The sequence below is a fragment of the Haemaphysalis longicornis genome, unplaced genomic scaffold (genome assembly GCF_048455015.1).
Source record: "Haemaphysalis longicornis isolate Haplotype H1 unplaced genomic scaffold, Haemaphysalis longicornis Haplotype H1 scaffold_1, whole genome shotgun sequence".
Classification (NCBI taxonomy): Eukaryota; Metazoa; Arthropoda; class Arachnida; order Ixodida; family Ixodidae; genus Haemaphysalis; species Haemaphysalis longicornis.
Window position 1 is genome coordinate 257,621,101 of NW_027526203.1, and position 130,244 is coordinate 257,751,344.

Here is a 130,244-nt window from a genome sequence, read left to right on the forward strand (position 1 = left end):
GACGTCACACTCCCACGTGACCGCGCGCTGGCGCCTTTACGTCTGCTCCCCCTCTCCTCGCGCCGTGACGTCACATGCTCTGCAGCTGGCGCGCCTCTCCCCCCGTTAGGTTTGCACTCACCCTCGGCGCGAGCCTCTCCCCTCGCCTGACAGCTCCCCCTCGCCGGTACTGCGCCTCTCAAGGCGATGACAGAATTACTACGCCGTGTACTCTCGGCGCAAGAAATGCATTCGCACTTCCTCACGATTCCATTCGGGGAGGTGGGGGCAATTTTTTTGTCTATCCCTCTAGTTACGTTGGCAGCATGATTTTATCTGCGCTTCAGTTCTTTCTTGCCTTTAGTCATGGCTTTAAAGAAATTCTTACGCGAAATAATTATGGGCTCTGCTTAGAAAATTGGTTCTTCAAACTCTGCACACACTGCGAAATCCAGGCCACGTTTGTTCTGTTTGTTTTCGCAAAGGAGAGAGCAAATACAATCATGTTGTAGTCGGTGGCTGGAGTGTCCTCGTTTCCTGGCCCGCTCTCTCCCACTAAGCTGATGGTTTGATTGATTGTAGGGTTTAACGCGCCGACGCAACGCAGGCGATGAGGCGCGCCGTAGTGGAGGACTCCGGATTAATTTTGACCACCTGGGGATCTAACGCGCGCCGAAATCTCGTACACACGGGCGTTTCTGCTTTTCGCTTCTATCAGAAAAGCGGCCGCCGCGGCCGGGAATCGAACCCGCGACCTCGTGCTCAGCAGCACGAACTAAGCTGGTGGGACCAAGACGTTTCTTTTATTGATGTGAAGGCTTTCTAAGTGCAATCGTTTTTTTATCATGTCTTTTAACGGCGTGGTAGTGAATCAGCACTTCCTTTTTTTTGTTGTTTTCACGTTACCTGAAATATCAACGAAAAAACTTTCTCTTGCCAACAATTTAGAATTTGCTGCACAGGATAGCCGTGCCTCAGGAACTGCCCGGGCCGGATCGGACCGGCCCGGCCCGACAAAATTTTCGGTTCAAGCCCGAGCCCGGCCCGCGGGTCGGGCCGAGCTCGGGCTTTCGGGCCGGCCCGGGCCCGTGCACAGCTCTAGTGGACCTACCTCCAAAAATGGAGGAGGGGAACTTGTAAGAAAACTATCAGAAAAAAGAAAAATCGATTCACAATCGATTAATAATTAAAAGTAAAAGAATTGGGGATCCATTGGTAAAAAGTTCAAAACAAACAAACACAACCAAACAAAGCGAGAAGTCATGAAAGGGGAACTGATTACAACAGCAAGTCTCCCAGTTTGCTACACACAGCCACATCTCGTTATAATACTCAAAATGATGCAATGAAATCCCAAAAGTACGTGTCTGGTTCAGCACCTTCACTTGATCAATTAAAAATATTGCACAAGATACCACCACAGAAACATTCGCCAACCATTCCTGCAGTGGTTTGTGCACAGAGGCACGCAGCAACCAGGCATTTTGAGCCGCTAATCGCGTAATGGCGGTCGGTGGCTCCGAAAACCGGTCGAGGCGGCGAGGGACCCTGCAAAGAATGTCTCCACCCTTCACGGAGGGGCGGGCGAGGAGGAACATCCAGGCACCCTACACAAAGCGCGCATTTCGGCGCTACTGGTTTATCCACGCACCAACTTCTGCGTGCGGTCACTAAAACTGGTTCTTCGCGAGAACTTCGCTGCGCGCGCTGAGCTGCCCCTACGTGTGCGCGCAACTCTGTGCGTACGCTCAACTAAAACTGTCTACTATCTAAGCGTACGACCTTGTCAGCTCCACCGTCTTCCTGGGATGCTCTTCCTTTCGGCCCTGACTTAATTGTCATGCCTCTGCCTGAACTCTGTTTGGTCGTCTTCCGGCTCCTGCGCACCTCGACGTGCGACGAACTCGTCCGCGAGCTGAGCTGCACGATCCATGGACAGTATTTACCCCAGGCCGGTCCTGCACCCAGTGTTTCACGTTTTCCAGTAGTCGGCGGTAAAACTGTTCTAGGGCGAAGCACTCATCCACCTTGTGGTGCTCTCCGAAAGCCTTTTCCTCTTTGAGCCGCTCTTCCATGTTACCCTTCAGCTTATAGGCGAACTCCTAGTATGACTCGCACTTAGCTCTCTCGACCTCACGTGCTATGCAGACAGCCTTCACTTACGTAGGAGGCTCGACTTGACTTTATGGTAGTCCTCTGCCTCCTCTTTTGGCAAGCGGGCCATCCTGTCGGATGCCTCACCTGCAAAAGCGTCAGTTAGCTTTCGCGGCCATGTGTCTCGGATAAACTGGGCTTTCTGGCACGTACGTTCGAAATTGGCTAAAGAAAGACCGATGTCCTCTCCTACCGTCACACCTCCTGGGGTCGTAGAGGTGACTCATTCGCAACGTACGTCCTTCAGTCGCCGCATACTGCACGCTGCTGTCACTCTCACGCCTCGATCTCTGGACGTTTCACCTCGAGCTCATGTTGTCGCTTATCTCACTCGAGTTGGAGCTGGTGGTCTCATCTCCTTTCCTCCTGTTGGAGTTTTTCTCGCTCGAGCTCCCGAGATGTCCCATTCGGTACTGCTCACATACCGGGACATCACCCAACATTACCGCCTCCTTCGCAGACAACTTCCCCCTCCCCACCCCTCCGTCAACACCGAGGCTGCCCACATGTGGCGCCTTCTTCCGACGCACTCGTTTCCTCACCGCACTCTATTAGTGCATACGCACCCTCACCTCTTTTCCTCTACCAACTGTCCCTTGTGTGACGCGCCGGACACGCTCTATCACTCACTCTGCGAATTTCCGCGCGACCTTTCCCCCCTCTACCCTCCCCCACTCTCTGGGAACAGGCTCTGGGGTGCTCGGACCGCGACCGCCAAGAACTGGTCACAGGTCGGACCCTCGACGTCGCGGCGGCCCTTTGGGCCACCGCCACTCCCCCACCCTAAAACCATGCAGAGTTCCAATAAAGTGGATTCTCTCTCTCTCTCTCTCTCTCTCTCTCTCTCTCTCTCTCTCTCTCTCTCTCTCTCTCTCTCTCTCTCTCTCTGGATTCGCTCCTGCAATACGAACGAGACACAGATTGTAGACGGGACAGTTGGTACATAACTGAGTTACAAACAGCGCAGGAAGAGGATGATAGGAAGATCACACAAACACGGCGCTGACTAGCAACTGAAGTTTATTGTCGTGAACAGGCAATAAATATGAAAAGACAGAAGACGTGTGACACGCTAATCTAGGAATGACAAATACAAAAAATTCGCGCCACTCTACCCCGTGAATGTGGTTGGAAAGCAAAGCTGTAAACGGCGCCCACAACGATTACCCATGCGACTTCACTTAAATTCACTCACGTCGCTTTACACATTGTAAAACCAGAGAGAAGTGAAATGCACTTAACCACACCATTTATTACTTCAAAGAGATATTCTTGGTAAGGTTACATCATGAACGATGATTGGTTGAGTTGCATTGGTGTAGCACATGAGTGGAGACTCTTTTTTATATAAAATTAAAGGAAGCTGAATCCCGGTGTTAGACGATCTCACTTCTCCTTCTCTGCCGCCGCGGACGGAGGCGACAACAATTGCCGCAGAGACGGGGGAGGAGAAGGAGGAAGAGGAAATACTTTTACTCCGATTTCTGAACTGCCCAGAGTGCGGCCCAGGAGAGTACTTCCTTCATCGGACCCCATGTACAGTCCGCAACGCCTATGCTCTGCGCACCAGTTGAACCTAGGTAGGCAGAGAGGGGCTAGACAGCAGCATCCCCCATTGCTCTTGTTGGGTAGCTGAAGGAAAGAAAGTAAGGTGTACAGGGCTAAAGTCGCACACCCCGATTATGTGGCGGAGTGAATTCGTACTTCTGAGCAAAATTTACATTCAGCGTCGTAGGGATTCGGGTGCATTAAGAGAAGACGTGTCGGGTGTGGGAAGGAGCCGGATTGTATTAGCCGTAGGGTAGTTTGTTGTTCTCTGAAAAGGTCAGGGTAAGGTGAAGGTAGGGTCGGTCTTTGAAGGCGATAATGCTGGGTTATGTCCCCGAACGAGACATGCGGGTGACTGTCCTCGTGCAGCTCCATAGCACGGGGGGTAAAAGCGCAGGCTTGTTGATGGGCGTATTCGATGCCCTCCATGGAAGCGTGCGCGGGTGTCCAGATGAGCCGAATGGAACCGTTTGGGGAGTGGTTTTTTAGCACACGCAGTGCAGGTCGGGTCACCCAACTCGACTGTTAATTCCGGTAGGCTTGTTGGGAATCGTTGACTACCTTCCGACCCCCTGGTTGAGTAAGAGCCAAGGCGATGGCTGCCTCTTCTGCTGCCGTTATGTCTTGGGTATTTAGTGAGACACACGAAAGGAGGTTGGTTCTGGGGGTAGCCACGATGATGGCGTACTGCTGCCCTCGATGTTGGGATGCGTCTGTGTAGATAACTGCATGATCCCCACCGTGTGCGACCATTGCCGTGTGAGGGGTTCATATTTCTGAGCAAAGGGAGCATCCTTAGTTCTTGTCGCCAAGAGTCCGGGAGTACATCAAGCGGGGGACATTCTGTGCTGCCCAGTGACCCGCCGCAGTTCTGCTCATCCGGAGCTTCTGGTTAGAAAGATGGCCCTCTATCAGCTCTTCCACCGTGTTGTGAAGCCCCGTGCTAAGCAGTCTCTGTGTAGATGCACTCATAGGAAGACCAATGGCCTGCTCAATCGCCTTTCTAATCATTATATAAAGCATCGTTATGTCCTCCTTGCACAGAAGACAAGGGGTTGACGTAAGTGATTCTCGAGAGGACAAAAGTTTGAATTAATCGAAAGGTATCGGATTCCTTGAGGCCTCGCTTCTTGGTGGCAACTCGCCTAATCATGTGTATGATTTGCGTGATGCTGTGTTTGAGGCGCTGCAAGGATACGTCACTCCTGGTGTTGGCCTAGAGATGTAAGCCCAGGATCTTGACGCTGTGGCTTGGAGTGATGACCTGGCCATCAAGGAGTATTTGAATGTGTTCCTTGATGTGTCGTTTGGCGTGAGGGCGGACAAGGAGCTGTGATTTTTTACGTGAACACTGGAGGCCACAGGCTTTAGCACATTGGCGTACTAGAAGTTAGATGTCATGCGTTGGTGTGAGCTTCCTTTAATTTTTGTAACTCCTATCACACGCGCAAGGCGCGCGTGTGAGCCACAAACAACGCTCAGCGGAGCGAGAGGTCGTGGGACGCTATCACGTGGCATTCAGCGAGAATGCAAGGGGTAAACCCGTAGATGGGCTTGGTTAGTCCACCCCCTGTCTTCCCCGTTTCCGCGTGGGCTCGTAGCTAAATCCGTAAGACAACGGACTCTCGCTTTGTTACTCTATTAGTTCTAGGTTCGATTCCTGTCGGCCAGTAAATTCTTTATTTGTTCGCGGGAGTTTTCTGTTGACACCAACGGTCGCGAAAGAACCTTTGGGGGGTAGAGGTAAAAAGCTTTGTTTTAAAACTTCTATGTCGCCATAACCTGGACTGCTGTTAAATCTGCAGCAGCTAGCACAGTTTATATCAGAGCGCCCACACAATCTCTCCTAGCTACCAAAATAGTCAATTTCTTTTTCAGTGAGGGCGATGGAGGGTGTGCTGATGCAAATCTGTTTCTGGGTGCGAAATTCCCAGACCTCTATGATCTCTCGCCGCAGCCTGTCCTGATACCTGGCCACAACGTGGCACTGCTCAAACGAAGGCGAACAACTTGGGCATTTCAGCGCCGTGTTTGTGTGATCTTCCTATGGTCCTGTTCCTGCGCTATTTGTAACTCAGCTATCCACCGGGATGGTCGGTTTTTATACACAGAATCCGTAACGGCTCCGGGGCTTTCCCAATGATTCTGTGCACACTGCCCGAAAATAGTATGGACACAAACAACGCTCTTTTCCGAGTTCGTGAGAGCAGGCAATAGTGGCACTTCGTTGAGTCTGAGAGGGGGGGAGAGGAGATCTCGGCTGCGGCATCCGCTTCCCCGGTGCACGCCTCAACATCGTGTTTTAAAACGACCACGGCTCGAGTCATCGCTTTTTCGAGGAAGGCGGGCTTTCCGCAAGGCCAAGGTGGACTACACAACGTGGGTAGCGGTGTGTTGAATCGTAGCAGCGGTCGCTTGTCATCGCCGTTCCACGTTATGGCCGGACCTACGCACCAGCAATAAAAGTTGGAAGCCAAACCCGCCTCACTGTGTCCACGGCTCCTTCCAACGAAGTAAATGTCTTCAATCTCACAGAACAGCTTCTTTAGGGCCTCGTATCTTTCGATGAGGCTTTTGTTAAGGCAAATCAGCCTTAATCAGCAAATCACCAAATCAGCCATTGGTGGGTACTCGGCATCCATCTGTGACTTAATGGTGGGAATCAGTGCGGTGACGTCGTTTCGGATTAGGCTCTGTCTCTGGCAAAGGGCACCTAAGCCACTGTTCTTAATGTCTGTGGTTCGTCGAGAAGGGTCATGATCGGCGAAAAATTGAAGATATTTTTGTTGGTCCCCTCAAGGAGTCTCCTGAGAATCGATATAGCTGTTGATGGATTCCGATCAGGCGGTCACTTTGTCAAGCCCTCAATTTGTCCTTCGGTTTTATTCACGTCCGCCCCCGTTCAGGTGTCAGTGGCAGCAGTCCAGTCCCATCGCAGCCGTGTCATTCACGCCATTATTGTATGGCGGTCCGCACTCAGTTTTTCAACCGTTGAAGACCATCATCCTGGTCACGGCACCTTTTAGATGCGAAGCATCTCATGCTCGGGGCTGTGTCCCTCCCTCCCTCGTTGTCGTTGTCCGCCGTCCGCACTCTACTGCGCATGCGCGTCTCTTCAGCCCCGCCAGCGTTTGGGCTGACGTCAGCGCAGTCCACTATAAAAAGAAATAGTTAGGCGGCGCCGGGTTTCGATCCCACGAATCTCTGGCCGCAACGGGAGGTACGTGGCGCTCTTCCCACTGCGCTACAAACCGAGACGGCTGTAGTAGTAGTAGTACAGTCGAATCCACTTATAACGATACCGCTTATAACAATATATCGGATATAACGATGGACAACGATTGCACCGTCCAATTTTGTATGCTTTCTATGGTAAAATAACCCGCTTATTACGATGCTCCCGAGCCGCGATATCGGATATAGCGATTGAATCCGTTTACCGCCCGCGCCAAAAATGCGAAAATGCGTCACGAGGAGGGAGCAGGCGAGTAGGAAGCGATCCCAGGGGAGGCCACGGAAGCACCCAACGATGAAGGGGTGCCACAGTTATGGTCGGCGCTTCACGAAGACGCGTCGGGTCTCGACGATTTTCTCCATGCCGACGATGGTGTGGAAACATCCGAGTGCCTCAGTGACGAGGCGATCGTTGCGAGTGTGCGTGGTGCAGCGGGCAGCGGTGAGAGCGACGACGACGACGACGCGGCTGAGCAACCTACCCACGTACCGTCATCGCACGAGGCCCAACGAATAATACAGTCCCTACGGGACTTCATTTTTGCGAAGGACCTCCCGCTCAGCTATGTGAAGCAATTAGATGCTCTCGAAAAAGATGTGCGTCAGCTTCGCGTGAAGCAGTCAAAGCTGACTGACTATGGCTTTTCTGCAAACGAGTAGTTGCACTACCTCACTTCCATGCTAATAAAATGTTTTGATCTCTCTTGTGGCTTTTTTTTTCTCGACCCGCTTATAACGATTATCGGTTATAACGATGGGATTTTCTTGGCACTTGGATATTGTTATAAGTGGACTAGACTGTAGTATGAAACTTTAATGAGCCTTATAAAGTAGGAGTGGTTCCCTAGTCCGGGAACATGTGCTACGAACGCGCCTTATGTCCTTCACTCATTCAAGTATACGTCAAGAAGCTACCGATACAACGAAGGCACGCGAAGCTGAACGTCAACGGAAACGACGAACTGAAAACTAATGGGAACTTCAGTCGACCCCATGGCTGCTTCGCATACTACTCAGGGTTCCCCTGCGGGAAGATGGGGTAATTTTTGTTGAAGACAACGAGGCGCAGGCCACGGGACATGAGCGGTTCTTTAATGGTGGGATGAAATTGCTAAACAATTATATAAAGCTGCTGCCAATAGACACATTTTCTTCCTCTGTAATATTTTCAACAGTTACAAAAGGTCCCAACAGATGGCGCAGGAGCAGTGATTGAATTCAATCTATCAGACATGTAAAACACATTGTTTGGCAAGTTCATGCATACTTATTCTAAAATCAAGAGCGTAGTAAACACAACGACACGGAAGAACTACAGGGCAAACAATATAGCAAACTCCACGCGTTTATCATTGGAGGAGAGAGGTATGGGGGAAGAATTTGAGGAGTGGGAGGGAGCACGAGGCGAAGGTGCATGTGGCATGGGCGACAGAGTCGCCTTTCAACGACATTTAAGCAAAGCAAGCAGATACGAGGCTATTTTAAAGCAAAGCTTTTTACCTCTACCCTCAAGAGTTCTTTCGCGACCGTTGGTGTCAACAGAAAACTCCAGCGAACAAATAAAAGAATTTACCGCCGGGAATCGAACCTGGAACTAATCGACTAACAAAGGAAGAGCCCGTTATCTTACCACCTTAGCTACGAGTGCACGCGTAGTCGGGGAAGACAGGTGGTGTACTCACCAAGCACATCTACTGATTTACCGCCTGCATTCTCGCTGAATGCCACGTGAAAGCGCCATGCTACCTCTCGCGCCGCTGTGCGGTCCGCCCACGGCCCGTCTATCGGCCCTGTGCGCGCCTTGCACATGTGCTTAAGTGTTGCAAAAATTAAAGGAAGCTTAGTCACACCAATGCATGGCATCTCATTTCTAGTACGTCAGTGTACTAAACCCTGTGGCCTCAAGTGTTCACGTAAAAAATCACAGCTTCTTGTCGTCCGCCGTCAAGCGAAATCAAGGAACACATTCAAATACTCCTTGATGGCCAGGCCATTACTCGAAGCCCCAGAATAAAGATCCTGGGCCTACATCTCCAGGCCAAAACCAAGAGTAACGTATCCTTGCAGCGCCTCAAACACAGCATTAATCAAATCATGCCCATGATCAGGGGAGTTGCCACCAAGAAGCGAGGCCTCAAGGAATCCGATACCTTTCGATTAGTTCAAGCTTTGGTCCTCTTGAGAATCACTTACGTCCACCCCCTGTCTTCTTCTCGGCGATGAGGACATAAAGATGCTTTATATAATAATTGGAAAGGCGGTTGAGCAGGCCTCTGGTCTTCCCATCAGTGCGTCTAGAGAGAGGTTGCTTAGCACGGGGCTTCACAACACGGTAAAAGAGTTGATAGAAGGCTATCTTTTTGACCAGAAGCTCCTACTGAGAACTGCGGCGGGTCGCCGCATGCTTCACCAGATTGTCTGGGCAGCACAGGATGTCACTCCGCTTGATGTACTCCCGGACTCTTGGCAACTAAAACTAAAGATGCTCTCTTTGCTTAGAAATATGAACCGCTCACACGAGGAAGGTCGCCGACAAGCAGGGGCTCAAGCGATGAACCCCACCCTCGGTGAGGATCATGCAGTTATCTACACAGCCGCCTCCCAACATCGAGGGCAGCAATACGCCATCATCATGGCTACCTCCAGAACCAACCTCCTTGCTTGTACCTCACTCAAGACCCAAGAAATGACGGCAGCAGTAGAGGCAGCCATCACCTTGGCTCTCACTCAACCAGGCGTTCGGAAGGTAGGATCCGATTCCCAGCAAGCGTACCGGAATTACCAGTTGAGTTGGGTGTCCCGACCAGCCAAGCGTGTGCTAAAAAACCACTCCCAAACGGTTCCATTCCGCTAATCCGGAAACCCGCTCACCCTTCCTTGGAGGGCAACGAATAGGCCAACCTACAAGCCTGCGCTTGTACCTCCCGTGCTATGGAGCTTCACGAGGACAGTCACCGGCTTGTCTCGTTCAGGGACATAACCCAGCATTATCGCCTTCAGAGACAGACCCTACCTTCGCCTTACCTTGACCTTTCCAGAGAACAACAAACTACCCTATGGCTCATACAATCCGGCTCCTTCCCACACCCAACGCGTCTTCACTTAATGCACCCGAATCGCTACGACGCTCAATGTAAATTTTGCTCAGAAGTAGAACACTTCGCCGCATAATCGGGGTGTCCGACTTTAGCCCTGAGCACCCTACTCTTTTTCCGTCAACTACCCAACAACAGCAATGGGAGATGCTGCTGCCCCGCTCTGCCTACCCAGCTTCAGCTGGTGGACAGAGCACAGGCGGCGCGGACTGCATATGGGCTCCAGTGAAGAAGGAACCACTCCCCTGGGCCGCACTCTGGGCCGTCCAGAAATCTGAATAGAAGTATTTCCTCCTCCTTTTCCTTCTCCGTCTCTGCCGCAAATCTCGTCGCCTCCGTCCGCGGCTCAGAGGCGGAGAAGTAAGATCCTCCAACACCGGGTTTGAGCTTCCTTAATTTTATAAAAAAAAACAGTTTCCACTCATGTGCTACACCAATACAACTCAACCAACCACCGTTAATGCACAATGCATTGATTTAATCGTACCAAGAATATCTCTTTGAAGTAATAAATGGGGTGGTTTGGTGCATTTCACTTCCCTCTGGCTTCACTATTTGTAGAGCGACGTGAGTGAATTTAAGTGCCCTTGCATGGGTAATCGTTGTGGGTACCGTGTACAGCTTTGCTTTTCAACCACATTCACAGGGTGGATTGGCGCGAATTTGTTTGTAAATTTCTTTCTCCGTACATCTGACACACCCCCTCTCTTCAGGTCCCAGTGTCATGCCACCAAGACCACCATTTTGTTTATAACATCGATGATTGCTCTGCTCTTTTAAGTAAATGGACTCGCCTCAAGCATCCTAGTATTAATTTACAAGGAACCGAGCCAATAACAAACGTTTGTTTTGTTTTTATGCTTGTTTGGGCATATCTCCAGCTAAGGGACGAGCGAAATTGTAGTGGACATGGTAGACGTGCGGGCGGACAGTGTTGGAACTGTGCATCTCCGGCCAACCGTGACAACTGTAAACTCAGTCCATCGCCCACTTTCCTTATTAAAATAAATGCTGTCGTTTGAGCAGTCCAAAGTCCCGCCATTTTTTTTTCGGGTAGTTACGTCAAATCACGAGTTCCCGCCTTGTAAACATACTCTATACTTTGTGCGGTGACTCAGTCACTAAGGCTCGTGCTGTTAATTGCGCCCAAAGCCGCAGTTTCAATCACGGCCGTGGTGCCCGTGGTAGTGACAAAAAACGAAAGATCCTTTTCGTCCAGATTTGAGCAAGCCTGAAAGGTCCCCAGGTTTCCTAAATACATCCGAAGCCCTCTACTACGGCGCGCCTCATAAACTAGGTGTATGCAAAACCCGCAGCCCATAATCATCTTGAAACCATGACTCCTCCTGTAGAAGCCACTTCAAGGGCAGTAGACAGGAATTCCTATTTGCTTACAGCTTTACGTGGAACTAATTATGACCAGTAAATGAAACTACCCGTAGGGTCGTACAGCGCCCAGTTTTCATATAATTTGCTTCGCGATTGTTGCGATAAAACACGTGATACAGCCGTTTTCTGTAACCACACTCCCCCACTCACGGTGTACCACAACTGGACCCGATTCCCTTCTCTACGGTTCTGAGATTGGCGCTATGCATTTTATGTCTAATATATATTACAATTACCCCTAGATCATTCGCTGCAGATTGTTGATCAGTACCGAGTGCATGAATGTTTTGAAAAAAGGTGGAGTCAATAAAATACCAGGAGTACTTCGATATCCTTCGAGAGTGTTTTATAGCCGGTAATAATAAAAAGCCGTCCATTTCACAGTTCGTATGCTACAAAGTTGTCGACGTGACAGCAACTAAAGATTATTTAGAGAATACGTTTATTAAAATAATTTGATTTATTGGTATTGTTGCGACAAGAAAGAAATTTTACCAGGGGAATATCCCTTCGAGTTCATCATGCGTTATCTCGACGGAGAAAAACTAATTGCCGGGTCATTCGGAATAGAGAAGATGCAGAATTAGTTCTACATCTTCGACCGCGGATCCTCGCGGTGGGATGCACAGCCTGGTGGCCCGGTCGAGAATGTTGAGCTTCCGCCGGATGCCTCCACTCCCGGAATCTATGTATGTACACGCCACGGTGAACAAAGACGGCTCCAAGGCCAGGTTCTTCCTCCGCTGCGAGGCCCGGCCGGTTCCTGCAGGAGAGTGCAGTAGCAACGATGAAAATATCTTGAGAACAAGCTCCGGTGGCAGGTCGTTGACCTGAATTTACATCGGTTAACCGAACCCCACATCAACAGATCGTGCGCAATGACCAAGCAACCTTTTGCGCCTAGCCCCTGGATTGGACTTCTCGTGCCAGTTATTGTAACACAACCTTTGTTGTCGTCATAATAAAAATCATCGTCATATTGAAGTTCGGTTTTTCCATCCGAGTTCGTTCTCTAATATGACATGCTCCTTTCATACAGTCAAACCCGACTACAACGAACCCGGATAGAGCGAATTATGCTATATGTCGAACAAAAAGAAATCAGTTACGCAAATACACGCGAAACATATTCCTTATAACGAACTTCACATCTGATATATCGAACTCGGCATGCCTAGAATGGCCGCCAAAATGCATGGTCACAGAGAGGCGATTGAGATGTTGATTGGCCGCGACCACTGAGAAAAGGCCGCGACTGAGACATTGCGCCTCGTATGGAGTGACATGACGCCCGAAACTTTCATTAACTGTTTCCGACGCGCGGAACTCACGACGGAACCCACCCAGTCAGTGAGTCCAGACCAAGACGGCAGCTCGCCAACCTTTCCGATGCTGTGCCGAAAAGAGTGCCCTTCGAAGATTTCCTGAGTGTCGACGACGACGTTGCCGTCACTGTAAGCCCCTCGGACGCGGGCACCGTCAGCAGCACCATCGTAATGCTGATAAAAAGCATCGAGGAGGCAGAGGATGTCGCGAGTGAAAGCCGTCCGACGCTTAATGAAGTGCTTTCGGCAGTCGATGTCCTCCGCCAATATTTCTTCGATATTTGAAGGACACGGACTCGAACTGGTGCAAACAATGTCTCGTGATGCTAGTTGACGCTGCCAAAACGTAAGGGAAAACAAAAAGCGCCGTTTTTTTTTTAAGTAGGCACTTCAAGCGTTAAGGCGGAAATTAGCTTTATTATTATCAATAAATCGATTGTTTTGTGTATGGTAATGACATACTTTATTTTGTTCGTTTCTGCATGCGGGGATGGCAATGGGATTCCCGCGTATTGCGAACTCGTAACAATAACCTCGTTATAGGCGGGTTCGGCTATATCAAACTATTGGATATATCGAACTAATCGTGGCTCATATTGCGGTTCGCTATAACCGGGTTTGACTAATCCAAAGCGTTAATCCTCTCTCCCTTCTCTGCATTGCTCGTTCGGCTGCCCTAAGCCTTCCTTTGAAGTGCTTAGTAAGACGCAAAGTTACTGCCCCATTAATTGTTAAACCTTCTCGGGTAAGCGCAGGAAACAAAATGCCTTAACATAAATACCCGAGAAGGTGGAGGGGAAACAACCCCGCCGGTAGCGTAGTGGTCATTCCACCAAGCGCGTATTCCATATATATATTGTAAAGGAGATACTCGACGTTCCTGTAGAAGGATGGGCTCGTTTATTCGTGAACGAGGCGTCAACGCAGGAGGGGCGAACCGAAACGACCAGCTTTTCGCGAGGCTGAGCTTGAACGAGAGCGTCGTTTTCCTCGTCGGCATCCGCCACATACCCACATATGGGGATTTGCCCGTTATGGCTGATGCTCTTCACAATTACTCTTCCATGTGCGCTACATGCACACTTTGTACAATGCCCCCGGCGAAAAGGGGGAGCCATCCTGGCGACTTAAGGGGTACACGAGATGAGCTGGTCATAGTAGGGCTTGAGCCGCGCGACATGAACTGCATGTGTCACGCCCCCGACGGCGGCGGTCTGAAGTGGGCGTTACAGGCTCTACAACATAATTCACCGGCGATGTTCGCTCCACAACCCGGTAGGGGCCGTGGTATTGCGACACAAATTTCGGCGACAGTCCGGGAGTCGGGCACGGTACGTAGAGCAAGACGAGTGATCCGTTCAGGAAAGTTGGAGCTGAGACCGAAACATCGTGACGTGCCTACTGGCGCTGCTGGTCTTCCGATGTAAATCGACGAGCAAGCTGGCGACATTCCTCGGCGTGTCCAGCGACGTCTAAAACTGGCATAAATTCGGAGGCGTCGACCAGGTCGGTACGGAAGTATAGTGTCCAGCATGCATGAAAGCTCACGACCGTAGAGCAAAAAGAACGGCGAAAATCCTGTGGTTGTCTGCTTAGCGGTGTTAAGCTTACGTCACAAAAGGAAGAACGAGGTCCCAATTAGAATGGTCCGAGGAAATGTACACCCTTTGTCAAAATTTTGTGGGCCAATTTTAAGCCTTCTTGACCACAAAGAATTGAAAGAATCGGCTTTGCCTTTAAATATACCAAAAATTTTTTTATGACAGTAAGAAAGAGAAGTGTTTTCTCTAGCTTTCCTGCATAAAAAGTTTCAGCCTCGCTCGGGACGTAAGCTTGTACATTGAATTTTTTGCAGCCTGCACGTTCCCGGCTTGGTCCACAAAATTTTGACAAAGACTGTACATTGCGATCATATCCCCCAGTGTGCGGTTAAACTGCTCCGTCAGACCATTGGTCTGTGGGTGGTATGATGTGGTTTTGCGGTGGACAACGTTGCATTCAGCTAGAAGGGTCTCCACGACGTCGGTTAAAAAAACGCGACCTCGATCACTGAGTAGCTCGCGAGGAGCACCGTGACGAAGAACGAGCCGCTGAAGGAGGAATGACGCTACTTCTCGAGCCGTGGCCGCCGGTAGCGCAGCTGTTCGGCGTAACGCGTTATTAGATGATCAACGGCGACGATGATCCAGCGGTTACCGGAAGCTGTGCTGGGAAGTGGGCCGTAGAGATCAATGCCACTCGGTTGAAGGGAACCGCTGGACAGGGCAACGGCTGAAGTGGAGCGCCAGTGTACTACGGAGGAGTCTTGCGCCGTTGGCAGTCTGGGCAGGATTTAACGAACTTTTTCACAAAGGTATACACCCCGCGCCAGTAGTAGCGAAGTCTAAGGCGCTCGTGCGTTTTCATGACTCCAGCGTGAGCACATGCGCGTCATCGTGAAAGGAAGAGCAAATTCCTTCTCTGTTACAGAGTAGTTCGCTTCCGCCTTCGTCAATGTACGACTCGCATAACTGACTACGTATTCCTCATAGCCGTCCTGTCGTTGGGCGAGGACTGCACCCAATCCCACACCGCTGGCATCGGTGTGGAGTTCGGTTGGTGCGCGCGGATCGAAATGTCTGGGTATGGGTGGCGACGTAAGGACACGGCGTAGCCTCAGAAAAGCGTTTTCGCAGTCAGGGGACCAGTCAGAAATTTCCCCACTTCCACCGAGAAGTTGCGTGAGGGGAGCAATGATGGAGGCAAAGTTATGTACAAAGCGCCGGAAATAGGAGCAGAGGCCGATAAAGCTTGGCAGGTCCTTCACCGTAGTCGGCTTTGGGAACTCCGTCACGGCACGGAGTTTCGCTGGATCCGGGAGGACGCCGTCTTTCGAAACAACATGGCCCAAAATGGTGAGTTTCTGAGAAGCGAAGCGGCACTTTTTAAGGTTCAGCTGCAAACCGGCGGAAGTAAGGCATTTCAGTACTTGTTCCAGGCGTGTTAGGTGGGTCGTAAAATCTGGTGAAAAAACGACGATGTCATCTAAGTAGCAAAGGCATGTTTTCCATTTCAGACCGCGCAATACGTTGTCCATCATTCGTTCGAATGTCGCGGGCGTATTACAGAGTCCGAATGGCATGACATTGAACTCGTAGAGGCCATCTGGTGTTACAAATGACGTTTTACAGCGATCGGCGTCGGCCATGGGCACTTGCCAGTAGCCGGACCTCAAATCCAATGATGAGAAGTACTCGGCCCCTTGCAAGCTGTCAAGAGCGTCATCAATTCGAGGCAGCGGGTAAACGTTCTTGCGAGTTATTTTGTTGAGACGTCTATAATCCACACAGAACCGAGTGGATCCATCTTTATTCTTGACAAGTACCACAGGAGAAGCCCAAGATCGATGGTCGAATGACGTCGCGTTTTAGCATATCCTCCACGTGTTCCTCAATAACACGACGCTCGGTGGAGGACACACGATGCGGTCGCTGTCGCAATATGGTGCGTGGGTACCAGTGTCGATCTGATGCGAAACAGTTGACGTGCGGCTCAAAGGAGTATCATGACAGTCGAATGACGCGTAGTTGGTCACGTTGGGTCGAAGTAAGGGCGTCGTCAATGGCGTTGAGCAACATAGTCGCATCAGGCTAGATATCACGTAAGCAACCGGAGCTAAGCGCGGGGATATGAACGGGAGAAACGTCTTCAGCTACGTCGATTAACAGAAGGGTCAACTTCTTCTATAAGGCCAAGGCATTTACTGCGAAAGATTTTGATGGGGCACGGATTGAGGCAGGCACAGAACAGGAACCGGATTTGATGTCGAGGACAGCGAACGGCAGTGGAAAGGATTTGCGAAGCTAAGAGACCAGAAGGAGCGAATATGACTGTGGCGTCCGAAACACTGCTGCACGACAATGGCACAAGCACAGATGAGTCCGGTGGGATGTCCGTGTTATGGTGGCACCATATCCGTGTCGTCAGCATCAAGCAACTTTGCGACGGATTTCTCACAATCGTTTTCAAGTAACGGAAACAGCTCTACTTCAGCGCGCGCGCAGTCAATGATGGCGTGATGGCGTGACAAGAAGTCCCATCCGATAATGAGATTGTGAGAGCACGACGGCAGGACGATGAGCTCGATGATGTAGACGACCCCTTGAATTGTAACCCGAGCAGTGCATGCGGCCTGTGGTTCCACAGGTTGCGCATTAGCGGCTTAGCGGTGCGCAGAGTAACACCATGTATAGGTGTCGTCACCTTTCGTAACGATCGGCAAAATTTATCGTCAATAACAGAAAACGCTGCTCCAGTATCAATGAGCGCCAGCTAGAGTAGGTACACCATCAACATACAATTTGATTAAATTAGGCGGCGAAGAAGGAGGACTGTGGCATTTCGACGGTGACGCAGTTTTTGCCTCGGGAACTGCGGCGTCTAGTTTTCCGTCTGACTAGTCGTAGCCTAGGGCGACGGCGCATCGGAGAGAGTGAGCGGCGTCGTGTAGATATGCCACGTGCATTTCATACTTTTTAATGCCTGTTTGAGGGATTCAGATTAAGAAAGCTTTTAATGGACCAGGTATACGTGCGGTTATTTTTTTGCCGGGAAAGGTGGCAACCCTAGCGGTATGCTGAGGCCACTGAGGCCGCGCGAGGCAACGTGTGACGTGTATCTATAAACGTTGGCGCGAGACGTGCTCGGCGGCGGCGGCGGAAGCGAAGCGCTGCGAGATTTCGCGAGTAGTGCGCGCCTTCGTGTCTTCGTTCGTTCGCTTATGACGTCACCGAGAAGAGTACGTTCGCGCTGCGCTCAAATTTCGCATTAGGTAGTATCGTAACCGTCACTCAATTTCTTTTATTTTATGCTCAGCTGCACAATCCAGGGCTAAGTCGAATCTGCACGCTACCTTGTGAAGCATATGCATGGTGGCGTCTTTGGGTTTATCACACCCACAAAAAAGTTAACAACTCCATGGTTAACAAGCACCACGGCTAGAGTGTACTAAACTTCTAGTACACTCTACCACGGCCGCTGGATGAGAGTCCAGCGGCCGTGCAAGCACCCCGTTAAATCGACCGCTGCTTGTACTTGTAGGAGCCTCGGCAGAAATTATTATCTTCACATCGTTACTCCGGAACTTAAACTGAATTTTTAAGCTTCGAAGATTTATTTTTCCCTTTGAGATTTGCTTTACTGATCCGCGGTACCTTTCTAAAGCCCGCTTTGCCGTTGTCAGCTAGGTAACTCTATGCGACCAACGTTGGGTACGACCATGTGTGTGACCACTATAATTTGCTTCGAAAGTTAAGGACGCCCTGGGTGACACTATGACTTTTCGATGTCGGTGAGGACACCGAAGATACAGTTATTTTACGGCAAGAGCTTAGGGTTCTCGAATACATATAATTTAGTTACCCTAGCAAGACCTTGGATACGCAACGACCCGAACATCTGGCAACAAATATATTTGAATAAAAAACATGGCCAAGATTTCAAAGTAACAAAAGAAAAAACATGTATTTAGTGTTATTACAAAAATTGCAGAAAGATTCATAAGAATTACGTAAAAGTGAAGCAGTTTGTATAGTAACAAAAGTTTGGCCACATTGACTTACGTGTTAAAACACTGGCAACATTGTAATTAAAAACAGACATAAAGACGTTACAGCTTTATTATGTAAAAAAAACTTACTTTAAAAAATTTATAATGTTGTATAAACTAGCATTATATCATTGCAAGAGAAATTATTTTGTAAATTTGGTACCAAAAGTTCGGCCACAATGGTGCATCTGAAATAGTGGCAACCCTTCTTGCAAACAAACGAAGCTTTATTGTTTTTTTTTATTGAGCAATATATTGGGCGCGGATGAAGTAGAACTTAAAAGGGAGGCTGGGGAGGCCTCATGAGAGGTTGTTAAGACCACGGCGCCCAGCGCAGTGGATTCTTCACAGCTACCAACAAATCGCCCTACAGGCGAGTGAAATTAACCGTGACGTTCTATGGAGCGCGGCTAACGATAAGGTAAAAAGGCTGGGGCAGAGTCGGTGCCGGTCTCTCCTTCCTTCTGTTCTCGTCATTAGCGTTGCACAATAATGTTGTAATTGTTTAGCATACCATGCGAATGGTCGTTCAAACGACCACTTTTTTACAATCTTTTCAGAGCCCTCTGTAACAAGGCTTGGAGAGAGCGCCACGTGAAACTTCGCAAAGTGCGCGCCACCAGATCGTCGCAGCCGTGGTTGCTGGGGCAGGGAAACGCGAAGTGGTACGCAGTCCCTGGAACCGTACGTCCGTACTGGGGATCTTCGCTGACCCGTCCTTGTTCTACGCGATCGCCGGATAGACTGGATAGCGTCCGGATATTCCCTAGACCGATCCGAACAGAGCTCCCTCGGGAACACGGCATCGAAATGAGTGCCGGAGTGCATCGATGATACGCGGCGGATACAGTACCACCAGTGAGTGTTGATCTTTTCTCACTGAAGTCGGGAACGTGTCGCCCCAGCCCAATTTCTCTGCAATAGAACAGTCTTGTGTTCAGTCGGAGAAAAAATCCATCCAATTGCAAGAAAAGGGATACAAACGACCACTGTTTCTTTGCGACACTGCAATGTTTTCCCTGCGATTCTTTTTTTTTTTTTAACGAGATATACAACTTCATCTCTCAAGCAATCGCAATGCTTCACGACCTTGCTTGTGAAGGAAGGGGGAAGAGTGAGCATTCATTGCATAAGTTGAAACAAATTAAGCCCTCGGAAATAACTGTGTCGCCAGTTTTTAAGGCGCACAGGATCGTTTCATGCTGGGAATGAATGCATGCCTGCAAGTATGCTATCCGAAATTATGATACACTGATGTCGTGCCAAAGCATCGAACCTCGCAAATATGCTGTTATGAGATCCAGAACACCTAACTTAAAAAAAAAAAATGAAACAGCTATGTACGTCCCTATGTTAGCAAAAAATTCAGTTGTGAATACAAAAACCGAAAGTAATTCTAAACTACTAGCTAAAGAGGCTAAGGTTATAGCTGCGTAATTGAAGCAGTTCTAGTGTTAATCTGCGGGTAGGTATATACAGACAGCTCTTATGCTTGTTACAAGTGTTCACATTCTGCTAAAATGTCAGTAGTGTGATAATGCATTTAGCAAGATATTGAATGGGACAACAGCTAAACAGTGCATGAAGGGCAAACACGTTCATAGGGGGACAAATATTTCAAAATACTGGTTCCGGGATCACCTTCTAAAGCATTAAATGTGATAAAAGTATGCATAGATGGCGACCATGAAAAGGGGATACAGGCCAATTAAAAACAACGGTGAGAAGAAGGATCAAGCTGAGCAATATTTTATTTTGATGTGCAATAATATGCCCAATGGCATAAAAATAGCGTATTTTACGGGTACAGGTTGGCACCTGTCTCGCGGAGGAAGGCAACAGGGAAGCGTTGGTGGAATCTGCAGGGTCACTCCTGGAGGTCGGGGATCTCCCAGGATGGGGGCGTGTGCCTAAAGGTGTTGACTTCTTGCTGATTCTAGTGAAGGGCATGACCATAACAGATCATTCGCATCAGCTTGTTCAGTAGGAACTGTGCAAAAGGGCTAGGTCTAAGCTAACGGCATGGTAGCCATGCCCAGGTCACAGCAGGGGAAAGAGCCACTCAAACACGAAGTCTGTGCAGCAAAACCTCCTCCCAGCGAGCAAGTCTACTGGGGTGGTCAGTTCCTGCCGTGGAATGAAGGCCCGTGTGGGGCGACCCAGATCTTCCTTCCGTTGGAGAAAGTTTATTTCTGGAGCTGTTTTCAACAATGGCAGCAACAAAGAATGAATGTAGGGTGGTAAACTCTATCTGCCTCAGTGTAAGTGGGGGAGCAAACCATCAACAGCCGGAGAGGTTGGGCATGCACCAAGCAGTAAATGTGTGCAGCAGAAAATCGCTCAACACACGATTGCACAACACAAAGGGGTGGGTTATGTGATGCTTGCATTATGTTAAGTATAGGACATTTGAGCATTCCCATGAAACCGCCACATGAAAGTTGCAATTTTCTGCTGGCCGAGAGGTTGAACCAGCTGCTAGCCACAGGATGAAAAAGAGGTGGTATGCCCGTCGTAAATGTACCTTGTGCCAAATTAATTTTGCCCTAAATGTGCAAGAGATAACCTGCCATTGTCAGTTCAGAACTATGCTGTGCCAGCAGTTTTTCTGATGGAGGCCTCTAGCGATGCCCCTTGTATAACTTTGGTGCATAAACGTCTGAATATGTATTGAAGTTTAAAGCCCCTTGCACAGAGCTAGGAGTCATACTCTGGGCCACAGCCTCACAAGTGCTTCTCATTCTGCCTGCAGGATGCACGAGCTGGAATTGAGGAATGCCACCTGCAGACAGAGCACCACTTGTGGATCTGGCCTTGCCAGCCTTGTTTGGGTAATACAGGAGTGGCTGATGGCCAGTGCCCTCCACAAGTTTACCATATTGAAGGGCAAGTAGATATCGGTGTCCTTCCCTGTACTGGTGGCATGCACTAATGTTTATTTTTTTTTAATGGTGTTAAATATTTCTGCAATTGGTCCCTGATGCATATATGCAAAACTGTACGAAGCGGTAGTCTGAAATTCAGCATCCATAGCCGAAAAGTCCACCATGCTGACTAGTGAGCTTTCAGAACTTTAGACAGGCTGCTTTGTGACTAAAGGAATAGTATAGGAGCCTTGAGGGCTCTGCATGACTACATCCTTACTGCGAGCAATTCTAAATATACTAAGCTGCTTTATGAACTGTTACAGCTCAACAGTGTTAATGCGGGTACAATGCATGCTACCAACTTATCCAAACCACAGGAAGATCATCAGGCATAGAAGTTGTGTGAAATGGTGGGCATTTGGTAGCAAATCTCAAGGAATGTACAGCGTGCTGCCTCTGCAACTGAAAAGAACGGTGCACAACCAGTGCATAGATCTGGGGCTGACGTATGGGGCAGAAACTCTCGCTGTCTTACTAAAAAGTCTGAAAGAAAACCTAGGTTAGCTCAAAGGGCGATGCATATGATGTTAAGGGTGGACTATGAGAGGAAAACTTCATAATGAGATGACATATGTACCTGATTTAGTTACCCGTCGCAAAATAAAACGACTTTGCTTATTCCACAAAATATTTTATAATCCTGCATTAAGCAACAACCTAATTTCTTCACCGAACTATGTATCATCACGTTGTGAACATGTCCACAAAGTTGCCATCCCTATGGGTCACACGCATTCGTACGCATGTTCATTCATTTCACGAACAATAAATGACTGGAACGGCCTTCTGGCAGCAACTGCGACTATCGTAAAGAATGATGCTTTCCGATCAGTTATTAGTAATCAAAACCACTCCAATAACTATGAATGATTACTAATTTCCTCTTGTGTTGGCTTGATCTTTTGTGTAAAAGCAATGTTGGCTTCTCCTTGTAGGGTTTGACCCTTTGTGCACAGAACTTGTGAACCTTTTTGTGATGTGTTCTCGCGCAATTCCTCCTATTTGTATGTTTGCTTGACATGCACTGTAAGCTGTACTTGTTCATGACTCTTAAAACCCATTCCCCTTTATAATGCTTCGGCCCTGAGGGTACCTGTAAATAAATAAATAAATAAATAAATATGAAAATTAGGGTGATGGGGCGGATCCTTGTGATGGAATATAAAAGTGCTAGTTAGAAGTGCATGTATTATATATACATACACGTACACATGCGCATGCACATACACATGTTTGTGCTGCAATAGTGGGGATTATTAATAGTCTCAATAGTGGGGATTATTATTGAGGTATGCCAAAAGCTATAAATAAGGACTAAAGCAATGTGTTACTACCACAGAGTCAATAGTAATCAGTTATTTTGCAAGCAGACACCGTTAAACAAACTTCCAGAACACCTAAGCAATTCTTATCAGTTCTGAGCGCAAAAGCATTGAGGCCCGACTGAACACCTCTGAGTGTCATATTTAATGCTGCAGGGCACCCTTTTCTGTGCTAACTCAGCAATCTTCCTGCTGAAATCAAACTGGTTTAAAGGGGCCATAAAGACAAAATACGAGTTTTTTTTTTTTTCAAAAGATTTCATGTTCTATTATAGTGCCCCCAGCGCTTGTCCAGAAGCAAATGATGCTTTATTCATTAAGACATTAATCAATTTATGTTAAAATTTTGATTCTCCCACCAAATCGTGTGTCTTTAAGTGTCTGCAATGAAATCACAAGAACAGGTCGCCAAGCTGCTGCAGAGCCTTGTTTACCATTAGTCAACCTAGATGGCGCCACCATACTATGGTGGGCCGTTTCCTGCCTTTACTTTGTTTTTGAATGTATTTGTACTTGGCTTGTTTTTGTTCAGGTAGAAAATAATTGTTTCGTGAAACATGGTGTTCGCTCGACAAATATGGTCATGTAAGACACCGACGCTTATGCCAATCGGCCAGTGTCGTTCAAAACTACCCCAAAGCCCTGCAGTGCTGTGCATCTAAACCAGGCATAGTGTGCGCAGTACCAACAGCAGTACGCATCGGTACTTCTATGTTTACGTGCGCTTTCGTAACTTCAGCTGTTTGTCCCACCATTCTTACTGATATTAAAGAATGTGCCCTAAATTTAAGCGCAAATAGCTTGTTCAGCAAGTTCTGCCTAATTTGCATTTGCTTTTTCCGGCCTCCGCCAATCATAGAGCTGGCTGGTATGACATCATAGGTTCTGTTGCGGGAAATGAGCTAGTGGATCGCATGGCCATTCCCTTTTTTCCTAATTATACAGCTTATTTGAGCGAAGTTTATGTTAAAAGTGGTGTCAGCATGATTCTAACGAGGCAATCTTTTGAATGAACCAATATTGCATTTTGTCTTCATGGCCCCTTTAACCAGAGCCACTCTACACTTTCTTGTGGGGCTCTTGGCATGCCCGTAGGGTGCTTTTCGTTGTATTTTACTGCATCAGTTGTATACACTGTGGAATACGTTGCAAAGTGCTTTTGTTTGTGACGCACATTTTATGCAACACGTTGCAGTCAGGTAGCTTTTAATGCCCCCGAAATCAATAACGACAAAGTGCGTATGAAAATTAGTCTTAGAGCGATTGACATTGTCATGCATTTGTGTCATTATCCTAAGATAGAAAGAACAGTTATCAAAAAGGAAAAAAAATGCCTTGGCGACGCAGGTGACATTTAAAGGTACGCTGAACAAACACTACCTTTTTGGTGTTAGTCACTGTTTAGTAAAGCAGTGAAGCTAAAGCAAAACAAAGGAAGTTTGTGTGACCGAAGAGTGTGTTATCGAAGCGAGAAAACAGCTACGAGCTATGTCTACCAGATCACAGTACGTGATGACTCGTGTTACCTACTATTGCAAGAATTAGTGCCCCACATTATCAGGGGCTTGGATATGTGCCCTTTTCTAGTTACTATCTCCAGATGTTGGGCCTGGTCGGATGCCATTCTATGGAGTAGTCGAGCGAAAAAGTTAAAAAAGAAACTAAGCAAAAAATTCAGAAACACTTAAAGGGGCCACGAAGACAAAATGCAAGTTTGGTTAATTTGAAAGATTGCCTTGTTAGAATAACAATGACACCACCTTTAACACAATTTTTTATGCAACCTAAATAATTAAGAAAAAGAGAATGACCATGCAACCCACTAGCTCATTTCCCACACTAAAACCTGTGACATATTATGGGCAGCTGTACAATTGGCTGAGGCCAGCGAAAGCAAACGCAAGGCAGGGTTTATAAGCTCTTGCAGAACGAGCTATTTGCACTTGAATTTAGTCCATATTCTTTTTATAGCAGTAAGAATAGTGGGGTAAACAATGGCAGTTACGAATGCACACGTAAACATAGAAGCACCAGTGTGTACTGTGTGCACTGTGCTTGTTATAGCTGCACAACAGTCTGGCGCTTTGTTGTTGTCTCACACAACACTGGCCAATTGGCATAAGCGACATTGTTTTACATGACCCTGTTTGTCAAGCATACCCAATGCTTCATGAAACGATTCCGTAAGAAAAATAAGCAAGGTGCAAATCTGGTCAAAAACAAAGCGAGTGCGGACAGTGGGCCTGAGCGATATTGTGGAGCCATCTACAGGGCGGATAGTGAACAAAGCAGCGAAAGATGTCTTTTCGCCCGCTGCAGCCCTAGTCAACATACTATGGTCACAGCATTAACCTAAAATACCTGCCCTGGATCCATAATCGCTGACGTCACGAAACACACGGTTGAAGTACTTGAGAATTGAAGTACTGGCTTAAAAATGTGTAGTTTCTCGGTGAATACAGCATTGTTTGCTGCCAGATGAGCGCTTGGGGCACTATAAAACACATAATCTTTCAAATAATACAAACTTGCATTTTGTCATTGTAGCCCCTTTGAAGGGAAAATAGAAGCTTGACAAATTCACTTCAGTGTTCCTTTAAGACTGCTTACGTGAGGGAATGTGAAAACATTACATTTCATATCAAACTGTGCGATTCTTTATGTCTAATCATAGGTCTGTCATTGTTATGTCATCTGTTGTGACAATGCCTTTGCCTTTAGAGGGATATATGTCTGGCATGTAATCTTCACATGGCAAGGCTTGTGGAAGGCTTGGTTGTTTGTTGTGTTAGCTGCAGCTAGTGCCTGCATCTTTGCTTGCCATATGGCACTTTTGTCTTTCCTTGCATCTTCTTGTGAGATGTCCTTTTGTGGGCAACCACATTTTAGAGCTGCCACTGAGGTCCATTGTTGTGGACTCAGTGTGCAGTGATGTGACTGTGTCCTGTCATTACCATTCTTATGTTCTTTTTCCCATTGTGTCGTTTTCTTCTCTCTGTTACTATTCCCGAGAGGCTCAGCCAGTCACTCTCGTTAGCACTACATGCACGCTATTAGTGTAGATGTGCTTTCATACTACTGTAATTAGCATGCTCGAAATGCTCCGCAGGCCACCAGTGGTACAATTGTTTCCTCTTACTACCATCCTCATAATGCTTTTCTCTTTGCATCATTTTCTTCTGAGTCTTCATTAGCCGTACATATATGCTATTTCCTTGAAGTTGCTTTGCTACGTCTGTAATTAGCATGCTCAGATTACTCTGTAGGCGTCAGTATTTATCTCTATTACACCTTTGTAAGCTGATGGCTGTAACACATTCACTAAATCGACATTGGCCGTGCCGCAGTGATACGTGATGGACTTGCATTCTGTAGACCCCGGGTTCGAAACACATACGGAAATTGACCCAATTTTGTTTGTTTTTTTTTCAGTTATATCCTGTTGGCCCTATTGGCAGTTCTTAGGACCAGTTGTCGGTCACGCTGATGCTGGATGCCGTATGTTTGTGTTATGGGGAATTTAATGCTTTAGCACTAAAAGAACTAACTGTGCAGCAGAAGCAGGAACACCTAGTAAGGCACTTCTGTCATGCCTGTTCATTTTCCCTTCTTGTAATCAGCCAAACAGCCTGCTGGGTGCTGCCCAGGTTGGAAGATGTTCGGAGTACAATCTCATAATTGAGATGTGGAGTCCAGAAGTTTTCAAGAATGCTGGGGGCCTTTTGAATGTATTTTCACTGTCTGTGCTTAGCATGTCCCAGGTTTTTCCAGTGGTCCAGTGGCAGTGCCAAAATGGCTACACTGCTGGAAACAGCTCACTTCCTTACATCCCCCCCCCCCCCCCCCCTTTGAGTTGTGGAATGCTCAATTCACTGCAGTTTTCACTTATCAGCTTTAACAAAACTTGCTCTGTGATCCTTTTGGTGACTTGCACGAAAAACTAAATCATGCTTATCATGTTTTAAGACGTCCATCCAATCAAACCAACCTGTTAAGACTCAATTCATTGAGTGAGAAGTTGTATGAATCTTGTGTGCAGGTATGCCTATTTGCAACGTCAAAAACTTCGGTGATAGCAGACAAGTTACTCACATGTCACACTTTATTTGTCAGTATCATATATATATACAATACAAAATCTGGAGTTGGGTGCACTGAGCAGATTCAGCAGACATTGAATCGTTTTTTTGCATTTTCTTTCTGCTGTCACATGAAGGTCAGCTGAACTGCCAAGCATTAAGAATCCAAATTGAAACAAAATTTCCTCTTATAGCTGTGCTCGTAAGTTCAATGCATAAAAAAAATGACATGCACAAGCAATTTCGATGAAACCTGTACGTGTGCTGCTTCATATAAACCATTCACAAGTAATATAAAAAGGTGACTAACCAACTCATGATTTGTAAGTTATTTAACCTTCTAACATGGTGCCCCTCCTTTCCAAACCTGCCAGTGTCAACTTTCCTTGATGAAATTATGAATGAATGCTTGAGGAATAAGATTCATCAATGAAATAAAGATAGCTGTGCAACCTAGAAAGTAATTGATTCTACTGTAGGAATTGAGCATCTCGACTACTACACTGCCTGTTGCCACTTTCCCACAGTGCATACGGGAAGACAAATGCATAGTTGATAGGCGCTCATGCGCTGTCATCAGTAAGCAAATAAAACTGAAGCACATTCATTAATTCGAAAATGAAAAGAAAAAGTCGGTCGAAAATGAAAACTCCCATGTGACAACAAGTCATCAAGCTCCTTCTGGGACTTTTCATTTGTCATCCAAAAGCTGATGGCTGCCGTATGCACATATGAGGCTCCAGAGCCAGTTGGAGGCCAAAAACACACTGTGATACAAGGCCTTAGTGCAGGCACCTTGAGTCAAATATAGTGCACCAAATGCTTTCCTTTGGTAAGGGAAGATGGAATTTGGCTGCCTTACTAAATGAATGGTGGGAACACCATTTCCTCCCCTACGAGTTAACAGCAAATTACCCTTACAAGTTACCTTAGCGAGCTGTTTTAAACAGTTACGTATTAATAAAAGACATATACTTTCTTGAACACAACAGTATCCTGGACACTGGACACTTTCAGTCAGGTGCATGCACGACTCTGAACTGGCAGCCTTTCAATCGTGTGTGAAAGGCACCTGCACTTATGATAAGCTACACTGTCTGTACTTTTTTAATTCATCATTTGGTGGTATGGTGCCCTGTGCAACCTCAAATCTTTCAGTGCATGTGGAATTATGCTAAATACACCTGAAAACTACCTGTCAGAATGGTTCATATAGAAATTTAGGCAGCAGTTTCTCGGTAGTGTATGCAAGAAAACAGTCTGCCCTAGAGTGGTGTACTGAGCTGCATGCTCTTTATAGCTGAGGTGAATACACTGAAACAGGCATTGCAGCCATGATTTTTTACTCTTGCTCTGTATCTTAATATGAGTTTGGACCTGTTGAAAACACAATTGGGTCAAATGGAACCATTTGCATTTTCAAATGGTTCCATTTGAACCATTTGTGTTTTCGGCAGGTCCAAATGGTCCCCTAATTGTTTTTTTCGCCTGGGAGGACTGTGGCCTTTGCTTATGAATGGCAGATGAAACTAAGCATTGATGATTGAACCTAGGTCTTGTTAGAGACTAGAGTGGTTTCAAGGTCAATCCTGAAAACAGTGCATAGACAAACCAGAACCTAGTGACCTACTATATAATGTAAAAGCCATCTTCCTAAACAAAGCACACAAGTATGGTGTTCTAGCTGGCCAAAATGGTGACATTCATTTCACGCTTAAAGCAACCTGAAATAATTACAGAAAGGTAATGAAAATTCTAAAAGCCAGGTCCCATCAGACTTGTGTGGTGGAGACAAAGAATGCCTGTTCATATCTCACATATTTTTATGTGGAGACCTCGGTGGCTAATTTGAGTTTAAATCCTGGGGAAAAGCCGTTCTTTTCGAACTTCCGAAGTAATTTTCTTGAAAAGTACTTTTTAAAATAATTTCAACCCATTTTGAGCAGAAAACCATAGTAACAAGTAAAAGCTGGAAAAAGTTACAGTGGCTGAAGCAAACGTCCATCATTTTTTTACATTTTTCCAAAGGCATTTATTAAATGCGGAAAGTTCTTGCACGAGTTCTTATACATGTGAAAGAACATGTGACATGACATAACAATGCAAGTTGATTATCCTGGAATAACATTTGCCATATTAGCTAGTTTCACGCTTGGTTTCCAAGAACTTGCCTCCAACCTGCTTTTGCTTCTCCTCAGAAACTTCAATGAACACTTATGTGAGCAAAAACTTTTTTGTGAAACAATACTTTGGTGAAGCCTCGTTCACACAATCGCCAACTAGCCTAATTTCTTTAAGAGGCATGGCGGGGAGCTTTTATGGTGTAGGATACTCGCGTAAAATAACCGATTCGTAATACTGTTTGCCCTGGGGGTGTATATGTTGCTTAATAATGTTGTGGGATGGCCCTTTTTGTATATACCTTGTATGCACGGCAGCTGGAAGGTGCTGTTCCATGGGAAAGCAAATGGTCCTGCTTTAATTTATGGTTCCTCTTGGGTTCTTGCTTCTGTGTAGCAGCCTCCCCACAAGATGGGGGCCATCAAGCTCTGCAGTGTTCCATGGTGTCCTGGTGGAGGATGGCGCACGGAGCATATCGGGCATCTACGAGGCTGTCCCATCGGAGGGAGGTTCTGCAAAAGGCTGAATACATCTGCCTCCAGTCCTGGTGACACACCGTGAGGTCTTGCTGCAAGAACTTGGTCTCCAAAAGGAATGGGAGTGGCTACGAGGGGGGCTGTCAAGGCAGGTATTGATGGACCTCCTTGATCATCTACTTCTGCACTTGCCACACACATTGCCCAGTTGTAGATCTGGCATGCTTGTATCACTCTGTTGCAAGCCCTCATACTGCTTGTGGGGCATAGTCTTACGTTGGAAAATTGGCATGCGGGGCCAGTGCACAGCCAAGCAAATGCTTCATTGGAAACATTGATATCCCCATGGTTTATGCCAGACCAGTCTTCAGGAAGGTCCAAAGCCAGTATGTAGTTCAGTCCAGCAGATGCTGGGCAGACATATTCCGAAATACAAATACGAGCCTCAAGTGCAGGTGCTGAGAACACTGATCTTTCGCAGTGTGCGCCCTTTTAGGAGCCATTTCACTGCTATGCAGTCATCGATGCTTTATGGTGGATTTCTGCCCAGTAGGCCATTTAATGCTTTCGCATTAAAAATTCTTGCGGGAAGAATAACCTGCTTCCAAAGACAGAATAAGAGAAAAAAAAAGCAACCACTGGTCTATGACGTCATGCCGCTTGCGAATTATCAGTTTTCCTCCTTAGACTTTTATCGTGTATTCCTTTCCTCATACGAATTGAGTTTTTTATGAGAGACCAGTTGATAGTTGAGTTCATGGTGTTCTTTTATTTTCGCGTGTCCTTCATGACTTTGTGTACCCTAGTAAATTTTTGCAAATGTGACAACCAGAATTAAATGTCTCTACAGTAGTGTGAAAACCTGCGTATCGAGTGTAACCACAAATAATAAGAGGTGAAGTTTGTAACAGCAAAAGTGCGGCCGCTTTTCTGATGGAGGTGAAAAGCGAAACGCCCGTGTGGTCGATATTTCGGTGCACTTTAAAGATTCCCAGTTGGTCAAAATTTATCCGGAGCCTTCCACTGCAATGCACCTCATCGCCTGTGTAGTGCCGGCGTGTAAAACCTCCTGATCAATGAATCAACAGCAAAAGCGGAAAAAAAAATTCATCTACTAAAAATGCAAGTCGGGCAAACTCATTTGCATCGCACTACACAGTTCAGTCATCATTGTTCTTATTTGCACTGTCATTCGACAGTTTTCTGTCTCCTCAGATTCCTTCAAGATACCACGTTTCATAAATGCAATGCACACAAGGCCTCTGAGATGCCCATCGCTCATCCATATCTGCAGTCGACTTGGACTGTGTGGCTGGTAGTGCTAGCTCCAGCTGCCCAGGCTCACCTGACTGCACCCATTCTGTGTAGCATCACTTGACCCGAGATCCTTGAAGGGCTTCGTTATGCAAACACCTAGATGCTGCAGCTGAGGTGGGATCCGTCTGGGCATTATGGCAAGTTTAGTGCTGGGTTCACGTAGCAGTCTCATCACAAATTCAGGCAGATGGCGCCGAAGCACATGCAGGACAAGCGTGGACGGGAATGACCGCAGTGTCCAAGCCACCAACACCACACGGACTCAGCTTAGTGTGCGGCTCACTGTAATCTCGTAAACTTTGTCCGGCATAATTTTATTTTCAGGAGTGTCCCATCCTTTAGCCGTTGAAAAACTTCTTTGCATGCCATTGTGCATGAGGGAGGGCCACCTTTTGTTGTCAGCAACTGCAAATTCTCTCCTCCATCCTGCTGAACTGCCTCCCTGCGGCACAGTTGCCAATGTTCTCTGCAGCTAAAACCACCTTCCTCCTGAAGGTGGTCGCTGCTTTCTTGGTTGCAGAATTCTGCCGCTTCATTGCTGCTTCACTGTGAATGAGACGGAAAAAAAAGTGATTTCCCGAAAACAAGCATTTTGTGTGAGATGTGGGCTGCCATGGAACGCACTCCTCTAAGTCGGCATGTAATGGCGGCCAAGCCCACACTGGCGCTAGATGGTCCCTCCTGTGAGCTAGAAAATGATGGGGATGATGCAGCGTAGACAAAAGCAAAAGAATTCTTCTTCTTTGTATCCGAATATAGCATGGGGGAGGAATTTGGGATGCTAATAGTAATTGGGAAAAGTCTTTGTATACAGGTTTTTACCTTTCTTCATATTTGAAATATTCCGACTGCACTGGTGGTGGCTCCCAAATATTTGAGAGTGATTCCCAAATATTTTTATTCATTTACTCGCAGTTGGTCGAAAATCATTAACCCTGATTTTCCTTTCTGAACAATTAAACCGTGGTCTGGGACTTCCTGGTCAGAAATATTTCCGAATAGTTGCATATCTGTGTCAATGACCAAAAGAACCACACAGTCTGCGTGTCGCATTCCCCAACTACGCTGGTCTACCAATTTTTCTTTCCTGCTATGCTTTAGATTGAACCTAACTGACTTTGTTTCTTATCTAGGCATGCCATGTAAAGCATGCAGAGTAGGGGGCTCAAAGGGCATTCCTGTTTCGACCCTTAATGGGTGTTAACCTGATGTGTGCATTTTGTCTTTCCCATTGCACTTGCACCCTATTACCGGGACATATTACTTGAGGCAGCTACTATTAGCTCACCACCTAAACGCTCCCTTTTCAAAATACTACACAGCAACTCTCGTTGATGCTGTCTTCACTATCCACGTATTAACCTTCTGTGGTGGCTCAGTGGTTACGGCGTTGTACTGCTGAGCCCAGGATGCAGATTGGCCCTGGGCGGCAGAAGCCATTTTTCTGGTTTTTCTGATGAAGGCAGAAAACTACAATACCCGTGTGTGTGGAGATTTGGCACACATTAAAGATCCTTAGGCGGTAAAAATTTATCTGTAGGCCTCCACTGCAAAGTGCCTCAGCTCAGCTATAACTTTGTGTGTAATATAACCTGCAAAATTTCCTCTTTCATCATTGGCCTATGATTGTTCACTGCAGGACAAAGGCCTATCCTACAGACCTCTATATGCTCCTGCCCTGTGCTGTAAGAGACCATTTTCTTCCATCAAATTTCGTGATTTCATCCCTCCATATCTCTCTTCTCCTACTCAGTTTCGTCACTCGGTAGCAGTTCCACTGTACTGACTGGTCTACTATTTGTCAGTTCACCACATTACATGTCCGGCCCAACTACACTTCTTTCTCTTCACTTGAGCGAGGATGTCTAGTTATAGTACCTCAGTTTGCTCCCGAATCCAAAATGCTCGCTTCATACCTAAGTGTTACTCCTACCATCATTATTTCCGTATTGCTCGTTGGACTTACCTAGGTTTGCTTTTGAAGCATTTCGAAGTCCCCAAGTTTCAGCTGTGTGAACTGTCACCGGCAGTGCACATTGGTTATTTACTGTCCCTTCGTTGACCAGGGTTGCTTAGTGTTCATTAATCCAGAGTGCTTGCCAAGTTAACCCCAGCCCAAACAAACCCCACGTCTGATCTTCTGGTGATTTGGATCGGCCCCACAACATGTCCAACATAGTTAGTCTAATGCACTTTTACTAATATCATTTTTACAACAATATATAATGGATCAAACTGTTTTGTTGTGGGTTGTGATATAGAACAATGGACTTCGGTTATATAGTGGGTTAACTGGGTTTATTATAACTTAGGAAGAGATAGCAAATACAAGCAACTACATGGCTGCAGCACAGAAGAGAAGTGAAGTGGCCGACAGGGCGCGGATGTAACTCGATGCCGTCGTCTGCTCAAGGTTCACCGTGCTCAGCCGCAGAGTGGTAGAGAAAACTTGTGTTGGGGGCTGTTCCCGCCAGCGGCTCTCATACACCGTGGGTTGGGTCCCGCTGTCTACGCACTTGGCTTGACTGCGTGGCACCATCTGTTAGTTCCACACATAACATCTTTCCTTCTTTGAAAGAGCTGTCTACTTTGACGACAAAGTCTTGCAAGCTCGTTGGGAGCATCATGGTTCTTCTTGGTCAAACCGGAGTGCTGCCCTGGTCAGATGGTCATCCGTTTGAGCTGTTGGATCGGCTGAGTTGTGTAGGCAAAGAGTTGGGTGATGCCTGGCTTGTCGAAGTTTCATTGTTCGATGTACTCACAGGCAGGTCAGGTGTGGTGTATCCCGGCTGGTTCTCATCAGAACGCTCGGGTGTACTTCTAATGAAGACGCGATTTCTCTGCAGGATGCTGTCACCAACTTTAGACTTGTACAATTTGTTGTCCATCCGTTCAGTCACAGTTGCTTTCTCACACGTTTTGCCTTTCTGTGGTCGAACTGTCACGCTTTCTCCTTCCTTCAGGATTGGCAGATCCTTAACTTGTTTGTCATGATGAGAAATTATCTTTCTTCTTCTCTCTTTCATCTTTTCGTTTACATCCACTGTCAATTGCAGCAGTTGTGCTTTTGTTGGTAGGGTTGTTCTTGTATAATAAGTTAATAACCCATCAGCAGTTGCGCTGGACTCGCGTTCAGGCCTTCGTGTTCGCATTCAGGCGTGGGGCATAGACACCTGTTTTTGTGCTTTTGGCATTTCCTGTGTTAATAAGCAACTGCTGCCACTGCAAGTGGTATATTCGAATTCACGACACTCGAATCTACCACTACAAGCAAACATGCTGTTACACTTTAGTGTTTTTTTAAACTGTTGTGTTCCGATTCAAACTTTTTTCTTCGCCTTTGTTCGTTCAGGTTTATACAGGCTTCCAGTTTGGGCTAAAACCTGGCCTCATTTTCAAGAGCAACAAAAGGACCCACCCTTCTGCTGTCAAGAGCTTGCTTACGGCGACCTTGGGTGCGCCAGGCTAAGATGCAAGTCTCTTGAAGGTAATTTCGTGTTTACTTACCATGACCGGTCTATCCATGTGGGCAAATTCCTGTTTCATGGGCATGTGCAAATATTTGAAACTCTCGTGTGCCAAAGCGGTTAATGTAATATTCATTTTGGCTTTGATTTGGCCTTCTAAACTGAGTATTTTTGGAGTATTTGGAAGCTTAAAAATTCAAAAAACAGTGGTTTCAGTGAACTCAGATGCATAAAATTATACCTTGTTGAAAACCAGAATTGTCTCACCAAAAATGCATTGAAATGTATTCTCTACAACAAGTTGCACACTGGATGTATCGCATTTCAAGCACCTGCCATCAACTGTTACAGATGTGCACTGGCTTCCTCCGCTAGCAGTGATAGGCTTTCCCGCATTCCTGCAACCCAGATAACGCAAAACAAACCTGGGTAAATCCTCAGGATGTCCGGCTCTGGACATTTCAGCATCCTCAGGTTGTCCATATCTTATCCTCAGCCGGTCCAATCGGGGTCCGTTTGTCCGTCCAGCGTACATTCTCAGAACGTCGTCAAAATGATGCCGCTGGACAATTTTCGTACACTTCCAGGATACAAACTAATGTTCTTTTTTCTCGGTCTCTTTTTCACAAGCTAACGCAACAGGCCTCACTACAGAAATCAGGCACATCTTAAATGATTACAGTAGAACCTGGGGAAGCCGTGCCTGGCAGGGAGGCAAAAACACTGCATCCGAAAAGACTGCACGGGTAACCCAAGAAAACTAAAGCGGAGTATATGGGCTAGCTGAACCCCAACAGAGAAAGCCTGGAAGTTCGAGCAGAACCACATTACCAGTTCTCGGTGTCAAATTTTGTTTCAGTTTCAGGCAAAGGGAAGAATCTTTCAGGTGCCCCAGAGAGGCGTGGCTTGTACGAGCACAATGTAAGCCCCCTGAAGGTGACAGGCTTCACGGGACTTCTCTAGCTTTGGAGAATCATGGCAGCTGCATGAAGAGTTGAAGTACTTTTCCGACTTTTTGAGGATATTCCAAGATAAAGAAAAAGCAGCTGTTGAACAGGAAGAGTGCGGATGTTGCCAAGAAGACACTTCTGTCCGCATCAATCGTGCTCTCGACACCCAGTGACCTCAGTTCCAGAGCAGCAAGGCAACTGAAAAATGAGTCATATTACTACTTTTGTGCAGGTTACTTTAATAATCCCTTAAGCGATATGTTTCCAGCCGTTATTCACTCACAAAGACCTGTGCAATTAACAACTTTTCATTCAAAATGGGTCAAATCCTGCATGTCACATCACTGTGTGCCAGATCCGAACTTTACAAGTACTTACCATTGAGGGACGTAATGCAGCCACATTTCTATTTCAGTGCTCAAATAAGATCCTTTCCTTTAGGAGGGTTTGTAACTGGGCTAGTTGGTTCATTGCATGAAGTTGAACTGCGCAGGGACGGGACTAAGAGCAGAGGTGCCCGTGTTTGTCGCCTCTGCCCTTAGTCCCGTCCCTGCGCTGTTCAACTTCATCCTTTCCTTGCTTCTACACCATAGCAAAAAATTATTTCAGCAGTTGCCACCATTATTTTGGGAGCAAAAAACGACGTTTTCCTCGATTCCACCCAAAGTGGACTTGGCTAATTTTGAAAAAAAAAACTTCTGATAAACTTTTTAACTGTTTTTCTTTTATTGGCGAAATTCTGCTACGAATTCTAATACACGTACCGACTTATTGCCGCTAATAGACCTATCAGTGTGTATTAGTCTGGTAGGTCTACCAGAGTGTACTAGTTGTATCAGAACCAGTGGCAAGTTCAAACAAAGCAATGAAACATGGCAACACATTTTGTTATCAGGGTACAGGGGGGATTAAAAGAAATGCGAACAGCAGAGCACACAGCTTCCGACGCAAGCTACACCGTCTTGCTGCAAAGTCAGTAAACTGCGCGCACGCGCATTTCTGCGAGAGCGTTTGAGAGTGTGGCCTATATTTATTGGAAATGCTTGATCAAGACGCGACCCTGATCGTTTATTGAGAGGCGTCTTTTCACGCTGCGTCGCCCCTGAGTAGGGTGATCGTTCTAGGGCATCATGCTAGCTGCAATCAGCCTGCTGCGAGCTTGGCTCCCGAATGTAGTAGATAACAATATGCTCAGTGGCGACAGAGCAAAAGACACCCCAAAATAAATGGCCGGCGTCCCTTCTTTATCAAGCATTTCCACTAACAGTAGGCCACACTCTCAAACACTCTGAAAGAATTACGCATGCGCGCCGTTTACTGACAGCGCAGCCAGATGGTGTGGCATGCGTCGGAGGCTGTGTGCTCCGTTCGTGTTGCTCTTCTTTTAATCCCCCCTCTACACAGGCAAATTTTTCTGGCTGAATAATTTAACGATGCATACTTTCGTAACCTGATTAAGAACGAACGAATAAATTGCAATGCGAATCCACAAAATAACTGCAGCATGCAATCAAAAAAAGCTCAAGTAAAATCTGCACGGTCCAGTCACAGGCACACATCGAGCGCATTAATGGCCGATTGAACACCATTCCCATTGTGATGCAACTTCAAAACGGCATTCACCCTTCCGCAACACGCGATTAGAATGGAATCTCTTGTCCGCAGCGGTGAGGTGATGGGTGAAAGATGGGTCGGGTGGTGGCCCGGATTGTATTTGTAAATGTTAGGCGGGCGCTACACATCTCCAACACTTCTCGATGACGTGATGCGCACGCTTTCTTCCATGTCAGGCGTTCGTTACACAGCATAGCAGAAGGAGCAAAGATGTTAGACGCGGCGAGGTGACGGGTCCAAGATGGGTTGCGCGGCGGCCTGGTTCATACTTGCCAAAGTTATGCGAGCGTTAGACACATCTCCAACACTTCTCGATGACGCGATGCACACGCGTCTCATGTGAAATAACGCTACAAGCTGTTTGCTTCTAGCCGTCTTCTTCCTGAACGTTCACACATGCCAACCGCACTTTGATGTTTGTCGCCATATTGGCTACCCAACGAAGACCATGACATGGCTTGGCTTGACTTCGTTGCAGTCTTTCCGGGTTAGATTTCTTGCTTCCCATCAGCTCTCTTCATGTCTGATAGCAGCGCATTTTTTAGGAGCGAAAGTGAAAAAAAAAATGTTGACCTATTTCGCATAACAATTTGGTTAAAGATTTGCGGAGATTTAAAACTGAACAATACGCTTCATAATGTCATACCAAATAAATTTTATTGCTTAAGGGCCTTCATTTCAACCTTCTGTCGCGTGATTTTCGGGAAAAAATAAAATTCAGGAAGTCGCACTTTGTGGGTCCATTTGTATTAGTTTTTATTTAAACCAATACGTCTCTACGTATTAGACTCATACAAACTAATAGCTATTATGTCTATTAGCGGTCTTCAGATCTATTTGTACTAATACATCTTATACGCGAAACTTATAGAACTGATACAAGTTTGTATAAGACTAATACACACGTCTTATACACCCAATACAAAAATGTATAAGACTAATACAAGTTTCTATCAGAATTTTTGCTAGGGATACGATAACGGCAGCGTCAGACGTCCATTCGGATTGTGATCCAAAAGAAGTAATACAACGGATCATTTAGGGATTATTCGCAATTCATTGTGGTCCAAAATAAGCTCTAGGATGGACCATTGAGGGATCATTTACAATATCTAACCCTGTGGATGTCCCCTGGACGCCCAGTAAATGATCCAGGACGTTTAGACCATTTGAGGACGTCCTCAGGACGTTTTGCGTTTACTGGGTTGCAATGAGATCATGTTTCGGTCTATTGGAGAGGCAACGGTGCGCTGGGCTAACCTGGCGTGCTGTAGCAGACGCAGTAACAGAATAAAATAAAATACAAAAGACCTAGCAACCCGTTGCGAATGGCACAACAACCCTTGCACCCATAATCACACACGTGCCGCATGGTCACTCATTCCGACAGTACAGCGTGCGGAGTGACCATGCCCCCCAGCAACGAAGGGTCGGCGCGGTTGCTCCGTACTCTTCAATATATCGTCATAAGAGAATGCGAGTGGAAATACGAGCTACTAGAAAGATTCGAAAGATGGCGTGAACAGTCCAAGCACGCCAGCTTTGCATTATGGCACGGATTTTTGAACGCACAATGGAGAACGTACCAGTACGTCAGTGACACTGCAGAGGGGAAATGCGAAAACGTATCGGTACGTCAGTTACAGTGAAAGGGTTAACTATTGTTGTGTCTGAATTTGAAATTCACAAGCTGCGCGTTTCCTTTCCTTTTGCTTTTCGAGTTCATTGAACAGCTGATCACTTGGCAGACGCATTTTTTAAAGGAGCCATGAAGAGAAAACACAAGTTTGGTTCATTCAAAAGCTTGCCTCGTTAGAATCATACTGACACCACTTTTAACGTAAACTTCGCTCAAATAAGCTACATAATTAGGAAAAAAGGGAATGGCCATGCGACCCACTAGCTCATTTCCCGCAACAGAACCTATGATGTCATTCGAGCCAGTTCTGTGATTGGCGGAGGCCGGCGAAAGTAAACGCAAATTAGGCAGAGCTTACAAGCTTGCCGAACGAGCTATTTGCGCTTAAATTTAGGGCACATTCTCTTTAAAGCCGTAAGAATGTTGGTAAGTGTAAGTTACGAAAGCACATGTAAACATAGAAGTACCGCTTCGTACTGCTGTTGTTGGTACTGCGCGCACTATGCTTGTTTAGCTGCACAGAACTGCGGGGCCTTGGGGTTGTCTCAGACGACACTGGCCGATTGATTGACGCGACGGTGTCTTACGTGAACATATTTGTCGAGCGAGCACTATGTTTCACGAAACCATTTTCTCCCAAAACGAAAAAAAGGCAGAAAACGACACGCCACGGTATGGTGGCGCCATCTAGGTTCAATAACGTAAACAAACGCGCAAGTACCTCAGTGCCAGCGCCAACGTACAGGCTGGAGACACCCTTTGAACGGTCCCGTGCCGCTGCAGTTGGGTCAACGTGCACAAAGCGTTGTTCTCGTTTCCCACGAGACCCAGCAACGCGAAACAGATAAGATGGCTCAAACTTCGCCAGTTAACCCCGTTGCGGCGATAATTTTAGCGCGGTTTTGATACGATGACTTGTTTCGGCAGCGAGCGAGTGGACCAAAATGGCGGCGCCAGCGCATACGTGTCTCCACCCTGTACGGCGGATGCATGAATCAAGGGACCCTAGGCTGCAGAGCGGTCGGTTCCTGCGATGTCATTTGGGACCATGAAAATGCACGATTGAGCGGGAAAATCAAAATTTTTACCTAAATTGATTAATTTCTCAGTGAATAAAGCATCGTTTGCATTCGGACAAGCGTTGGGGGCACTATAAAACACGAAATCTTTCGAATAAGACAAACTTGCATTTTGTCTTCATGGCTCCTTTAAGTACAGGGTAGGCAGTTCATAAGCAATAAAAGTCCTTGCACAGGGCACCTTGAGTATTCATGGTGACTGTGTTGGCGACACTGTGGACTCCAAGCCCCAAAACATAAGCTCCAACCAACTGTGGCAAGGTGTTAAAAGGTGGGGGGTGAGAAACCAAACGGTGGCCATCGGAGACTTGGTCAAGCTCCGGTGGATGGGCTCTCTGTCCGTTTACCAGGCAGGCAGCTCGGGGACCGCTCTCAGCATTAGGGTAAACCGAGCGAAGAAAGTACTCCCGTCTCCTGCTTTCTTTCTATGCCATATGGTATTGTATAAAACCCCCTCCAAACATGATCGGTCCCTCCAAAGGGGCTGCACCAAAGTTTCATTTCCATCCCTTCCACCTATCAACATTCCAAAATCTGACAACTGCAGTACACCCTTATTACGAGAGATACTCAAGGGAGCCAAAAAACGTGTCTCTTGTAACCAGGGCCTCTTGTATGCAATGTTGCTAACATGGCAAACATAGGAAAGCCAACTAAACCGTCTTCATCCAAATGTCTCTTATAACTAGGGATGGGCGAATATAGATTTTGAGGTTCGAAGCGAATAGTGATTTGGTCGAATAATTTCGAATCGAATAGTTCGAATAGTACACATTGCAAATCACAAAGACAAATGAGCGACTTGTGACCTGACTAATGTACACCTTTTTTTCTAATAATTAGAACTCACGTAGGCACAGCATTGTGTAAAACTATTACCAGTTGAACATTTATTGCAAAATCTTACACACAGCTTTCCTTTGCTGTATTCACAAGTTTTCATGAAGAAATGCCTGTTGCGCCACATGCTCTAGGTGCAGCAGTTTCCGCCGGCTGCTCATTCACAAGTTTAAGCGCCGCCTAGAAACTCGCAGAGTTAAGCGCCGCCTAGAAGCTCCGCTAAAAAAAGAAGTATTGTAGCCACTAGTATCCTCGGCCGTAGCCAAGCAAAGCGCAAGTGGCTGGCCCCCATTTTGAATAGGCTCGCTTAGTGCGGCGTACTGCCGCACTGTGCGAGCCTATTCAAAATGGCGGCATGCCTATTCAAAATGGCGTCCTGTACAAGTCTGCTGGCTTGGTGCCGCTATGTTCGGAGCGGTGTCGTTTCAGTGCCGCCTTTTTTTTTTAACTTAAGTGTGCTGGCGGCCGAGAGCTTCGTCGAACCTCTAGGCAAGGTAGCAACTTGGCAGTGCCGGCACTGATAATAGAAATGTCCGCGTCGGTGGGTCTTGAGCCAAGCCTGGGGTAACTCTCGGAAAGCTTGACCGAAAAAGCTTGGCTTTTAGCTGCCTATTCGGGAGCATCGAATAATTCGAAAATATCGAATACCTGCATTCGGATCGAAGCGAATAACGAATAGAGAGCTATTCGATCGAATATTCGACAATACCGAATATTCGCCCATCCCTACTTATAACCAAGTGTCTCTTGTAGAGGTTTTACTGCATCCCCATTTCTTAGTTATTGAGGCAGCTGACAAAACAAACCTTGTTTCTTCCCAGTCCATATTCCTGATCACTAAATCCCTGGAAGGCATCCTCGGAAAGTCGTTCGATGCTAAAAAAAACCCAAACCGGTGAAGTACTAGTCAATGTCAACACTCAGCAACAAGCCAAGCTTCCTAACCCAAACCTGCGTGTCAGATCTGGACATCAGAGCCACACCCCACCGTAGCCTCAACAGCTCTCAGGGTGTGATTTCTGAGAAAGATTTAATGAATGAGACAGAAGCCGATCTGCTGGAAGGCCTGAAAGATCATGGCGTAACGGCAGTGAGGCGGTATCACTTTCAGGCGAGGTGTCAGGAAATCCCCACAAAGCATATAATCTTGACCTTCAACCGCCCCACACTTCCAGAATCCATTAAAGCGGGCTTCATTCGGTGCTCCGTCTGAGCATACATCCCGAATCCACGGCGGTGTTTAAAGTGCCAGCGGTTCGGCCATGGTACCAGTGAGAACCAGTTGGGCTTGTTGGTGCATAGTTAAAATGGTTGCAGCGCAAAAAACGACGACGGACGAGTAAGGAACAAACGGGACGAGCGCTAACTTTCAACTACTTTATCTGAGAAAACACACATGAAATATACACCGGTCAGGAATGAAAAAACCCATAGGCAAGTAATCGCTAAAAGTGCACACACGCAAGCACACAAAACACACGTGGCACTAGGTAATCATCGCCACATGAAAAGTCACGCAGGAAGGCCAATTCTTTATGCGTCAGAGCCACTGAAGGCGCACTTACACAGTGTTCCCTCAGCCTGGCTATCTCGGCAGCTTCGATAATCTCCCGAACCGTCTTGTCTTTATGCCTGGCCAAAATGCGGGTGCGTGTAAAATCGGGAAGGCAGCCACAATCACGGCAGTGGATACCGAGGTGGCCACTCACAGCACGAGTCACATTGTAATCATGCTCGCGGAGCCTGTCGTTAGTGCAGCGGCCCGTCTGGCCCACATACTCCTTATCGCAGACCACAGACCCCTTATCGCGGACCAAGGGTATCGAGTAGACGACGCCCTGGTTGCACTCGACAAACCTATTCTTGTGATTAACAGAGCATGATTGGGGTTCCCTCGTGCCTCCATTGACGCGTTTGCATAGCGCCCCCAATTTGTTAGGCGCGGAGAACACTACGTTGACGTTCCCACGTCTTCCTACCTTTTTGAGGCGGTGGGACACGTCATGAATGTATGGGATGACCACTACCTTTTTCCTATCTTTTTCGGTTAGGTCCCCTTGACTCGGCACTTTGCTCAACTGCTTCTTCAAGCGCTCGGCAACAGACACGACCAGATTTGTAGGATACCCCGCTGACGACAAGCGGTCCACTTGCTGATACAGGCTGGAACGCATAGCATGGTGGCAGGATTTCTTCAAAGCATTACCTAAACACAAGTTAGCAATACCCTTCTTAACAAGTTTGGAGTGCGCAGACTTGTAAGGCAGTAACGGTTTGTTTGCCCTAGGCTCGTACTTCCAGCAGACGTGGCCTCTGCAAAACGTGAGCGTCAGATCCAGGAACCTGATCGAGCCATTCTCAGGCACCTCGTGGGTAACCTCCGAAGGCTCAAGGCACTGCCGAAAGCTCCTGAGCACATCAAGTACGATGTCATGTGGAGGGTGTAGCCCGGTGTCACACAGAATAAGATAGTCATCCACGTAGCGAAACACTTTCCGAACAAAAGTGCCCTCCAAAGTGCGCGCGAGAACTCTGCGAGAACCATACATCCTTATAGGCGACCTGAATGCGCACAATTCTCTTTGGGGCTCCCGCACGGATGCCCGAGTTCGCCTAATAGAAAAGTTTCTGACATCCTTGGAAGCATGCCTTTTCAACAAAATACAGCTCACATACCATAATTTAGGAATCTTGACTTGGGTATTGGTTCTGCAGTTCTCTTTCCGTTTATTCAGTGGGGTGTGGGCACGGACCCATATATGGTAGTGACCACTTCCCTACCTCACTAACATATATAGGTAAAGGCCCAAGCAGTTCATTTTTCCATAAGAGGTTCAGTGAAGCAAAAGCAAACTGGAATACATATACAGAGACATCTAAACTACCACTACACATCCATGACCTACACGTTGAGGAAGCAGCCCAGCTCGTCCCAGCACACATCCTCACTGCCACCGAAAAGTCCATTCCCCAGGCCTCTGGTGCCCCACGCAACCCAAGGAGGCCATGGTGGAATGAGGACTGCAGGCGAGTGCAAAAGGCCCAGAACAAGGCATGGGGTGTCCTTCGCAGGTACCCCACGTCGGATAACGTGATTTTTTTCAAAAGGGCAAAGGCTTTGGGAAAGCGCTTGTGCCGTGAGGCAAAACAAGATAGTTGGCACTCCTTCATAACATCCTTAAATTCATACACAGACACACACAAGGTATGGACAAGAATATGTAAACTTAATGGCCTGTCCCTGGTCAGCACAACAGGGGACACACTCGAAGATCAGGCCAACACACACAACACATCCAGCACGTGTCCAGCTCTGCGCACTACACAAACACTCATGAAACAAACTGTTGGCCGAAAAGAAGCCATTACGGGATAACAACAGGTCAGCCACTTATAACTGAGAATTCTCGCTTCATGAGGTGAGGGCTGCTCTGAGCAAATGTAAACCCTCAACTCCAGGCCCAGACAACATCACATGTACAATGATACAACGCCTACACACAGACACTCTTTTAAACTCTTCCACCTACTACGTCAAGATATGGCTTTCGGGGCACATTCCAAGGTCTTGGAGGAAGGCCCTCCAGGACCTTGAATAAATGTGGGTTTGACAACAAACTCATATTTATTCATCACATCATGCAACTTAAGCATAAATGTCTGAAAACAATGAATATCCTTAAGGTTCTCCCACACCAATTATATGGTGCTGCCAAAGAACTCCTGCTGCACCTGTATACTGCCTTGGCTGGGTCTCGGCTGGACTATGGCAGTGTCGTGTATGGGTCAGCGACAAAGACAGCACTGAGAATGCTTGACCCAGTTCGGCACTTAGCTGTTAACCTTTCGTCAGGTGCTTTCTGCACTAGTCCGGTCCAAAGCCTGTATGTTGAATGTAATAAGTGGTGCCTAGAGTATCAACGAATGTATATGAACTTGCTTGATGCATTTAAAATTTCATCGTTAAAGAACCATCCTTTGAAACCTGTCTTTATTGATACATCCACATCCCAGCTGTTAAAATTCATCGTTAAAGAACCATCCTTTGAAACCTGTCTTTATTGATACATCCACATCCCAGCTGTTTGTAAATTGCCCATTTGCTTCTCTACCCTTCTCACATAGGGTGAGACAAGAAGCTTTGAGTCTTACCGTCTCCTTTTTAGACGTATACACATCATATTTTACTGGCTTTTTACCACCCAGGCAAACTCAACCTGTATCTTATGACTTATCTTTTACGAAAATAGATAAAACCAGGGTACAAAGAACCACAATTTTGCAGCACTTCTTGTTCCTGCCGGATAAATATAAATGTGCAGAGTTTTACAGCGATGCATAGAAAACTTCCACCATAGTGACTTGCGCTGCTCATCGGTCAAACTTTGATGCATGCAGAACCATGAGCATGCATACCGCAATTTACTTGGCAGAAGCATATGACATTTTCCTCATTGCGAAACACATTCTTGAACACAAAATTCTGAAGTCCATCATATATACAGATTCTTTGAGCGTTGTGCGCGCATTGGCATCACACAAGTCGTGTAGAAACAGAATTGGTAAATGGTTTTTAACAATACCATGTTTATATATGCCCAAAAGCTCTATCTGGTCTTGTGTTGGGTTCCAGCTAGCCACGCTGGGATCACTGGCTATGAGATTGCTGATAAGATGGCTGCTACTGCTGCACTCAGGAACACAGTAGACATAATAACACTACCACACACTGACGTCAAGACGCACATCAGACAGCACCTTCGTAACGAATGGCAAGCCCAGTGGAGTGAACAGACAGATAGCAAACTACACGTAATAAAACCACACTTGGGATGATACACTACTGACTTGCACAACAGATTCACTGAGGTTGCCTTATGCAGGTTGCTGATAGGACATAAACATGCAACACACTTGCACCTGCTCAGTGGATCTCCGAGACCCCTGTGCAGCAGGTGTGGGGAACACTTGTCCGTAATGCACATACTAATACAGTTGAATGTCATTATAAGAGGCATGGATGTACGAGACAATCGGGTTTAAAAGACACTATTTACCCAGATGGATTGCTACCCTATCTTTCTTTTATAATAGACATCGGATGTAGGAGATAGTTGGTTATAAAGGACAAGTTATCCTTGAATTTCGGTCCCCAATCTCGTTTGTAGCAGACATTTTAGCTTTAGATTGGGTGCCACCAGTGACTACCTAACTGCAGTTGCGTCCATTGTGGAATCAAAGGTGATGACAGACGCCCGCAGTTGCTTGTTATAACTTCAGCAAACACACAGTGGTTCAGTCAGCTATGAAACGATGACGAGAAGCCCTGCAATTGGAAATGCAACGTACACAAGGAGTTAAAGCTTACCGCCATGCAAACAAGCGCAACCGCGCATGCGGGCTTTTATGCAAGCCTAGAACACCATGAGTGCGCAGTGGGCTCTCCCGATCGCAATAGCTCCCGGTCAAGAAGTATAGCGGATGTTGAGTCCTGCAAGCCTCATGAATAGCCAGAGCACACAGTGGAAGAAGCTGTGTGCTCTGGCTATTCATTAGGCTTGTGAACTTGACATCTACGATTCTTTATCTTCCGCAGAAAGCTTGTGGAAGCTGTTGTAAAAAAACAGGGTAAATACAGCCATGAAGCAAACAAAGATTCAGAAACATTTCATGAATTATGGGGGCAAAATATAAATTATAATAAGCCTTTTGCAGCATGCTGTCTAATAAATACTAATTACTAAAATGCTAAAACAACACTAAAATAAATAAAATACTAATTTCTTTCTCTTTTTCTTTTTTCTGCGTCCAACCTATAGTTCATACCACAAGCTAACGTGCAGCACTGTGGAGGCTACATTGTTGTCAACAGTACGCCCACTGAGGTTGCCTAACGCACCACGAAGGGGGCCCTGAAAGGACATTTCCCTCTCCCCTCTCGGTAGGGGGAACCGCAAGGCCCCGGCACCTCTTGTCGCTTCCTTCACGGTGAGTTAGGCGCCGTGAGAGGGTGGACTGTTGACAACAATGTAGCCTCCACAGTGCTGCACGTTAGCTTGTGGTATGAACTATAGCTTCACCGGTGTTGCAATTTTAATGCCCTCATTATTAAAGCTTTACCTCAACCCGCCGCGGTGGCTCAGTGGCTAAGGCGTTGCGCTGCTGAGCACGAGGTCGCGGGTTCGATTCCCGGCCGCGGCGGCCGCTTTTTTCATAGAGGCGAAAAGCAAAAACGCCCGTGTGTTCGAGATTTCGGCACACGTTAAAGATCCCCAGGTGGTCAAAATTAATCCGGAGCCCTCCACTACGGCGCGCCTCATCGCCTGCGTTGCGTTAAACCCTACAATCAATCAATCAATCAATCAATCAAAGCTTTACCTCAGTGTCTGTCATTCTTCTGTATGTCCTATATGGAAAAAACAATGAACACAGAATTAAAAGAGGGTCACTCTTCCACATCAGAAAAGTGGGAGGTATGGCAACACACAGCTATACGCTTTCTTATCTAGAGCGTGATGATGGGCAGCTTGAGTGTGACTATGTTATCAGCTGATGAAAAAGAAGGGAAGCACAAGGGCAGAGTTGGCCCAATTTCAAGGATACTAGGGACACACAACTGACGAAATGCAAGCGAGTCGGTTGCTGCTACTTGAGGAAGCGCTACATTTTTGTGGCACTTTACCGATTGTAAGAGCTCAAGTTGATGTGGTGGCTAACTGATTGCGCAGGACGTGTTTTGCATGTGTTTTTATCGAAGCATTTCTCGTTTCCAGCAAAGCCTACTTTTGTGCATCTGAGTTCACGCATACAAGTCTATTTGCATTTCTAAACTTTGTAGCACTTCAGAAATATCCTAAGCTTGTGCTATTCATCTCGAAGTCAAATCAGATGTTCAGCTAGTTTATCATTTCAATATTCAGAAGTTTCAAATACTACCATGTCACCAATCATTATTACTACTCTTAACCACTAACAACATGGAGCGTTGGTGCAAGTAAAAAGGGGAGCGATGCAATGAGCAACTAACTACTTTTCGGCGCGGAGGAAATCACTCATTGCTTCACTCGTTTCTGGCTCACCAGAAAACATCGCTCGTCATCAAGAAGTGGCCTGAGCTACTAGCCAATAAGAGCCACAAGGGGCGCAATTTCCAGATTAAGGAGAGAACGAGAGGAAAGGGCAAGCGGCGGCACAGTGCATCCTAAAAAAGTATGATTCTTTGCTTACTGAAATACGTTTATTTTCTGTTTCTGTGATAAATGCACATATAAAAAACCCTGCGGCCGTGTGTACTTTGATAATCCTATTGGGCGAAGTGCAGCCAATATGGGAATCACATTTCTCTGTCGCTTTCATGTGGCTGCCTCAGTGAGCGATTGCAAATCCCCGTTGTGCTCCATGGGGTACTGCTTTTCAAGCTAATTACCTCACTACCCTTGAGCAACAGCAAAATATTTGTGGTTGTTGCTCAAGGGTAGTGAGGTAACTACAGAGTACAATTGTCATTACCATCAACTTCTAAATTTTGAACAAGAGTAAGCGTGCATGAAATGCATGCAAGGCACATTAGATTAGGCCAGGTTTAAAAGTGCTCCTTCAAATTCACAACCCTGTAGCGCACAGCTTCCCCTTGCAGCTCTTTTTAATGTGGGCTCCTTCCTGTCTTAGCATGAGCAATGCACTAATTTGATATTGTGGACATCTGCGCCACTGATTATCGCACACACATGCAGCACACTGAGAAATTTGGAGATTGGATCCATTAAGGGTGCAAATTCTTATGTCTTATCACTTCAGTACGGATTCCATCAAGAGCATTATGGCTAAATTTCATGGCAGGTTCCGCTAAGGATATGTAATGCCTAAGGGTGTAAGCAGCAGCCTAAATTAAGTGTTAAGCCCACTGCGTAATAAATGTCTGCAGCTTTTGTTGTGCCATCAGCAACCCTGTGTCAAAAAGAAAGCTCATGACATTACAGAAGTACCACTCAGTAGAGTTCGTTGTTCTTCTAAATGTTCTAAAAAGAAGAGATAATTGTAGTTGGCACAAACGATATCAAGCTGTTCAAAGGCCCCTCCCTTTCATCCACCAGCCGCATAAAAAGCAGAGGAAGCTGTCAATTATTCTCCCCTGTCATTACAAGTGCATTGAGGTGGAGCTTGTCGCTCCTACTGAGGGTAGCCGGCACATTTTGCTAGGGTCATAATTGCTTAAAGTGCAATGCAGCTGGTGGTTCATTGGAAAGGATGGATTGTATGTACGTTTTAGCAGAACATTTGCATAGAATGTGGTTATTCTCTGTATCTGAAACCGGGGTATCCTCGGGTGTGGTTTTTTTTTTTTTTTTTTTTTTTGTATTTTCAAACCTTATAACACTTCAAAATTTTTAAAGTTTAAATTGAATATCGTGCTACGCACTCAGATATTCCAAATTTCAGATATTCGCACACAGTATTATGCACTTTCAACATCAGCAGTGATGTAACAGATAAAATATTAAAACAGAGTTATCATTGTGTTAGCTTTTTGTTATCATTCAACTTGTGTAGTCAGGCAGAGCAAGGGGCGATACTAAATCGTAGTCATGTTTCTTCGTGCAAGCATAAACTAGTCCTTGCGACAATATATCAGCTGGGCAAGAAAGTGGCTGGTGAATGGTTGCAAATTCATCTGTTTCTCCTTTATAGTCAAATAATTTGAAAAGTACATTAATCTTTCATCACTTTCATTGGGACAAATGAGCTTTTTTTTTAATAAATTGAACTTGTGTTTTGTCTTTATGGGCACCTTCTTTAAACTACATTTTTTTCCTGCAGTACAAAATAATTTAACTCACCAAATTAGTTCGTAAAAGGGTTTAAAGCTCACAAGCTTGTCTGAACCTGTTTGGTAGTGTATTAGTCGAACTGAAACTGAACCGAAACAAAATGAAGTTACCCAAACATTATCAAACCATTTTTTTTGGTTCAACACCCCGACATTTAGAGGACCCAAATAGGGAACACTGGATGTCCTCTGGGTTTTGTTTGTTTGTTTGTGCCTGCTTTGAAGGAAGAGGTGGAAATTCATGCAAGAAATCTTGTTCCTGGCACATATTAGAAATTGCCAGTTTTCAAACTGTTCTGCTCTTCACAGAATGGTACAAGAATTGCCTCCATAGAAATATTATTGTGACAAGAACTGTACACAGAGCCAGAGCTGAAAGCTTGTAGTCGTTACGTTGTCAAGACATTGGTCCATTTCGTCAAAGTGCCAAAGGCACACATCTCATAAGTTCGAAATTAGCCATCTAAATTTTTTGTAGAATCGTCCTTTTTATTTATTGCAATACTTTGAAAGATGCTGTGTGACCAAAAAGTCGCTCACCCTAGATTCCCTTTTTCACATACACGTTCAACATTTCCTGACTTATCACTGAAGAAAAGAATGGCTTATCTTCCTACTTTCACTATACAGTAAAAGCTCGTTAATTCGAACTCGGTTAATTCAAACATACAGTTAACTCGAACTAACGCCCTGGTCCAGGAACAGCTCTGTATATTTCAGTGGGGGGGTCACTCCCAATAATTCGAACGCGTCGGTATTCTGAACAATTAATTCGAACTGAGATCCCCTGGTTTCCATCGCTCCTCGCAGAGGAAGTCGACCCAGAGTGACTACACTGTGTTGGAAATCCAAACCAAACCAAATTTACTATATATGCAAAACAACGAAACAGAAAAGGAGCAGCGTAGTGCACGCTACACTGCTGCGAGAGTTTATTTTGCTTCTGCAGCGGGCATCGCGCCGCCGGTGCCAGTGATCTGGCGCATGCTGTCCAGGTTTTTAAAGACAATAGTCTTTCTTGGGCTACTTAAACCCAGAAATTTTGGTCTGTCTGTATGTCTGTCCGTCTGTCTGTCTGTGACTCGATTCAGCCACCCGGCCAAAGCAAAACAATGCCTGCGCAATGGTCTTATATAGTCACAGCTAAATCTACCCGTCTATGTCTGGTGTAAGGTTCATTTTTGTCAACATTGTTGAAGAAGAACAAGACATTACGCAAATATGAGACAACAAATCAATACAGAAGTGATATCTGCAGTGTTCCTTTATAAAAAATCAAACATGCTTGACTTTTGCGAAATTAAATACTTCATCAAATGGAGAAAAAGAATTCACTCCACCGTCGCCTGCTGTCGCCCGCGCCACTATAGCTTCTGGCGCCATTTTAAGAAATCAACCGGCAACAGTTACGCAAGGTTCTACTAGGTAGGTTCCACATTCTGCTTGCAACGCACGTGGAGTAGGGAAACGCGGTTCTATAAATGTTTAAGTAGGGCGCCTCGATTAACACGCGTCTTCGTCGTTCGGCAGCGTTCGCATCAAGACACCCGGTTTGGAGCAGTGGAACGCGGGAAATTTAAAATGATTTAAGCAAACCTTTGGCGTCTCCTAGGAGGAGCGCAACGCAAGAGGAACAACATGAGAGGTGAGCGGGAAAGCGAAGGGAGGCATTTACTTCGCAAAAGCCGATACAGACTATCGTCTTTTGATTTGCAACGAAAGGAGCAGATACGCGGCCATTTTTTTTTTTGTGCCCCAGTCGCTAATGTAGTAAGTAGTAGTGCCTAATTTGCCATAACGAGTCCAGATGGGGCTTATTTGTATTCTGACTGCGCAGTGTGCAGGGGTTAGATAGCTGAATCAGATTTGGGAGCAGTTTTTGGAGCAGCAAAATCTCGATTTTGGAGCAGAAGAACCTTGATTTGGAGCAGAAGAACGACATTTATTATGTCACCTTAGGGGCCTAAAAAATACAATATTTGGCAACTCAGGGGGGAAAATTGCACTTCTTAATTGGTTTTGAACGTACATAACAGTTAAACAGCCTTTCAATAAAGTTTTTTCTACCAGAGTATCACAAGGTACGAACTGCACTACCTTTTTTCAAACCATTTTTAAATTTAGAGGCTCTATGCATAGATAGCGTGGAGCGCCGTTGAGAAGGTTGAATTGAAAAACTAAGCAATTGTAAGGCATTTTTATTATCATGTGAATGCCGAAAGTATTGTTTTTGTAATCCCAGACTGGGCTTCACGCATAAGTGTAGAGCCACGGCAAAATTTGCGCGAAGCGAGGTGACAGTCGTCACACCCCACCAGCCTTTCATTGAAATCCCCGAGGTGCACGTTCACTACGATCTACGATCGTAATGTGAGTGACTGTGTGTTTAGCCGCCTCCCTCTTGGCATGAAATTTCACTTCAGATAGATGAACTATTATTACTAGCGTGCAATAATAGCCCGTCCCGCTACTGGACACTGCTTGAACATTTTGAGGCAATGTCGCTTGCGCCGCCACTTCTAGATCGTTCCATTCCTGCTGCTTGCAAGCTCGCTGTCAAAGGCAGCAATAATTTTGCGTTTTATAACACCGCAATGAATCCGAAATTTCACTTCAAGCACGCACTGCGCCTCACACCCAAGGCCAAAGCACGGTGAATTCGCGGGAACCACGTTGTTTTTATGAAATCCCGTCTTTCAAATCACGCAACTTCCCACAACAGATCAAACGACTAAATGTAAACCCAGCCACACCCATAACCAAAACCATGGTAGAAATCGGCAAAGAGCACTTTGCCTGAACCACAGCGACTGCTTCGCACAGCGGCCGTTTTTTCCAATCTTCACCACACCAAGATGGCGGCACCGGTGATGTCGTTCCGGAGATACGGCACTGCAAAAATTGCCGTTTTTTTCATCAACTTGCACCAGTACTTTGTCGCCTCAGTACACATAAGCATTTTTTCTACCGGACTTTGCAATGTTTTCTGATGGGACAACTTTAAAAACTCGCAGAATATCATATGTGCAACCCGACATTGTGACTTTCAAAAAAACTATCTCGAGGACAATTTTATGCGAGTTTTTTTATTGAATTATCAATCAATTAAACCTTCACAAACAGCATCACCTTTGGTGGGTGCTGGAAAACTATGCCGTCAGCAAGTATTTTTCCCCACGGAAACTGACGGGAGCGTTAAAATCATTGGCTCTCAGGCTGTTTTGGAGCAGTTTGGCACAATTTTTGCAATTTTCAAGCTTTTGGAGCAGCCTGGCGCAGGAAAACAACTTTGTATCAAAACTGCGCAATATGCACAGCTGTCTCACCCCTGAGTGTGGCATGATGTTCATTCATTTTAGCACCCGCCCGGTAATCTGAATTCCGCATGATTCAAACAATTTTATGGTCCCGTTTGAGATTGAATTAATAAGCTTTTACTGTATTTGGTGCTGTTTTTAGTTGGGCCATTTCAGCCTTTTGCAGTATTTACTTTCCTTAATTGGTTGACTATACTAGAATGCACGAGGAGTGGACTATCTGGAGTTGCAATATTTAAAAAACTTTGGCAGATAGTCTTGAGACTGCTTAGTACAAGTAGGTATGTGATGCGAAAGCCTTATAGTCATGCAGGTGAAATCTTTACGAGTAATGTTTCTACAAGTATTACGTGCACAGGGACATTGGCGGGTTCAGCGGGGGGGTTCCCGGATGGTCTGACCCCTCTCTTAATTTTTGAATTTATACCCCCAAGGAGAGGACCCCCCAGGTCATTGAAAAGGTCTAGTTGGTGACTTCTTTTTCTTTTTATTGAATTTTTGCTTTTCCGAAATGTCGGTTAATAAACAGGGCTACTGATCCTCCCCTTCCTTTTCCTCCTCCTCATCATCATCATCACTGATAGAAGTTGACCCCCCTCTCAGAAAAAAACCTAGATCTGCCCCTGCACAGGGAGCTGTCCGGGGATGCGACTGCTGTGTTACAGGTATTCTCTTGCATTTTATCGTGAGCACTTAACAAGTGGCACATCTAGTGTTGTAGCCATTTTATCTCTGCGGCCACTCTTACTGGATGAAACCGGTTTAGCGAATAGTGTTATGGGGAGAGCAGCAGTTTTTTGTTCAGTAGGTGAGCCACACTGGCTGCTGCTGTGACAGACAGAAACTCTCCACTCCTTTACGAGGCTTGATTGATTGATTGATTGTAGGGTTTAACGCGCCGACGCAACGTAGGCAATGAGGCGCGCCGTAGTGGAGGGCTCCGGATTAATTTTGACCACCTGGGGATCTTTATCGTGCGCCGAAATCTCGTACACACGGGCGTTTTTGCTTTTCGCCTCCATCAGAAAAGCGGCCGCCGCGGCCGGGAAACGAACCCGCGACCTCGTGCTCAGCAGCGCAACGCCTTAGCCACTGAGCCACCACGGCGGGGTTACGAGGCACTGTGCATGCGCAGGTGTCACTTAGCAACAGAGGCGCACACTCCCTGTTTTTTTTTTTATTTGTTACTAAGATATGGTGCGTGCTTGATGATGTTTTTTTACGGCAATTTTTCAGTCACAACTATGCAGCCACTTTTTCTCGTAATAAGACGTGTAAAGCTTTCCCCTTAATAACTGTAAGTTGAGAAATGTGATGCATGCACGCAGTAATTTTTGTTTTTTGGCTATTCTGGTTTACTTCTTTACATATATACAGGTCACAGTCAGCGTAGCAGCGCATGGCGGTGTATAAGCCTCAGCTTGCTTGGATCCCTCGGAAAGTGAACAGGCATGTGATAAACTGTGACCCTATCTCCTGTCTTTTGGTGCCTTTATGTGCGGTACTCAACTCCTCAGCGCTGTTTTTCTCCTAATAAAGCTTATACTGAAGTTTGCATTAAACTTTGCATAAGTATTTAGGTGATCTTTCAAATGAAGAGAAGTTGTTTGTTGTCTTTGTGGTCCTTTTAATTAACTAAACATGCAAGTGGGAACATGGCCCTGCTACAAATGACAATAATACAAAAGCAAGAATCCTTGGTACTTCTAATCTCAAGAGCGCTATCAACCTAGTATAAAAAGCTTTGCATTTTAAACGTGGGCCTACATACTGAAAAATAACGTTAAGGTTAAAGTAATACCATGGCTGCAAGAAAACTAAGGTACTTATGGGTTTACACATTGCATATTTACAAATTGCCCAGTTTCTAGTTACGGAAATAGAAAGCAGCCTGAGAGTAGAAATGTCTTCTACCAAAAAAGAGTAGGAATTTGAGAAATAACCTGTTCCTTAGATGGCCTGCAACTAAAAAAAAATGACTCAATTTTTGCGTGGTTCACCGAAAACTACCCTGAGGATTAATGTGTGCAAGAATAGCCTATTAATAATTAATGCAATACATTGCACACTTTCTGTAAATACCATAACCATATAAAAAGATATACGAGCTTTCTTTTTGACATTTTTTTAGTATCTGTGGAAAAGTTAGGCCATTAATTCTTAGATCATATCTATTAACTGATGAAGATATTTTTTTCACAACTGCTTACAGTAATTTACAAGAAATGCAGGCAGCTGCGACCCCCCTCTAATGCCTGCCACCTACCCCTATTTTGGATCTTCAGAATTAATTACCACCTCCATAACACTGAATCAAGTGTACCAATGAAGTTATTCTACTTGTGTACTCTTTCACCCACATTGAATTGTTGCAACATTTCTTTAAAAATCAAAGATGTGAACCACTTATATCAGTACTGTGCAGTCTTGACACTGGCATGGCTGATCAGTGACTGGCACAGAATGGTTTTGGGGGATCAACAAAAGGTGCGGGGTCCACCGCTAATATTCATTTCCTCGGATGGGGCACCTTGAGCAATCTTGCTGGTGTGTTGAATAGCCACACTGTGAACCTCAAGCACCATTGCTGAAGTGACAACTGGCTGTGACGCGAGTTGGGAAATAAAGGGAAGATACCTCGAATAACGTGTCTTAGTGCTTTCTTCAAGCTTCGCCAAACTCCCTGTCTATGGGAAGCTGGGACCTTGCTGCGTCTTGAAGGCAAAATTTAAGAAGATTGTTCGAAAATACTCCCATTAAATGGAATGAAGGTTTGCGCACTGTGGGTGAATAGAAGTCAAGTTGGTTGCAAGTGCTCACAGACAAGTGCTCACAGGTTGGAAATCACCACTGAAATGTTTCTCAGAAAAAAAGAAGGTATAGACATCTCTTGCTTAACCTAGTGGCCTGGGATGACACTAACAAGAATGTTACAAGAAAAGGTTAGTCATAGAGAAAAAAAGGCAGCCATTTTATTGTATTTGTGAGTGGGCAACTGTTAGGGCCTGCTCGCCGTGAGTGGCCCCTTTAATCCACAATGTCCTGGTGCTGGGTGTCGTCGCTGCCCCAAGGGGTCGGAGAAGAAGTTGGCGCAAGGAGAAAAGGGCTGTGATGATGGTAATGAGAGGACCCAATTGGAAGGCCTACAGGAGTATTCTGAGCACACTGATTTCAGAGGTAGCAAAACATGCTTACGCTAATAGGGTATATGTAAGGCTGATCAAAGCGATTGGCGAAGTCTCTCGTAATAACAGAATGAAGAAAAAAGTGACGCAATCAGGAAATGATAAAGACTATGGTTGTGAGGGGACACAATCGCATCAATGGACATGTTTCTGCACGTCCGTGCTGTCTCTAGTAAGATGAACTCTCAAGCCTACCATTTCTCTGCAAGGTAAACATCACTGCTACTAGTACTACCTCAGCAGCCGCTGGGAGACGTGATCACCCACGTAAGTAGATGCAAGGGAACACAAAAATGCCGCACGACAGGCAAAAAGGCAGGCGTCCTCGCTGCAGCTAAAACCACACCAGCCAGCACCGGTGCAACCTATACGACACGAAGATAACATGCTAGACATATATATCCATCTGGTGACAAAGGCATTGTCACTACAGAAAATAACTATCGGGAAATACCTACCATCAAGAGGATCGCGTAGCTTCAAATAAAATGTAATGCTTTTGCAATCCCACACATAAGAAGGCTTAAGTTTCTTTAGGGGTTTAGCTTTTTCTTATAGCGGTGGGAAAATGCACTATATTTCAAGGTAATACTAATGTGAATTTGGACAACAAGATGGAGCCACTTGAAGACATCATCATCATCAGGATGCTGTGTGAATGGAAGGATGAGTAAGCACGTCTAATGAAGGAGTGGGTTTGGTGGTGTACTCGGCAGATAAAAGCAGTGCAACACCGTGGCTCGTTTGTTGCGCGCTGCTCAATTCTAAGGCGTTCTGTGACTCGTTTGTTACTGTGCTGTTCGCTCTGCCTTCTGTTGCCCTAGCCCTCGCAACTGGATTTCGCGGTGTTCAATGACTGACTGCCGACTGCCTCCATTGACCAACCGTGGTGGCCGAACCATTGGAAGGACTCCCAAAAACAATGTCCCCTTCCACCCCTGCCCCCCCGACGAAAACCTCTCTTTCCATTTTGCAGCAGAGCTCTATTATGCTAGGTGGCTTGTTATCAGTGCACCTTTCAATGACCTTTCATCAAAGCGCCATGTGGCAAAGCCAAATTTACTGACGTATCTTGGAAGTGCGAGGCATTTGTGTGTGTGTGTTGTCTTGCTTGCTTGCTATAGACGGCTCTGCTTCGAAGGAAGTGTCACTGGTGCAGAACTAAGCCGGCCAAGGACACAAGAAAAAACAAGAAAAACACCACCTTTTTGAATTTTTATTTTTTTTAGTAATAATGGAGATCTAGGTCGCGTATTGTTCAGACAAGCAGGGGACGTCGAATATTTCCAACGGTGTGATACGTGTGCACTCTCTTCTTAAAGGGGATGTGCCCCGATCCTCCACCACGAACACATGCATACGTCTACCTACAGAGATTGAATGACATCATGGACAGCTAGTCGCAGCACAACTTTTAAATTTCAATAACGTTACACCTTTTTTCGTAGTCAGTGATTTAATGTAGATGTGTTGTGACTGAAGAGGCAGTAGTTTACGCGCTTCATGTTGGAGATATTTGGTTTCCGATGTCACACCGATCCAGCCTAATATGGAGTTAACATATTAGAATGTGTTTGCAGTTGTGACTGTGCCGGTCAGTGTGTATCATAACAGACATCTTTACTACGTGATAATGATTTTACTGCTCTGCTGGTCATCCACATTTACCTCGAATTTTTTTCTGTCACAGTAGCACATTGGCGGAGCAGTGACGGCGCTGCCATGTGCCACAGCATCCCGCTGAAACTGCGTCATTCCCGGGGCAGAAGCGTTGCTATGGGCCTTGTGCCAGCAGAGCCCGCCAGGCAAGCCAGCAAAAGAAAAGGCAGAACCAACACACAAAAAAAAGGAACGCCGCCTTACAAGACACCGTAGCTGCCGCCACATTACGACCGGGAGCAAAGCTACAGGGGCAAGGGTGGTGTTCTGGCGCCCAGGCAGCCGCTGATCACATGAAACACTGGGAAGGGGTCCGGACAGTTTATCGAACGCCGTTTTATCAACGGACGATTTATCGAAGCGGTTGATAAAGTGTTTTTCCTGGGCTTTTCGTGTAACAAAATTTGCAGTACATTTTTTAGTTTCCTCCTCACTACCACTTGCAAATCTTGTCTCCACAGGGAGCCTATTCAAAAGAATTTGTAGTCTTTGTACTAGCTGTCTTTTATTTCCAGCGTGCCTTGTTTTGTGATGCGCAAAATTGGTCTGCACAATTTTTTGTTGTTCATTGCGCAGGTGAAACTGCTATAACGAATATCCTTGTCTCTAGTCCCCCCTCTGATCCAAAGCATATCACGGCATTTTGGCGTATAGAGAATGCCTCGATATGCTTCGTACTTTTTTGTATACACCGCTTTTGTATCTAATGCAATCTAATTATTTCGCCGCGTATGTTCTTCATACGTGAGGCACTTCTTGGCGCTTGTGGGTCCAATGTCAGAAACCTAACTGGAACGCCAGCAAAAGTCTTTCCCGATTTCTGCATTCCTAATTCTTAATGGGCGCTGAGTTCAGTTGCTAAGAGGTTACCAAGCCTTGTCTAACTGTTCCCAATGCCTTGCTTAAAACTAACGAGAAAAAAGTTAGTGACAAAATTAGCCACCATACTACAGGTTGGTTCGTCATCTCTCCCTTCTCCCTCGAAGCCGTTTTATGAAAGTGTTTTTCCCGGCCTTTTCGTGTAACAAAATTTGCAGTACGTTTTCTACCTTCCTCCTCACTATGTAATTTGCAAATCTTGTCTCCACGGTGAGCCTATTTAACAGAATTTGTAATCTTTGTACAAGTTGTCTTGTATTTTCTGCTGGCTTTTTGTTTTTGTGATGCGCGAAATTTCTGCCCGCAATTTTTTTGTTCTGTTCATTGCGCAAGTGGTACTGCCATAACGAATCTCCTTGTGTCTCTAGTGCCCCCTCTGATCCGAAGCATATCACGGCATTGTGGCCTATAGACGGGAATGCCTCGATAAATGCTTCGTACTTTTATTAATACACGGCTTTTGTGTTGACACACAATCTAATTATTTCGCCGCGTATGTTCTGCATAAGTTAGGCACTTCTGGGCGTTTGTGGGTTTAATGTGAAAAACCTCACTGGAACGCTAGCCAAAGGCTTTCCCGATTTTTGCATTCCTAATTCTTACTGGCCACTGAGTTCAGTTGCTACGAGGTTCCAAGCCTTGTCCTGTTGTTCTGGATGCCTTGCTTAGAACTAACGAGAAAAAAGTTGGTTACAAAATTAGTTGCCATACTACAGGTTGGTTTGTTTTCATCTCTCCCCCCCCCCCCTCCCCCCCCCCCCTCGTTGCACCCCAGCATGTCTGGGTTGTAATGCACGGCAGAGACAATGTAGAATGAATAAAGCTATCTGCAGACTAGGTTAGTGCGATGGCCAGTCAAAGAAAATAAACCCCGAAAATTACAATGAAAACCTCAAAACCACTTTTGATAAAACGGACGTGGGTGATTCGATAAAACGGTATTCTATAAAACGGCGTTCGATAAACTGTCTTGGAACCACTGGGAATGAAGTCACGGAAAAGCGCGAGTCACACCGCACCGCGATCATGCAAGCAGCTATAGCCGCTACGCGCCGCACGTGTCACGTGAAGGAGCTAGGGGACGACGGAATGTATAAACAGTATAAAGACAACTACGAGTCATTCCACTCTGTAGTCTCTTCGATTCGGCGGAGCTGAATCGAAGAGACACAGAATTTTGAACAGAGGCACGAACTCTTGACGGAAGTCATGCTACCTGCGACTAGCCGTCCCTGGGCATCATTCAATCTCGCAGTTCGTGGTTTCGTGGTCGAAAAACGGAGCACGACACGTCCCACACAATTGCAAATTGCAGACGTTTCCGGCGTAGGGAGTCAGGACGCTACGGAGAAGTGAAATTCGAAATGGAAAACTGCAACTTTGACTGCGACTGTCGAGTTGAAGCGAGTGCGGAGCGAATATAGGGTGTTGCGACGATAATTGGAACACTTTAAAAAATTTTCCTGAGCGAACCGCCGCTCTGTTCGCGCTCAAACTTGCCACGAAGGTCGAAATTTGTGGTCCGTTTTGTTTGATACCGGGAGCAACGATGGTACTTACCTGTGCATTCTGAAAATAAATAAAAACGATTTTCGCCCATGGGAAAATGGCGGCTGATTTGGACGTGCGAGCCAGCGCAAGTTGATGTTGGAACGACGGAACCACCTGCAGAGTGAAACGCATGTTTGGGATTCACGTACGGCGCCAAATGGTGCAGCAGACGATCAGAAAATGCACCTAGAAATGAGCTAACAGACGGTCAGAAAACCCGCTTTTCGGGCTCGCACGTCTAAATCGCCGCCATTTTCCCATAGGCGAAAATCGTTTTTAGTCCACACCACCACGAGAACCTGGGTGATTAGATACTTGCAGCTTCGCTGTAAAACGCGGTCCGAAGGCACGCGCACACTAGCGGCGAGCTGCCGTCCTGCGCCTGCACTCTCTCGAGAGATCTCCAACCGCCTTTCCAGGCGAGATAGTTCTCGTCGAGACGGCGCGCGATCGCGGAAGCAGCGGTGGGGGAGTGGGAGGGGGTTGGCGCATAGAGAAAGAAATCTCACCCGCCATCGCTCATTCGCCTTCGCGCTCTGCGGCGCGGCAGAAATGGAGTCCGGATCTTTTTACTCTGCGGCCAGCAAAACGAGCCGTATCCGGCAAAAACAGTTCAGCGTCTGCCGACATCGGCAAACGGCGCGCGACACGGCATGGCGCCGCTAGTGTGCACGTTCCTTAACCGGCCAAAAGGCCTGCAGAAGTGTAAAAAGTCCTACAAGCCCGCTCGTGGGGCCGCAAGAAATCGGCCCCACGCGCCGAGATGTGCTTTTGGACCGGCAACGCGGAGGCACATGGAGCGCCGTCATTTCCCGTTTTTCGAGTATAATACCCCTGTCAAACGTGCCTATTTAAGTGCACTTCCGCCGAGTGCACTCGGGCTTCCCAAGTGACACTTAGGCTGCGCGCTGCTAAACGACGAAATAAAGTGCCCTTGGCCGTGATGTCAGTGATGATAGCCGGCGTAAATATTACGCAAAATTACTTGAAATCCCCCCTCTTTATCACGTGAGGAATATTGTAAACAATTCGTTGTGTTTCAATTGTTTAAAATCGCAATCGGCGCATCGCACAAGACCACAAAAACAGAGTCGGGACGGCGACTGAACACCGGCGCTTTTATCTTCACTGTTATTCACTGCGCAGTGAATGACAGCTGCATTATTGTTCGGGGGAAATTATCTGAAAGCGTTGAATACAACGGAAATAGGCTGAAACACGAACACAATCACAGGGCCACAAGAAACCACCTACGAGAACGCCGCAGAGAACGGCTGCCATGGAGCAAAACACCCACCAGGCGGCGCTGGCACGTTGTTGAGAGAGAGGTTATTTTCTTATTTTTCGTCGCTGCTTCAATTTTTGTAAAGGTAAATAAGCAATATATCTATAATTAACTTTTAACGTTACTTATTATCATCTAAACGCTCGCGGTTTTACGTTAATTTTTCCGATTTTCGGACTTCTGTTCACGAGATTACTCACTCGGCGAGCTGGCCCCGGTAAAGTGTGTTTGGGGACCACACTCAGCTTAAAGTGCGTTCCTTGTAAAGTGTCATTCGCGTTTGCCGTTTAGCTGCTCCCGAATGACATTTTATCCAAGTGCACTCCGTGTAAGTGCACTTAAATAGGCACGTTTGACAGGGGTATAACTTTTCGAGGACTTCTGCAACGTAGTTCTAAGGACTAGCAGCAAACAGTCTTGGCGTTCTGTTGTGTTGTTAGTTTTTATATAGTGTACAGTTATTTTTCTTGTCATAAACAGCATTGTAAGTAATGCGAAAATCCGTGTTTGTCTCTGTTGTATTTATCGTAACGTAGCGAGCATGAATTCTGCCTTGATAGAAAAGTGGCGGTGTGTTTCTTTGCCTTGTTTGTAAATTTAAGACTAAAGACTTCGACCTCTATTTACGCTGCAAACAGCTAAAGACGCGCATCGAAGGTCGAACGCTTCCCTCACGGGGGGACTCTCAGTTCAACACTTGTCGGCACGGGACCTCTGATGCTCGGCCGTCGCTTGTCCTCGCGTTGCCATGGTGACCTTCACCTACCGTTCGCTCTAGTGGCGTACGATTCACAGGGGGCGGTCTCCAAAATGTCTGGCTGTCCTGATGCGCGCTCGTGCCCGGCCGGGGGTAGGCCGTAGGCACGAGGGAAAGTGGCAGTGCGCAGGTGGCCCGGGTGCCATTGGGGATCACCGCGTGAAGTTCGTTGCGGAGTCGTGATTCGTTGCTAGGGGGCGCCTAAGAAACAATGTTTGACTGCGTTCCAAGCCGTGAGCATTACGTGAGGGCTGAGGTGGCGCAGTCAGCGAGAGGCCATTGAAGCCGTCGTGAAAGGTGTGACAAGCGGTCGGTAGCACAATTTAGAAAGCTTCGGCGTACAAGTAGCTGACACGCTCTAAATTTATCCACTCCCACTGCAACGTAGTATAGCCCTCTGCTCGCTCTCGCGGGTACGTGTTATTCGAAGCTACGGTTCTGCCACCAGGCACCACCTTCGACGCGCATCTCGAACGTGGCCCCGCACTCAATAGCTTCAGCAGCCGAAAGAACCAGGGCGACTGCAGCCTTGGATGATGGCGGCGGCGAGGACTGTGCTCGGAGACAATCGGCCAGCCAGGGCAGAGGCAACTCAACGACAGCCGTCACTCTTTGGGGCCAAGAACCAAACTACGATCGAGACAATGGCTGTTCCTGCCGCTTCTGCAGCGTTTTACCGGACCTCAGACTTGAAGACTGAGCTGGCCAGCCAGGGAGCAACTCGACGGCAGCCGTCACTCGTCGGGGCCAAGAAAAAAACTACGATAGATACAACAGCTGTTCCTGCCTCTCCTGCGGCGTTTTACCGGACCTCGGACTTGAAGACTGAGACGGCCAGCCAGGGAGCAACTCAACGGCAGCCGTCACTCTTCGGGGCCGAGAACCAAACTACGATGGAGACGATGGCTGTTCCCGCCGCTCCTGAAGCGCTTTACCGGACCTCAGACTTGAAGACCGAGACCGAGCTGACCAGCTGGGGAGCCGATGAACTGAGCACCAAGAACAAGGTTAGTCCACAAAGCTTCATGACTGGCGTGCGGGCGGCGACAAAAGGTGTGTCGTAGGCTATTTCTTGATTTATTTATTGAATAATACTGCCAACCTTCACTAGGGGGTCATTGCAGAGAGAGTAACAAAAGACAGACGCAACCAATACAGGCATCGACATTTTTAACCTGGAAATAAGTATGATCGCATGTTCTTTGCTGTGCAAAGGAGACATCAAGAGAAAACTCGAATGTATCACACAACAATATGTCATTGCAACTTGATCCATGCTTCGACTACTTTGGAAAAGAATGGTGGACCAAGATATATAATGTGAATTAAGGTGGGTTAGGCTAAATTAAATGGGGTTAGGATGGGTTAAGGTGAGTATATGATGGATTAACATGGCATAAGATAAGGTTGATTAGGGTAGATTTAATTGGATTAAGATTAATAAAATGTATAAAGGTAGGTCAACGTAAATTTAGATGGGTCAAAATATTGTAGGGCGAATTAAGATACATTGCTAGGGAGCAATAAGGATTATGATAGACTAAGACTAAATTGGATTAAGCACAAACTAAAGGATTACTGTAGATTAGAGTGTATTGATTAAGCGAGATGAAGTAGGTGGATTAAACTAGATTCAGGGGCTTGAGTTTAGCATAGGGTTAGGTGGCTTTAGTATAATTAAGGTAGACTGAGATAAATTAACAAGGAATAAGGTAGGTTAAAGTGGGTAAAGATGAACGGTTACAGTAGCGTTGGTTATATTAAGATGGATTGATGAAGCTTGACTAAACAGAGCTTGAGGGGTTTAAGGTGAATTAGGAGGAATTAAGGTAGATTGAAATTGACTTGGGTGGTTTAGAGTGGATTAGGGTAGATTTGGTTGAATTGGAATGGATTACTGCATGTCTTATAAAGAACATGAAATAAAAAATTATATTCTATTCTATTCTATTATTGAGAAGGTGTTGGGATGGGTTGATCAGGTATGAGGTAGATTAATGGGATTAGTGGGATTAACATAGCTTAAGGTAAAATAAGGTATAGTAATATAGATTAAGTTGGATTGAGGATTATGATGGATTGGGGTGGATTAGTAAATCTAACCCGTCCTCCCCTAAAATTTTCCTAAACCTGACGTTAAATTTTGTTTTACCCCATTTCAAAACCTATCCCTGAACGTAATCATAAAATTAATCTCTTACCTTATCCATAAAGCTAGGCCTTACCTTACCCTATCCCTAAGTGCTGACGGGACATTTAAAGTATGTGCAAGAATCCTATGCGGAGCTGTGCCATGGCTCTGTACGTCAAACGAATATGTGTACAGCCCCGGGTGCTCTACAGCTGCACTGGGCATCCACATTCGCACGACGGAATTGCCTTAATTTTTTTTTCCACCAGATGTATGCCGTTAGTAGCCATAACTCATTCGAAAAATCCAAGGATTCATAGAGCTGGCCTAACCTCAGCGTGATAATAATTATACAGGAGTCACCTACCCTGAACAAGCTCAGTTTGTGGTCTTTGTAGTAAGGGTGCTGGTGGCTGCTCAAGTCGACCTCAGCTGTCTCAAGAAACCGACTGCAGTCCAAGCTCGCTGGATTTCACCCACTTGCAGCCGCCTGGTGCCGTGGTAGTTGTGTGCTGAAGAAACAGGCGGCTATCGCAGGCCGCGAGTGATCTCTTTAACGGTTGATGGAATAGCTAACCCGTGGTAATGATATTGGGAGGAGGAAGTAGCCACCTCCTCTTCGAATATTTTTAACATTTTCGTGGCCGCATGATAAACAGAGGAAGGTGCTAAACATGAAGTGAAATATTAACAAATTATAGTTTCTACCGGTCATCCAGCACCCTGCGTTCGTTGTAGCCAACAGCAAAACACTTCAATTTAAAGTCGTGTGAGCGGTTCGTTATGTCGATCCATGTCAAGTCCATGTGAGCCGCACCAGAGCATGGGCAGGTGGGGTGCAAAAGGGGCGCTTGCCCGCCCATCCCCAAGCCGCGCCGGTACTTGCCTCCCTTCCCCCTCCCCCCCTTGCCGTTCCTCAGCCTCGCTGCCCAACTCGTGCTTGCTTATTTTACCGCTGCCATTGGGCTGAGAAACTTTCCAGAATGTTTATTGCGACCCAAACGTCAACAAAAATAGGGGGGGGGGGGGGGGGTACGACCGGCGTACGTGTTTTCTTCAGCAGGAACGCAAGTAGACGCCAGCAATCTAGATGGAAGCCAGTCCCTGGAAGCCTTTATGAAGTAAATTCTGCACTCGGCATTTTTCCTGAATAACCGAAGTTTCTCCTTCGGAAAGATTTGAGACCTACCTTTTCCATCCCCGAATAATCTGTGCTTGGGTTATTGAAGTGTTAACGATCCCTTTGCCTAACAGCAGCGGCTGAGCCACTCGAGGGCCGTGTCACATGTGTTTGACAGGCTGGCTTCTGAGCGCTTTGCACCTGCGAAACATTTTGGTTCGGAGACGCAGTTTGGAGTCGCGACGTACGTTTACTTCAAGGAGGTATACAACCTCCTTGGTTTACTTAGGGGCGAAGCACCAATTAAGGCCGAGGCTTGTCTGTGCTCACGGCAGAGCACCGTGTAAATCGAAACATCCGTGAACAAAAGGTTCAAAAAAGGTTAACAAGAACAAAATAAAAGGCTCACAAAAGGTTAGAGAGAGAGAGAGAGACAGTGCTCCTAGAGAGCCGTGCTGCGCATGCGCGAGGGGAATCGCATTGGATTTGGATTGGATTGAATTAAATTGAATTGGATTGGAAATCGTTTTAGCAGCAGTAAGCACTCGCACGGGTGATTTACGGTAAGAACGATCCCCAGTGCTTCGCCCACTCGTCATGATTCACTTCGTGGAGATGCGTGAATTTTTTTTTTTTTTTTTTTTTTTTGCGCACAGCTTTGCCACGACTGCAAGGAACGAGGTTCCCGTGAATATCACAATCCGTTCCGACCCCGGGGCCCCCGCCATGTTCGGCCAGAAAACCAGAGTCACCGTTAGCATCAATAACATAAATGCATCCGTTAGTGGCAGGGTGCTCCGATGCACGCCTTCCCTTTTGCAACCCGGCCAATGTGCCTCTGGTAGTGGGCCCAAAAACATCTTCTGACTGCCACGGTCATGAACTATTTTAGCCCTGCTTGTCACCTCTCGTTATCACTTTTCATCCTAACCCGCCGCGGTGGCTCAGTGGCTAGGGCGTTGCGCTGCTGAGCACAAGGTCGCGGGTTCGATTCCCGGCCTCGGCGGCCGCTTTTCTGATGGAGGCGAAAAGCAAAAACGCCCGTGTGTACGAGATTTCGGCGCACGATAAAGATCCCCAGGTGGTCAAAATTAATCCGGAGCCCTCCACTACGGTGCGCCTCATCGCCTGCGTTGCGTCAGCGCGTTAAACCCCACAATCAATCAACCACTTTTCATCTTAAATGGGCTGGCTAGTTTATTGCATCGCCTAAAGTCGTATTTGCGGCTTTCGCTCGAAAGGCTTAGAATTAATGGCCTCCATCCTCCCCATGTTTTTTTTTTTTCTTCTCTTCTACTAGGCGGCTGCGATAGGTGAAATCACCAACGTTCAGCATTGCAGCTGGAGTAGCATCGAACTTACTCTAGCAAGCTTCTCACGTAAGTCAGTCGTAGCCACATTGTGTACATCGTAGGGTAAGCAGAAGGGAAAAGAGAAGGGTCCGTCTGTAGCTCCCGTCTGTGCGCATAACGGAGCTGTTTTTTACAAGCGGGGTGCCCCTGCTGAAATAAAATGGACACCAGAAGCTCCTTTCTGAAATAGTCGATCATCACGTAACCGAAGATATTTCTACCACCATCGCCTCACCTGAGCAGCCTGCACCGTCGAAGTACCATTTAGACATGGCTTTCCCTTCTAATTATCCCTCGCCGTTAAAATTCACCACAACGGGAAGTGCGTCCAGTCTTTGTCATTCAAAACATTTAGGTGCACCCACCTTTTGGGCGAAGACTAATCGAAGCTGATTGATTACCAAGTGTTTTTTTTTTTTCTTTCTTTTTCTCGTTATCCTTTGAGGCCGAACGGCCTTGTTCTGCGTGATCCCGGATTTTACTTGGCGCATGAACTTGACTCACTAGTTTGCGATATCATGCTTATATTTAGTGAGCTTGTCGGACTGTTCATTTGGTAGAGCATATTTAGGTTAGCTTCATTGAAAGCTGCCTCTTTAGTTCTACTTTTGTCTACTGGATGAGCCTTTATGGTTCGCACTGGGAAGCTATGCTCTGCATATCAAGAGGGCATCGGTAGAAGAAGGCAGCACGCACCATCTTGGTTTATTCTATTTCGCGCATTTTGTTAAAAAATGACATTTTAAATAAACCGTTTAAAGTTGCAGCAGCATTTGCGTCTCCAGATGGAAACAGTCAGTGAGCACAAGATAAAGTCGGAAGAAATTTTTACGGGCCGGAACGAGGACACAGCAGGACATCTTGGCACAGCAGTCAGTGTGCCGCGAATCGCCGCGCGCCAAATGCACAGGGCAACCACTCCGGATCAATATTAGTAGCACCTTTATCCCTTACGCGGACTTGCTGCTATCAGTACGGGAAGAAAAATTTGGAGACTCCCCAGGATTTGTTTTCGATTTATTGCATCCTCGAAAGGCATTTAGGAAACGAGCAAGACTTCAAGATGAAGCCCTGCGAGCCTGTTAAAGGAGTACTGACACGAAATTTCAAAGCTGTGATAACTATCTAAAACGCTTCCTTTTTATCAGGAGATATCTCCCAGCAAGTTTCAACAGCAACAGTTCAGCGAAACATATTTAAAATCCATTTTAATCTTCGCCCGCACGAGAAAGCCCAGAGCGGGCCGACATGACATCATGTGCTACTTGCCCCAAACTGCCGACGTCGGGGCTCCCGTGACGAAGCTACTACTACTAAGTGGTTCAAGAGAAAAGGAAAGGAGATGCACTGGGGATATTATTGAGCCCAGCTGGGGGCTCACCTGCATACAACCCAGTGCGGGGGGGGGAGGGGGAGGAGGGGTATATAAAGATTAGAGAGGAGAAAGGGAGTGATAAAGGGATAGGTAGGCGAGCAACAAGAGCGAGGAGCCTCGACGTGAATCTCCGTGAAGCAGCAGGAATGGCGCGTCCAGCAGACTATTGTCTATAGGCGCTGGGCAACGACGCGCTGGCTGTGGTTGGCGCGCGCTGCTCGGGCGTGTGTACACGTCATGGTTTTGGGACTGACGTCATGCTGCCCGGGCCTGTGGGGACGGCGAAGACCTCGGCCGGTCTGGGCGCGCGCGTGCGCTCGCTCGTGCGCGCTTCCAGAGAGGCAACGATGCGGCAAGAATGGTGACGTCATGTGATACATCCTGTTATGGCGGCCGCTCGGCGTTTTTCAGTCGAAACCGAAACTGGCACGAATAAACGACGCCGTAAATGAATGTTTACGCTGCGCTCGACCGTCTAATCTGTCATTCTATGATTAGTGGGCTGGTAGGCACGCATAGCAGCGAAAAAAAAACGTAACACGAAAATTTCGTGTCAGTACTCCTTTAAGGAATGCTGCCATTTTGATAACTTCGACTGTGATGCTTAACTTTGGTGTATGTAGTGGGTGAACACGGGCTTCAATGTACCCCCGATGGGTCGTCTGGCATTCGATGGGAGGATCTACCCCACCATCAGTGTCGCTCTGCTGGCAATATTAAGACACGGAAGGTACGGTACTGGCGATTTTTCTTTTTTATCATGGCTAGATGTGACCTAGTGACCCATGGCTTATTTGGCCTTTTACTAGGTTTGAGCGACTTGAATGGAAAATGTGAACTGTAGATCTAAATGAAAGATAGAACGAACGCATGGTATGCAATGTTAGCATTCCTTTCATATGTTACGCAGGTCCAATCATGCAGGCTGATATCTTGTCTAGAACGTTCTAAAGCTTCGTCACTCACGCATTTCACACGAATTGGCTTAGCACCTCGTTGCATCTGTCGTTTTTCCGAGCAATATAATGTAAAAACTGGGCAATGATCACTGATATCATTTGTAATTGTCGCAATGTCGGCAACAACTGCGTCACGATTAGTGACAACTAAATCGAGGATGGACAAGGAAAACATCGTGACGCGAGTTGGCGTGTTGATTGCTTTCGTGAAGCCGTTTGACTGAGTAATGGTATTTAACGTATCGGCAGTACTTGAATGTTCAGCAATTAATGCTGAAGTCACCACCGCAGATTAGTCATTGATAAAGTCCAGAAAAGTTCCATACAACGCAAAAAAGTGATGCGTTAGCGCCTGTAGGTCTGTACAAAACCGAAACAATATCTCGATTTAGTTTAATTGTTAACATTTTATAGTCGTTTGTAATTGTGGAATATCCCAAGACAAGCTCGAATTTAAGAGAGGAGTCAATGCAAATAGCTAGCCCGCCTCCCGCTGATTCGTGCGTTTAAGAAGCAATATTCTGTGTTTCTGTAAAAAAGCATTATTTTAAACTTACATTTAAATTCACTTGAAAAGTTTGCAATGGTGTTACTTTTGTTAGAAGTTAGAAGCAGAGCAGGCGTTATAATGCAAGACCGATATGAATGATTTTTGCTTTGGTATTGAAGTATTGGGTAAAACAAAATTATGATGATTGCCTTCAGCCATGCGTGGAGGTGTGGTTGCGGTATCACAGTGCTTAGAAAATCTTCGCTAGATTTTTTCGCAAGTGATGTGCAGAGAGTTGCTATCTTCTGTTTGCTTCGCCAAGATTGATGGATGCAGGGTTTAACGCGCCGACGCTACACAGGCGATGAGGCGCGCCGTAGTGGAGGGCTCCGGATTAATCCGCCTTTTTCAAGACGCCACTGCGCATGCGCGAAGCCCTAGCGGTGAACGCGAGAAACTGTTTGGAGGGCCACTGCACCATCCGTCTGCAGCGTCCACCGATACTCGGCTGAGCCCCATTCGGCTGAGCCGAATTCTTGAACACACGGGCGTTTTTGCTTTCCGCCGCCATCAGAAAAGCGGCCGCTGCGGCCGGGAATTGAACCCGCGTCCTTGTGCTCAGCAGCACAACGCCATAGCTACTGAGCCACCGCTGCGGGTGCTTTGCCAAGATCTTTCCATTTACGGACCACACAAACTTTCAGTCATGCTCCCGTTTCCGCCTAACCGCCATTCTAAGAATTGTTTTTAGGACCGGGCAATAGTGTTCATTAAAGCGAAGAAGAAGCGGTTTTAGAATTAAAAGAAAAGTTTACTAGCAGCAAGTACACATTGAATAGTTCCCGTGTACGAAATATTTTTGCAATACATGCAATAGAAGCGGCGCAATACGCAAACAAAAGTGGCCCAATGTCCCGCCCCCGTCTCGGCGCGCGATGCCGAAGACCGAAGAGCGGAGCCGAAAACCGACCGGAAAACGTCATACCTGGACTTCCGGCCGGATCGGCCGCCTCTGCCATGCTCTTTTCACCGTGTTTCCTGTAGATGCTCGCCGCAGAAAGAATGATACTTCTTGTTGTAGTTGATGATGGCACTCATTTGTACAATTTTCGTGTTTAAAAAGTATGCACGAACGCCAAACGAGGCATACGTTACCATGCCGTATTCCTAAGCAGAATAATACCACGCCGGGATGTTTTATAACATACGGAAGCGGTAGTCGAGGTGGCTGTGCTTGAATATACTACACTGCGTTAGATACTTTTAAAACGCTCCAAGGCTCTCTCTCTCTCTCTCTCTATATATATATATATATATATATATATCAGTGTGTCGAACCGAAAAAAATACGGGTTCGGTTACGGTTCGGGTTCAGGTAAATTTATTTTGTTCCGGTTCAGTTCCGGTTCGACTAATTCTATCCACGAACCGGTTCGCGAACCGGTTCGGAGTGTTGAACCGGTTCGTGAACCGGTTCAGAACTGAATTATTAGCAAGGCGTGAAAAATCAGTTTTGTATACTTCAAATTCATCAAAACTGAAGTACTTTTTTTCTTCACTCGAACTAGTGGTTTTTTGAAAATGAGCTGCAATACTACTGTCAAATTTGAAAATATTGGCCAGGTGTAACAGAAAATGTACCAGCCTCTTTTTCACCACCCCTACTGTCATCCTAGAGACTACACAAAGCCGCCGCCAAGAGACATGAGTGTGTTATTTATTGGTGCCCCTTTCTTCTTTTTATTGTACTGCTTAGATGCTAATAATGACTTAAGACATTGCCCATTTTGCTTGAATTACTTCCTTGTTACGTCACTGCTGATGCTGGGTGGCAGAAAATTTGAAAGTTTTTTCGGTGTTTCTCACCACTTCTTGTAAAAACAACTTCCTTAACGAGTCACCAAAGGCAGATCTTTCAAACAAGGCAAGGTAGGGCTTTGTTTTCATGGTCCATTTAGGATCCTTGGCCAAGCATGTAAGATGACGCGGCGGAAAAATATCGCCGACCAGGGGCTGCGGCCCCTTCGTTATCGGGCTTACTGCGACAATCAAGAGCGAATGCTGCCTGCAAAACAATCAACAAAGAAAACTTCCACGTAAAGCGCGCAAACACACGCCCGCGCACACAACATGGCGTTTTATTCGCCTGTAAAGAGCAGCTTTACCTGTACAAGAGACTACCAAAGACGCTAGTGGAAATCAGCGAAACCAAACGTACAGTGCCCAACGCTGGGCACACCTGTCAATTCGAAAGAACACAGTCTCTAGAATTTCGAATAGACACGTATCTTCGCTTACCTCACCCGCCGCGGTGGCTCAGTGGCGTGCTGCTAAGCCCAAAAAACGCGGTTTCCATTCCCGGCCGTGGCGGCCGCTTTTCTGATGGAGGCGAAAAGCGAAAACGCCCGTGTGTTCGAGGTTTCGGCGCTCGCTAAAGATCCCCAGGTGGTCAAAATTCATCCGGAGCCTTCCACTGGGGCGCGCCTCATCACCTGTGTAGCGTCGGCGCGTTAAACCTCATAATCAATCAATGTTCTCTTTCCCCGTGCAGTACGTTAAGAATCTTATTTCTCCGGCCCCTTCGCCCTATTTTCCCCTCTTCCTCGTTTCGTGAGGTTCGCCTCGCTTGTATAAAGCCGATGTCTCGAACCAATGACAAACATATGTGCGTCCCTTTCTTCGTGTGTCCCGTTAGTGGCGCTGTTTTAATTCTTGTGATTATGCATGTACCTAAAAGCCAAAATTTCAACACTCTTTAGCTGCTGTAAATAGGCATAGGCAAATGTAGGGCTTGAACCTTGGCTGGTACACAGTGCAACAATCTCGTGGACTGATTGCACTTGCACTGTCCCAATGAGGGAGAAAGAGAGAGCGACAAACGTTTTATTGAGCCTTTTAAGGCCCCTTGTGGGGGCGTGGTGACAGGCGCACCGGCGACCGCGGGAAGGGTGAATTCGGTGCTTCAAACATCGTGCAGGCTGCCAAGAGTTTGACATTTCTTCTTCCCAGCCTTGCACCCTGCTTGCTCGACCATCAGCAACATACCATTGCAATTAGGAGCCTTAATAGCTATACTGGTGTGCAGTCGTTTCACCATGTTGTGGCTATGGCGTTGTGCTGCTGAGCCGAAAGACGCGGGTTCGATTTCCGGCCGCGGCGGCCGCTTTTCTGATGGAGGCGAAAAGCGAAAACGCCCGTGTGTACGAGATTTCAGCGCACATTAAAGATCCCCAAGTGGTCAAAATTAATCCTGAGCCCTCCACTGCGGTGCGCCTCATCGCCTGCCTTGCGTCGGCGCATTAACAAACCTCACAATCAATCAAGTAATCAAATTGTCACCATGTTGTGACCGTGATGAGCGTGTTCGGAGTGTTTTGATTCATTGAACGGGTAAAAGTGAGCGAGAGATTGCGAAGTTGATGGCGCGTGAAAGAAAGAAGCCCCTAATGACACTTACCACCCGTTATCAATAACGGGATGGTCGAACCGTTTTGTCGAGAACCGGAAACCGTTATTTCTTTTTTCGGTTCAGTTCCGGTTCGGGTTCAGCCGGCTCAAAAAATAATGGTTCGGGTTCGGGTTCAGTTCCGGCAAAAATACCGGTTCGGTTCCGGTTTTCGGTTCGGTTCGGTTCCGGTTCGACACCCTGATATATATATATATATATATATATATATATATATATATATATATATATATATATATATATATATATATATATATATATTAGTGTGTCGAACCGAAAAAAATACCGGTGCGGTTACGGTTCTGGTTCAGGCGAAATCATTTCGTTCCGGTTCGGGTGCTCGAACCGGTTCGCGAACCGGTTTGATGAGTTGAATTATCCCTGAAATTAGAAAAAAAACATTTCGTAGTTTGAAACGACAGTCAAATCAAAATACAAACAAAAATTTAAAATGCTGGTGTTCCCCAAGGGCAGTGGCGCAATTGCAAAGCAAACTTTAAACAATTCCGATATATTAGAAAAACAGATGAAGTGGCGACGATTTACCACCTACTTTCTCGCCCGGACTTTATGTTGTCCTAGCCACTATTCATAAAGCCATGCGCACCGCCAAGAGATATGATGGTGGATATATTTTCTGCCCTTTCCTTTTTTGTTGAAATCACAATCGTCGCTATGGAGTCGCCCATCACGCTAACCTTGAAGCCTTAAATTTAGGCCTGCGTACTGGCGCGTTCAAATACCTGCGCTTAATACCAATGGCGCACATTTTTTATATTTGTATCGAAACAGAAAAATCCTACAACAGGCACATAAATACTACCAATGAATTAGATTATTTGGTCACCCAGAATAATTTATTAGCTGTCACCTTATCGAATGTGTTAGCCACACTTTTGAAAAAAGTAAGCTTTAGTTAACGCTCAGTCACTGCATTATTGGCCTCGAGGACATACCGTGGCGCCACCTACGAGTGACGTCACTTGTAGGACGCCGAATCGTGCTGTCGTCTGCTACAACTCATTTCCCGTGCGTATGCGGAAGCGTGTTTTCTTGTTGTGGCCACCGTCTCGCCCCCTCCTTGTGGATTTAATGCAAAAAAGTTGTCTGTAAACCAAATAATCCAGGTCAGCAATCAGCGACTCGCTTGTTCCCGGCGATACCGCCGCGTTTAGGTAGTTGCTACTATCGCGACCCACAGCTCTTACATACGCAGCCAGCTAACGCCGAGGACGATGCAGCTCATGCCGAGAAAAGCACGCTGTAAATTCATTATGAAATACATGCGTGTGCAAGGAAACACCTTGTAACAGCGACGGAAACGCGTCGCTCACTTATGATCTCACCGCGCGAACTGCTCGTATTGCCTGGTAAATGAATGACTACGTGAGAACGGTGATCAGATTGCTTCGCCGCACATGCTTAAAAGTATTGTTATGGTCTGCAGTTTGGCTTAATCAGTGCCTATTTCCCCTACGATGTTTTTATAGTCAGGCCCGGATTTGATTAACGATCACTGCCGTAGCCTGTACTCTGCACGGATGATGTTTACTTTTGGCGACAACTTGTCCGCAATGTATGAACGGTATGAACGCGAGTTTTTAACGCCTTCGAGCGGGTTTTTACAAGGCTATATATATTTAGTTTTCATTAGGTTCTCGGCGTGGTCATTTATAATTGCAGCGTGTTTTGTATGTTTACAGTGCGCCGGCCTTTCTCAATCATCAATTTCGAAACTCACGACTGCTCACAGAAGGGGAGGCTGCGTACGAGGCGAAACACGTCGTTAATGATTTTGGGTAATGGGAGATTTAGAATAGGAGAACCGAGCGTTGGGGACCCCCAAGGAGCTAGAGGAACCCAAATGCAACACGCGCGTGCGCGACGGGAGGGCCTTCCTTAACAGCTCGCAGCCGGCTTCGGATGCACGTAATCGGATGTTGGGAACTTTAGGCTTGGCGTCGCAGCAGATATTTCATCGCCGTTAGAGTTGCGAGTGACAGTCCCTAACAGAACGTTTCACCGCGCTGGGAACTCTGTAAGCGCGGTGATTTCCGTTGAAGCGATCGACGATCAAGATACCCTGCACGGCCTCGGCCGATTCTTGCGCGCAAACATAGCCATCCTTCGACCGCTCGCCGCACCGTGCGTGAACGCGCCGGCGCTGCCGGGACCGACCTACGCGGCCGGTCGGCGTAACTTCGCGGCAGATATTTGAGCATCGCTTTGAAAACCACAGCTGATGACACTACCTATCAGAATTTTTCATCACACTAACATCCACTTTCACCAATCTGGAACTTATTTTCCACGACTTGTGTGATTTTAAAAAGCGGCGACAAGTTGTTGCTGCCGCGACCTGCGTCTGTTCGAGCCGCACCGTCGGCCGTGCGGGCAGGCACGGCGGGTGCGTGTGCTTCTGCGAGCAGTTAACGCTTCACGATTTCCTGCTTTACACATTTCTTGCAAACAAGGGAAATCTAGAAACTTCACTCAGCGATCGTCGTAGTTCACATTGTTGATCGGGGAAACAAGCCGCTGCTTACGCTTCGGTCGCACCACCACGCTCATGGTGTTTGCGGATAATCCACCACAGTTGATAGGGTTATAAAGTCCCCATGAGGCCGAACTGCGCTTGACGCACTGAGAATTAACTTCAAACGAAGGAAATTAACACGCAAATACTTTTAGAACGCGCTTCCTAAGCGAGGTGTCACGCGCTGCAAGCCAACTACGCAGCAAGATAGGAACGGTGATCCTACAAGTGACGTCAAAACGATCGCAGCGCCGGCCTCTCCAGTGGTGGGCCTCGCGGCCAATTGCTCTGACCACTGCAATTCCTTTTGCGATAGCTATACCGGATGTGTGCATTACAATCAGTATGTCATCGTGCCACCTTACCCCCGGCCATCGTTCCGTGTGCTACATTGCGGTATCTTATAACAGATTATGCTGTTACAAAATGAAAGGGAAATTTGACGCGAGGAGCATGAGATGGGACTTTTTTGGGTAGACGCTCTTTAATTCGTCCACAGCAGTACTCCCCTCCGGAACGAGTAGCAGTAGAAGTAATGTAGCGAGTTGGGGAGTCAGTACAAGTACGCCTTCGAAAAAAAGCAGATCTGAAAGAAACAAAACTGCAGAACAAGTACAAAAGATGATCGCTGGGTGAATGGGACAGGGTACCGGCCAGCCTTTCTGCACGTGTCATCTGCTTTATTACTGTTTCTGCTTCCAAGACAATGTCGAGGGATGCAGTTTCTTGTCAAGGGATTAAGTTCGCCCCTTAACAGTTTTCCCTAGCACATCTGTTGTTATTTGTGTCTGTAAAAAACGTAACTTGTCCACTGTACTGCCCTCAAAAACTGACCACGGAATTAACTCACTTCCTTCGCATTGATGACACGTTTGGTTGCGAAAGGCAGTTCAAAGGAAAGTATAGAGCAATATCCACGTTTTGGTGTTCTTTTTTACTTACTTTTTGCGTAATGTTTAAAAAAAACGTGATTCGCCTTTTCTGTTTTGTTGTTTTGCGTGTAAACACATTTTTTTAAAAAAAAAGCTGGCGCATTTGATGCCCCGTGTTATATCTCTGCTCCGAAGAGCAGCTTATGTTGCAGGCCGGCAGACTTATTTTAACCAGTTGGTGATATTAAACGTGGATCAAAATCTAGATACACGGACGTTCTCGATTTCCATCTACTTCAGAAAAACGGTCGCGGGGAAGGGAGATCAAGGCCACTTGTGGTCAGCAGCAAACTGCTTAGCCACTGAGCAGCTCCTCAGGCGGTCACACTTGTCAAGTATAAACAACTTGCAGGTGTCGGACCATTGAAAAAAATTATGAAATGCAAAACGTTTGCACACACCGGGTGTGGGCTTTCGCTGTTGCGCAGTGGAGCACTCCTGCAGCCTGACTGCTCCAATAAAGTCGCAGCTAGGGAAGGGCAAAGTCGTTTTATATCCCCTGCACGCTGCCAAAATGACATTTCGTTTGGTCAGCTTGCAGTACGCTCACGCTTCCAGCAGCGACAGACCATTGCTACATTGGTGCTCGTTCATTTCCCTTGTGGTTACATAGAGCATGATAATGTTCAATTGTCTGGAGGGGAAGTGCGCGAGCGGGTACGAAGTCGATGGTACGTGAAAGAAAAAAGACATGAATTGCATTGCAGTGCAATATCAACAACGGAGGGTCGAACCGTTTCGGCATAAACTGGTAACCTCGAACCCCTTCGGGCGGGGTCTGGGACCTCTGGGCACCCACCATTTCAAAGGGTACAAGCGCCTTCTGTCTCGGCGGGGGATGAAGGGCTTGGACACGCACCACCACTGCGGCAGACGTGGTAGGTTCTTCTGGAGCCGCTGGTCACCCACCAGAATAAAAATGGGGACAGGCGCCCCCCGTACGGGTGATCCAGTGTACTGGAAACCGTTCCACCACGTCGGTTTGTACCATGGGGTGCGAGAATGTGGGAGGTACTTCGGTACCGCTGGGCACCAACCAGTAAAAAATTGGTACAAGCACCCCCTACACAGGGGATCTCGTGCTTGGGAAGTTACCCGACTTTGTCGGGAAATGCCCTGTTTGAAGGGGTCGTAACTTTCAACCGCAGCGGTGGCTCAGAGGTACAGCACTCGCCTGGTATGCGGAAGGTACTGGGTTCGAATCCTGGTGCCGCCGGGCACCCACCGGTTTCTTTAATGGGTGCAGGCGTCCCTGGTCGAGTGCGGACCCTTGAAAGGGGCATCAACGTCTGGAAAGCTGCCTTTACCCTATCGAGGGGCCCCTGACCCTTGTCCATCTGGCGGGGCCCCCGGCCATTATGCCGCGTTGCGCCATTGCCGGGGTGAAAGAGTCTGGCGGCATGTCCTGCCACAGGCGGTTGCGAGTTGAGCGTCCACCGTGGCTGTGGAAGGCACCGTGTGAATTCGTGTTCCTTGGTGCATATGGCGCCGGGCACCTATCGGTAAAATAGGTACAAGCGACTCCCCGGCCTGACGCTCGGCCCTTGTGTGGGACTACAACGCTTGGGAAGTTCACCCGGCTTGCACGGGAAATCGCCCCTATGGAATGGGGCGGATGCAAAAACGCAGGAACTTTTTTTTTTCTTTTTTCGGTTGTTTCGGTTTTCGGTTCGGTTCGACACACTGATATCTAAGATATATATAGATATATATATATAGCGATTTAGAATAGGAAATGAGGGTCTCGTTGAAAATAACACTGAAATAAGAGATGGCAGCCACAGCCAAGAAAACCTCGGAAAGCAAAGGGGAGGATGTGGTAGGTCATTGAAATAGATAAAGAATTTGGAAAGAAAGAAAGAAAGTGGAGAAAAAAATGCCCGCCAGGTAGGATCCGAACCCACGACCTACAGAATACCGGTTATCGCACCAGACCGGTATTCTGTAGGTCGTGGGTTCGGATCCCACCTGGCGGGCAACGCAGGCGCCTCATCGCCTGCGTTGCGTCGGCGCGTTAAACCCTACAATCAATCAAATCTGAAACAATGTTCTCTACGCTTTCATTTTCCTTGCTCTCGACGCCTTAAATTTCAATTGTGCGAGTATTGTTCCTGTCGAGCAATCTGTTAGTCTAGCTCTTCAGTTCGGCGGTCCGAAGTGCTATTTCTTGCCCGAAGTGCCTCGTTTTCGTTTGTTATCTCTTCGTTTTTTCTACCTCAATGTCTACTTTTTTCTTCAGTTCTTGGATTGTTCCCTGCGCATGATCAAGGCTTTTTATCAGTTTTTATCAGTCTTCGTTGCGCAGATCTCTAAAGTCACTGAGAAGTGCGCGTTCAATACCTTCTCGCGAACTTTTCATTTCCTAGCGAATTTCATCGAAGTTCAATTTCGCTTGGCAGGTCCTCTTTAATTTTTGCGAGATCTTTTGACATGTTCCTATCAACACACACAGTACAAAATGCAGAATACAGCACAACTTGGAAGCGGCGACAGCACAATTATGGAGCTCGGCACCGCAATGTAAGCACTAACCTGTTCATGTAAGCAAAATTCATGTACCGGTTGGCTCTTTTTTTTTTTTTTTTTTTTTTGCGTGTAACGTTCCTTTTTCGTGCATCTCCCATTTTCACCTTCGTCTCCCCTATAAGTCCGCAGTGGGTCAGGTGCCTTGGTGGAGCCTTGTTTGCGGTACTTGTGCTTGCACATCGTAGGGCTAACCGGTTCCGCCGTTTTCGCATGCTTCGTTTCGACGTCGGGGTTTTCAGAGATTTTTTTCACGTTTTACCTTGGCCAACGCTACCCCTCTGAAGCCATGCTGCTGTCATGGCGACATCTATCAAGCGTCTTCAACGGTGAGCGCAAGTTTCCTTTATGGTGTCGATATTTCTGATGTGCTTCTTCGTTAATCTTGAATTTTTGTGTGCCCTCATTAGGTCGTTTCTTGCGCACCGAGCTTCTTTCCTTTCCGTTGAGACTATTCAGGTGCGGGCACTTCCTTGTCGTTGAAGTCGTGATTCCTCATGTTTTTTGTAGGTTATCGGGTCATTCTATCGTTTAGATGGCCTAGTGTCGTGGAAGGCGTTAAGTGTTGTGGAAGGCAGAAACAGAGTAGGTGCACCAGCGTCTCTGGTTGCGGACAGTCCGCACATGTGGGGAAGTCCTTGCGCCCAATGTTTTTGGTAACGTTGCTTGCGCCCGCGCCGGTGCAGGCGTTGCGCCACGTTGCAGCAGTCGAACCGCAAGCGGAGCAGCCGGCAGCGGGCGTCCCAGGCAGAGGTGGAGGACACAGGAAAACGAGACAAAACCGACAAACAAATGTGTGGCAAACTGCTACGCAGTTGAGTTGTTAGAGCGCTTCCTGTGTACGCCTATCGTCTTGATATTCGGCTTTGTAAACGTAAGCAGCGCAATGTTTTCACAGTTAATTGTAATATCTTGATCACAGTTGGGGTGAACACGGGGGCACGTGTCATTCTGTGTACGGGAGTCGCCTGTCGGCGTTCCGGGTAACTTCGCACGCATGCGCAGTTCGTTTCCAACGAGGCTATGTGATATATCGTGCGCATCACGTCACCAAGACGCCCGCTTGTCGTCTGCTATGCAGATTGTCGTCTGCTCTCCCCTCTTTGATTGCGTGAGCCAAGCAACCCGCTGCATTGTAAAACTATTGTTAGCCCGTTGCTTTCCTTTTGTTTCCGCTGCCTCTTGTGGGACGCTGCTTGTTTCGTCTGCGATATTTTGCGGTTTTTTCACGCTCAACCTACGGGACACCGCTTTTGTTCGAGGGGTGATGGACGGGGATCCCCCGGACGAACCGTGCGACGTCGATCCGCCGGAGGGCACCTCCTCCAGGAAGCGCGCCAGCCTCCCAGCTGACGTGGACAGCGAGGACACCGAGCTCTACACGGCGCCCAGTGACGGCAACAGTGACTCCGACGATGGGTTTCAGCTGCACCTGGGGAAAAAGGCGAAAAGAAGGCTCCTCACGGCTTCTTCGCGATCGAGCACCTCGACTGTGAAGCCCGTGCCTAAGCACCCTGTGCACACGATACTGTTGTACCAGAGGCCAAGACGGACAACTTGAGGGTTGAGGCTGCTCAACAAGCAAGCAGTCTCCGCGTTCCTCGAAGCTACTGTGCCAGGTGAGGTCAAGGACGTGAGGATGAATTTCCGGCGGGACATCTTGGCCATCGACGTGGAGCATCGGAGTGTACTGGAGGTTTTGCGGAAGATTACGTCACTGGACGACATAAAAGTGCGAGCCCATGCCACCCCGTATGGAGGCACGACGATAGGCGTCATTTATGACATCGATACGTCTATCCCGGAGAAGGACCTGCCAATACTGATCAAACCTGCGGATGAAGGTATCGTTATCAGACAAGTAAGCCGCATTGGTAGGTCAAGGTGCCTGAAGATTGTTTTCAGGGGCGACAGCCTTCCTCTCATGTTAAGGCGGGTCATTTCCGTCAGCGTGTCCGACCTTATGTGCCGAAACCCCTCCAGTGCGCCAACTGTGAGGAACCTCACGATGCCTCATCGAAGTGTCCACGTATGAAGAGGGAGGTCGCTGTCTTGAAGCAGATGGTGAGGGACCACTCCACGCACAAGGAGGCTGCCGCAGCGGTACGACAGCGGCGGCGGCCGGAGGTCTTCAAAGAAGGCTGGCCATTCTCTATCGTACGCTTCTACGCAAGCGGCTCCGCCACTAGTGCAACAACTAATAAACCGGATTATAGGTCGACCCGGTATATAGGTCGACCTTGTTTCGTCTGCGATATTTTGCGGTTTTTTCACGCTCAACCTACGGGACACCGCTTTTGTTCGAGGGGTGATGGACGGGGATCCCCCGGACGAACCGGGGGATCCCTACCTTGAGGTGGGAAAAGTTGACAAAAAAAAAAAGAATTTGGCACAGAAGCGCACTCACAATGTCTATATTTATTTTCGACGCCCGTCTGTCACTGCCACTCACTATGCCTGCCGAAGTCACTCGTCCGAGCTCTCGCGGTCGTCCGAGGATGACTGCTTCGCACTGTCATCTTCCATGCCATCAGGCGCGTTGCTGATGGAGCACTTCCTGAACGCTCGTGTAACCATGTCGTCGGGCAGCGACTGCCCAGAGAAGGACACCCAGCTTGACACGGTCGCAACCGGCCCGTATAGGTCTTTTTGTTGTCACCGGCTATCCACTCATTGTACAGTTCGCGGAGCCGGTCCGCGCATGGCCTCCGGAGCGATTGTGAGCGAAGTTCCCGGACGAAGTCCGCCACTTCGTTCTCCAACTCGGGGTGCACCGCTTGACGTCCACAGAACAATCGGTTTCGGGGGTTGCACGCGCACAGCTTAGCTTTCTGGCTCCGCCAGTACCGCACACTTTTCTCTGAAACACCTAACTGGCGTTACGCCGCCATATTCCCATTCTGCTCGGTGACTCAATCGCTGTCAGCTTAAACGCCGCGGTGAACTGGCGTCGACTGCCGCCACTCATCTCGGAACAGAGACGTACAAAAATGTACGCACGCACGCGTAATAGACGAATAAAAGACGAAAAACTAGAGAAAAGCGAAATCAAATAAAGGCCTGATAGAGCGAGAGAGCAGTCCGACACGAATGGTATGGTCCCTAGAAATACAGGGTGTTGCGACGATAACTGGAACACTTTAAAAATTTTTCCTGAGCGATCTGCCGCTCTGTTCGCGCTCAAACTTCACACAAAGGTCGCATTTTGTGGTCTATTTTGTTTGACACCGGGAACAACAACGGTACTTACCTGTTTATTCTGAAAATAAATAAAAACGATTTTCGCCTATGGGAAAATGGGCGCTGATTTGGACGTGCGAGCCAGCGCAAGTTGATGTTGGAACGACGGAACCACCTGCAGAGTGAAACGCATGTTTGGGATTCACGTACGGAGCCAAATGGTGCAGCAGACGATCAGAAAATGCACCTAGAAATGAGCTAACAGACGATCAGAAAACCCGGTTTTCGAGCTCGCACGTCCAAATCGCCGCCATTTTCCCATAGGCGAAAATCGTTTTTATTTATTTTCAGAATAAACAGGTAACTACCGTTGTTGTTCCCGGTGTCAAACAAAATAGACCACAAAATGCGACCTTTGTATGAAGTTTGAGCGTGAACAGAGCGGCGGATCGCTCAGGAAAAATTTTTAAAGTGTTCCAGTTATCGTCGCAACACACTGTATGTGCTAGTCTGCCGTCCGCCGGCCGCGAAGGGGGCTCCTCCGTGATGCATGCAGCGGCGGCGCTGCAGTCAATCAGAGCGCGGTGGCCGGCCGGCGCGATGGGCAGCGGCGGACGGCGCTCTGCCGTGCCGCTGTTGCCTTCGTACTTCTGCCCTATTTCTGGGCGGGTTCAGCCCATTTGAGTGCCCCTTTTCGAACCCTATCCGTTTCTGTCGACAAACAAGATTAGCCAAATAAGTTGGTTCTTACCAGTACGAAGAGTTTTAACCGAAGCGTGAAGTGACAGGAGTACGTTTTCGCGTATTATGAAGGATCGAGCCTTGTAAAAACCGCGGAATCGTGTCGCTACGCTAGCCCCCGAGTATGTGTCGAACCGATTTCGACACATACACGGGGGCTTCGGGAACACTGCCGACACGGCATCGTTTTCCAGCTTGGAAACATCATGCGGGACTTCAGCTACATTATCAAGCGAACAACCGTTCTTTGTTGTTAACTGATGGATTAGTCAGCGCGTGAAAATGTGTGTGTGGTGTGTCGGCGCTCTGCTTTTTTGTATGGCTCTTTGGAACCGTCTTTGCAAGTTTCCCAAGATGTTGTCCCCTGTACGTGTATGTAAATAAAGCAGCTCGAACCGGTGCCTTCTGACCTTTCGCATCTGGAGGCCCTTAAGCGCACGTCTTCGCGGACCCCTCAGTTACGTCCAGTCAACTGGGAATCTGTTAAATGTAAATGCCGAATAAAAAAACAAGACGTGTGCGCATGCATACGAAGTTTTATCACCTTCAGTCATCAAATACAGTGATTTCTTCATAACTCTATCTCGGATATCTCGAAACATCGGTTAAGTCGAAACCTTTTTTTGCCGTGCATATAGCTGCCATAGGCGACATTTTCCACCCCTTGTCTCGAAACGTCTTTTCGGGGATCACGGATATCTCGAAATGTTGACAAAGAGGACGCAATGCAACATCCGCTGCAGGCAGCTGATAAGCTCTTGGTTAAAGCTTAGCTCCCATTACGCGCCGAACACCGTCGCGAACGGCAAATTTGCGCGGGGTACGCACTGTGCGCGGCAGATGTCTCGTTAGCGGAGTTCTGTCTGACGCCTACATCGTTGATATAGCTGGGGAAGACGCTTCTGATCATGTGGACGACGACGTGTCTCAAGAAGTGCCAAAAACGGCAGGAACAAGAAAAACATATGCTTTGCCTGCTTCACAGCAAGATAGAATTTAGCGTTGGCGACCAACAGTTGATGCGGCATTGAGAAGCTCGAGAACACTTTTTTGGGACCAGATGCGAAGGCGAAACAGGCGAGCATCACGCAGTTCTTTTTCCGCAATACCTAGAAAAAAAAATGTTTTTTTTTTTCTGCAAATTATTTTGCCTGTATTCCGGAAGCGTCCCTGTGCATTGGAGCGTTTGTTACCAGCACTAGCTCTTATTCCACTGATCTAGCCATACATTTTTTGCATTTCGCTTAACCCAACACTCCGCTTGCCTCGAAATTTTCAAAAATTTGGGTACTATCAAACCTCTTTTGCGTGCCTGTAATTTCCGTGAATACCACGATTTGAAACATTCGCCAGCATTGGGTACGTGAAACTGATTTTTAATAACACCCAGCTGCAAATCAGTAACTTCGCTTGCATTCCTCATTGCACAGGTTAATTCTTTTTGATCACGCACACACTCGGAGTGAATTGCGAGACGCACGCGGGGAAAGCAAAACGGGAGAATATTGGTGTTATGGCCAATCATTATAATCGCAGCTGTTTGAAACCAAGGAGTGAAAATATTGAGGTTTATTTATACTGTCATGACAATAATATATACCTTGCTTTATCCCCCCCCCCCCCCCCCCCCGCACTCTGCCCAAAGTATATAGGAACAAGTTTTTGCTGGCACATTTTACTCAAGCTTTCGCTTTTCTTCTTGTCAGCCTACCAGCCGGCTGCGTGCTTGTCACCGTCAATGACGTTCGGGAATAACCCGGCAGTTTCGATGTGGAACAAACGCAGCTTCTGGTGCCGCAGGGAGCTCTTTTTGAACGGGATCTCACTGTCTGAACATTGATGGTTGAACGCGAAGCTTTCTTGAGAGCGATTCCTTGTCGTCTGAGTTTTAACTTTGACTCATTGAGCTTTAACTTTGACTCGCACGCATTTTGGACTTATGATCGCGCCGGATTTGACATCGACCCTTTGACGTTTGATTTCACGCGAAGAAAGCTTCGTGTTCAACCATCGTTGCGGAGTGGATAATTTTTCTGACTAATTACATGTGCACGTCCATGCAGTCCTCTCCAAATCCAAACTGCTTTGACCATTTTGGAAATGCGCAATGAGATAGACGTCGGCTTCATAACGCGATGGAGCCAGCTTCGATTCTGACCACGGGTAGCGTTTTTTTTCCTCTCACTTTACTCACCAACATCACCATTGTCAGAGACAGTTGGCTTTCCTGCAGTGCTTTTTCGTGGCGACATAGGCCATCAGTGAGACATAGAAAGCTTCACTTTAATAATGGTTCAAGCGGTGGTAGTGAAACGGCTACGCTGGTTGCTGCGGTTTCATCCTTCGGTCTCGCGAAATTCAGCGGCCGCAAAGAGGCTCCGTAGCCCATTTCCCGAAAAACTATGTACCTCCTGCCATTCGATTTCACCGCTCTAAGTGGCCGACAAACCCCGATGCGCGCTCGCGCTCCGCGGCAGTAGCACGCGGCACAGGCTGGCCTGCGGCCGCTCTCGCTCCGGCCGCTCGGGCGCTCCGATTGCTCGCAGCGCCCTCTGCGCAGCGCTGTGCGTGCATCAGCGGCGCGGACACGCCTTCCCATAGAGAAAGCGCGCGGACGGCAGACTAGCACATATTTCTAGGGACCATACGAATGGCGATTGGCGACGGACTACGTTTGCGCACATTGTTGCCAGACAATGATTTACATTCTGCCAATGACCGCTATATAAGACGAGGGGTGACTTTTGTGCGGATTTTTTTTTGAAAAAAACTCGACCTATATTCCGGTTTATACGGTACTTCCACCACCGCTACCCCCGCGGCGGCCGCCACCTCCGCTGCCTCCGCCGCCTTCGGCCCCGCAGGATTCGCCGAGGTGTCGCAACGAGGTACAACAAACCTCGCCGGTCGACGCGTGGCCCCCACTGTTACCGATTGTAACTCCTCAGCCCCATCGCTCAGTGCTGAAGACAGTCACAAGATCTCCTGCCCGGGCTCTACGTCTTCAGATCGGCAAGTCGTCGCGGTCCTGAGGTCCCTCATGAATGCCTTTCGCACATTGCTCACCAGTCTGAATACACCATCTGCGTTGAGTGCACTTCAGATACTGGAGGCCCTGGATCCAGTACTTACAAACCTCGGATAAGCAAGGACCATGGCGAACGTACGTTTATTGAGTGCGGATATCAAAGAGGCTTCCATTTTTCAGTGGAACGCCAGAGGACTGATGTCGCGTATTTCTGATCTTCGCCAGTTTGTCTTTATGAAATCTATTCCTATACTAGTCATCTGCGAACCGAACGTATCCAAACCTATTCGGATGTCTGGCTATGAACTTCAGCCACACTCGGGGAGCCCAGCAAAGTCGCTGTCTTCATCAGGCGTGAACTGCCCTACGTTCACCATTTTGTGCAACCTTATATATAGGGGCAATGAGTACGTCTGTCTCACCATCAGAAAGCGCCAGCTCACTTTCACTCTTGTGGGTGCATATACACCCGACATCTCGCTTTCGACGAAAGATGCTGGATGGCATATTAAGCACAACAACGGGTCCGCGGGTAATTACTAGTGATTTCAATGCACACCACATGCTTTGGGGAAGCCCCAACACCAACATGCGAGGTCGGAGCCTAGTAGCTTTTTCCTCAGACCATGGGTTGTGCCTATTAAACGACGGAAGCCCAACTTATTTACGTGGAACGAACTACGGCAGTTGTTTAGATTTGGCGTTTGTGTCACGATGTTTATCGGGTCGTGCACAGTGGTTCCCAGACATAGAAACTCGTGGAAGTGACCACATTCTGACCTATTTAAAGATAAATGGCCTACGAAGTCCCTTCGATCCTAATGTTATTCGGGTAACCGATTGGTCCAAGTTCAAATCAAGAATGGAAGAAATTCGCCGGAGCGATGACCTTGAAAATCTAGAGTCCGCCATTGGAAGCACAATACAAGCCTGCAAGCGTTCCGTCCGGCTGTCTCCAAAAGTGACCGAGTTTGACGTGGGGCTGGAGCGCCTTCGTACTGTTCGTCGCCGCGCCCAACGCAGATACCGGCGAACGAAATGTCTCGAAGATTTGAGAATTTGCCGACGAACGCAAAAGAAGATCCAGCGACGCATTTCCCAAGTGCAAGCACAACGTTGGAAATCTTTTAGATGCGACGGCATCTCGTTCACTCGCCTTGTCCCTCCATACGGCGTTGTCGTTGTCCGTCCACACCCCTCCCCATTCTCCTCGCCGCGCGAGCTGCGCTCTCCGCCGCTCACCCCCTCTCCTCTCCGATAGCGAACACTCTCTCGCGAGGGGCATTGGATTGGATTCGATTGGATTGGATTAAAGTGGATTGTGTTGGATTGTGTTGCGTCATAGCCGCGGCAGGGGGTTCACGGCACGTTTCACGCGATGGGAGAATCAACCTAACGGAAATAACAACGGAACCCCCTATGCGTCGCATCTACACAGGGGTTCCCGCGAGGGGAGGTGGGAGTAATTTTTGTGATTCGTTCGACCCTTGCAAGCCTTTGTCGAGGATATGGAAAACTGTGCAAGGGCTAATGACTCCCGTACAGCAGCGCTCCCAATTTAATGGCCTGGCTATTCACCAGAACCGCCGAGAGCTCGAAGTGGCCGAGGACTTCTGCGTGAGGATAGCCAGTGGAACAGGCCCTTCTGGACTACTGCTCACCAGTGACATCCCTGCATCACGGGATTCAAGGATGGACGTCCCATTCTGCATGGAAGATGATTCGAGGCGGCATTGGCTGCGTGCAAGCGATCTTCGTCTCCTGGGCCTCATGGAGTCACATATGCTGCTCTGCGTCACCTTGGTAAGGATACCCGACAAGCCTTGTTGGAATATTTCAACCACCTGTGGTGTGATGGTTCCGTTCCTCAAAAATGGAAGTCCAGCCGCCTCGTTCCGCTCCTGAAGCCCGGAAAATTTATGCTGGATCCAATGGCATACCGACCAATTGCACTTGCGAGTTGCGTTGGAAGGCTGGTGGAGCGAATCATTCTTGCACGTCTGGAGTGGTTCCTGGAGCATTACAATGTCTACCCTGATGCCATGCCTGGATTCCGTCGTAGACGCTCATCCATTGACTGTGTTATTGATTTGGTGACTTTTGTGCAGCAGCGGAAAAGTGCGAAGCGCGAATGTGCTGCGTTGTTCCTCGACATTAAATGGGCCTATGATAACGTGGAGCACAATGCGATTTTAAAGTACTACAGGCTGTGGGGCTCGGTGGCCGGGTCTACCAGTGGATACGGAACTAGGAAGGTCATTCATTGCTATGACGGCAGATGGGCCGACATCAGCTCACTATACTCACCGTGGTGTTCCCCAAGGAGGCGTCCTGAGCCCTACACTGTTCAACCTTACGCTAATTGGCCTGACTTCTTGCCTTCCAAGGAGGGTTCACGTGCCGATATACGCCGACGATATATGTGTTTGGGCAGATAGCGTGACTCGTCGGCATGTGCGCGCCCGACTGCAAAATGCCGCAGACTTGACGACCTCATATCTACACGGACAAGGGTTGGAAATATCCAGCAGCAAATGCGCCGTGCTTCCGTTTACACGAAAGCCTATGTATGCGTACCCTTTGTATATTAATGGCGAAAGGGTGTCTTATGTGAGAAACCACTAGTTTCTCGGCATAGTTGTCGACAGAGGCCTTTCTTGGAGCGCTCACGTAAACTTTATAAAGAAGAGGCTCTCCGCTGGGGTGCATGTGCTCCAACTCATCAGCGGCAAGACGTGGGGAGCACCAATGAAGTCAATGTTACAACTATACAACGCGCTGTTCTTGGGCTGTCTACGATACAGTGCTCCTGTCCTTTCTGGAGCGTGCCGCACAACTACTCGCTCAACTCAGGGTATACAAGCTCAGGCCCTGCGAACCTGTCTTGGCCTACCACGATGTACGTCCACGGCAGCGACCATTGCGCTGGTTCGGAATCGCCCTTTGGCAACCTTTGTGGAAGTTGAAACACTCAGGACACATATCAGGCACCTCGCCCGTCTACCTGATCATCATCTCGCGGGAATACCAGTGACCCGTCCGCGGGCGTCGTTCGCCTGGGTAGTAGCTTCGCACAACACCAGCATTCCGTCGAACTATATGCCAGCGATGCGATCGCTCCTTCCGCTGTGGTGTGTGATGCAGCCCCGTGTGTGCCTAGATATTCCAGGAGTCAAGAAAAAACGTGATCTTCCCATACCGGCCCTGAAACAGCTAACTTTGACATACCTGCACGAGACATACAATGACCGAACCCATGTATACACCGATGGCTCGGTAACATCGTCGGGTTCTGCCGGTGCTGTTATTATTCCACAAATGTCACTGTCCAGCCAATTCAAGATAGCCAAACCTACAACCTCCACGGCTACAGAACTTACGGCCATCCGTTGCGCTCTTCGCACCATCGAGCAAAGTTCGTGCCGCAGATGGGCCATCTTCTGTTATTCGAAGACTGCACTTCAGTCACTCCAGTCAGCCCTGTGCCGGGGACCTCACAAACAGCTCCTGACAGAAATAAGAATGGTGTACGACCGTGCTACCCAGGCGGGTCATGATGTCACCCTGCAGTGGCTTCCCAGCCACTGCGGCATTGTCGGCAACGAAAGTGCGGACGCTGCCGCCCGGTTGGCGCATCACAGAGCGGTGACTGTGCTCATTCCACTGTCTAGGACGGACGCAGCTAGGGCCCTCCGCATACTTGCCCGGGAAACAGCAATCTCCCAATGGCATCCAGAAGAATTCACATGTGCACGCATTGGTGCTCTTAACCCGCACCTGCAGCGTCCCCTTCCACTAAGCCTCCCATGGTCTGACACAACTCGTCTTTGCTGTCTCCGGCTGGGGGTGGCTTTCACAAATGCTTATTCATACACAATAGGAATGGCAACAAGTGAGGAGTGCGAAATGTGTGGCACGCCGGAGACGATCCGGCACGTTTTATGCGAGTGCCCACGCTACTCGCCTGGAAGAAAAAAGCTGTCGTCAGCACTGAGAAACCTGGACTCTCGACGGCCATTTTCGGAAGAGACGATTCTGCGCTACTGGCCCTCTCTGTCATCCGCGCAGAAGGCTACTAAGGAACTTTTACGATTTCTACGGGCGACGAACTTAAACACCAGACTATAGACTGAACGTCTCCAGTGTCAATCATTGTCAGTGCTTTAGCGCTGGGTATACGTGTCTACTCCAACTTCTCTTCATTCTTTCTTTTCTCTTTTTTGCCTATTTTCCCTTTTCCACGTGCAGGATAGCAAACTAGGCTCTAGCCAGGTTAACTTTCCTGCCTTCCTTCTACACCCTTCCTTCCTTCCTTCCTTCCGCTAGTTACCGCTAGAGTGGGAAGTTTTAAGAGCTGATCCAGGAATTGTGTCGGACGAGTCGGTTCTTTCCCGGATTTCTGCGGTTATTGCGGCCGGCGGAGAAATGACACGCTACTAATGTGCGGCCTTTGCTGAAAATAACACTTTGTTTTCTTGGGAGAAAAAGATCCAGGAAAAGATCGGTTGTTTTCTCCTTGCTTGCAGCCAATAATATTGTTCATGTTTTACCAGCAACTCTCACCCCGTGACCGTTTTATTACGATGAACCTAGCGAGTTGTTCAGCGCTGCCTGCTAGAAATAGTTTCACAACGCAACGGATTGCTCGGCTCACGCAACCAGAAAGCGGAGAGCAGACGACATTCGGCATAGCAGACGACAAGCGGGCGTCTTGGTGACGTGATGCGCGCGATGGACTTATAGCTTCGTTGCAAACGAACTGCGCATGCGTGCAAAGTTACCCGGAACGCCGGCAGGCGGCTCCCGCGCACGGAATGGCACGCGCTTCCGTGTTCACCCCAACTGTGATCAAGATAGTACCAACTAGCGTTGCTAGCGTCACTGAATAAAGGCTTTTAGAGTATCGGCACTTTTTTCTCTCATTGTTAGGTGCCGCCGGGATTTCCATTGGTCGATCGGCACCACGTGATGTTTGTTTACATATGGGCGCAGCCATTTTGTTTTTGGGCGCCTCTCCTCTCTCTCTCTCTCTCGGCTGCGCGGGCGCTAGAGCGGCCGGTCGCACTCTGCCCGTCACAACCGGCGGTGGTTTCGTCCGGAGAGATGGCAACACTGCAAGCCAGAAACAAAATGGCCCCCAAACGCCTCCGGGTGCGCGAAGTGGCGGTACTCTTAAGCGTAGCTTATTTAGTGACGCTAGTACCAACCAAGGAGGTTGTTACAACCTCCTTGGTACCAACCAATGGTTGCCACTTGCCCGGCTTTTGACCGGCCTGATTGTTTCTTTAGACAGCGGGCAAGTTGCCGGTCCGTAACCGGCCGTCATTGGCCGGTGTTTTGGCCATTGTGACGCGACTTTTTTTTTATTTTTTTTTTTTATAAGCGTTCATTGAGCAACTACGGCGATAAGCGGGTCGACAGGCTGCAAATTACATAATTTTTAACTTTCGTTTGGTGTATTCAGATGCCAAAAACTTTTAATGGACCAGGTATGTGCGGATACTTTTCAAGACAAATTAAAAGCAATATATCTCTCATTTTGAGTACAAAAACTATATTGATTTCTAGGAAAACACTGCAATAAATGGCATTGCATGTCAAAAAACATGGCGTCTTTTTTCAACACAAATTCAACCTTCTATTTTCCATGTATCCCCCCCCCCTCCCCGAGGGCCTTTTTTTTTTGAAAGGTGGCAACGCTACCAACCTCCGTACAAGCCAGCTTTCCTCAACGTGTAACGTCGCGGCTAGTGCAGGGCTCCGTTGACGGTGGCGACAACCGTACTTAACGCTTTTTAACCGTTTCTAATGAGCACAGGCGGCATATGAAGATAATTGCCCAAGAACGATTCCCGTTAACTCGCTGCTCTTGCAGCGATGTAGAATTTATTGCAAGAGTAGTTCACGGACAAGATGGCCGCCCACCAAACTTCATGCGTCCCAGGCTGCTAGCCACCCGTTTGGCCGAATTCGTAAGATGGAGTGAGTCTTCAGCGCACCGCAACGAAATGCTTCACTACTAGGCTTAGATCGCGTCCCGCGATTAAAAAACTCTGTAGTTCCCCGATTGAACGTTGATAGCATGGCGCTTTGTCACAACTGCGCCATAAAACGAACAATATAAGCGGGAACAACCACGCACTGTTACATGTAAATGCGTCGCCTACTCAGTGCCGCGCGTAGAGGAACTGTTGGCTAAAACCTTTGACCGAAGAATGTCACCCATCGGGGGCTTTCTTCAGCGGAACAAAGCCACCCCACTCTTCTGCTGACGTGGAGGGGCCACGTCAGCGGAAGAGTGCCACGTCAGCAGAAGAGTGGCCCCGCCGCCACATGATTAAGTATTGCGTAAATTCGTGTCTACTGCTGAAAGTCCCCTGCTCGAACAACCGCTGTCGTATTTATTGCGCCACTTTTGCGAACAGTGATACAACAAAGCGGCACCAGTGGCCTAATCTTCTCCCTCCAAGGGCACATTTCCTCTATTGTGCATATCTATATGTGAGAATTTTCATTTTAGGTCCAGCAATTCGCATGCAGCGGTGGGAATGAACGATTCATGAGTAAATTTTTACAAGTCTGTTCAGAATTCTGAACAGCAAAGAGAAGAGTACGAAAATGACGTACACGGACGGTTACGGCTTTCTTTTAATATCCAATTCATCTCGGTGACTCGCAGTATTCTTTCGTATTGTTTTCCCCTCAATGAACAAACGGCAGTACTCGTGCGAAAAGCTACGAAAACGAAACGCCGAGATTACCCGCACAAGCTTCTGAGGAGCGGATGAGATGATGGAGGCCGCAGCCAAGGAAACTTCGCAGTGAGCAGCAGGGTCAACAAAAAGGCTGCCTCCATGAAGAGCGCTCACCAGATTAAAGGGGCCCCAAATAGGCTTCTATTTCAATCGCGCAATCGCTAGAGTACCTCTTCACGACGATGTATACCTAATATTACACCTCTGCGTAAAGCAGGGGCCGGACAAACACGCAACAAAGATCCTTTCTTTCTTTCCTTCCTCACCTACCGCTTCCTTGCCGCCACACTGCCGTGCTTTGACGTGCGACAGACTGCTTGTGACGCACCCTGTGACGCACGAAGCTCTGAACAGTACGGCTGCGCTATTGGTGGGCCCCGTTAAATGCTGTAGCCAATTAGCGTTCCCGGCTCTGGGGGAAATTCGGTTGCGCGCGGCGTTCCTGCACCGGCGGCACGGACGAATGTAGATCGTCGCCATCCGTTACACGAGCTTAGCTATATAGCGCGTCGTTTACAAGGTATGAATAACGCTGAAAAACATGGAGCGTCTCTGCGCGCACAAACGCCCGCTACACGCGCGACCGCGGCAAGCATCTGCCTGCACGGTCGACAAGCAGCCCACTGTGCGGTGTACCGTCGAACACGGATATATCGAACTCCAAGGGGATCGCGAAAGAATTCGATATATCGATAATTCGATATATAAAATACGCCTATCTGAAGATTATCTGACAACTCCGCACATCACTGAGAGTTTTCTGAAGTCGTGGAAAACGGTAGTTTACCGTTCTGACCCTCAAAGCACGGAAAATCCGAACCGCAGCGTGATGATCACCGCACTTTATTTATCATTGAAATGTCTTTGAGCTTCGCTTGTTTTTTTCTCCTGCGTCGTAAAGTTCGCCAAATTGTCTTCAAGATTACAAACACGCACAAATGAGAAAATCAACGCTGTACACTATGCCACAACAGAGGCGAATAACGCTGACGTAACCTCGGCTGCAGTAGGCGGTTGGGAACGTTGTCAGGCACTGAGTGCCGTTATCTTCAGTATCCGAACCGAACACCTCCCCCATCTGGAGGCGTGCAACGAAGTCGCTTTGCGCCCGACACGCTGCGGAATAGCCGGGGCGGGTTTTGCTGCATTCGCCTTTATGTCAACGTTGATGCGTGCATCGCCCTCAAAACTACTGCGAGGAATTCCGAACGCCTTTTCAACCAACATCTTTTCAGCAGCCTGCACCCGACGAATTCCCGCCTTCGTTGCTCCGAAATGAATGCCTTGAACAACAAACATACAACGCCGCATCGGTCCCCCTGCACGAGCCACCAAACCGCTCAATCACAGAAAAAGAGTGCCTCCGGTCAATTTCTTTTGCTCCTTTATGTCCTTTCGCTCCAACCACTATCCGCGTTCTAGCTATCATGGAGCTGCCCCTCGTGCTAGCGTGAAAACAGCTGTTGAAGGCCATCGAAGCGACATAATGCCGCGGACGCCGCCTCTGTCTCACAAAGCCAGGCAGCTTTTGCGATGAGTCAACATTGTCATGAACTCCACCCCATCAGAGGAAGCAAACTTTCAGGGGCACCTTCGGCGCGGAATTCTATATATCTAATTTACCCGTGATCAGGAGTTCGATACACGCGCACAACAGCCCTATACTTTTGCATGGGATTTTCAAGGGGATGCTTGCACTGTTCGATATAGACAATAATTCGATATATCCGTGTTCGATATATCCGTGTTCAACTGTATACACGATACGGCATACATCGCAGCAGCTAAAACTTGCCACCGCCCGCCAGAGCGGGACTGTTGCTCAAAATCAGTTTGCAAATACGTGAAAATGGTTGATAGTGCAGTGAAAGATTGCGCGGGGGATCGTCGTCGTCGCGGCCTCGCAAAGCAGTGTCTGGATGACTGCGGCGATGCTAAGGCCTTTCCCAGGCCTCGGTGGGACCAGTTCACCGTGACAGCGCCGCATGCCGAAACGCTAGCGAGCCGCTATAGTCGTCGGTGGCAATCTTCAATTATTGTCGTTAGCGAGCATGTTGTGTATGGAAGCCCCCTATCTGGCCTTCAAACGCTCGTTTCCGCTATTATAAAACTGACGTGCCTACGCGGGCACGGCCGGCGCGAGGAGCCGTTCGATACGGGCCGGCCACCGACCCACCCCGCTGAGCGGTAGCGGATGTAGTAGGCGGAGCTGGGCCGTCGTCTGCCAAAAAGAAAAAGAAAGCGTGACGTACCGCTGAGCGGAGCCAATGGCTGCGCGCATCTCGAACCAACCCTGTTTCTCCAGGTGGTCTTGCGCCTGGTCGGTGACGTCACCGCTTCCACAGTGCTTTGGAGGCGAGGGGAAAGAGGAAATGCGCCAGGCCTTGTTGCGGGCCCTTTTTAATGAACGATAACTCGGCTAATACTGAACGCTTTTAAACCATTTTTGCGGCAGGACGTTTTTGGAATAGCACTCCAACGATTGCGCACGTAAAATCGCAACCTTTGGAACCCTGTTTAGGGCCCCTTTAAGTTTAGGGGCAAGGGACTCGATGCTCTCTGGGGTTCACCTGCACTAACCTATCGGGCCTTTTTGGAAGGGGGCGGAGTGTGTACGTTACGGCTCGGCCAGAAAGGGGGTGGGAGGAGGTAGGCACCGGAGCCTTTGCCGTGTTAGTCCACTCTCTCCTGCGGCGGAGTATACAGGATAGCCCGCCATGCTGTGCCCTGGATCTGCGACGGATGGGCTTCCAGGCACGTTACGACTAATGGTGCAGCCACAAAACAACGGCACAGCTGAAAAAGGCCGCGTTTACCTCACTATGATTATTCTGCTCAATTAGTATACCGCTGAACTAATAGATCGTGATAAAAAGCTTCTGACTGTATTTCGGCCCGGAAGGGAAAAGATCAGCGAGCTTGAAAGTTGGCCAGTGTTTCTTTCCTTTCCACCGCACAGGCCGGTCCAGCTTCGGGGCGAGACAAAGGAGGGCCCCCGTGTGAGAGCCTGGGTGCCGCTGCTGATGCGGCCACCGCGCAGCCACTTCAAGGATGCGTCGGCCCCGTCGACGCAAGGCGTCGGTGCGTCCTGGGCGAGCTCTGGGCCCCAAGTGTTGCTCTTGGAGCATCCAACCTGAAGGACGTCAAAGGTCGGTGACAACAGTGGATAATTTCTTGCTTCACGCACTGATATTTGGGCGCCTGCTCCCCGGGGCGTGATTGACAAACCTGGCCGCCTCGACGCAGCCACTAGCACCGTCTGCCGGTTCGCTCATAACACTTTCTATTCTTTGGAGCAACCGCTAAACAGCAGTTCGGCCTCGGTGGCCTAGGGCTAGAGTCGTACATTTTCACACTAACTGCCTGGGTTCGCGCCTCCGTGATTGTAATTTTTTTCGTGAGACCGACATTTTTTTTTTTTTTTTGCAACATGTTCTGTTACGTTAATTATACACATTCTTGTTGAAAATAAGGAAAGGTATCTTTTAGGTCGTTTTAGCCTACTAACGCGTTTATTATTTGTTCAATTCTTCTAGCACGACGCGAAATAGACGCGAACGTGGAGTGCATCTAGGCGGCCAGGTTTGTCAAATAGGATACTCATTCGCGCCTCGTTAGAAAAAGCTTAGGTGCCCTCATAGTATTGTTGACGCCAGATTACCTTCCCAATCCGTCTAGCAACCGCTTAAGGTCGGACGTCCCGTTGACAAATACCGCGCGTGGTTTTGTGCCACACATTTTTTTTTTTTTACAGCTAGACTGTTTATGGCTAGGGATAGGGTTTCTTGCATTTTTGTTGTGTCCTCAAGAGGCGCATTCAGGCAACGGCAACTTTATCCGCGTGTCTTTGAAGCTGGAAGCGTTCCGCGAGGGAAGTGCTTTAGTTGGTTAAAGTAAAGGTTCGTTCGTTGTGCTCCGTTGACGTTTCGATGCCTCGCCGATGTTGTGGCGAGAAACAGAAGCCTTCTTGATGATTATCTGCGTTGGTGCCTGATAGTAGCGGCACTGGTGACACGACGACGATAGTGACGAGTGTTTTTCAAACTGTATATTTAAGCAAAAGACATATACAGAACATTTACAGACTGAAGATAGAGTTAACTAAGTAAGAAATAAGGTGAGAGTCTTAGTCAGCTAAGACTGTGCACGCGGCACCCCCGTCAGCGACGGACCCTGACCTAAGACTACGCAAGTGGTGAGATCCTTCCTAGCCGGACCTGGCTAGCCCGGAAATACGCCGGCCGTGCATAGCACATTAAACCTTGAAGATTCGACCACGAGAACTCGTGTCTCGTGGTTTTAATGGGTCACTTAGTCTCCACCCCCGATACCCAGGCCAATCAGCATCCCCTGGCGATCTGATTGGTAGGGTTACCACAACCGGGCCTGGACCGCGGTGGGCAACGCCCCCCGTAACCCTGAAAGGCTGGCCACTCTCCAACCAGAAAAAAAAAGGAAAAGATCAAAAGCAAACCAAACAAACACAACAAACACTCAAAAACCCGAGCAAACACGTGCAAGCGCCAGGGACAAGCTTCTACGAACGCGGCCTGCGTCGCCTGTTCCCACGCTTCTCGTCCAAGACCGGACAGCCACTCAAGCCAGCTGGGACCCATAACCGTCCATCTTAACGAAAGGCGGTGAGCCTCCAAGACTGACCGCCGTTGACAGGCGATGCCCCATTAATTGCACTGCGCGCCAGAATCAACGCGTAGGGAACACAGGATATGGCGGCCGCCGCAGGCGTCGCATTTCCCGCATCCACCCCGGGCCGCTACACGAACACCAGCGCACGCTCTGGGCGCGTTGACGGGCCAACAAAGGGACAGCTCCTAGCTCCCCCTTCCCCGGCGGCGCGACGGACCGAATGGTTTTACAACCGGCCATTCTGCTAAACGTACGCGCAGTGGGCCGCAGAACCAGCTGCCGCCAAGCTTCCGGAATGCCCTTCGAGCCGCCGGACCGCCAAAGTTTTCTCAGAGTCGCACCGCACCATGCGCGCCGACCAAAACCGCGGGACGACGCGGTTGAGGCCCGAGACATTGTGTCCTCACGCCAGCGGCTTGACCCAGAGGTCGTTCGTTCTTACAAGCTGGCTGCCATAAAATCATTAATTCCTTATTCCCGGAACCGCCGCTCCCTCCGCGTTCGGCACATCTGGCGTCGCTGGCGCCTGGAACCCGGTTAATGAGACGTTAGCGCGAGGCGGTGGAGTGTGTACGCTTGCTTGCTCGCTTGCGTGCGTGCGTGCGTGCGTGCTTGCAGGCGACTGCTGCCGAAGGAGTCACCCGCCGGGGCAGAAATAACTGCTGGCTGAGCACGCGACAGAAAACCAAAAATATGCCGTTTCTTATTCTGAATTTCACTTGGCAGCTTCCGACGGCATTGCCAGCACCACGTGCAAGTGTGGAAGTGAGGCAAGATACTGACCCTTTTTCCCTCATCCACCACATGTTTCATAAGACACTGGTTGTAATGTTCAGTGGCCTCCACTCACCTCAAGGGGCGTCTTTGTCTGCCTGTCTGCATGGAAGAATGCAGAACTGAACTACCAAGAAAGGCTTGAAACTGAGCATGTTGCGAAAATGCTGAGACATTAATTAACACCACGCGTTTATTGCCTTCCCGAGTAGAAGCACAGGCCGCTAAGATTGTTGTGCAGGTATTGGACGTCATGGATTCTCTCCTTGTGGTTTATATATATATATATATATATATATATATATATATATATATATATATATATATATATATATATATATATATATATATATATATATATAAGGTGTCAACTTACATAATATTTCATGTCTGATGCCCCTACTCGGCAGTGTATGGGAATGGGGACACCCTCCACATTCATACCGTTTTCCGCTATAGTCATATCACATCTCCCCGCCTTTGCTTGCCCTCTCCTCCCAACTCGCAGCCTCTGGCCAGAGCAGGAATTCGAACGAACTCTCTCGTTCTCCTTTCATTGAAGTTTGCTGTTTGTCTCGTGGTATAATGGGGAGGCCGCGTACACTCCGTACGCCGGGGACGTCGAAAATTTCCAAGAGTGCGAAACGCATAGACCCTCACCTTAAAGGAGCCATGAAGAGAAAACAAAAGTTTGTTTTATTCGAAAGATTAGGTGTTTCATAGTACCCCAAGCGCTTTCCCGGAAGCAAATGATGCTTTATTCACTGAGAAATAAGGCAATTTAAGCCAAAATTTTAAATCTCCCGCTAAAATTGAACATTCCGTGACGTGTACAATGGCGTCATAGAGCCGGTCCATGAAACAGATACTTAGTATGTCGACTCCATATAGCACCCACACGCGGGAGTCGGTCGAGACGGCGGCCATTTTAAAAATACTAGTAAAACCTAGTGCACCCGCAGCCCTAGTCATGGAATCGCCTGATCCGGAGAACAAAACTCTCGCCGAGGAGCTCGGGCTTGCATTTAACAACCTCACACCACTAAAACGCTCAATGCTTCTAAGTGCGCGAGCGGCAAGAGTTGTGGGATGCGCGGTGGACGGGAAAGCGACCATTCCGCGATAGCCACAACAGACGAACGCCCAGCCGTCGGCACCGCTGCCTCGTCAGCCCCGTCGCGACGGACGAATATAGACTGGTACGTATGTGCCGTATTTTGATTACGGTTAATAATAGTTCAATTTCAGTAGCAGTATCACTTATGCCAGTTGGCCGGTGTCGTGTATGGAAAGCCGTTCGCGCGAGCTCTCTGCTCCGACCAGAAAGATACGAGCGTCAATGCGCGCTGTGTACGGCATTTTTTCCCCCATGGTCAGAGCGCTTACGGCGATTTGACGAAGTCGGCGACGAGCGCCAGCATGTCCCAGGAGTGAGCTAACGTAAGCGTCCCTGCCGTAATCACTTCGTTGGAAATTAAGCGAGCACACTCGTACTTCCTTTAGCTCCCTGTCTTCTCCGTTTCCAAAGTTCACAAAACGTAGCCACTTGCTTCGCCGCGGTTCGTCGTTTGGCAGCACATGAAAGGAGATCTCTTCACCGGCGGGGATGTCGCACTCCCTCGACGATTTGCCCGCACTACATCCATGGGCATTTCAAAACGTAGCAACGAAATTTCATTGTAAAGTACTCGAAGAAACTGAAGTTTTCAGTGGTTGTAAACTGGAAACGAGCTCCTAACAGTAGCAGCAAGCCAACACCATTCCGAAACTGCGACGACTGTCACTATCTCGTCGCTGCTTGCTGTTCCTTACTCCCCTCGTTTCTATTTTTACCTTTGCTGGTTGGCGATATGACGGCAAACCTCCTGTGAAGGGATTACGATACCAAGCAAGGTCACGGCTGTGCGTGCTGGAACGGTTCGTTGGCCCCGAAGAGCCTCGAACCCGAAAATTCGTCTGCGCGACGGCGAGATGTCGAGCTCGGCCGGCCCGCTAGTTTCGTACGCATTGGCGCACACGCTTGCAAGTTATTTCGGACCTTCAACCGTTAACTCCACCGTTCTTTATCACAAAAAGAATGTGCAGTATGTTTCACGGGCATTTAGCTCGCTATGCAAACTGTAAGCCCTGCCTAACATGCGTTTGCTTTTGCCGCCCTCCGCCAATCGCAGAGCATTCCCAAGTGACATCACAGGTTCTGTTGCGGAAAATGAGCTGGTGGTTCGCATGGTCATTTCCTTTTTTCCTAATTATGTAGCTTATTTGAGCGAAGTTTGCGTTATAAGTGGTGTCGTTATGGTTATAACGAGGCAATCTTTCGAATGAACCAAACTTGTGTTTTCTCTTCATGGCTCCTTTAAAGCTGTCGTACGCTCTGGTTCTTTAGCACTAACGGATATCTCTGCGCCCCGATTCCAGACATATCTGCTGACATTAAATGAATTCGAAGACCGGCTTGTCGTAGCAGGACTTGCGTCGGGAGTTCGTACCATTCTAAAAAAAAAATCTGTCACCTCGACTTCGCTGGCCATCCACCCTTACGGAGGGAAATGGCGCAGGAGTTTTTGGACCCCAGCCAAACCTCAAAATATAACCAGCAAAGGCCTGCGTTTCTTTTGAGCGAGAGCGTAATTGCACCCATTCTGAAAAATTCGCTTCCCGTGTGTTTGAGGACTCAATCAAGTGCCGTGGAAAAATAAATATGCCGGTGTTTCAAGTCACCGACACGCGTCAGCGGCAGCCAAGAAATATTTATGTTGCTAGGCAACGTCTTCGTGTCGATGGGTGAAGCTTCTAAGTTTCCTCTTGGTGTGACGAAGGGTTAATGACCCGTAATGTCCGTAAATGTTAAGCTATGAAAATTATACCTAACCGCAACAACAGAACTCCGTACCCTTATCTACTAAACAATAGTTCTCTGGACGCTGTTAATACGTGCAAATACTTTGGTATTTTCTTAAGCAATAACCTTTCGTGGCAAACGCATGTTAATTACATAACCAATAACGCGAAACCGCATGCTCGCGGCTTTCTGCACCGTAACCCCTGTTTCGTTAAAACTACTGTACAAAAGCTTCGTAAGGTTGAATCCATTCAGAGCCGTGCTGCTCTGGTACAGCTAGCACATCTTCAATTAAAATGAATCTATGCCTTCTGAACTTTCAGTAATAAAAAAATAGCTCGCTTGTGCATTTTCACAAAATTTATTTTACTAACCCCGACATCACGAGCGACCGTTTTTTGTTCCTCGCGCATTGATCAGGAACTCAAGGTTGAAGTGCCACCTTGCCGAACAAACTTGTTTCAATTCCTTCGTGCCGAAGACCGTGTCAGAAGACCGTGTTATCGCCCATTGTCGGACGTTCCGTGCCATCGTTTTACTCGACTAGCTTAAAATAACGCTTAATGAGCAAAAATAAATGACCGTAAAGGGTGCATCGGCATCTGTTTTTCTATTCTTTATTATGATATCCGGTTGATAGCTGATATCCGGCTACACAAACTGTCACTAACGACTTGTCATTGGTATGCAGTTGTCATCTTCCCAAGTCAGAGAGACCATTGTCTTCACGGCGTCTGCTATTTTGACGTTAGATCAAATGCCCCCTTTTTGTGGTCGTTAGTGTCTTTATTCCTGGCTGTTGATAGTGGATTTAACGGCGGCTGTTGATAACCTAAGCAGGCCGGCGACACCTACGCATACTGAATTTACCGAACAAAGGCAGCAATGAGGGCGAAATCTTTTCTGCGAAAAATGACGCGCCACTCCACCATGACGTGTAAAACGGAGCTACTACTCGGATGGCAAACACCAGAGCAACGCGTCCATGCTGACCTTTGTGTATCGGTTGCAGAAATATATATCTATAAAAGTTGAGGACATCTACATCAGTTCTTAAGATATTATGCGCTATAGCCTTACTTCGTCTTCGACGCAGCATTTTGTAGCGATGTCGCTGCATTCACCATGCATCTACGCTTGAACCACTGAAGCTCAGCTGAGGGACAGAGACGAGCATCAGCGGCTTTATATGCACCCTGAACTGTAGAGTCCGCTGAGAGCGCACCACTTCTAATAAATCTACCTGCAGTGCACGCTAACACTTTTAAAAGGAGTTGCATCTTCTTGACCATCACCAAGTGCGTCACGCGCCTTTCTGACGTTTTGAAAGGCCCCCACTAAAGTGTGCCCCGCACCACCATGATATGTGAAACGATGCTTACGCTCACGCAGCAACCATAACCCTTTGCGACACGGCGTGCACAGTTGTACACGCTACTTTTAAGACCATTTCTGTGAGTTACAATCGTCGTCATCCCCACTTGAACTGCTCAGCCAGCATTCGCATTTCCCGCTCTACTGCGGGAAGTGCGAATGCTGGCTGAGCGGTTCAAGTGCGGTTCAAGAACACCTACTGATCGATTAAGAACACCTACTTGACAACGCAGATTCTCGGCGCGTCAAGTAGATGTTCTTGGTTTTACGTTTTCTATCTAGTTAAAACGTTTATTAAATCAAAACTCCGGCTTTTACCTTAAAGCCTTTTACCTTAGAGCACTGACACGAAAATTTTATGCTACACTTTTATTGCTTTTATCGATGCTTAATGGCCTGGCGAACCTGAAACAGCACTTCAAATACTTCGGCGCGCGATAGTTAATTACATTGAACGGCCTGAAAATCGTTTGTTCCAAATTCCCGCGCTTTCATCCCGAACGGCGCATATGACACTGCAGACTCCCTGCCTGACCTCACCGCTTTGTGCGGACGTCACCGGCGCCCGCTTGAGAGGGTGTTGCGCCCGGTCGCCGCTCGTGGGGCCGCGTGCATGAAGTGACGTCCCGAGCTTTTGACGAGCGCTGCCGCGTCACTTCTTTTGGCTCTCCCTGGATGATGTCACGCTGATGTCCATTTGCTGAGTGCCGCTCCGCGTGCTGCTCCATCGGCGCGATAAATGAGATCCAATTAAACTATGTTCTTCGCGTCGCAGGCCGCTCATATTTCACCCAGGGTATTCTGTTGAGTGAAGGAAGCGAACTGTGCGATAATATTAACGCCGAAAATTGGTGTCAGTGCTCCTTTAATATATAAGGGCTACATATCACAATAATGTGTGTACGTTTTCTATTGTAGCAATTGTTAGGAAACGGGGGTCACGTTTACGATAACGTGTTTGCGATTAGGACACGACCTAATTTAATAGCTACTGATGAGATATATAGAATTGTTTATGGTTGCTAAGTGAAATTTTTGTTATCAAAAACATACACAGACAGTTTCAAATTTTTCTGACGGCTACATCTTAATGCGTGTCGACGTGTGCATGCACCGCTGCTCACAAAAAGAGAAAAAGAACACTCATTTGCGCGAGCACCAACGCAGGAAGAACTAATTTCGCTGCGTTGGATTCCAGGCCACGGTGGCCGCTTTTCTGATGGAGGCGAAAAGCGGTAATGCCCCTGTGTTAGAGATTCCGTCGCTCGTTAAAGATCCCCAGGTCGTCAAAATTAATCCGGAGCCCTCCACTACGGCATGCCTCGTCGCCTGTGTAGGGTCGGTGCGTTAGACCTCATAGTCCAATCAATCAATCAATCAATCAATCAATCAATCAATCAATCAATCAATCAATCAATCGATCGATCGATAAATCAATCAATCAATCAATCAATCAAAATTAATCCGGAGCCTTCCACTACGGCATGCCTTGTCGCCTGTGTAGGGTCGGTGCGTTAAACCTCATAGTCCGATCGAATGATTGATTGATTGATTGATTGATTGATTGATTGATTGATTGATTGATTGATTGATTGATTGATTGATTGGACTATGAGGTTTAACGCACCGACCCTACACAGGCGACGAGGCATGCCGTAGTGGAGGGCTCCGGATTAATTTTGACGACCTGGGGATCTTTAACGTGCGCCGAAATCTCGTTCACACGGGCGTTTTAAATGCAGAGCATTTCTTTAACTTACGATGTCACCCGTTCTAGTTGTCCACCGTAGTCCGCACCCCTCCCCCTACACTATATAAAAAAAAATAATACTTACCGGCGCCTGGTTTCAATCCCACGACCCTGCGGGCGGAGCGCAAGGTACACGGTCCAAGGTACAAGGAGCGCAAGGTACAAGGTACAAGGTATCAATCAATCAATCAATCAATCAATCAATAAATCGATCAATCAATCAATCAATCAATCAATCAATCAATCAATCAATCAATCAATCAATCAATCAATCAATCAAATTTCGCTGCCCCGGTGCGGCGCATGTGAAAGGAAATATTCCCCCTTTCTTCTCCAAAGTATTATTATGTAGGCGGGCGCTCGCTTTTGGCCTCTGCCTTGGTCGTTTTTGGTTGGCGATGATGCCGTCTTTCCGCGGACGCTTGATTAGTAGTATACGGCTTTTAGTAGTGTACGGCTTATATGGCAGCTGAGGGCGGCTAGCGCTCAAGGAAAATTACTCAATGTGCCTAGTAATGCTCTTGTGTTAATTTTTTTGTGGTGGCACATGTTCATAGAATTTCGCAGGGCAGTGCGCGTGTCCTCAAATTTTTGGCACTCCCCTGAGTGAGTAATGACCACTAAAGTAAAACCATAACTGTGAGATCAGGCATCGAGGTCATCGTTTACGAAATTCCACTTTCATAAGGGAAGCACTACGCACTGGTCGGTGCCTGAATTATCGCTTGCGTGAACATGTAAGCAGTGTGGAAGGGAGGCTCACAGACCACTTGGCGTTTCATTGTCAGCATTGAGACTACTTACTTCTAAAATTGGAACTTCTAAAAGTGCACGCTTGCGGACAGAAGTGTGAGCCAGAGCACGCGAGAAATCATCGATGCAACCTGGTGGTTCTGCGATCAGGCAAAGAATAAATCTCTGTGGTACCCTGCGTCGATCACCGCCTACGAAGTAATGTATTTAAGCTAAGCACGTGCGAGTGCATTGCGACAACGTCCGACGAATTAAGTTCATAGATTTTTTATTTGTTTGGTTTTCATAAGTGCGCAAAGTTTGTATTAATGGTACGCCTTCACTTGTGAGTCAGCGCAGGAGCGCTGAAGGGCAGGAGCGAATGCCCTTTTTTGTGTGCGCTGTGGTGAGTTTGCGTGAACCAGCTAGCCCAAACTTTAGCCTTACACAGTGATAAAGCGTGATATCTCGGGATCTTCGTTGCCACTTGCACATTGCGAAGACTGCAATGTTTAAACATAATTTAGAGAAGCTAGTACGTAATCGCGCTGTTTATCGAGAGTGTTCATTGGTTTGATGTTCGTGGGGCTACGGCGCAGGTTTACCTCCGCAATGCTGAAAACTAACTTGTGAAACGAACTGCCAACTTCATGCATGAAAGTTCTGAGTGTCCATATTTAGATATTCATTGCTGCAACAGGTAAAAAAAAAGGAACGCCACCCACAGCTAAATCCTCTCCGGGGGCGGTTAAGGGGCAATGAAGACAAACTACAAATTTCTTCTTTAGAATAACGCTGACAGAGCATTTAACGTAAGCTTCGCTCATATAAGCTATATACTGACGGTCACAGAGAATAGGCATGGATTCGCCAACTAATTTCCCGCACTGAACTTGTGACGTATCATGGGCAGCTCGTTTGCGATTGACTGAGGCCGACAAAATTTAACGCAAACTAAACAGAGGTAATGAGCTTGCAGAACGATATATTTAAGCTTAAATTTAGTGCATATTTCTTTTGTAGCAGTAAGAATGCTGGGGTAAACAATGAAAGTTACGCGAACGAACACGTAAACATGTAGTCTCTATGCCGGCTGACGCTGCCGTTGGGCCCATTGGGTTTGTCATACACGACACTGAATAACAGACATAAGCGACACTGCCGCTTACATGACCCTGTCTGTCGATTAACACCCAATATTTCACGACACGATTATTATCCGTAATAAAAATGCGGCAGGTATACTAGTCCCGTCAGAAGCAGAAGGCGAACAAACGTCCTTGAGCAGCATCGCTGCGCCGTCTATAGGCAGGTGGACGGCAATTTAAATGAGCGTTTTGCTAGCAGAGACAGCCTCAGTCAACATACTAACTTTCCTTTTATAGGTACCTGCCCATATGACGTCCCGAGACATACAGTGCAAACGGAGAATTTAAATTTTGGTTTAATTTGGTTAATTTCTTACAGCACAGTTTGCTGTCATACAAGCGTTGAGGGTAGTATGAAACACAAAATCTTTTGAATAAAACATTTTATTTTGTCCTCGTATTTCCTTAATTCTGACCATACCGTATTTCCCACACGCAGACCCCGGCTTCCTGGAGGACCACGAACTTCGGGGGACGGCGGCGATCGTCGCCTTTTCCATCATAGAGTCTACTGTATGGGGAAAACTCAAAGCCCAGCAGGCAGCAAAAATGTGCTGCACACTCATGGGGGTACGTCGTGTGTCCGCGTGCCGTACTGGGAAACCTGGCACGCGCGTCGCCAAGCTTCGGTTGGAGTAAACTGTGGCGATAGTTCATTGGAGGCTTAGTGAGTGCCTGGAGTCCTTCTTCAGACGGTCGCAAAAACTTACCAGAATTCTTAACGATGCTTGCTCCGGAAACACCCTCAGGTGCTCCTCTTATTTGAGGCTTAGTTGGTTGAGGCGGACACTTCGCCCTCTTTATGAGGCAACTTGTTTTGCGTGATGCTAGCTGATAACCGACAGTTAGCTAATTTATGCTTGATACTAAAAATGAACAAATCAATCTAGTAACAAAATGCGTTACGCAATACTAAGGCCTGATGCATTTCTTTTTTTTTTCTTAAGTTTTCGCCGCGCAGATGAAGCGAAGCCAAAATTATAGAGAGAAGCGGAAACTATTCTGAACAGGCGCCGTTGAGCTGCTTGATGTAGTTACAATATTGTAATTTCAAATTTGCGAAACAGACCCAACAAATGAATGAAAGAGAACCGGTCTAAAGCGTAAATTTTAGGAGTTAACCTCCAGTAAAAATACAATAGAACCTCGTGAACGTATAGCACAAATCTGGGCGTTTTTTGCTTACGTACACTGCTTACTGAAGCTATTTTTAAACCAAGCAGGTAGCTGCAAAATATGATTGTGATTTGTGTTCTTGTCTTAAAGCTTATTTAGACGGATTCGGGTGTGTGCTTTTATCAACCAAGGAGCAAGGCACATTATCTTGTAACATTTCCTTCACTCAGTTTCGTATGCTCAGATTCTTTCTAGGATAGGCGGTGTGGGTGTTCGTATACTGGCTTACTTGCTTGGGAGTAGTGGCCTTTTTTAGTAATACCTTTTTGCGCTCGGTTTTTTATATCATCTATGCTGGCAAATATCTTTCGGTCATGTTCCTTTTCATTGATATAACACCTTGCGCCGCCATTTCCTTGAATACTGTACTAAGAAAGAATGGTATATATTTAGAGCGTACAAGCAAAGCTGGCCGTAAACAGCCAGCATGGTTGTGGTGTCTTTGTGCCTGGTGCTTGCACAGTGGCTGAGCATCATACTTGTAGCTAGCCAGGCGTTTTATTTTGGGCGCTAGTTTCATGCACTCATACGGGCGTGCGTTTGTCTGTCCGAGTACCTTTAGCTTGTATCGGTTCCCAGCCGCATTAAATCAATGACATTCCTCTGAAATGATCACTGCTGATAGTGAGTTTATTTGCCCGCCAAGTTTAATGTCACTGGGTTTTGTTTTTGGACACGGAAAAACAACTACTGGTGTCCGTGTACGCGAGAGGGAGTCAAATGCGCCCCGGAAATGTTCTCGACTGTCATCCCTGCGATTTTACCCTGGCGCTCTGTTCGGCAGATGGAAAGCAGGCCGGTGCTCCTCGACTGCCTGCTCTCCTCCTGCGCCGAGTGGCACCACCGCAGGCACGTCTGGCTTCCCCTGCGAATCTGTGATCGAGGTGCCAAGCCCGACGAAGAGGCCGCAGCGGGAGCTGCAGCGTGGAGGGCGTTCGTGGAATTCCTGGCCGAGCTCCTGGTGGCCATCACCGGTGAAGGAAGGAGCGGCAGGACGTATCCGCACCCTTCAGCCTGTTACCTGGCCATCTTACTGTTCGACTCTTTCGAGGTCATCGCTCGCTTTCCGGCCAGAGACGTCGGGACCGAGGCGAGCAATCTTCTTCTCATAGGCCACTGCGATAGCTGCCGTGCTGCCCTCGGGGGAAGCCTGTGCGCGGGCATACTTGTCACAAAAAATGGTGGTGCATTTGCCATTTGCACACGTTGCTCAACATTTCGGCGTACCAAAGCAGGCAGGCAGCCCACAAATTTTTTTAAATGTGTTGCAGTCGACATTTTCAATCCACATTTTAGAGGTTTTGCACTGAACAGGATATGGCAACTACCTCCCCTACCCCCAGGGCTGCTGTCGTTATACCTGCGTGGGAGGAGAGTAGGGTTAGCGAAAGTTTCACCCGGGCCATGAGGCGCACCGTGAGGAGCTGCGGGTTACTCCCCATTCTTCTTCTTTCCTTGACCCCATCCTGGGCTTGGTAAAGTTTTTTCTACTCTACTCTACTCTATTCTAAGGCCAACTTGAGAGCTTCAATTTACGTGCGCCGAATCTCGGCGCACGGATATTTCATCTTTTCGGTGTAATTAAAAAAAAAGGTGTACTGACGATTACTATGCTCCCTAATGCGAAATTTGTGCGCAGCGCGAACTGCAGTTTTCTCAGTTCCGGCTCATAGCTGCTGCGTCTCAGGAAGGCAAACGCACGGCGAGGCGCGCTATTCTGCCTATTCGCCGCGAGATCGACATGTAGGGGGCGGCAGCGTCGCGTTGCTAGTGTGGATCCTCCGATGAGCGGCCCGGAATAATGCGGGTGTAGGAACAAATGGTCCCGGAACAAATGGCCCCGGAACTTATGGTCCCGGAACAAATGGTCCCGGAACAAATGGTCCCAACTCGAAAGTAGGAACAAATGGTCCCGGAACTTATGGCCCCGGAACAAATGGTCCCAGGCACCTGTTCATGCAAAATGATTCTATAAAACTCCACGTGGGTTCCGTTTAAATTTGTTTTATTTTGCTGGGGTGCAGTTTCTAATTTCTTAGGTTTATTTATTTTTGTTTGCTTTTTTTTAGATTTCGTTAAACCGGTTAGCTCAATTTGGACGATTAGAACGATTAAACGCGGTATTTCTGCCAACCACGCATTTTTGTGAAAGTACAGGGCATTCATTACACGATTGGCCCGTTTTCGGAATTTTTTATGCGTATTTTATCCGGCCTTTTTATTTTAGTAGTCGCATTTTTTATACGTTCAAGACGAACATTCTTATTTATTACTGCCCTCTCTCTTTCGGTATTTGATTTTTGTAATATTTTCCTTTTTTCGGTTTTCCACGTTTTGATTGTTTGTGAGTCCTGCCGTGTTCCAGGAAGCCGCACGTGTCGCGAGACGCCGCTAGTAAGCGATGGGGGTGACAGGCACAGTGTCGAGACATGCGGACGTCTGGTCTGATAGCAAGCATCAGCTCAGCCGTGGGTCAAGCCAGGCTGTCGCAACGGTCAGCACTGTTAAGTTCGTGCTTCTCATTTAATTAATGAAAGCCGCCGGTGGCTCATGCATTGGCGTCGCCTCCGCTTCTAGCTGTACGCTCAGTTCCTTTCATGCAACCGCAAAGACACGAAGTTTGGGGTCGCGGAGTGCATGCTTTGTGCTCTTTCCTCTTTTGTGTGGTAAAAGACTGCTGAGCCCTAGTTCCTCTGTTGGTATGCGGTCGTTCGGTGACGAGCTGACGGGAAGCGAAAGGGTGCCGTCTCTAGTTTTTGACGATTTGCGAAGCCGGCGTCGGCGCCGTTCATTGATGGTCATTCGCCTTAGGAATTCGCCTCGGGTTGAAGGAGCTCTTCTCGGTAGTCCGGCGGGCGGCGGCGTCACTTAGTCTGGGAACGGATTAGCCACGACTCCCTCCCGCGCGCGCGGCGACAAAGGCAGGGCGGGAAGACGACGACACCGTAAGGTGTTAGCCGCGCGAAGACCGCTCTAAACGTTCGGCTTTGGCTATTGAGGAGATGCCGCCCGCCAGCAAGGTATTGCCTATTTTCGGAGAAAAACGATTTTCTAAACTGCAAGCTGTAAAATTATCAAGGTGCAAAATCTTGATTAGTGTTGCTTCGCGTGATTCGAACTGCAGATATCGAAGCATTCCAGGTGGTGAGCACAGTAACTCAGCTTAGCCAACCCAATAAACCCTCATCGAGTAAAGTTCCCTTTTGAAATAGCGACAAAACGGCGACCGTAATGCACCAGTACAGCTCTATGTTGACTGGCGGTCAACAGTACCGTCCCACTCACATTTTGGATACTTTACATAACCTAAATAATACCGTCACTGTAAATAGGCTCAACGCACTGGATGAAGTCAGACTCACTTCTCAAGCATTAACAAAATTTTATATTCTTGCAAGACCCGCCGCGGTGGCTCAGTGGCTATCCTGAGCACGAGGTCGCGGGTTCGATTCCCGGCCGCGGCGGCCGCTTTTCTGATGGAGGCGAAAAGCAAAAACGCCCGTGTGTACGAGATTTCGGCGCACGATAAAGATCCCCAGGTGGTCAAAATTAATCCGGAGCCCTCCACTACGGCGCTCCTCATCGTCTGCGTTGCGTCGGCGCGTTAAACCCTACAATCAATCAATCAATCAATATATTCTTGCAAGTATTGCACGTCAGCCATGTTAATTTAAACAGTTGTGTTGCTCCACTTCATAAGAAAACTGCACTCACGAAGAAAATTACGGTAGCCCGTTATTGTATTCACTTTAAACGCCGGCCGAGGGCGGCCCAGTACACGCAGATTTTTTATTGGTTTGCCTGGCACTCGGAATAACAAAAAAGTACGAACAAAGCAAGCACGGGAGATCGCACACGTGCGACAAAAAACGTTTGTATACAGCATTGAGCTCAAGCAAATTCAGCATTAGCAAATATACTGTGTACGAACAGATGCGAAATACAGTGTGCACAGATACAAGCACAAATATAAATACATTGACCCCCCTCCTTCCCTCATGCAGGCGCTAAGGCGTAGTAGTGGTGGGACCATTTCTTCCTACTTTGAAGTTGGGACCATTTGTTCCGGGACCATTAGTTCCGGGACCATTAGTTCCGGGACCATAAGTTCCGGGGCCATTTGTTCCGGGACCATTTATTCCGCGACCGGGAATAATGCACACTGTGGGCGCGCTTCGTGCCTGTTTCGCGCCGTCTGTGCGCACGAAAGGCGCAATCCAGAGTGGTATACCGTAGTTAGATTGATTGATTGATTGTAGGTTTAACGCGCCGACGCAACGCAGGTGATGAGGCGCGCCGTAGTGGAGGGCTCCGGATTAATTTTGACCAGCAGGAGGGTTGCAAGCTGGGCTAGTTGGAAATTTTACATTCTTGGATAAAACCAGCGCTAATTCAGACGAAGACGAAGAAAGTATGCCACAAGGACAGCCGCTGGCCCAGCGGCTGTCCAACTAGCCCAGCTTGCAACCCTCCTGCAGTTCATTTCAGTTACATCGGGCTCTTTTCAGTGTTTAAACTTTCAAGCTACTAATCCAGCAACGTTGGCCCAGCGGCTGTCCTTGTGGGATACTTTCTTCGTCTTCGTCTGAATTAGCGCTGGTTTTATCCAAGAATATTAATTTTGACCACCTGGGGATCTTTAACGTGCGCCGAAATCTCGTACACACGGGCGTTTTTGCTTTTCGCCTCTATGAAAAAAGCGGCCGCCGCGGCCATGAATCGAACCCACGACCTCGTGCTCAGCAGTGCAACGCCTTAGCCACTGAGCCACCGCGTCGGGTACTGTAGTTCGGTTCCTCAACGTTCAGTGTATAGCATGGAATCGGCAATAAGTTTTCATTAGTACGCCAAAAAAGCGGCGTCCCGTCGGGAATCTCAGAACGGCCGCAATAATGGCAATGAACTTGTACGCCGTGGCTCGTAGCAAGCTCGATCTTTCCAGACTATTGCTTTGAGCCTTCAATAAAAGCATACATAGAAACAAATCATGAAGCCTCGATCTCTGGAATTCAGTTTACAACAGCAATTTCAATCGCTTTCACTGGTAGCGTGCTACCCGCGGCTTCGGCCAGGTAGCACGAATTTTCTCGGGCCCGGGCCGGGCTCGGGCTTTCGGGCCGGCCCGGGCCCGTGCACGGCACTAGTGCAAGGGCTGTTCGACCCGTACGGGTGAGAGAGACACAGAAGGGGGAGGTGACTGACTCGCTGGGCTCGGAGTAGTTCTGCGAGCGTGTTGTGAAGGCTGAGCTGAAATGTTCGAATAGGGAGTAAAGGCAGGCAGGCCGAGGACGATTTTGTAAGATTTCTGAATGAGTGCGTCGAGTTTGGAATGTTATTTGAGTATTGGCTGGATATGTGAACATTTTTTTGTCTAAATCCTTCACTTTGACAGACAAATTGCACCTCACTTTTACCGGGATCGAAATGAGGTTTTCAGGTATACCGGCACACATAAAGTTAAAAAGAAATGAGTGCAAACATAAATTTGGCCCCAAACAATTTTCTTGACATGAAGTATTCATGAATAATTCGCCATGAATAAAAATCGCAGCAATTATAGACAAGGTACTGCTTCTAAGAATGTGCATGGCGATTGGTGTTTCCCGATATTTCTTTCCTTTCAATTTGCTTATTTCGATGATCTCACGGTGTCTTCCATTAAAAGTTACGAAATGAGCGCCTTCACAGCTTGTGTCTCAGTCCTAAACTAGAAAGCAGCTGCTGTTTGCTTCAAACCCTGTGCTTCAGAAGTATAGTATGGACACGACAATTTCATGCATGCAGATGGAGTTCCTGCAGTTCGTGCTTGAAAGAGCGGGAGCTGCTGCCCACGGATTGGTCCCAATCAACTGGAACGAACTTGTATCTATTCTGCAACTCACCTGCGCCGGTTACCCGGCAGAAGTTGAGCCGGTCCTGCAGTGGCTCCGGCATTTTCGAGACTCCTGAAAGGGCTGCTAAACAATTGTAAGCATGTTCCGCCATTTGTGTCTGGAATAGTTGATACAACGGAGTAAAAATATGTTTTCCCGGAAACAAGCTTCTGACAGCCCATTTAAAAGTGGATTATAATGAAGTCTGAACTTCGGTGAAGTATTCCGGCGTTCCCTAGTTATTTTATACAAAAAAAGCATTGCCTTTGGCTTACCAACCAACAAGCTGAATGAAACAAGTTTGCAAACTGCTCTGCCATATTTGCATCCCGAGCATAAGTAATGCATCCCGAGAGTTAAGTTGGTGTATGTCATTGATGTATGTTACCTTGTTGTGGTGTAAGTTTTGCGAGTAGGGTACGTCCTTCCTGTGTCCCGAGCCGCTTTGCAACGCGACGGCAGTGTGCATTGTTCGCCTCCCACCGCTTTCACTCGGACGGGGGCTGCTTGAGAGGAAAATTGCCCGGGAGTTGTGCCCGGCGCCTAAAGCCGGCGGCGGCGGCGGCGGCGGCGCAATGCTTTGCTGTTTCCCTCACTGTTGTTGTTGTCGGCTGAGGACGGTACCGGGGGCACGGGGCGGCGAGACACACCGAGTGCTTCCGTCGTTAGCGGGACGAGACGTCGCCGTGTTGATCTATGCTCGACGCCGTTTGACAGCGGACGCGGCGCGCGTTTGTGGCGGATGATCTAAGGAGCCGGCCTTGTCTAGCAGTACTTAGCCTCAGTAAGCCAGGCGCCGGCGATGGCGTCGCGGTAACGTTCAGTGGCTGTCAGGGCGTTGACTCTTCCTTTCCCGTGAGAACGTCTTTCCTCCACCACGGCCGGGCTAGAGAGCGAGCGGCGCGCGCTTTCATGACAGCGCGCGCCGCTCCCTCTCTAGCCCGGCCGTGCCTCCACCTAAAGGGGCAGTAGGGTGAGGAAGTGAGGGGATTCAGGCAGGACCAATGGCGAGGATGAATAGTCGGGGCGAATGGAGAGTACCTGTGTTCTTGGCTGTGATTGGGCAGCATATGAAGTTGTGATTTGTGTATGCTGTGTTTGATGTTGATCGGGGGATTCTGGGGGAGACGGCGGTGGGACGGCACGAAGGACGGTTGTGTTGGTGCACGCCGGGGTGAACGCCGTCGTCTCACGCACTGTTTACATCCCTGACTCTCCGTACATTAAAGTCTACTGCCACTGGAATAGGCTTCGTTGTCTTCGACTGCACCACCGGTTCTCGGATCATCGAGGGGGCGCCAATTCAAGAACAACGGAATTACCAACAGTCCGTCTATCCACTTTTAACTCCGAGCATAAGTAATTCTGGCGCGTGGCCAGGAGTGTTGATTCAAACGAGATTTTAAATGGCTGACACTAGTCCTCTCCGCTGAAATTCAAGTTTCGTCCTGTGGATTCACCTCTCCTTTCCAAAAGCTCTAAAAAACTCCAAACAATTTATCGTCGTTATACGCATATTTCAGTTGGTTAAGAAATTAGCCTTAACTTCTTGGGTAGAAAACGTCGTGTCAGCTCTTTCGGCCAGCGTCGTAGTAGGCAAAGCCAATTAGAAATTAGCCTTAACTTCTTGGGTAGAAAACGTCGTGTCAGCTCTTTCGGCCAGCGTCGTAGTAGGCAAAGCCAATTAACATACACTTTCACGTATCCATCATCACCCAAGTATAATTCAAAAAATAATATCAATTGAAAAACACGTGTGTGGCGCAGAAATATTTCCACTTCGAGAAAAATTCGCTCTCCCCTGTGGTCGAGGGTTGAAAAATGACATTGAGAGAAAAGCACATACGGTGTGATTCTGTTACACGCGGAGAGGTTCGTACAGTCTGCATAACAAGAGCCCTGGTGGACTCGTACGCAGTTTGCCCATGCGGAGCGTGTGACCTGAGCCGTGCAGTGACATGACCACACGAGCAGAACGACGCCGAGGAACCGAATTTCTTTCGATGCCGATCTAGCACCGATCTAAAGCTTGCTTCAGAGCACTACTTTCTTGGCCTCTGTCCGACGTCCTTCGTTTCGAGCACAGGGCTTCTCCCTTCCAGCTCGCTTTGGTCGCCAGTGCGATCGTCGTCCGGTCTAGACTGCGATTTTGTTCCCTCACGCAGATTGCCAGCATTGTTGTCTGACCCTTGTAAACTCTGCCGAAGAGACGAACACTGGTGTGTGTTACCCTTCTCGCACCCACATGCGCGGTAGTGTCACGGGAAACACGTTTGGCTTTGTTTTTGTTATACCATTTTTATATTACCAGCGAAGCTGTTTAGCAAATCGTTAGTTTGGTGTCCACAGTTAAAAATACCAAAAAAATCCAGGGCGTACGTGAGCTCGTACCTCGCGGTGACCGCCCGGCAGTTCAAAAACCAAGAAAATGCCGAGCGCTCGTGTGGGCGTGCCTCGCGGCGACCGCCCGGCGTCCTCGGCGCACGTTTGCCAAGCGAAGCATACCCACTTATGGAGATTGGCCAAAAAAAAAAAAAAAAAAACTCCAGCTTTCGCCGTATTCGCGGCAACACTTGCTCGGAACGAGGACACGTCATAGCGTACTCCCCTCCAAGGTGATGTCTAATGATTATCACTTCCGAAAAAAAAAAAAAATGAAGGAAGCTCACACACTAACGCGTAAGACTTGAAGGTAGCGAAGCTGCACGCAACCTTCACGACCATCACGACGGTTTCAGTCCACGATTGCTGCCGATTTGCTGCTTCTTCGCTGCCGCAACGACCTTTACTGCATCATTGTTGCTGTAAGTGCGAGATTCCTTCATTTTTCTGGAAGCGTTAATCATTGGACATCCCCTTGGAGGGGCGTACGCTATGACGTGTCTTTCTCGTTCCGAGCAGGGTTGCCACGATTACGGCGAACGCGGAAGATTTTTTTTCCAATATTGGCCAAGCTCAGGTATGCTTGGCATGACAAGCGTGCGTCGGGGACGCTGGGCGGTCACCGCGAGGCACACATGCACTAGCGCTCGGCATTTCCTTGGTTTTTTTAACTACCGGGCGGTCGCAGCCAGGCAGGCGCTCACGTGCGGGCGCTCGGTATTTTCTTCGTATTAGTAACTGAGACCAGAAAAAATTGCGATTTGCTAAACAGCTTCGCCGCTAAAATGAAGGAAGCTCACACTTATAGCAACAATGATGGAGTAAAGGTTGCGCGCTTAGTTTGCATCGAGGCTGTACTTTCCTTTTTTTCCTCTCTCTTTTTCCTTCAACTTTCACTATTTCTTTCATGACCAGTTTTTCTTCTCTCTAGTCTTTCATCCCCTCTCCCCCCTCCCCCCGCACTGGGTTGTATGCAGGTGAGCCCCCAGATAGGCTCAATAATATCCCCAGTGCATTTACTTCCCTTTTCCATACCGAATTACTTAGTAGTAGTAGTATGGAGTAAAGGTCGTTGCGGCAGCGGAGAAGCAAATCGGCTGCAATCTTGGACGTAAACCGTCGTGATGGTCGTGAACGTTGCGTACAGCTTCGCTTCCTTTAGGTCTTACGCGTTAGTGTGAGCTTCCTTCATTTTTTTTTTTGCTTGCAGTTCAGATTTTTAACTTGCCTTTGAGCTTCTAGCTTTTTTTTTTTTTTTGTCTTCTAGTCTGTAACTTCATTTTTTTTTATCTTCTCGTTATTATTAAGTTGTACTACAAGTACTAGAACTAATATTTTTGCTTTTGTTTAAGATTTTCACTTGTCCTTCCAAGTTCTAGCGATTCTTTGAGGGTTCCTTGCCCATTCAGCTATTATTTATCCTTTAAAGTTTAGCTTTCTTGTTGTGAACTTGTACTTTACTCTCTACAACCATTTACATTTAGCTTTTATACCTTTTAGCTTGTCATTTTGATTTTCATATCTTCGGATTGTCGCTTGTAATTTAGTCTTTGACTTCACCTTTCTTTTGTATCCTCGCGTTAGCTTGTCTCTCATAATGTAATAGTGCAACTCGGGTGTTGATAATTAACATGGATATTGGCGTCCCTGAGTTTAACTTGCCGTTAGATTTCCACCTTGTGTGTGTGTTTTTTTTTTTTAAGTTTATTTTGCATATTTGACGTGGTCTTTTCAGCGTTTGCCTCATCTTGCAGGTCTATTTTTCTGCACGGGTACGAGCCAAGCAGTGCGAGAACCATGGGAAAGTGGAAAAGTAGTTCCGGCCTTTCAACGTCGCAGCATAATCATCATTTTTTTCTTCATTGTTTTCCAACGGAAATATTGCGCACTTTCAAATAGTAATAAACTTCTACTTGTCCTCCATAACTGCCACTTTTGTTGTGGGCAATATTTAATGTTTCGCGTCGCAGGTTTTTAAAATGGTGAGCGTGACGGAGACACAACGTCACTGTTGGGGGCGCAGGGGGTGAACTGTTTTTAGCACCTGTGACAAGTGTGTGGCGCCCCCCATCCCTGATATTCGTTGGCCGCTAAGTTCAGTGGCCCCACCAGGCTCGGTGGGCAACCTTGTGTGTGGCCGGGCAATAAACACCTCCGAGCACAGCTGCTCGGGGGTCAGTCACCGTCACCACCAGCACGCTGCATGTCGTCTCTCGGCTGGAGGGTACCCCTACCCTCCCAGGTTCACGAACGCGGGTCTAAATCGTGACACTGGCGACGAGGGAAGAAGCCCGCGGAGCGGCCGAAGCCACCGTGAACGCCGCCACCGAGAACGCCGAGACACCGCCCCCTCAAGCCAGCCGCCATTACGCCATGCCGCTGTACGGGAGGCTCGAGCCGTTCGAGGGTGAAGGGTCCGCCTGGCCGGTCTACGAGGAGCAAGTCGGCGTGTTTTTCCGGGCTAACGACACACCCGAGGCAAAACAGCGCGACATCTTCCTGGCCAGCTGCGGGACCCGCGTCTTCGCTCTCCTGCTCGACCTGCTCAAGCCGGCCACGCCGCACGACAAGTCGCTGGGTGAGCTGCTCGCGACGTTACGCTCGCACTACAGCCCGGCTCCGTCGACGCTAATGGAGCGTTTTCGCTTCAATAACCGGAGCCGACGAGACGGAGAGACGCTCGGGCAGTTCGTCGCAGCGCTGCGAGGGTTGGCGAGCGGCTGCGCCTTCGGGGAGCAGCTCGACTCGCTGCTCCGGGACCGTTTCGTCTGCGGCATCAACGACCCCGCCATGCAGACGCGACTCCTGGAGCTTCCCGACCCCTCGCTGGACGACGCCGTGAAGGCAGCGCTGGCGATGGAAGCTGCGGCCAAGGACGCGGGCGAGATAGCGTGTGCGGCCGGCGCACCGTCGGCGGAGGCGGCGGTGAACAAGATGGCGGCACGGCATGGCAGGTGCAGTCGCTGCGGTGGTGACCACCCCCCTTCACAGTGCCAGTTCGCGCAAGCGGAGTGCTTTGCGTGCGGAAGAACTGGGCACATTGCTCGGGCGTGCCAAAGGGGGACGACGGCAGACGGACGGAAGCAGCAGCCGGCGTCGAGCACAGGTTCCGCGCCAGCCCAAGGCCAAGGGAGTCGGCGCAAGGGTAGGCGGCGGGGGCGTGCGGCAGCAGCTTCGGGTGCAACGGCTGGGCTTCACGTCGTGGCCGAAGACCCGCAGATTTTCGACATGTGGCACGCGGGCACAGTGCATCCGTCGGTGCCACCATACATGCTGACCGTCGAAGTCTGCGGGCGCCCCATCTCCATGGAGCTGGACACAGGGGCCAGTGTGTCGGTCATGGCCGGGAAAGACTTCAAGCGCACCTTCCCTGGCGTGGGCGTCGAGGCGTCGGGCGTCGTGCTGCGCAGCTACTCCGGACAGCTCGCCCAAGTCGAGGGTAAAGCCCAGGTCAGCGTCCGCCTTGGCGACAGGGAGGCCACCCTTCCCCTGTACCTGACCAAGGGGCCGTCACCGACGCTGCTGGGCCGGAACTGGATCCTGGCGTTGGGCGTGAGGCTGCCGGAGTACCAGGAAGCAGTGCATGCAGTGGCAGACGGCCCGAGCCTCCTGACCAAGTTCGAGGCCCTGTTCCAGCCCGAGGTGGGGACATTCACCGGCACGGCGGCAAGCATTGAGGTGCCAGAGGGAGCACTGCCCCGTCCAGCCCGACTGCATGGACGGCGTCATCGAGCAGCTGCTGCACCGGCGAGAGGCCGGCACCAACGGCGGCGGGGTGCTGGGCACCAACGGCCGCCTGCTGCACCTGGTGGTGCTGGGTGCCAGGGCCAGCGCCCAGCAGGTGGCACAGGCTATGCGGCAGGTGCTCCCGCAGGGTTTCCGGCTCGACGACAAGGCCCAGTACGCGCTGGATTTCAAGATCGACGGCGACGTGGGCCTGCCGCACAACTCGTTCCACACGGAGCCCCTGCCCCACAGCTGCCTGTGCGTGTACACCAGCCAGCCGGGGCTGGAGTACATCCGCGAGAGCCTCGAGAAGACCCTGCTAGCCAACCTGGAGCAGGAGGACCGGCTGCCCTTCCACGGCCTGCCCCTAGTCATGGTGTTTGCGGGCCAGGGGGACTTCCTGCGCGAGGAAGGCATCATCCGGGCCAAGAGCCTGCAGTGCCCCTTCGTGGACGACGGCGGCGGCCTGGACCCCGTGCGGCTGGAACAGGCGCTGTGCGCGCTGGTGGAGAGCATCGAGCGGCTGCACATCTACCAGACGCTGCCCGCGGTCGCGGGGCCCCGGCCGGACCTGCGGCTGATGCTGTGCATGGTGTGCGGGGACCCGTACGCGCCCGAGCAGGTGCTGGCGCAGCCGGGCTGCCAGGCCGCGGGCCCGCTGCACTACCTCAGCCTGGACTCCTTCAAGGGGAGCCAGCTTCACCGACCGCTGCCAGCACAGCACCAGGGGCTGGTGCTACTCGCGCCACTGTGGCACCACGCGCAAGTCCTTCGACACCAGGAAGGCTGACAGCTGGTGCGAGTGTGACACAGGTGGCACCCAATGCTGCCACACCTGCATCGACACCTGTGCCCAGGCGGAGTGCGAGACTGCGGAGACCTCCGGACCGGTACTCGCCGGGGGGACAGGTGTTGTTTTGTGTTTGTGTAGGACAAACAAACTTGGGGGTGAGGGGTGTGACAAGTGTGTGGCGCCCCCCATCCCTGATATTCGTTGGCCGCTAAGTTCAGTGGCCCCACCAGGCTCGGTGGGCAACCTTGTGTGTGGCCGGGCAATAAACACCTCCGAGCACAGCTGCTCGGGGGTCAGTCACCGTCACCACCAGCACGCTGCATGTCGTCTCTCGGCTGGAGGGTACCCCTACCCTCCCAGGTTCACGAACGCGGGTCTAAATCGTGACAGCACCCAAGGCAGAGAGGCCAACGTGACGGTGACTGCCTGTGAGCTCTTGAATTATGCGGCTTGTTATGGGCTTTAACTAGTCTTTGAGGAGTTCGTCGCTGGGTTCATACCGAATTTCGAACTTCCGGCGTGTCGGGGCCAGAAATAGACGGACTTGCTCATGAGTCCATTTACTCAGCTTCATTTGAGCTCAAACTCACGCGTTAGTTTTGAGTTTGAATGTGCATGCCGATATTACTGTGGCGTTATGAGTTTGAGCCCGAGTGAGTTTGAGTACGCCTGGGCCAGAGTGAGCCCGAGTCCAAGTGAGACTGCATGACGCCAAGTCCGCATGAGAGTGGAAGAGCTGAGCCGGCATTCGTGTAGGTATGGACCTCAGTGAATTTGCTCCGGCGTGAAGATAGGCCACAGTTGTGGGCATAGGATTTCACCTTAAAGCCGAAGTAAATTCATCAGTCCAAATGAGCCAATCAGATTATTACAGAGTCGATAGCCAGCTGTTGATTTTTTGTATGCCAAGTGAGTGACGCTGTTTTCGAGCGAACCTTGGAATAGCTGGCTTGAACGTGCGGTGTATGCATGCTAAACGCTATACACTAAAGCCAACCATCTGGTAATGTTGATGACCTGAATTCACGTTCGCAGGTCGATAGGTACGCCACGGGTAATTCGTTTGGTCGAAGAGCTGTATGCTAAACACCATACAGTAAAGACAACTTTATGGAGCTCTGATGATGATGGTGATGGTGATGACCCTAATTCACATTCTGAAGTCTATGGGTGGGCCACAGGTAATTCGTTCGACCGAAGAGCTGTATGCTAAACACCATGAAGTAAAGCCTACCTTAGGATTATTTTTGATGATGATGATGGCCTGATTTCACGTTCGAGGTCTATGGGTAAGCCACGGGTGATTCGTTCGGCTGAACAGCTGTATGTTAAACGCCTTGCAGTAAAGCAAACCTTAAGGAGATCTCATAATGATCATGACCTCAATTCACGTTTGCAAGTCGACAGGCAGGCCACGGGTAATTCGTTTGGCCGAACGGGTGTATGCTAAACCCCATACAGTGAAGGCTACCTTATGGAGCTGTAAGATGATAGCGACGTTCGCTAGTCGATAGGTAGGCCACGGATGATTCGGTTTGCCGAAGAGCTGTATACTAAACGCCATACCGTAAAACCCAAATTTTTGGAGCTCTGATGACGATGATGGTGACTGAGTTCACGCTCGGAGGTCTATGGGTAAGCCACAGGTGATTCGTTCGGCCAAAGAGGCGTATGCTAAACGCCTACCTTAGGAGCTCCTATGAGAGAGAGAGAGAGAACCACTTTATTTAAGGCTTGGTCAGGGGAGGAGGTGGCGGGGGCCCAGAGGGTCTCCGCGATCTGTTGGGCCCTGGAGACAAGGGTGGTCTGGGTCTCCAGGGTCGAGCTCCGCAGGGCCTGCTCCCAGTGGGTGGGCGTGGGGAAAGGGGGAAAAGGGGAGCGCGCGCAGTCACAGAGAGAGTGTAGTTGAGAGTCCCGGGTGCCGCAGAGTGGAGAGGGGAAGAGGGAGGCTCTGCAAGGGAAGGAGTTCGTTTGGAGGAGGCGCCAGGTCCTGGCCTCCTCCTGTGTGTGTGAAGCTGGGGTGTGTGTGTTTGGGGGGGGGGGGGGGGGGGGGATGTGTGATCTCCGGGTACGAGATGAGAATGTCCCAGGAGCTGGGGAGGCCGTGGTTGGTCTCCAACGAAGGGCCTGCTCGGTTAGTCATAGCTCGAGCTTCTTGGTTGGCCGCCTCGTTGGCACCTATTCCCGTCCGAAGAGCATGCAGGCGGTTATGCGGGCACGCGCTCGTGAGCCTAATCGTGAGCATGCTCGTGAGCACCGTGCGCACGCCGAAGTTTGCTAGGCGGAAGTGACAAGCCAAGAAGGCTTCCGTTGTTGTGCATTGTGTGTTTTACCTTTTCGTTTACGAAAAGGACGAACATTCGTTCTTTCGTTCATTTTTCATAACGACTTTCTGGCGCGTTTTAAGTGCGTGTGTGTCCGAAAACGCGTTTCACAATACCGTTAGTTGGTTTTATTTTTGCTAACTCGGTGGAACTTACTTCCGATGAATGAATGGTTTGTGTTGTTTCCTGTCAGCGTTTTTAACTTCTCTGAGTTGTTTCTTTCCAACTGATTCTAGGGTCATACGTCTTCGTTTTGGACTATCTGAATCTGCAACTACTATAGTGGCCACGAAAAGGCTCAAAATCTCGGAATGGTGTTCTCAGGGAACCCGTATGAGCGGGCAAGAAAAGTAAAAGATTTCGAAATCTTGATCCGCAACAATTATCACGACAGTAAGTTGAAATTCACGCATCTTAACTAGGCTCGCGCATTTCACATCGTTAGAGCAACTGAATTATTAAAACTCTCGAGCACTGGTGAAAACAAATATTAATGACGGCTGCACGATGCGATTACGATATCTGTTTGGTGAAATAGGTCTGAGTCGCGAAACCATTTTACGGATGTAAAAGGTGCAGCCAAGTACTAGTGAATAATTATATATTGACCTAAATAGTTACCTTCATGGTTTGGGAAAGGAATATTTCTGCGAGTTAAGGCCCCATCCTTATTTGTTGAAATTAAATGTGCCTATTGTGGATGGTTCTTCTTTGTCTGTATTTTACTTGATACATAATGATGGTTTGCATAATGCGTCAGCGGTGTTTGCTCTAGCGCGTAAGGCGGTCGGAAAATTTGTGTGACTCCCGTACCTGCCGAACATGTGAAGGCCACGTCGCGCCGCTGGGTTCTGAGGTATAATATTTAAATGTTGATGACAATCATACCTATTTCGAAGTTGATGACGCATTATAGGGCTCGATTTTTCTTATTAATGTTCTGAAATCAGAGATTATTGCCCATAACTTAAGAGCCATTCAGTGCGAGGTCCTACAACTTTTGAATGCATTTTATTCAAGGCATATACGCAATCTGTAATAAAATTTCTTCACAGTTTTAGTAAAGATATTCAACTTCGCTACTTCGCAGAGCTGCGGGAAGCGTTAATAGTTATGATGGTGCCCACAAAAAAGTGCAACTAATTTAGCAATACGAGCCACTTTCTCCCAATAGGTATCGCATAAATGCGAGGCGAGGCTAAAGTATTTAGATGGTAACGCATACCCGAAAAAAAAATCATGCACCTCTGCGTCGTCTAACGATGACGGTGGCTGAACGCGAAGCTTTCTTGTCTGAGCTTGGACTGAGCTTGCCGTCTGAGCTTGGACTTCGACTCGTTGGGCTTTACTCACACGCTGTTTGGTATTTTGATCGCAGCGGCTTTAACCGTAACCATAGCTTCGCCATTTGATTTCGCACGAAAAAAAAATTCGCGTTCAAGTGTTGTCGACGGAGGGGTGCACGATTTTTCTGTCTAATTTCGCACTTCCATGCACCCTTCTCGAAATCCCAACTGATTCGACCGTGTGGCAATGCCGCACGGCATTTAAAGGTCAGGTATGGCCATACGTCGCCGGGACATTGATGCTAAGCGCTCGAAAGAGCATTCTGCTGATTCCATGCGGATGATGATTGAAGTTCACAAGGATTGCTTGGTGGGCTAGTTAGTGAGGCACATTAAAAGGATTACCAGCACTCGCAGACGAGGACACAAACGTAAGAAACGACAGGACAATGAGGATCACCGCGTTGTGCTGTCGTTTCTTGCGTTTATTTGCTCGTGTGCGTTCGCTCATAACCGTTTTAAGATGATTGAAGTGTGCAAGGCTCAACCTGACCCTCCAGAGTGGCTGTCCTTGATAGAGACGCTAAGGAACTTCAAGCAATTTTCGCCGTTTTCTGCTAGAAAGGTTTTTGGCTCGCAGTTTTATCGTTCAAAGGCAATAAAGGAAATGATCGTGTAGACGGCGGCTTCATAACACGAGGAACCTAGGTTAGATTCCCGCCACGGGCACGTTTTTCTTATTCTTTCACTTCCCCGACGACTGTCATTATTGGCAGAGAAAGTTGGCTTCCATGCAGTGCATTTTCGACGTGACATACTCCATCAGTGAGACATTAGAGCTTTCTGGGCACGGCAGTTTTTTGGGCACGGCTTTCTTTTCTGGGCATGGCAGTTGCTCAGATGTTTTCCTTGCGATTGTTTGGCTCTTTGAGCTTTCTATTCCCGATGTGTCCCGATTCGCATCCTCCTGTGACAGCCCAGCGACGCACACAAGCCGTGTGGCGTGTATGCGGGCTGGATAATGTTCTGTGTTGTGAAGTGTGAATAAACATTATTATTATTATTATTATTATTATTATTATTATTATTATTATTACATATGCGTAAAATGGCAACGACGGCGTCATTACAGAGGATTAACGACGCAGCAAAGAAACCAAATGCATGTTCGTCTTCCCGTTACCCCTTATGGATCGGTGAGGAAGACCATACAGTCTGCATTTGTGCACTCTGCCACAGTTACTCCCCTTGAAGATGAACGGCTGCCCGCGAACACTAACGGCCGTGTTTTAGACCCTCTTTTGGTACCTTTTGTCTAAGTGTGTACCTATTGATTCTTACTCGTATATCTGCAAGATTATCTACCCAGGTCGATTTGATCATATGCACGCATGGCACATGCCGATACTGGATATTTTTTTCTCGTTTGACAGCTACAACTCTACAACGGGTACAGTATAAGATATTGGTCTTGGAGAATCATCATATTCCCATAGCTGCACTCCAACAGTTTCCACTGTTCGTTGTATATTATGGGAGTGATTGCCGATGTTCTTTTTTTTCTATTTTGCATAATGCCCATAAACCCCCAATACAACGAGCATCTTGAGAGAGCGTTGTCCCACATCTTTCAATACACCCGGCTCCTTGAAGTGCAAAACTTGGCGGTGAACGACAAAGGGGGTCAATTGCTGTAACCCCAGGTGTGCAGCGAACACAACATGTAAAATGATATATTTATATATTCTTGAAAACAAAATTCAAGAGAAGTGAAGGGTTAAATAAGAAATAAATCTTGGATGCGTGGCTTGGACCACTGCGAGAAACTAGAGATAGCTGGATGCACGAGATGCGGTCGAAGCAATAAAGCACCCCCATGGGGACGTGCAGTTTTTCAACACCTTCGCTGGACGTCAACTATCGTTGGGCCTGAATGGCGGGTTAGTTTTTCTTTTCTCTTTCTTATAACTTTTGCAGTTATTTCCCAAACATTTCTCCTCGCTTTGACTCTCATGTACTTCTATTTCACGGCGATCTTTCAGCGTCATATTGTAACCCGTTTTGTTCAATCCTCATGAGCCGGCACGCGCCCTCGATATATTGGCGGTGAGCGCGAACACGGGCGGCGCTGCGAAGCGCGCCTCTGTGACGTCGGCTTAGGGATTGTCGCATTTGTCGTCTGCTTCTACTCAGGCTCGCTCCTCTGCTGTTTCTTAGCGCTCGGTCGACGTCTGATGCTTGTCCGCACCAGAATTTGCGTGTGCGTAACTTCTTGTCATAATAATAGGCCTAAAATCGCATACTACAGGTGTGAGTTAAAGTATTAGTTTTCGATATTGCTTCGGAAGAAACATTGCCGGCGTCGCCTCATTCCTTACGAAGCCTGTCCTGTGCGGAGCGCGAAGATTCGGAGCTAGGCGTCAGCTTTTGTATTAAATAACCTTTCGAGAAAGGGAATAGCCCGCTGCTAGTAAGCGACAACAGTTAAAATACAAGGCCAAAACAAATTGTAGGCCTTCAGGGCTCTCGGCTTTGACAGAAGGCATTACGATTCCCGGTAATCATATGTAAGGTATAACAGTTCTTGCAACCTTACCGAGCGCTCGAAAATATTGTATCACATCTCTTTACGTTGTCATGGCATGACAGTATGCCGACATGCACTATGGGCTGCAAAACCTGTAGGTTGAGTTCCAAATAACCCAGTGTGTAGTTATAGGCTGGTTTTATACCAGGCTTCTACGTAGTATGGAGGTTTGTTGAGGAAAACGAGTCACGTCTACGGTAAAGATAAAGTAACAATATGTTTGTTCAGACCTGGAGGGATATTTCGGTACATTTCCCACAGCGATATCTTCCCAATATTCGGATGTGTTATAGGAAAGCTGCACTCAAGAGGAAGAGGAGGAGTAGGAGGAGGATAAAACTTTATTTAACAATGAAATCGAACTAGTTAGTGGGCCGGGTCGAGGACAAAAGAGTACGAGTGATTTTCTTCAGTTCATAGAACGCCATCCTGAGTAGAATAGGATTTGTTCATTGCGCCTCGAATGGTTGGAAACCAATAAAGAGCTGCTTGGGAATATTCATCAGTTTCGATTCTTGTAATATATGCACATATGCCGTTTACTGCGTTAATTAGCGAGTATACCATGCCTTCAACACAGTAATCATGTTATCATTGTTCGGGTTGAGAGTCAGGTCGTTATGATAACAATGGTTACGATAGACATTCGGAGCCCAAAAGCCGCCTTCGAGTACTCTGGACAACATTGTCTGGGGCGCGATCGTGGTGGCGTAGCACAAACGTCCTCATTGTACTTGCATGTGAATAAACAACGCACGCTGCCGATATGCACCTTCTTGCACGCAGCCGTAACGAAAGCCAATTTGTGAACAAGGGAATGTATGCCATACAACCTGAAGAAAAAATGAAAACTATCTTGTAACCCTCCCAAACATCCCCAAACCTTTGAATAAGACGTTTGTGACGGTTCAGAAAAATTAATGCGTTGGTCACAGAAAAAAAAAAATCATGCATCTGCTACAAGTCAACAACAATGTAAGAAATAGAAGACATCCGTTTTATATCCTGCTGTGCGATGCGCGTGTAGGGGCCCGCTGCTTCGTAAGTAGCATTAGAGTTCTGAGTCTTCATAAGAGCATCTCAATATACTGCAGGGAAGCCTACGCATTTTGAGTACTTATCGAGGAGCTCTGAGCGCATGGTCCTCGCTATTAAGCTGGAAAGGACGAGCTACACGGGATCTTCTGACCGATGCTCTGAAGAAAGTTGTTCTCTATCTCCTCGTGTGTGGCAAACTTTTGGGAGATGCATCTTGAAATTATTTAGATGTGTCAGAAACTGGCAAAAATAACTGAATTACTAGAACTGTGATTTTAATGCACTAAAGCAACACAGCGGGTGATTTCTAGCACAGACGCTGCTGCCCCTCACAAGCGGAGTGTAGCAGACGACAGCGGCGCGAGTCCCTAAGCCGACGTCAGGGCCAGGGGGCGCCACTCAAACATCTCACCGCCAATTGGCACCAATCAGCCGCCAATCGGCCCCTGGACGGAGAAAGAGGAGAACGCAAAGTGAACGCGGAAGTCTCAAGCGCACGTCTCATCTCACTGATAGAAGCCTTTGTTCCGTACGGCGACTTAGCCATCACGAAAAGGAACATCTTATACTAGTCGCAAGTCGACCACAAGGTCCTGGTGCGGAATGAACTCGAAGCCGAGCAGTGAAGTAGGCGAGACTAAGGCGTCCTGAGCATGCAGTGCGCGCTGCGCGCAGTCTCTGGCATCGCTGATCGCTGGCATCGCATTGCGCCCCCACAGCCATGTCTGAGCGTAGTAGCCGCTCGAGTGACGCTGTGGTTAAACTTTTGAAGGCGCGAGTAGAGTCCCACCAGGGGATTTCGCTCCAGCAGCTGGCCGGCCACCTGTCCCAGCTGCCACCGGAACTGAAGACAAGGTACGGCTCCTCGAGCAAGTCCCTCATGGCTCTTTTGCAGAAGTTTCCCGATGTGTTTGTCATCCACAACGAAAACAACGTGTACGTGGCGACAGAAAACAACCCGGGGACTTCGTCAGTCAACGGCAGCGCAGAGATCTTCATTGCCTGAGCGTCGTACCGCGGCACGAACGAAAAGGTCATCACCTGCTTGACTGGTATCACGGGCACCGTATATCGCTTGTTCACCTTCTACGGGTTCATCTCGGTCGATTCTCCCACAAAGGCGAACGCATACTTCGACGTAAAGTCCTTCGAAAACGCGCAGCACACCACCTTGCTATCTTCCAGGCGGCAGGTGGAAGACCGCGTCATCTTTGACGACAAGGTGGGGCCCAAGGACCGCAAAGCCAGGTTCCGGGCCACTCACGTCACTCGTGCCACCTTGGCCGGACCCTCTTCGTCGCCCGGCCTTTCACCCCAGAGCGTAAATGGCAGAGGACGGGGTGATTGCGACACTACTTCGCACCTTATCAACCGACACGGCGTGGTAGATTTTATGAAGTCGGACTGTGGCTTTATAAAATTCGGCCGCAATGAGAGGGAGCGGGCCTTCTTTCATGCGAATGCTGTGGACGAGTCGCTATGTACGTCGATCAGGAATCTCCGAGACGTGTTCACCGTTGAGGACAACGTTCGCTTCAACGGTGTTCTCAGCAAGAAGCCGTCAAAAAAAGTCAAGTGGGAGGCCACAACAGTCTACCTCTGCAAGAGCACCGACCGCAGTGGCGCTTCAAACTCCGAAGATTCTAATCGTAGTGACAGTTTTATGTCCGACAATGAATCTGACATGACCTGCAGCTAGCAAAACTTGAGAACCAGAGCCAAGAAGCTGGTTTCAATGGGTCTCCTGTGGGCTACGCAGACTGAGATGCAAGGTCTGCTAAGACGGACTCCTGCAACGCCCCGTTTATGAAGAACAGGAAGGCGAGGCACTCGTTGCCAGAGTGGGAATGCCGGCCGGGAAACGGGGCTTCTTCAACCCGTAACCCAGTCCGCAGGCCCCAATTTCGGACCCGGTCACTCATAAACGGCTTGCGCTGCCGTCGATGTGACGTACCGCGACGGGGACCCAATTGACAACCTCCTCAATGAGATGGCCGATGACCAGGAAGTTCAGTTAGATGCTATACAAGCCGAAGATAACACGTGGATTGCAACCCTGGTTTGGATCGGGCAGAGACCTACGCAGCCGCTTCTCGGTGATAGCGAAGATATTTTCCAGAGGATCATCAACAAGAGCAGGTGCGCTAAGGAAGCATTTCAAGGCGCCGAACCTGAGCCCCGTGTTGATGTTAGCGGAAAGGAAACACCCCAAAACCTGGCCCCGGGATTCCAACCTATCCAACCTTCCATCACTGTTTACAAAGATGTCATCGGGATGATCGTGCAGGTCACGGATTGCGTGGGGATTGGCGAGATCCAGGAACTTGCAGTGTCCAAGAATATAGAGTTTAAGAGCAAGTGCTTCTACAAGGATGGCACCATGTTCACAGGCGACTTCAAGGCGGTTCTTCGTGAAGGTGACATAGTGTTCATAGACTACATGGTTGGTGTTAGTGGAACAAACGAAGAAATGTGCTGCAAACTCGTCTGGCAGGGCAAGAGACCGAGGGGAACCCGACAGCTTACTCCCGAATAATTTGGCCGCAGGGGAGAACTCGTTCTGCTTTAAGGATTTCAAGACGGAAGAGTAGGTGAAACGTCACGTGGTACGTCTCGTGTGGCCTCGTACACTGGACTGCCGGAGGACAAGGGGCCCGGCAGAAAAATTCGATCGCGCTGTGCGTCCGTGGCTGGCCTCACCGCTCCGCCAGCGGCAACGAGCACCCGAACCCACAAGTGATTCCCTGGAACAGACAATGAATCGTCTGTCAGTGAAAGAGCTCGAGACGGATCCTTTGTTTCTGTAGGTGTTAACGACGAGGTGCTCCTTCGTCTCGCCAAAATTTTGTCATCGGAGTTTATTGCGGAGAAGAAAAGGCTGCGGCCGTCCTACGCGACGTTGGTGTATATACAGACCATTGAAGAAGACCCTTCGCCATGACAGTACTCTGGGCCCGATGGCCTTGCACCTTCCTAGATGAGCTCCAGCACCCAGACGCTCTAGACGGAATGAATCCAAATGGATGGGCTCTTCATCAATAGAAGTGCTCGTCAAGAGATTTCCATGTAGCCTTTTTCTAGGGCAACTTAGCAGGTGCGATGATGCACTTCCTCTGTCATTGCATCCATTTTTTACAAGTTTGTTTGTCAGAAATGCTACTCACGAAAAACACTCAGAAACTGCTGTTCCTGCAGCGAACAACGCAAGTGTCCCGTCGTGCAATCCTCTGACTGCTTGCCAACCGATTGTCACCATCTCATTACTGTTCTCTAAAAATACAGTCTGGGGAATTGTTGCAAATGAATTCCTTAAGTTTCTTGCAAACATGGCGTCGTGTATGACTGCATTTGCATGCTGATTGATTGATTGATTGTGGGGTTTAACGCGCCGACGCAACGCAGGCGATGAGGCGCGCCGTAGTGGAGGGCTCCGGATTAATTTAGACCACCTGGGGATCTTTAACGTGCGCCGAAATCTCGTACACACGGGCGTTTTTGCTTTTCGCCTCCATCAGAAAAGCGGCCGCCGCGGCCGGGAATCGAACCCGCGACCGCATTTGCATGCTGAATATATATTCTATAGACCGGCTCTTAGATTACCC

At 48.1% G+C, this 130,244-nt stretch overlaps 1 protein-coding gene and 1 long non-coding RNA gene across 12 annotated transcripts; both read left to right on the forward strand.

Moving 5' to 3' along the window:
• Positions 1 to 18,492: 18,492 nt before the first annotated feature.
• On the forward strand, positions 18,493 to 54,892 carry LOC144144704 (uncharacterized). Of its 6 annotated transcripts, none has more exons than XR_013317315.1 (8): positions 18,493 to 18,732; positions 18,872 to 19,169; positions 21,064 to 21,197; positions 29,157 to 29,388; positions 33,906 to 34,040; positions 47,225 to 47,351; positions 52,871 to 52,951; positions 53,664 to 54,892. It is a non-coding gene; the product is annotated as an uncharacterized LOC144144704 (long non-coding RNA). The 6 variants fall into 6 exon arrangements; XR_013317322.1 differs by having other exon boundaries at positions 29,160 to 29,384; XR_013317313.1 differs by having other exon boundaries at positions 18,495 to 18,732; positions 29,157 to 29,384; positions 53,664 to 54,890.
• A 6,791-nt stretch (positions 54,893 to 61,683) lies between these two features.
• Positions 61,684 to 116,793, forward strand: LOC144169429 (uncharacterized). 6 transcript variants are annotated; one of them, XM_077698616.1, is made up of 7 exons: positions 78,246 to 78,483; positions 78,774 to 78,815; positions 95,150 to 95,339; positions 105,897 to 106,086; positions 107,418 to 107,723; positions 112,418 to 112,600; positions 116,643 to 116,793. In XM_077698616.1, the coding sequence occupies exons 1-7, from the start codon at positions 78,394 to 78,396 to the stop codon at positions 116,785 to 116,787; spliced, it is 1,146 nt and encodes a 381-aa protein (XP_077554742.1). In that variant the 5' UTR covers positions 78,246 to 78,393; the 3' UTR covers positions 116,788 to 116,793. The 6 variants fall into 6 exon arrangements, with proteins under 6 accessions (XP_077554715.1, XP_077554707.1, XP_077554733.1 ...); XM_077698589.1 differs by lacking the exons at positions 78,246 to 78,483; positions 78,774 to 78,815 and adding an exon at positions 61,684 to 62,609 and having other exon boundaries at positions 116,624 to 116,793; XM_077698581.1 differs by lacking the exons at positions 78,246 to 78,483; positions 78,774 to 78,815 and adding an exon at positions 61,684 to 62,609.
• Positions 116,794 to 130,244: the final 13,451 nt, after the last annotated feature.

Coding starts and splice junctions, on each gene's coding strand:
- LOC144169429 (XM_077698581.1), top strand. CDS start 62,136: ATGATGGCGGCGGCGAGGACTGTGCTCGGAGACAATCGGCCAGCCAGG. Junction 62,610..95,149: donor AACTGAGCACCAAGAACAAG/GTTAGTCCACAA, acceptor TCCACCGCACAG/GCCGGTCCAGCTTCGGGGCG. Junction 112,601..116,642: donor GAAAGGGCTGCTAAACAATT/GTAAGCATGTTC, acceptor CTCATCTTGCAG/GTCTATTTTTCTGCACGGGT.